Source organism: Strongylocentrotus purpuratus, unplaced genomic scaffold (assembly GCF_000002235.5).
Source record: "Strongylocentrotus purpuratus isolate Spur 01 unplaced genomic scaffold, Spur_5.0 spur5_scaffold_15, whole genome shotgun sequence".
Classification (NCBI taxonomy): Eukaryota; Metazoa; Echinodermata; class Echinoidea; order Camarodonta; family Strongylocentrotidae; genus Strongylocentrotus; species Strongylocentrotus purpuratus.
The window spans coordinates 7582302-7707100 of NW_022145600.1; the positions used below are offsets into that span (position 1 = coordinate 7582302).

Sequence of the window (124799 nt, forward strand, 5' to 3'; positions counted from 1 at the left end):
CAAGTACACATTCGTTAAACCTACACACACCCACACGCATGCACTCTCTCTCACACACACACACACACACACACACACACACTTTTGTCACTATTTTTTTTTCTTTTTTTTTCTTTTTTTTTCTTCTTTTTTATGACACGTGTACACACGCACACTAAACACCCACACAAAATGTATTTTGTATCACCACGTGTTGAAAACTCTGCGAATAAATTTACTACATCATCCTGTTAAAGGCATATTAAAGATAATTTAAAGTAATTTATAGTACAATTCGCCTATCATGGGACACCTAATTATCGCTCCCAGTCATTAGATTATCAGTACCAGGTGATGATTGTCACATAATTATGGTGATAAAGAGCCATTCCAAAAGAGAGTTTATGGCATCTTAAAGGCATTAACAAACTATGCATGATTTGACTATCTACTTCGCATTCTCGGCCGTCTGAGCAATTAGGCGTTCGGCATCCATTACAAAATTATGGATGAGGGTGATGGCATTTCTGTCGAATTATGGATGAATTATAATGAGTGCGTTTACACTCGGACAGGCCTCTGGCAACAACGGTACTTCGCATATAATGTAAGTGAACCGCCTACTATTCATTTTGAAACGCGGTTCGTGTAGCGCTTGCATTTTAAACGTACTAGCTGATTTTACAACAAGTTTACAGAGAACGATTAATGCCTTTATATAAAGAATAGATATACCTTTACCAATAGATAATGTTATTTAACTTTAAATATTACCCTTCCTTTATATATATATATTTACCTACCTTTATGTACCTTTTAATGTGTTTATACATTTATATATTCCTCTATACAACTATAAATACCCTTATATTCATCTTTTAGGCATACCTCTGGAAAGAATTGCTTCTGACATCCCAGAAAATTGCTATGTTAGTATACATAACCGTACAGGTAAAAGAAATGGTACTGTGCAGGAACGTCGAATCATTAACAAAGTGGGTAATACATCATTAAACTGAAAATTATTGGTAGGTTGGTCTATAATGGTGACGTATCCAGATAGGGACTTTTAGATTTGCGTGGACTGATACGTGTGACGTCCATTGAAGGCAGTGCATTAAAAGGACGTCGATCGTAGTAATCCACGTTGTCGTTGTGCAAATCTAAAAGTCCCTATTATCAAGATATTTATGACTGGAATCCGAAATTTCAAAAACTGTTTACCAACGATTTGTATAACACTACAGTCTAATGGGGGAAGTGAGTATCGTAAAACCGGTCACTCAAAGATTTTTACTTTTTTGAGGCACTTCATGATCATTTTGAAGCGCTTTTTTTTTTTAGGGCTTCAATATTACACAATATTTTACAGACGCTGATAACACGTAGCTAGGGGCCATGCATCTCAGATTTTTTAAACTAGAAACATTATAAACCCGTTGGCTACTGAATTATCTAATTCCCATAGGCTTAACACAGGGACCATCAGGTTCCAGTAAGCAATGGGTTAAACAATACCTTTAAACCCGATCGCACACTATACGATCTGATTACGAGCCGATCTTAGAAGAATTTGCCATAGCATTTGATATAAACACTAAAGCAAGCCATGTCAAATTTTAAAGATATAGACCGGTAGAGGTAAAATTGCGGTTCAAGGGTTTTGGGTGCAAAATATCCTTTCAATATTATTTAAATATTGCCTTCAGAGGTTTAGATGGCAATACTTCAACCTAAATTCGCAACAACAACAAAACAGAAATATATGCCCAAATGTTCAATGTTGAAGTGCATTCGCGATATCTATCCAGGCCGGATCGATATGATAATTTACCAAATTTATCAATTAGTAGGCGGTTTCCCGGTAAAATGTGTATCATTACGTATTAGTCAAAACATATTCTTTCACATGATTGGTAATAAGAGCTTCCATTTCATTTGTTGATAGGGGGTGTTTCCAAAACTGGTCTATGCCTTTAATGACCGAGGATTTGAATAGGATCGTATGGTCAATAATACCTGAATTTCAAGGAATTTGAAGCTTCCTTGGAGAAGAATAAAAACTTATCGGCTCAGAATGGTAGTGAAGTGAAGTCACACCAGTCGTACGATTGTCTCCGTTTTTAAGCCGATTCTGTTTTTAGTCTGACTAGAAGAGAAGAAGGAACGAAAATTTCCGGTCGTTGGTATTCTTATCATTATTTAGAACCTAAATCAGGAAGATTATGTTTGCTTAGATGTCCATATCAAATATAATTGTCATTTCTTCGAAAAATCGGGTCGTAGGGGGTCGTACAATGTGTAGTGGACTCTAGCGTATTTTCTCTTGTCATTATAAAAGCTAGGAGTATTGATTCCTTGTCGGAGGAAAGTTAGCATGTAACAATAACCAAAAAAAGCCACAACAGGTTGTTTCCAATACACTCTAGAAGGTCGTTCTTACCTTTACCGGTTTACTTGCAGCTGATAGAGTCCCAAGACAAGGTAGATGATTTCTTTGTAAAGTTCCTCTGTTTCATCCTCTCTTTGCAATGTCGGAAAAAGACGTGATGTTTATCAAGCACTTATTACATTCCAAGTCATAAATTAGATAACAACTAGGCAGAATGGAGAATATCATTTGCCCATTGTAAGTACTTGTTTCTCAAGTGAAACCGAAGCGCAAGAAATAAAAGCTTCCGTTGGACAGGTCCCTTTGAGAAAGAGCTGCGATCAATACAACTGTTTTCTAAACCACATGCAGTTCCCTTTTCTCGTGGAAAATTCGACTCCCTCGCGTATCGCTCGATCAAAGATGAAGAAAGAAGGAGAAATATGTTATTATCTCACTTTCAATCATGAAATCTCCAATCCCCGCTCTTCGCCCATCCAGCGCCGCTCCGCCGAGAAGTTGTCAATTTGTGTGTCGCGATGGTAATGCAACTCTTCGATGTTTGGCAAGAATATGGGCGATCGGGACAGGTATAGAGCATAGCAAACAATGAAAATCGAGGTGTGAATTAACTCCGCCTCAGGGTCCCAACGAGCTAATAAAGAACAAGAAGAAGCGATATATAAAATAGTAGACGATTCTCCCCACGCGTTAGGTAAAAAAAGAAACCAACGCGAAATCCCACCTCCGGGACTGTACCTGTATGAGCAGACGACTTTGTACCACTTTTTTTCTTCACTCTCTCTAACCCTCACTCGATCTTCCGTAGTCCTATTTTAATCAGAGCTCAGCGAATAGAAATTGGCAACCGAAGACTCTTATCAGCCTGTCCATCGCAATCATTCTCTGTCTATCTCACCTGGGTCTCCCCATCCATGAGCTATGGTAGTCTTCTGAGGGATGGATAGATTACGAGATATTGATAACCCTGAGGTGAGGAAGAATTATTGCTGACAGAGCGCGTAGGAAGGTGTCAAGTCGCGAGAGATCGCGATGCCAAAAAGGAGAAAAACAACGAGATTAAGAACTTAGTGGGACTTAAGTGATAGTAACCCGAGCTCATTTGCATGTGATCGATAACATCATGCGGTCCAGTGGTTTGCTTCAATGACCAGTGATCGTATGAATGGGTTTAAGAGGACTGCGAAAATTCGTGCTCCAATACCCGTCGACACGCTTAAATGTATCGTAAAAGGCAAGACACAAAATAGTGAGAACATTTAATGGGATCCTTTTAAGATCATGGGATCATTAATATCCCCAGGGGCCGTTTCTCAAAACCGTTATAGGCTAAGTCTTGGACATAATTATGATATAATCAGGTGTTATATAGAATTAACAAGTGTTCTGTGGGTTGCCTGGGAACTTAGCATACAGCGGTTTCGAGAAACCTGGTTCTCGATAACAGCCCGCCAAACGATTTGATGCGGCCCGCAAAGAAGTGTTTACAACAACAAAATTAAAATATCATAACATCACTCTATTAAAATAAATAAAGGTCTTTAAAAAAAATGCTCGCCCACTTCGCTCGCTCACAAGTTATCAATCATATACCTGCCACCATGCACTACAAAGTATGACTTAAAAAAAACGATGCCTACTTTCATGATAATAACCTGTGTTAAGACAATGAGAGGGAAAGGGTATTTTGTAAGTGATGTTTCCCCGCACCTGTAAGCAAGCGCGGGTCCAGGATTTATTATGGGTGGGGGCCCAAATTTGAAATCAATTTGAAATTTAGTGTGCTGAAAAATGAAAATCGTGTCGGCCAATATTTCGCTCAGTGGGGGGGGGAGGGGGGGGGCACTAATTTTTTTTTTTTGGCCCTCGGAAATTTGAAAATTTGCACCCCCCCCCCCCCCTGAGCACCAGAGGGGGGGGGGGGCATCTCCCAAAAAAAAAGTAAAATTAATGTTTAAAAAAGTAAAAATTCCCCCCCCCCCCCCCCCTGGATCTGCCACTGCCTGTAAGCCCAAAACAGGATCCCGGAACATAAATTTCACAAAGTTTTCTGACCCGCCTGTCAAATAATCAAGAATGCCTGATTTAGATTATACAAAAGTTATTTCACTGAAATGTTGGTGTAACAATATTGATGATTCAGAAAAGGCTCATTACCCTCATCTGCAGAGGTAAATCAACCATTGTCACGGAGCTGAACGTGGCTACTCTTACGGCGCTAACACTACAGCAATCAGTGAATTACAAATTGTAAAAAATGGGATGTCCACCTGGGTCGAAAGAGTAAAATAATGATAAAATGAAAAGTGCCCAAGAACATAGATACCGGGCCATGATTCATTCAAATTCCAGGCAGTTGCAGAAGTAACAAAAAGGCAAATACAGCCTGTTGTCATAAATGCTATTTTATTTCGTTTTACTTTATTACGAAAAAGGCTTGTAAGAAGGAAGAAAACGTCGATTTCTGTTTTTCTAAGTATCTTAAAGTCTATCAACTGAAATCGAATACGTCTGACATAATATTATTGGAATGGATATACCGCATTTGAAGACATACACCGCAATACGTAGACTGTAAAAAAAACACAGTCAAATGGTTGGGAAAAAGGAGGGGAAAAGGATCATTTTACCTTGTCATAATATTTTGTAACCAAAATGGCACACCACAAACCTGATACCCTCTTTTCTTATTCTGTTTGTGTGTTTTTTTGTTGTTGTTATTGCTGGTGTTATTATTTTGCTTGTCACAAGTTTCATGATTTGTGCCCCCCCCCCCCCCCGCCCCCGGCCGGATATTCCTGAATTCACTACTGTAACATGACTGTGTATGTCCATGGCATAACTGCGCATATAATGACCAATTACTATTTTAAATTAACTAATTTTTGATTGTTGCTCTGAGTTGGAAATAAGGATTTTCATGTTTTGTACAGAAAACTACAAAACTATTATGAACCTTTCAAAACATTGGAAATAATATGATGTCTGAATATTAAGTCAGCCTGCACACTATTTCTTGATGGATATCTTTCAAACACCTCGTATAAAATTGTGTTGGTATTAAATGTGAATACCATAGCACCCTTCTTTTCTGTACACACTATCGTTTACAATATTTTCTCTTTAATACTCACTCCCCTCACTCCCTTCTCTCTCTCTCTCTCTCTCTCTCTCTCCCTCCTTCCTTCCCTCCTTCCCTCTCTCTTACAGATTTGTTTTTACAATCGCAAAACATAATGATAATGATTATTATAATTATGATGACAATGATGCTGATAATAATAATTTTTTTTTTTTTTAAATAATAAAGATAATAACAATAATAATAACATTGATAATTATTTTTTTATGGGGGGGGGGTAGTTTGTTAGGTTGGTTGTTGATTTGGCGGCCTGAAAATTGACTGTTTAATAGTACAAGGTATGAGTTTTTTTACAGTTAATATAGGCCAAGTAATGAACGCCTCGAAAACACCGACACAATTTCGTTCTCGCCCACGTGAAAATGTGGGCGGTAGGCCTATATAGGTGCAGATTAACTAATCACCCAGATTAAGATTAAACGCACCGACAGCCAAAGAGGAAACTATTCAAAACCTAATGGTGGTAAACTTTGTTTTTAATATGATCAATACGGTTCCAGTACCCAGTTCCCTAGAACTCAACCATTATAAAATGATCCGCCACATAACTGTCCCGCCTACGTACAGGTAGAAACCTGTAATCATACACACCCCACTGGTCGCACATGCGAAGGCTTATCAAGTTATTTCAAAGAGAGAGGGGGGCAATTATGCGAACTGTTATTCAAAATCGATGCGACCCAAGGACTCGATATTCGGCGGCTGGGCTGAACGGAAAATGTCATTCTTTATTTCTAACCTATTCTGGTCATTTCCACATTGGTGATTTCGGCTCGGTGCTTCTGAAAAAAAAAGTTTATTAAAGTTCAAGGTAAAAAGACGTTCAAGATAGAATTTTAGTGTTAAATTAAGTCATTGATTTAAAGAGAGTGACGTATCTAAACCTTGGCGTCGATAGGGGGTGGGAGGGGGACATCCGAGTCAATGGTCAGCCTGATATTTGAGCGAGGAATCACCTAATTTGCCGGGATAGGTGAGAATGAGGGTTGAGGGGGGGGGGGTGTAGTGAGGGGAATAGCGATACGCTTTCCTCTTTCCCATCCCTCTTTGATTTGCAAAATTTGCTGATTTATTATTTGCATGTTAACTAACAGTAGTATTCATGTTATTTTTATAATGGTTCATAAAATTGGTGCCATATTTTATTTAGAATTACAGACAGTTACATTATTCATAATAGAGTGTAATATGTTGATTTTTGTGTTCGAAGATAACTTCTTCACTAAACTAATAACTAGGACTAATATTTTTTCTGACCTTTTTCATGAAATGATTGTGACATTATTGTTTATTCTTGGCAGATTTATTTCATTTATCAAAACTCCGATTCTTTTTCGTACATGACATAGAAGCAAAACGTTTCCATTGTCTTAATTTATACAAACTGAACATAATTTTTTTTTTTTAATTTTCCATCATTTGATAAACGATTTGAAAAACACAATTTCAACATAACTCGTTATTCATAATTCTCAAAATAAATGTGATTAAAACATTATATTACGTAATCTGGCTTCTAGGAAAGGTTGAACAAAAATTGTGAGCTTTTTCATTATCTTTATGTTAGTGTGGAAGATGAACATAGAATAACAAATGTCCACTGAAAACATGGCTCTTCAATTGCCCTCTATTCGTAAAACGTCAAGTTACATGAGTTACAGTTAGCATGGCTAAAAGCTGGTTGTAAACCACAATTTAATTCACGTGTTTGTGTGGTCACGTATAAACATTAAATGTGTACCTGTGACCTTTAGCAAGACTGTGCCAATTTGTTGTCATTTTGATAATTGCAAAGCCTCATTCCGTACCAATACGTATGTGCTACATGGATGTGCTACATTCCTTTCATACATGTTTCTTTTCCTCTTATGACTCATATATCTTTTCCCTTTTCTTCTCAATAACCTCAATACCTTTGCATTTTATTTCTGTATTTCTTTTTCTTCGGACGGAAAAATGGGACAATAGCATTTGAGGATAAACATGATAACCCTCAATTATATGAGTAATATAATCACCTTCACCATGCCAAATTGTTCACACTTTAATTAACTTATACTATGTTGTTAAACTCTCGTTATGTGCTCTTGAATGCATCTTGTTTGTATCTGTCAAACAAGATTAATGTGCAATACAGTTTAACCCCTGTGAGACAGATATTTATTAAATATAACAATGAATTAAACTGGGTGAAAATAAATGGGTAATATGTAAACATGTAAGGCAGCGATAATCGAGGTTATCAGATAATGGAAAAGGAACAGAAATATATAGCCTATGTAGTTGAATGTAATTCTCCTTTTAATGGCATAGATTCTAAGGCAAGTAATTTCGAAAATGAAATCCTTTTCCTGTACCGTGCACGGGGGTTCCTTATTCCAAAAATAAAATAAGATTCGTAAGTTAGAGCATTCTTTGATCCAGATGATCTTTAATGCGAAGATTGATTAATCCCAAGACATTCAATATACCTTTATTCTGAATTTTGTATACAAGATTGTTCAAATAATAATATTCGTGTTTTATAAAAACACGTATTATAGAGTTAAATATCCCGACAGATAGGGTTATGGGGTTAGGAATTATTTTGGTATAAACAAATCGTAGAACCTTGAAAGTAAGAAGTCTTCAGACGAACAAAGTTTAACGTTCAGAATAAAGAAACATCGGATATTATCGGATTAAGATTATCTTTCTCATGAGAAATCCTCGGTGTTCATCATCCAAAAGCAATTTGTCTTCTCATGTCGCGGTAATTCTTGATATATCTCGATCAAAGCTCAGAACAAGTTACGTAGCTACATGAGGGGCACGTAACCCCCCTCTACCCCCATTAAAATGGAAGAAGAAGAAGAAGAAGAAGAAGAAGAAGAAGAAGAAGAAGAAGAAGAAGAAGAAGAAGAAGAAGAAGAAGAAGAAGAAGAAGAAGAAGAAGAAGAAGAAGAAGAAGAAGAAGAAGAAGAAGAAGAAGAAGAAGAAGAAGAAGAAGAAGAAGAAGAGGAGGAGGAGGAGGAGGAGGAGGAGGAGGAGGAGGAGGAGGAGGAGGAGGAGGAAGAAGAAGAACATTCGTTATTGTAAAAATGCTACGTTCAGAGTAAAGTTAGGGTTATCGGGTTAGGAATTATTTCGGTATAAACGAATTGTATGAATCCTGGGAGTAACGAGTCTTCAGACGAACGAATGAACAAACCCTTGGATATTATCGGATTAAGATTATCTTTCTCATGAGAAATCCTCGGTGTTCATCATCCAAAAGCAATTTGTCTTCTCATGTCGCGGTAATTCTCGATATGTTTCGATCAAAGCTAATAACAAGTTACGTAGCTACATGAGGGGCACGTAACCCCCCCTTCCTTCCCCCATATCATGGAAGGAGAAGATGAAGAAGCAGAGGAAGAAGCAAAAAGGGAGAAGAAGCAGAAGAAGAAGCAGAAGAGGAAGATGAGGATGAGGAAGAAGAAGAATATTCGTTATAATTGTAAAAATGCTATGCTCAGAGTAAAGTTAAGGTTATCGGGTTATGGATTATTTCGTTATAAACGAATTGTATGAATCCTGGGAGTAACGAGTCTTCAGACGAACGAATGTTCAACATAACAAACCCTCGGATATTATCGGATTAAGATTATCTTTCTCATGAGAAATCCTCGGTGTTCATCATCCAAAAGCAATTTGTCTTCTCATGACGCGGTAATTCTTGATATATCTCGATCAAAGCTCAGAACAAGTTACGTAGCTACATGAGGGGCACGTAACCCCCCTCTACCCCCATTAAAATGGAAGAAGAAGAAGAAGAAGAAGAAGAAGAAGAAGAAGAAGAAGAAGAAGAAGAGAAGAAGAAGAAGAAGAAGAAGAAGGAGAAGAAGAAGAAGAAGAAGAAGAAGAAGGAGAAGAAGAAGAAGAAGAGGAGGAGGAGGAGGAGGAGGAAGAAGAAGAACATTCGTTATTGTAAAAATGCTACGTTCAGAGTAAAGTTAGGGTTATCGGGTTAGGAATTATTTCGGTATAAACGAATTGTATGAATCCTAGGAGTAACGAGTCTTCAGACGAACGAATGTTCAACATAACAAACCCTCGGATATTATCGGATTAAGATTATCCTTCTCATGATAAATCCTCGGTGTTAAATCATCCAAAAGCAATTTGTCTTCTCATGTCGCGGTAATTCTCGATATGTTTCGATCAAAGCTCATAACACGTTCCGTAGCTACATGAGGGGCACGTATTAACCCCCCCCCCTCTAACCCCACTAAATGGAAGAAGAAGAAGAAGAAGTAGAAGAAGAAGAAGGAGAAGAAGAAGAAGAAGAAGAAGAAGAAGAAGAAGAAGAAGAAGAAAGAAGAAGAAGAAGAAGAAGAAGAAGAAGAAGAAGAAGAAGAAGAAGAAGAAGAGGAAGAGGTAATGAAAGGGAAATAATAACAAGAATAAGAAGGAGAAGAAGGAGTAGAAGAGGAAGAAGGAGAAATAGAAGGGAAAAAAGAAAGAAGACGAGAAAGCAAGAAAAAGTAGCAGAAAAAAGAACAAAAATAAAAGAAGAAGAAAAACAAAAGGAGGAAAAGGAAGGTGCGAAGAAGAAGGAAAAAGGGAGAAAACAAGAACAGCAAGAACAAGATGAAGAGAGAGAGAGGTAGAAACCAACAGCATTGGAATTTCGTATTGCACCGAGTCAAATCGGCACCTGGATCGGCACCCCCTCAGTGCCTGGTCAAACCTCACGCCACCGATGATAACAAGCCTTAATTTCCATGAAAAATTGCGAAGATGATCGTTTATTGGCCTTATTAGAAAATGTCTTGTCCGAACAAATAGCTAGCAGTTCCCTTGTGTGTTGCATTGCTCGCCGGTGATTTGTAAAACGAGCATTGCATCGAAGCGATCTTTTTTCTCTCTCTCTCTCTCTCTCTCTCTCTCTCTCTCTCTTTTTTATGTTTTGTCTGAAAGCTAGTTTATATAGTAGTGTTCATTGATTTAAAGGGGTGCTCTTTTCTTTGTATATCAATGCAAGCAGTGGCTTCAGGGGCGGGTCCAGCTTTTTCTAAGGGGGAGGGAGGGGGTGGGTTGACCTAGTGGCGGATCCATAATTTCCAAGAGTGGGGGGGGGGGAGGGGGCACGAAATTTGAAAATCATTATTTGCTCGGACCATTATTCGCTCATTAGGGGGGAGGAGGGGGGGGGGGGGTTGAGAGCACAAAATACAAAATCATTTAGCCCCCGTCATTAAAAAAAATTTAAAAAAAGTTTTACTTTTTGGGGGCCAGCCCAAGGGGGGGGGGGTGTTTAAACCCCCCCCCCCCCCGTAGATCCACTCCTGGGCTTATACACGGGGGTAGTCCCCTCCCCCATCTAATTTTGGCAACAACAAAACATAGGAAGAGAGAACATGAAAGAAAGTGTAAGGGGAATGGGAACGTGAGAAAAAAAGGATGCGGCCCCCTTTCTCTTAATCGATGCCTCGTTGATTCGCTTCATCCCCCAAGTTTCATTCACCAGTACCCCCAAAATGACGCCCGTGCCCCTTCGCAACGCCAATTTTTGAAGGTCTTCTTTTTGCCACGTTTACAACTTACTGAATACAAGCAAATATGTAAACTTTTATTTCCCCCCACCCCACCTATTTTATGTGTGTGTGTGGGAGGGGAGCTGGCATTTTATTCTACACAAGTTTATGTGTTAACTTATCTTTCTAAGAGACAGTCTGAAAAGACATACACCGATTAGGTTTAAACTTCAGAGAATGGCGGGGGGGGGGTTGAACTATTTAAAACTAAAATTTTAAATTACCGACAAAATACAGGGAAAAATACACGGGGCTCGGGGCGAATTAGCCCTCGAAATGCCAAAAAGAGCCCCCGAAAGTCATATAAGAGCCAACAAAAATTGCAGAGTTCAGTGCAAAATAAAATAAAGAGTGTAATTTTCATGCAAGCAAGCTTGAAAAGTAGCACCCAAAATTTTTAAAGTATTTTTGGAAACAGTTATTGAAAAGATGTCCCAACCAAAATCTCAAATTTGACTTGAAAAAGATGTATTCTAATTCCCTTATCTCCCGAGACCCCGAGATGGCGCTCTTTCTCTAGGTGAATCAGATCAATTCATTTATTAGTTATTTATATTGCGTATAGATGAACGGTGCTGATCTGGAGGGCTGAATAAATGTTTTAATCCCGATCTTTATATGTGTTTTCTTTGTTTGTTTTTGTAATGAGATGAAACAGATTTATTATTATTCTACAGAAAGCAAGATGGCGTAGATTACCCTCTTAGTTGCGATATTAAAGGGTGGTCTCGCAAAGGAACTTCAGTCATGCTAAAATGGTTTCCTATTTCTTTTGATCAGTATTTTCGTTTGCATCATTACATCATTGGCCTCCATCACACATCCTACAATGAAAAACTTTGTGACTTTACATTTGAAATTATTACATTTAAAGGGATTGGGTAACTTTGCCTCAGACTCTTTAACAAAAATCCTGGATATAGCTCATGCAGTGAATCATCAGTGTATACCTTTAGATCAGTCAGGAATCCCATGACTTTTACAAGCCGATTGCATGTCTGATTATCAAGATATTTATGATTGGAATTAGAAATTTAAAAAAACCGTTGGGAGACTACAGTCTAATTGGGGACATGAGTATGGTAAAACCGGTCACTCATATATTTCACTTTTTTGAAGCACTTCATGTTCATTTTGAAGCGCAATTTTTTTAGGGATTCAATATTACATCATATCACAGACACTGATAACGAGTAGGGCCATGCATCTCAGATTTGTAAAACTGGAAACAGTGCCTTTAAAAAAATAAACAATAGTACATGTAGAAGGTAAGCACCCAATACCCGATCGAATTCTATCGTAGCCGGAAGAAAAATTACTTCGATATTAACATCAACATTTATTATCGCCATTGTCTTTACCATCATCACCAACACCACCACCCTCAACGTTATCAAATTGTCATCACCAGATCTTCATCACAGTTATCATCACTTTTCTCCATTTTCATCAACTTCAACAGTCCCCATCCGCAGCAGTATCATCATTAACACAATCATTCTCAGACCAAAACTATTATCTTCTTTCGAAACAAAATCATTTAGAGGACACAAATGCCTTGTCAAACGTTCAATAGGGACTTTTAGATTCTGCACGACGAGAACGTGGACTGCCCTTTTAAGGCAATGTGACGTCAATGCCAGTGCCTTAAAAGGGCAGTCCACGTTCTCGTCGTGCAGAATCTAAAAGTCCCTAATATCAATCTCCCATGCACTTCAACAAGAGAAAAAGTCATGATGAAAATCATTTCTGATATTTCGGATTGGTCCACTTTCATTTTAATCAACAAAGTCGGTGAAAACAATTAGCATACATTTGAACTACTTCAGTGATCACAAGTTAATACATGTATTACAAAACATTTGAAGGCCTTGAATACTGCAGGTTTTTTTAAGGGGCATCAAAGTAACATGATATCAGACAAACACTAACAGTCATGTCTTACAAATCAAAATCAGTACTTTACCATCCAATGAAAAAAAATTCAGTACTATAACTATAACATTTTAATTCCTACAGGTGTTTGGATAAAGAGTACATTCTTATACATAAATGTTATAATTTTGTCAATAACATGATTTCAGTCGAAGATGTTGTCTTGTTATTGCTAATTGCTAAATCTAACTCATTGTCAAAAAACGCTTCTTGGAAGTTATAATTTGTCACAAACTCAAAGCAAAAGGAAATTTCATATAAGCGATAACAAAATATAGCAAAGCTTTATGCGTTACATTTTTCTCCAGTTATTTTTTTTCTCCACGGTGTGAAACGTCATATGGAAATTTGAGCATCAACATTTCTTGGATATAAACACCACAAAAATACAATAAAAATGCAATCAGGAGATCAGTAACGAAATATCTCAGACAATATGATACTGCATGAACTATATTGCCAAAAAGCATTCTATAATTCCTTATGAGCTAATGTATCAATTGAAATAGTCTTGTTTTGCTTTTCAAATCACTGGTTACATTTGTTTCACACAAAAATACAGGTGAAAAGGAAATAATACCGTGCACATTTCCCACGTAAACGTCCCCAAAGCCAATTATTATACATATAGTCATCTCTTAGTGCAAATAATTGTACTGCAAAACGAGCTCAAAACTTCACATCAAGCACTTTTTATACATTAAAAAGATGTTCCTTAAGCTAACGAAACTTGGAATGTTTACACCTCCCTACTTCATAACAAATCTTAAAAGACTTAATACGTAGCAATGAAAATCTGGAATAAATGAACAAAAGTAATAATCTTGAATATATAAGTTCATACATGACAGAGTAAAAGATAAATGCAAATACTGAGAAGAATACGAGGATCTAAGAATACACACAATAGGCAAATTCTGTCAACCCTAATAGAAAAAAATACACAGTCAAACAGTTAACAGGATACATTGGGTGTCTTATATAATAGATATTTATGCAGAGGTGTCTGTCCGAAGAACTTATGTGCTTACAAAATTCAAATTTGAAAATAGAAATATATGTAAAGGGGGGGGGGGGTTGGGGAGGGGGGCAATCCCCACACATTCCCAAATCCCTCTCTATCTAACAATGTCCATGTAAAATATGTTTTAGCAGTTGCTACACAATCGTATACATTAAACAGGCGCGGATCCAGGATTTCTTAGGGGAGGGGGCCCAACTTTTTTTTTTTTTGCTCCCGAAAATTTGAAAATCGCGCCGGCCGAAAAGTCGCTCAGTGGGGGGGGGGGGGGGGGGGGGGTGTACAGAGCACAATTTTTTTTTTTTTTTTTTTTTTTTTTTTTTTGCTCCCGAAAATTTGAAAAACGCGCCGGCCAAAAATTCGCTCAGTGGGGGGGGGGGGGGGGGGGGGGGGGGGGGGGGGGGGGGGGGGGTAGTGAGCACATTTTTTTTTTTTTTTGATCCTCAAAAAAATTTCAATTTGCACCCCCCCCCCCCTTGAGCGCCAGGGGGGGGGGGGGGCCCAACCCCCCAAAATCGTAAAAATCACGTGATTTTACATGATTTTTTTCTCAAGGGGGGGGGCCCGGGCCCCCGGGCCCCCCCCCCCCTGGATCCGCCACTGACATTAAATGAATCTTTTAGCCCATTCTAAAACTGCTACTTAGAGCCCAAAGTGAAACCAGCATAACTGATATGTAAAGTACAATGGTAACATTTGCCTTTCTGTAAAAATGTATAAATAATTTTCTTTAGGGCAGTGTTGTTGTTTCCTTTTCAAAACCTTGCTTACGGAGAAGAGGGGAACCTGTCAACCTCATGTAAGAGACAGTGAGGAGAAAGAAGAGGGAAAGAGAGGGTGAAGAACAGAGAGAGAGAGAGAGAGAGAGAGAGACAGGGAGAAAGAAGAAGGGAGAGAGAGGGGAGGAACATAGAGAGAGAGAGAGCGAGAGAGACAGGAGAAAGAAGAAAGGAAAGAGGGGGGGAGGAACATAGAGAGAGAGCGAGAGAGACGGAGAGAGACAGGGAGAAAGAAGGGAGAGGAAAAGATAATTTAATGGTACAACAAATAACTAGAAATACATTTGACCAACCACTTTACTATCTTGGCAGAAATTGCACCACTGTTGCCTCACCAGAAAATGGGATGTCATGATTGTCCCTTTACTTAATCCTTTGTATATAGAAACATCTTCAACCCAATCACAAAGACTTTCAATAAATCAAGCTGAGGATATTTCAATAGCCTTTGCCTCCAGAAGTGTGTGGACATTAATAAAAATAATAATAATAGTTTGTCCTTATATAGCGCATTTCAGGACCGCAGGCCCTCTCAATGCGCTTTACAGATATATATTATTACCCCTGTCATTGTATTCATGCTAACCCGCACACAAGGTATGCACATTCTAATCAAACCACATTAGCTTTCGCATCCTACGGGTACCCATTTAACACCCGAGCAGAGAGTGGCAAATGTAGATCAATGTCTTGCCAAAGGACATTAGTGCCGCGGTGGGACTTGAACCGTGGACCTTGTGATCCACAGTACGCTGACATATCCACTCGACCACGACATATTGCTGTTCAGGGCTAGAAAGGGCATTGAATCTGTGTCAAAGTATATGAGTTAAAGCCCTTCTGGCTCCAAAAAGACAATATTGTGTAATAAATTGAACATGATTCCCATGTGAAACACAGCAGGGTATCGACATTGGCCCTTGAATTGATTTCTTGAAACTCTTCGCGATCAAATTGCTCATCAATAAAAACAAATGAAGACAAGGCACAGTCGTTTGCTACATAAATCTCAAATGTCAGGTAAAATTTCACACACACTTTTTACAACAGAACGTCATGGCTTAAAAAGTTTCAAACCAATTCTTCATTTCTATCCTTCATTTTTCTTATTTCTATAGCTTTTTACAGTTCTGATAATCCATCACATAAGCAACACATTGTATATTCATTGACAAGCTATATTCATCCCTCCAAAAGTCGAATCCTGAACTTATATTTGGAAGAAAATGACATGTCTTCGACTACTACCACAGCTACATTAATTACATAAAACTGCAGTTGGATATGCATGATTCTGCTTTTTTATTTTTAGAAATTTGTCAAGAAATAAGGCCAAGTTACATTTTATTTCACCATTGAATTCATAATTTGCCATGTTCATATCTATACACATATACACTTTTAGTACTTAACCATATTCAATCTGATATACAAATACAATGACATTTAAAACCTAATTTTATTTACGCACAGTACTGATTTCAAACATGATTTAATAAACAATTATCATTTAATACATGTTATGCTAGGTTTACATCATGTTCCCTGCTGCCACGGCAGCCCTGTTTGACCGAAACGTAGTGCGCCGTGGGATTTTTGCCATTTTTTCTCTGTATTCAAGTTTTGATAGGTCTTGCCAGGTTTTTGTATTACCAGGGACGCCAGTAAGAATTGATCAGAGGGCCTGAAAATCACCTAGAATGAGCTCTTTTGTACACAAAAAAGCCTAAACTATGGTCTGAAAAATATTTCCCAGGGCCTGAATTCAGGCTATTGCCTGAAAACTGGCATCCCTGTATTACGTAGTGTCACGTTTTGTTGCGTTCACCCCGTTTTACTACGGCCTACCAGGTTTCTTATCCGCACCTTGACTACCATGGCAAATTTGTTGACAGTTGAAAAATCTAGCCCAGCATCTGTGGCAATGACGGCCTGTCACGTTTGCCCATTCCGTCCCCACATCGTCTCACGTCCATCCCGTTTTGTCCACGGTGGCCTGAAACGCGATTGCTGTGGCGGCAGGGAACATAATATCAACATAGCATAATCAGGCACATGATGTGAATCAATTAAGTTGTGAAAGAGAGAGAAAAGGCACTGATTTCTAATCATTTGGGATAAATGTTGAAACTTCTTTAAGAAGAAGACGAAGGAGGAGCTCTAGAATGATAAATGGTTAATTCCTACTTACATTCTACATACATAAGCATGAGTAATCTTCCAGTACTGGTGGTTGTTACGAGATTAAACCAGTACTTAATGGGGCACAGAAGAGGGGAAGACCTGCCCCTATTTGTATAGGTTGGGGGTGCAGAATAAGGGAAGACATGCCCCCTTTCCAATGGTCACACCCCATGAGCATAAGCCCCTGTCTAGTACTGGTAGTTTTGTTGGGGGTTATGCTGATACATGTTGATGGAAGAATTCCTATTCCCAGCACCACCACTGCCGCCGCCGCCGCCGCCGCCGCTGCTGCTGCTCCAGGGCGGGGGAGAGCTCAGGTCGACCCTCAGGGGTACGTCCTCGTAGTACCTAGAGGATGGGCGTGACCCACTCTGGCCGTATTGGTGGGTTGTCTCGATTGGTGGAAGATTGGGCGGGGCTCCCTTGGGGTAACCTGCACAAAGAGATGGGAGAGGCACAGAAAAAGAAAGAGACGGTTAGTAACGGGAGGAGATGGAAGAAATAAACAAAAAGTGGCCTAGTAGTATTAAAGGCACTGGGGGGTCTTTCACAAAGATTCTAAGTCGAACTTAACTCTTAAGTTGGAATTAAACATTATGGAGAGCCATTTGTAGCCTTAAAAAAGCAAAAATTCAAGGATTTTAGACTTTTAATAAATTCCACATCAAGAACATGAAATCTCCTTGATAATAGAAAATATGAATGATTTGAATCAACATTTTTATGACTTTTAAAACAACTTTTACAAATTATTTTCAAAGATGCGAATGACTTTCCATAATTGTTAAGTCCAACTTAGAGATAAGTTTACCTAAGGATCTTTGTGAAACATCACACTGGTGTTGTAAGTCAGAGACCCATGTTTAATCCCAGGCAGAGGTGCCTTTTTAGTTTTTCAATTTTCAATTTTTAGAAAATTAAATTGAAGAAAAAAAGTGAAACTGTAATTGTACCAAATAATATGATTCCTACTTTCAGAGAATTATATGTTTAAATATTATATGGAACAAGTTGTAAGTTTGGCCAACAACAAAAGGTTCCAAGGAACAACTGATTGGGTTCAACTAATTCAAAATGCTTGGCTTAGTAATACAGATGTTAAGCTATGCACAAATGACTCATGTAAAAAAATTGCCAAAACGATTATTCTTTCAGTTTTCACATCAACATGATTTCCTTCTTCCAATCAACCTCATTTTTTAAATTCAATTCTTCTCATTTGTTTCTCTCTTTGTATCGCCTGATAGGTTCAAACATAATAATGGTTTATAACTAGGTAGGTTAAAAATAAAACATTTTGGTCATCTACTCTATATAAGCATACCTGTTTCCTTTTCTAATGACAAGATCATGCAAAAAAAACGCAGGCATCGGGGAGATGATGTGGTGATTGGATGAAGCAAGGAATGACTTGAATTGCAAGATGCCACTTGATGGATGCGATGAGGAGGAGAAGGAAGAGGAGAAGGAGGAGGAGGGGGAGATGGGGGCCATCTTTACTGCAACAAGCTTTGAGCAGGGTTCATTTGCCTTTGGTAGCTGTAGTCATTGTTATGCAAATATTAATTATGCAATGTAGTAGGGACAGGCAAATAAAAAACAATACAGTAGAAAGGAGTGAGTTGAGACTTGAGAGGGTACAAGCAAAGCAAAAGAAGTTTTAAAAAAGAAAAAGAAAAATTATGGAAAAAAAGACAAGACTACACAGTTTACATTATATAAACATGAAACAGTAAATTTGCTAGTGGAAATGATTGATGTTCTTTTTACTGAAAATTGAATTTTGCCAAATGGAAATATGAAGTGACAAATGCCAGCTTATATCAGTCAAAATCGCACAGTTTGTTTTAATGAAATTTGCTTGTAAAATGAATTCAGTGACAAGAGAGAAAGAAGAGCAGAAATTAGATGCTTGAAAAGTTCTTTTTTATTTTGTCAATGGCATTTTAACATTGTTTTTAAAATATAGGCTAATAAAGCTTGTGAAGAGACAACATCCAATCTAAATGGAACTCTAAAGAAAAAAATCTCAGTCTCAGTCTTAGTCTTAATTTTTGTTATCTCAAAATGATGACATTACAGAAAGTTGCAATATTAGGATTTTTTTATAATAGTTTTAATTCAGCTTTTTGAAAAACAGAAAGAAAAGTCTTTTGGAACAGAAACAGTTCTTTTTTCAATTTAAAGTCAAATTAGCAGTAACAAAATCATTTTTATCAGTCTGTTTAAGAAATGACATACACGTATTATTTATCTAACTGTAGAATGAGAGAAAATTAATCAATGACAATCATCAATCGACATGCACAGAGAGTCGAGGAGGGGGTATGGGCCTTGGACTTGGGCGGGGCAAACTTGCCATGTGAGGGGGTGATGGGGGAGGGGAAGGGGGTGGGGGAGGCAGGGGCGGGGATTGGCTGGACGACGGTGAGGATGTATCGCTCATGGGAGGCTCAGGGGGGTAATCGGGAGGGGGCGGGATGATGCGGATTGGTAGGGTGGGGGAGACGGAGGTCCGGTATTGCCTGACCAGGCGACGCCTTGGTGGCCTGAACTGTTGATGAGGGGAGAGGAGGTGGCCTGGGACTGAGTAGATAGGGATACCAGGGGGTGGAGGAGGAGGAGGTGGAGAGGGCTCATGGGGGTTTTGGTAGTAGCCAGAGGAGTGCTGGTGGATGGCTGCACATAGGAGGGAGGGTGGGGGAGGGGGTAAGTTAGAGAATGGATCGGATGGGATGCGATACATCATGGGGCTTAATCTTCCGTTAGCTGTGTAGACTTTGAGCAAGATAAAGCAAAAGCAAAAGAAAAGAGCATGTTAAGCATGTTATAAATAAGCAATGGAAAAATGATTTTTACTGAAATCTTTCTTTTTTTGAATTTTTTTTGCACATTTATGCATCAGAATGTATATATTTGGCAAGCTGATTTGAAAAAGAAAATGACAAGCATGAATACTACATCAAAGATAACTTGATACTTAGTCCATGAAAATATATGTACATAAAATTACATGTACATAAAATTACATAAAAGGTTTGTATGACCCTTCCCCACCCCTTTCTAGTATTGCATAATTTTCCCAATAATCTCCTAAATTAACCTCATACTGATATCATCATATGTAACATATTTTGTAAATGCTTTAATAGGCCTCAATTGATCAAACAGTAACTTTCCCCATATACAGACATAATGCCAGATTAAACAAAAAGTGTTGACTGACTAGCCCCACTATGATATGCTACATTACCTAAAATCTAAAAATTGGATTGGTCTATTTGTTGAATAGGGGTGCTCTTACCATCTTCAAAGGAGGAGTCCCTACTACGATGGGCCAAGCCTGAATCTGGACTCAAATGATCTTCATCTTTTGTTTAAATAAATTCCATTCCACGTGAAGCATGAGGTAAATAGCAGGCATGAGGTGAATTGCAGGCATGGGGTGAATTGCAGGCATGGGGTGAATTGCAGGCATGGGGTGAATTGCAGGCATGGGGTGAATTGCAGGCATGGGGTGAATTGCAGGCATGGGGTGAATTGCAGGCATGAGGTGAATTGCAGGCATGGGGTGAATTGCAGGCATGGGGTGAATTGCAGGCATGATATATATAATGAAGCGTTATGAAATGAGCAGTAAAGGTATGAATAAGCAGACACTGAGGTCAACTGCTGCAGCAGCTAGCTACACAAAACCAGAGCCATCAATGCACAGAGTTTGGCCAACTTTGCTTCAGTTGGACTCAGCATGGCATATTATTATTTAGTTTGCCCTTGCTTGCCCAACAAAGCAGTAATCAATATTATGCAAAACTACAGCCAGGGTCCTGTTTTATCAAACTTGTTATCAATAACAACATCCAATAATTTCTATAAGCTATACTGAATCAATCCTTATGTTTGGTTGTCTGTGAGCAGATTTGTCATAGATCTATGACAGTTGTTATTGATAAAGGGTGGTATTCCGGTAGCGCGTACTAAGTTAGCGCGTGCTTAGTTAGTTCACACTTTTATGGAGTGCCTGTTGTGAACTAATTTACCCTTAACAGATTATTTTAATCCTTCAATGAAAAGCATCCAAAAAATTAATTTTGCAATGAAATGGGAAGAAAAAGATAATATGAGTATGAACTGAATTTCAACAAAGTCTTTGGTAGATTATCCTTGTCATGAATATTGAAGGAGGAAGATGAAACCTAGCATGCCATAGAAGTGTGAACTAAAATTCTTGTTTAGTCTGGACTTAGTCCCGGCTTAACTTATGAGAATACCATCCAAAAGGTTTTATGAAACAGGGCCCAGGTTGGCCAAACACTTCTCATTAATGATACTGCACTAAACTAACTACAAGCACAATAAATGTAGCAAGACAATACTATGTAGCAATACAGAAAAACACTAACATGCTACAACCACAATTTGATTAAAATCGAGCACACTTTAATAATTATTTAAAAAGGCATATAGATGAACATTGATTGCTTGGAGTATGCCGCCCAAGAATGCTGAACATCATCCTGAATATGGAAAATGTAAATTCCAAAGTCTGACAACTCTTCACTTATGAAAGTCATTTAAAACATAATAATGTTTAAAAAAAAAAAAAAAAGTACCAAACAAAGGTTTTTCTCGTAAGACACATTATATCAGGAAAATACATGTACAGGAAAAAAAGGTACAGAAAAATTCATAAACAAAGGCAATTGCAAGAATATTTGTTCAGGAAAGGTGCATAAGAACACATATAAAACCAAATTGACTCAAATTGAAACCATCACATCCAACTATGTATTTGATTTCCCCAAACTTTCCAGTTTGTAACAACAATGAATAAGATATTCTTTGTAGCAGTGTGTTCAACAATTAAACAGTCACAAATATTGTGCTAAAATATCAAACAAATTCCATAATACATATTGTATCTTTTTGAAATAATATAGGTTAACACAACAACTTGAACAATATATCAACTCTAGTATAACCAATCACATGAACAAAAAAACATATTCACATAAGGCCTGCCCTCATCAGCTCGAGTTTGCCAAATAACCAGCTATTTTCAAACTGGGGATATTATCCCAAAGCTCGAAATTGCGCCTTCACCAGACCGATACCCTCATCACAAAAAAAGCTCGGACGGGCACAAATTAGCCTGCTGTTTCCCAAAATAGTGGGATATTTTGGAAACAAGACCAATATTTCTCAGGATATTTTCTCAACCAAATATACCGCTAATTGCAACTGCGGGCTGATGGAAGACGCAAAGTATATGGTCAATTTGCGATCAGGATAGTTAAAATAGCAAGTTATTTGGTAAACTCGAGCTGATGAAAACAGGCCTATAGTATAGAATAAGTGCTCTGAGAGGGTTGAATGATAGAGCAAAATACACTGAGAAAGAAATTGTGTGGTGCACAACATAGTTTACAACTATAAACAGAACTTTATTGCATGTTCTATGTGTGAGCTTAATAACTCCTGAAATATCCTTCTGGCTTCTGCATCAGTTTGACGTGGTTCAGCTACTATAAAATGACTTAAGTTTATAGCCAGTAGCAGAAATATTCAAAAAAGAAGAGGAAAACTTGATACAGACCAACACACTACATTAATGAAATACAACATAGACTCCATATATGTAAACCGTCATGGCGTCCTAACATTTTGCTCCAGCAACAATTGCTCCGCGCTATTTCTTGTCAAAGATATGTAGGTTGAGGGTTAAGGTTGTAATTGGATTCTAGGTTTGATTTAGGGTTACAATGTAGGTACAGTCAAACCTGCTTTAGTGACCACCTGTCTACAAAGACCACATTTTTTGTTTCCCTTGAAAATGGTTTCTCATTGAAACATGAACTAAAGGAACCTGTCTACTTTTTGTGTTTCCCTTGCGCAGTCACTATAGACAGGTTTGATTGTATCATGTTTAGTCCAGATTTGAAGGTAGGAATTTTGCAAGTATTGGCAATTGACCGCAGAGCAATTGTTGGTGGAGCATGGGTCACAGAACCCACATCTTATCTCTACCTATTGCCTGCTGTCTTCCCCAGAGCCAGCCCCGATCTATACTGGACTGCTGACGGCCTGAAGAGGGACCGTAACAACGACATATCAAAGCAACAAACAAGAAATTAGTCGTGAACATTACAAATCAAGCTGATGGTGTACATGCAGAAAATAAAAATTTCTGTCTTTGCAATTGTATCATAGAGCCATGTATGCCTTTGAAAGAAAAGGAGGCACGTCTTGTTTGAGATTACCTCAAAGTTTTGAAAGTTTTAAGATGAAATAGAGGAGATAACTGATCAGTGAAAACAGGGTGCAAAATGATGTTGAAATAACATTCCAAATCTAAGGGCAAAATGGAAATATCGAGACTTGGAAGTAGAATATCAAAAAGTGGTAAGGAAGAGCTAACAAACTCTGTCCATTCTACATACAATTTTCTTATTGTAGGAGGTGTCCTCTCCTTCATCAGCAGAAAAAGGTGTTCTTGATTATTTTTATTGGGTTTGCGGAGAAATCATGCATATTGGGGCATATGAAGAAGATAAGTGCACTTAAATTTGCGATGCATGCAATATTAAAAACTACTATCAAAAGTAATTAGCACATTTACTTGCAAGCATTTCATGCTGGTGGCATTAGTTCATGGAGCTTTTATCTGCATTTCAACTTGGACTTAGCTCTACTTTAACTTACACCAGGGATTTCGGTCCTCAAAGGATGGCTGTCTACTGCTTATGGACCGCTGCAAGGCACTAGCCATATTGGAAGTGTTCTGGAATTGATACCACTCTCCTGGTGGGAGGGGTAATAAAGAGGGGGGAGAGAAAGGGGTGTGGTGATGGTGGTGGTGGTGGAGGTGGTGATGGTGGTGGAGGTAATGGTGGTGGTGGAGGTGATTGTGGTGGTGGTGGTGGTGGTGAGGGTGGTGATGATGGTGGTGATGATGGTGATGGTGGTGGTCGGGTGGTTGTAGGGGTGGTTGTGGTAGACGAGTTGAGAATGAGGATGGTAGTGGTGGTGGGGGTGATGATGATAATAGTGGTGGTGATGTTGGTGATTATGATGGTAAAATGATAGTGTTTTTTTACAGGGATGTCATTGGTGGTGGTGGTGTATGTGGTGGCAACAATAGAGATTGTTTTGTGAAGTTGATTGAAGCGTCACAAAAACAGGGAAGTTCATAACAAAAAATTGTGAGAAATATATTAGTAGTGATAGCATCAACAAATATCTCAAATATTTTGTTCAGTAATGTGTAGTTGTTAATATGAAAATGTGTAAATAATCAAAATCATGTGTGTGTATCAGTATGTTTATGCAAATTCAGTTATCATGGTTCATTATTTCAATGTAGGCCATGGTCAAGGCCAAGGAAATAAGAATATACAAGGGGTTGATATAAAAGGGTAGATTCGAAAGGGGTGTGGAAGTCGAAGGGGGCGCGGGTCAGAGGGGTTCATGGTAAATTGAATTCATCAGAGAGCATGAAAAGGAAAAAGGCAAAATAAATGAAATGAAAAGATGTTATTACACTCCGGGTATAATTCTACTAACTTCGAGAACTACAACTACATGTATTGAAAGGAGCTAATATTGCTGGTAAAATTCTCACAACTAAATGCACATTTTTTCTTCAAATCTACTACACATATCATAAAAAATTGTGTTTTTCCTTTCACTGCAATGGAGGAAAATCATTACCCCGAGTATGCACAATATTTACCATGTATTCATCTATTGTTTTCAGCTTTCCACACACTAGAGCATTTTCTATTGTGTTATTTATCTTCTAGTTAGTTACACGAGTTGGTTGCAGGAATACAATTGACCTCTTGTAATATTTTAGAGGGAAGTCTGGATGATTGAAATGTATACCGGTATAGCAAATTCTGGCTTGAAAATTGACAATCTAATGGCAAGCATCATTAAAACCAAATTGAAATACATGTACAATAAATTCTAGCCCATTTAAATCGCGCTATTCTGTACAGAAACTCTGTGATTAAGTTCATGCAGGAATTATTCTATCACCGCGACTTGTATTTCAGTGGTATAACGTAATAAAGGGACTCTTCCCAAAGCCTAATCTATCGAAAATGACATTATCATCATCATCAAGAAAAAAAACATTATAACTAAAATCACAAGAGGCCCATTTTATCTCAGATCCAAATAGAATGATTTAAATGTCATCGCAATGCCAGGGTGGCACTGTACCAGTTGCTTAGCAACAACACTATTTCTTTTGTCTAATTCCACATCAAAATATAAAAATAGACTGTAAAATCTTGTTTGGATTGGCCAAAGAATCCTCCTTTTTTTTTCTTCAAAATCTTCAACCTATGGTATTGCCATCCAACATTATCCTACACTCATTCAAAAGTTCTTCTTAATGTCATCCATACCCTCTTCAAATGACATCTGCCTGTCTCCGAAGGTTCCAAATAGAACTCCATTGCGACTGGCCCCTCCTGCAGTCGAGGTGCTTGGGCCTGCGTAGGCTTGTCGGGTAAAAAAACACATCTCGGCAGAATTACGCTTCAATTAATGCTATCGTGCGGGAATTGCACCTGTATTTTCAGCTAAAGAAGTTTCATTATCTGTAATTTTCTTTGACAGGATCATAGCTCCTCTGCTTTCCAACATATCAAAAGTAGAAATAAGAGATTTTTCCCAACATTGTAGTCTGCATAATTGCATATCGGCAGCAAGGCACTACTTATCCATATAAACATAACTTGTGAATAACTCAGTGAGTTACTTCATACATGGTACTATGTTTCCCTGATCCTAAGATATAGCTTTCCTCACTTTGTTTGATGAACTATTGTGGGAGCATTCATTGCCACTACCCTTAAATATATTAAATGTGTGTAACTGGTTTGGTTTTAAATTCTTTTACATAGAGCCAAGTCAATGACTACTCAGACATGGTTTTTATCAACAGGTTAAAAACAAATATATCAAGTTACTCTAAATTTTCAATGTGGTTGTTCACAATAAACACATTCCTCTTCTACCCTCACACTCGTTTCGCTTCAATTCCTCTCCACTTCTTCTCTGTCTTGCATTTGATAAAAGTCTACACCAAACACAAAGATACAACTATTGCACTTGTCTACTCAATACTGGGAAACTTTCAGAATGTACATGTATACATCTCATCTGTTTGGAGCAAGAAGGGCAATAAGTCTTTGTAAAATCATGACTTAAAGAGAAGTTTGAGTTCTGGGAAGAGGTGAAAAATAATTTGTGAGCGTTATCATTGTTATTATGCAAGTGTGGAAGAACATCAGATAAAACATGTTCCCTGAAAAGCATGGCTCTTCAAATGCCTTCATATTCTAAATATGGCATGTAAGATCGTAAAAATTGGGACAGATTTTTACGCCACATGTTCCTGTAGTCCCATATACATCTTTTTGTGTACAGTGCTTGTAACTTTACCAAGACTTGGCCAAATTTCTTATCATGTTGATGATTCCAGAACCTTGCAATACACACGAATACTGATATGCTAGATGATCGACCTTTTCTAATCGATTTCACACCGTTTCTTTCACTATGCAATCGCACGACCAGAACTGGTCTTTATCTTTAACGCCCTTCTGGTTCTAAACAGACAAACAAACACACAAAATACATTCTCAAGAAACACCAACACCATGATAAACAAACATTCAATGGATGCCTACCATTGTCCTCTTGGTCTTTCAACATTTCCTTGAAAACAGCCAACTTATTTCTCGCTATTTTTGATGGACCTGTATTCCAAATTTTAGTATTGAGGTCCATTGATACATTTATTTGCATGCAGACGATGAGTTTTAGTTCGGGAATGACAAAACAAAGGTTGGGGAATCGATGATGTTGTTGAAATGAAATTCAGTTAAATTTGAATTAAATAGGAGTTATACATGGACAAAAAACATGGGTAGAAGATCAATGAGAGAGAGGGGGAGAGAGAACGTGAAAGAGGGAGAGTGGGATGAGAGACAGATAAATTGTGAGCGAAAGAGAGTGAGAGAGTTAGATAAAGGATATGGGAGAGAAAGAATAGGAGAGAGAGAGAGAGAGAGAGAGAGAGAGAAAGAGTGAGAAATGTACCAATTCCCCTTGTACATTGTAGGGCGATTGAAACACAGAGTGGATGAGGGAGTAAGAAAGAAAAAGAAAGAAATTGTAAGATAGGGCAAGGGAATAAGAGTTAACAGGAGAGACACAGGTGTACAGAGATACAGAAACAGAGAGAAAGAGAGAACAATGAAGACAACAAAAATTAGAGGATGATAAGTAAAAAATTAATTTTAAAAAACACAGAAAAGAGACATGAAAAGTCAGATGAATCAGCAAACAAAAAAGATTAAAGAACAAAAAACAGATATCACAGAAAAAGAAATGCCACTCTCAAAAGGGGTTCAGGGATGATTTTGTTAATATGTGTTAGTGGATTGATATTAACATACCAGAACAAAAATTGCATTTAACATAGATTGAAAGAGCAAGGAAATATATGAATATACGTACAAGTTCAAAAGTATTACAATTTTCCACGAGGTAATTTAAATTTTAGTTTAGTTCACAAATAAAACAGTTGGAAAGAAAATGAATAAGAAAAGAGAAAAAGAAAATATAACTTAAGGTTAATCGGTTTGCAAAATTGAAGCATAAAATTTGTGTAAAAATAAGATAATTCCTAAAAATAAAATATCATTTTAAATCACTAATTGCAATTTCCATCATGTTCACAAAACATATTCTTAATTAACATTTTTGAAAATACAATCTTATATTTCCTTGCTGATACAATTTGTCATGTATCAAGTACGCAACAGACGGACAGGAACTCAACTTTATAATTTTGTATAAAAAAGATGTAGCACTTTTATTCTGTGTAACAAAATAAGCCCCATATCACATCGAAATACTAACTTTCAGTGCACAATATATAAAAACAAGTTCGTTGCGCCATCCAAATTTCATTGTACAAGTGAATGCATATATAAATCATTGCTTAATCATTAAGGATCTGATAGGTAATCAATATTATGTTAACAATGTTCCTCACTAAAAGAAAAAGAAGGAAAATCTTACTCCACAATGTACTACGAGCACGCTAATTGTTTCCTTACCACATTGGTAAGATGAAATTAACTATTAAATAACTGCAATTTTCTTGTTTCAAAGAATGAAATTTGAAGATAGTGATTTTGATGTACATGTACGCTTCCAATGAATTAAACTGAGACAGCACATTTCCATATCAACTGAATTACATGTAAGATAAGTAATAAATTCTGTCCTCAATTAACTGTTTATAACATGAATTGAATAGTACAAACTTTTAAAAAATATTTAAATAATTCAAAATGACTTGTTTCCTTTTCAACATGTAAAATATTCAGGAGTATGATTATTTCATATATATCTTGAAATGCCTATTTAGTTTGAATTCCAAAATCTATTTGAACTTCACCCTTTTCTAATTTAATCTCATGAAATTGAATAATTATAAAAATACATGGGTGCATCACAATCACTATCTTTAATTTATCTCAACTTTAACTTTAACCCCTGGTTATGTCAATATGTATTACATTTAGATTTCAAGTAGTGTATCTTTCATTTTCTAAGGTTTATACCTTACTAAACACAAGTGCATAAACCCCACTGATTATGAGCATCTGATCGAAATAAAAGTCACACTATTCATCAACAAAGTTCCACTGCAATTTCTTCAGGTATTGGAATGATATAAAAAATAATTTGGGAGTCTGAAAAAAAGTTCTCATGATAACTAAGAGGGAAAAAAGTAGCAGCATGGCTAGGATACATCATCTATTGGGCGCCAGAAGGCTGTTGAATCATAATATTATCATTCAAATGGGGGGGAGGGAGGGGGGCAAGCATTTGGTCCCCAACTCTTACTAACTAATAACTCAAATTGTACTGATTGCATGATTTATAATAGTTCTATTTTTTGCCATCAATCATTATATTTGATTTCATTTGGTGAGAAGGCAGAACAGGCGATAAAACAAATAAACTCATACTAATGTCAACAAAAATATGGCGGGAAATTGGAAAGTGTAGAACTACCTGTACATGTACACACTGCATATTGTCTGCTGAGAGCCAGACGGTGTTCATTTCATGTTTGTTTTTTTACACCCTTCAGACTTTAAGCTGACAATATCATGTCTACAAGAAATATATACATACATATTGAGGGTTCAGTGACACAAAGACGTAACGCCATATTTTGCCAAAATGAGTATTTGATATCAAAATGTTCAGAAAAATTGGGCTTTCCAGGAAACACAAAGCCTTAACTCCATCCAATTCCCCATTGAAGTCAATGGCTAGTGAAACGTAGACTTATCTCCTTAAGGCCCAAGGGCTCAGTGATACATAAACCACTTTTTCTCAAAATGGCCAAAATGGAGTTACGTCTTTGTGTCACAGACCCCTCAATATTAATTCATTGACAATGATTTCTCCTAATGGAATGATACGAATCAAACTTATTAAAGATTAGACAAATTTGTCCAATCTTGAGATTACTGTTCTGAAATGGTAGCTACAAAGCGTCTGGATCAAGAGGAAGTTGCTGATAACATTCTTTAACAAAATTTATTTAAAGTATTCAAACTGCGTAGCTCAGCGCTACAAAGATCATACAGGTATGCCAGCAACTCACATGACAGGTTGAAATTAAACAGTTAACATGTGCACACTGTACAGCAATCATTTCGTCGCTGTTTTCACGAAGCGACGGTAGTGAAAAAAAAGTTGCATTCACTTTGCGTTACGATTTTCCTCACTACCGTCACTTCGTGAAAATAGGGACGATTTGTATAGCCAAATAAGTTATCATCCAACCCCCAAAAGGGGTTAGTATAATGAAGCAGACTCATACTAGAATTGTAAAATAGCACTTTCAAGCGTGTTAAAACAAAAATGTTTTCAAACAAATTATCCCAAATAATTGCCCAAAACCAGACAGAGAGAGTTGTTATTCTTAGACAAAGGCATTTTAAAAAAGCTAGTAAAAGAAGTCTCTGAATTCTGATATCGATCTTATCTGATTGGCCCATATTATAAACGAAAACCCTTTGTAAATGTATTATTTTTGTTTCACCAAAACAAAAACAAAACAGGAAAAATAACACCTAATGTGTTACTCTCTAAAGGGGCATGTGAAATTATTAAAAAATTTGTGATGTTTCACAATTCAAATCTGACATGAAATCAGAACAGCTAATAATAATTGATGCCCTGATTGATACGACTTTTATTAAAAGGGAAGCACAATAAACAAAAGATTCCACTCACCCCACTTCACACAAAACGGATGAGATAGAGTTATGATGCAACAAATACATGTAGCGCAATATAGGAATTCATTAGTGCACCTTAAGATTGGGTGGTTAACACAGGAAAGAAATGATGGTGATCTGAAGTGACCATTTTTAGAAACCAAGATAAATTTGATATTTGAAATTGAAAAAGTGGATCAACGTGTATGCTGATGTCTCTACTATCAGGTTCCAAAATGTCTTTGAGCATTAAGAAGAAAATATGACGAATATAATATATCATCACTACAAAACTATTAAAAGCCTGTCCATTCAGGGAAAATCAGAAGTAGATGTAGGTGATGGTATTAAAAGTGGCCATAGCAGAAATATATTTGGCATGGGTTTTAGAAGACCCAATAAAAAGCAAATCGAATGTTGGGAAGAGATCATGATACAAATTAGGTTGCTATAGTTCATGTCGAATGCCCCAATTGATTTTCCTAATGCAATGCCCATTCCTAAATATCTATTTGAGTACTGTGGGGATTTCTATATCAATATATTATAAAGCAATGTTTACAAGACCATAATTTTGGAATTGCCCATTTTCTTTGAATATGCCTAAAACGCCTGAATAGTTGCCCTTGTGCTCACATTGTTTTAAAATAAAACTAGATGGAATTTTGACTGCGCGCAGTCGAAAATGATGCCTCCGCCATAGAGCAATTTAAACAAGTTTGGAGTTTAAATCTCCATGGTTCTTGAGATATCATGATAACAATCTCAATGTATGGAATTTCATAAGTTGACCTCTGTGACCCTTGACCTTTGACCTACGTGCTCCAAAATCTAATCAGATTGTCTTCCTATGGTGATACACACTATCATTAAGTTTGAAGTTTAAATCTCCAGTGGTTCTTGAGATATTATGATAACAATCTCAATGTATGGAATTTCATAAGTTGACCTCTGTGACCCTTGACCTTTGACCTACGTGCTCCAAAATCTAATCAGATCGTCTTCCTATGGTGATACATACTATCCTTAAGTTTGAAGTTTTTACATCTCCAGTGGTTCTTGAGATATCATGATAACAATCTCAATGTATGGAATTTCATAAGTTGACCTCTATGACCCTTGACCTTTGACCTATGTGCTCCAAAATGTAATCAGATTGTTTTCCTATAGTGATACACACTATCACTAAGTTTGAAGTTTAAATCTCCAGTGGTTCTTGAGATATCATGATAACAATCTCAATGTATGGAATTTCATAAGTTGACCTCTGTGACCCTTGACCTTTGACATACGTGCTCCAAAATCTAATCAGATCGTCTTCCTATGGTGATACATACTATCCTTAAGTTTGAAGTTTAAATCTCAAATGGTTCTTGAGATATCGCGCTAACAAACTCAATACAAGGAATTTCATAAGTTGACCTCTGTGACCTGTGACCTTTGACCTACGTACTCCAAAATCTAATCAGATCGTCTTCCTATGGTGATAAATACTATTCCCGAGTCTTAAGTTTAAATCTTAAATGGTTCTTGAGATATTGTGATAACGGTCAAACGGGACGGACGTACGGACGTACGGACGGACGTACGGACGTACGGACGTACGGACGTACGGACGGACAACCCGAAAACATGATGCCTCCGGCACCACCTTCGGTGGCGGAGGCATAAAAATAAATAAATTGCATTGAGTTACATTTAGGCCAGTCACTTGTTACATTTAAGAGCAATTAAAACCCTCTTTCTGAATTGACGTAGAAAGGTTGTTAGCTTGAAAGACAAACTATTTTTGGTAAGGTAATCACTGCACGTCAGAGTGAGAGAGGATGTCACAGAAGTTAAGGTTAACAGAGATGACTCAAAAACCATTCAGAGAAAAATTGCTAGAAAAGGATCATTGTTGTGCTTGAGATTCATGGTAGGAAGAGGTTTGCAGTGAAAACAAACAAGAAATGAAATTTTGAAGAAGAAAAAAGAAGACTCATAGTGAGTCGTTTTTAATATCAAGTCTTTAAAGGTTAGATTATTTCAGATTTAAAATTCTGATATTAGCAGTTGATGAAGGAAGAGGGAACAAACTAAATGGTCCTCTTTAAGTATCCCTTTTATATCTTGGCAAACCTCTGAAAGCATGTAACTCTTTAAAGGTGAAGGGAAAAGGAAACAACAAAAAAGGGAAAAATTCAATGCTCAATACTTCAACAAAATTTTACAAGAAAGTAAAAACATAACAAAATTAACAACTGTGGATCTCTGGCATTAGAATGTTCAGGTGCGAGATGGCAATAGTCAAATATGGACAAAATGGTGTGAATTGCAAATTGGCAAGAAACTCACTATCTACCGGGACTACCACTATGATAACAACAAGAGTAATAAATGGTGCCTTAAAGAGAAGGTTGAGTTCTGGGAAGAGGTGAAATATAATTTGTGAGCGTTATCATTGTTATTATGCAAGGGTGGAAGAACATCAGATTAAACATGTTCCTTGAAAAGCATGGCTCTTCAAATGCCTTCATATTCTAAATATGGCATGTACCCTCGTAAAAATCCAGGGTAGAATTTTTACGCCACGTGTTTGTGTAGTCCCATATACATCTTTTTGTGTACAATGTTTGTAACTTTACCAAGACTTAGCCAATTTTCTTATCATTTTGATGATTCCAGAACCTTGCAATACACATAAATTCCCTATTATGCTAGATAATCAACCTTTTTGGTCGATTCCACACCGTTTCTTTCACAATGCAATAGCATGACCAGAACTCAACTTCATCTTTAAGTATATTTCACAACCTAATACAGTTGTTCTTTTCCCTTATTTGGGAGTAAAAACAAACAAATTACGAATTGATAGAGTGGGTCTTGAACACATCTCCACACAGAACACATTTTTTTATAGTGAAAAATAAAAGTCAACTCTGTACAGATATGATGGCATGGAAAATATTACAACTATCAACATACGAACACATGTACAACATGATATACAAATAGGTATATTTACACTCACAAAAATACATACAGAAGTATAAAACATCACGATCTTGGTTAACGTTAAAATGCACATTTCTGAAGACACGATCAATAACACTTTCTCGTCTTACTGAGCTGCATTGTAAAAGCAACACAAAAACAATTACAAGCATTTGTAATTACTTTTTAATTGAGCTGATGACCCAGTCTGTTGACCTTAACTAGCTTTGCTACTTTGAAAGAGAGACAAATTTCTTTGCCTTCTACTCTCTCCCTCCCCCATAACTTCTCAAATATGTTTGGAGTTGTGTATATATATATATATAGCAGAGAGAAGACAAATTACTGTCCATTGCATTCGCAACTAGGCAACGAACCTGTACAGTAATATATATGACTAATTCGTCCGTTCATAATAACGGCGTTCGTACACTTTGTTAATCCTCTATTCACTGCCTGCATGTTTAAGTATTCAGTTTAAATTAAAAAAGATCCGACAGCTGCTCTATGGGATCTGCACATATTTGACCACTTAACAATTTGAGCATGTTTAATAGCAATCCTATGAGCATTCTAAAAATTATGCCTTGCAATCCCACACACATAAAAAAGCAACTTTAAATTTCTATGCAGTTTGTACACAACTATTGTTTTCAATGAAATGTTGACATAGTTGAGGGGAAGATCCTTTTTGCACTGAGAAATAGCACTCTCTAACCCCACCACCACCACCAAAGAAATTGGGAAGCTCGATGCAACACAGCTTCTCAAGCCATTGAGGCGGCTCGAAAATCATTATTTACATGTATTTCATAGCAAAACCAACTGCAAAAAGTGCTTATGTTCCCGCCAAAAGCATTTTCTTATTTTAATCCACATTTTGAGCAGTATCCCGATTACTATGCAGCATTACATAGTTTGTTTTCATAAACCTATCGTAAATGAGCATTGCTATACTTCTGCAGCTTAATCGAACGTGAGGTATGGCACTATAATTCCATCTCTTCTAAGCAATAAACAACAAAACATTTCCTCTCGTGTCATCAGAAGGCATCACACAGCATGTACATGAACAAAAAATGAGATTTCAATCGATCAAAATTTTATCAAAATGCATCACATAATTATGTTATCAATCATTGTTAAGGCAAAATAGTACTAATAATTTCTGTTACGTTGTTTACATCACCAAAGACTTCATTTTTAAAATCAGATGTTTTCACACTAAATACCACCTGTTTCATTTCATCACATATATATGTACACGTATGAGGAATGACCACTGTGTATTTACAACATCTCATAGTAAAGACACCAAATTAGCAAAGGACAGGAATGGATTAGAAATACTAGAGTTGTTTTCATGATTAAAGGGACCATACATATATGTATTCTAATGGTTATTTACAGTATTTGTTATGCAGAGGAGATTCTTAGAGATATGACATACTGTCCATGTTTAACATTAATGTAAATACTATTTCTGAATGGATTTTATTTTCTATCCATTCTTCAGTATTCTATACTATGTGCAAAAGGAAATAAACAAAAGTGAGGGTGAACATGTTCTCCAAATACAATGCAATATTCACTTCTGCTTTAATATACCGGTAATGTATGTTTGAATGTAAAATGACATCATTAAATTATTTAATAGAAAATGTATTTAAGAACTAACCAAATATTCAATTCACAATATGGCTTTTTATTGAAAAATATCCACCATACACCTACTTAATTTTTGTTGAATATGCAACTGAAATGATGTTTAAAAAATCTCATATTATATATGTTTTTCTACCTAGTCTTCTTCTAGCCAAATTCTGTTAACTAGTCACCAATTTATAAAAGAGTGAAGTTAGTGGCATTTAATGTGCTTTCATTCTATAAATATGCTGCTACATGTAAGTATTATTAGTTGCATAAAATATAATTGCAAACCATTAACCATCCGGCACGAACAGGTTACAAATAGTGTTCTGAGGAATAAAGCAATTGAAGGGGGATTTTGGCATGAGCACACTCGGTTTTTTGAGGGATAAAAAAGAAGATTCATCAGAAAAATAGTCCTTGGTCCAGCAAGGATGCTTCATTAAAAATTTCACCTTCAAAGAGAATAGATTTCAAGTGAAGGGCACATACAGTCAGACCTGCTTTAGTGACCACCTGTCTACAAAGACCACATTTGTTGTTTCCTTGAATATGGTGTCTCATTGAAACATGTATTAAAGGAACCTGTTTACAAAGATCACTTTTTTTTTTGCTTTCCTTGAAGAACCTGTCTACAAAGATCACGTTTTTTGTTTCCCTTGAAGGTGGTTTCTCCATGAAACATTTACTAAAGGAACCTGTCTTCAAAGACCACTTTTTTGTGTTTCCCTTGGGCGGTCGCTCGCTATAGACAGGTCTGACTGTATTTCCTTAACCCCTTACTTGCTTTCGCTTGACCCATTAAACAAACAGAAGACTGCCACAGTCAAGTTTTCTCACACACAGTGTACACATACTCCAAACTACATGTATGTGGCACTCCAGAGTTTATACCCATGGCGAATAAATTGTTTAAAAAACATCACTGCACAATAGCGGGGTTAATTGCTCTACACATTCCACTTTAAATGATTTGAATTGATTTCGACAAATATCAGATCAAAGGAAAAAGACATCCCTGTATTAAAGTCGCACAAGATGGAATACAAAACAATGCTAAATTCAAACGTTTGGCACACACAATTTCCTACGATGTCGTCCTCTTCGGGGCACAGTTTAAAATCAGATATTATGTGTACAGATTATCGAAAAAAATATACACATTACAATATTTTATGTGTACTACATCACATGTGTATATCTATAGTAACAGAGATGAAATAAAAATGCACAATACCAGGAGATGTGTAAACATTAAATACAGACGATGTACATTGAATCATTTAAAGTATTTTTCAGATCAAAAAGCTCGCTTTATGATGAACTTTTGGTAAATGTACATACATGTATTATTTACCACATTGCATATTAATTAAATAAATAAGATTACTGTAAATGCAAGCTGTTTGGAGTTGATGAAAAGAGCATGGATAACAAAAGCAGTACACAACGGGCATAGAGTATATACGTGTGTATAAAATAGAGAGAAATAAGGGGGAAATTACAGCTTATATTTGGTTGAGATGATAATAATATTTAAAGAAAAAGCTGATTGGATGAAGATCAGAAGTAGTAATCGTGAGGAGGAATATTAAAAGGCTCACCGGGGTTGTAGGCTGGAGGCGGAGCCATGGGGCGACCTAGGTCATTATAGGCCAAGATGGGTTCATCTGTGGAGGAGAGAGTGAGAGTGATTGAGAAATAAATGGATGAATGGATGAATGGAGAGTGGGAGAAATGGAGAGAGTGAGGGGGGGAGAGAGAGAGGGGGGAAGAGAGACAAGAGAGAAAGGGATGGAGAATGAGAGAAAGAGGGAGATAGGAAGTGAGGAGAGTGAGAAGGAGAGGTAAGAAAAAGGGGAAGAGGAGAAGAGAGAAGAAATGGGGTGAGAGGAAAAAAAAGGACAGTGAGAGTGAGAAACAGAGAGAGAGAGAGAGAGAGAAAGAGAAAAATAGAGAAATAGAGAGAGATAAAGAGACGAGTGGCAGGGAAAGAAGAGGAAGAAGAGAGAGACAGAGAGAGAGAGAGAGAGAGAGAAAGAAGTAGAATTGAAAGAAGAGGAAGAAGAGATAGAGAGAAACAAGGTAAGGATGCAATTAAAACATGTCTTTGATAAAATTGGATACAAATGCAAAATTGAAGAAGTACACTTGCACATTATTGAAAGCTAGAAATACAAATGATGGTTTATTATAAATTGTAATTGAAATTGAAATGAAGATGAATAATTCACGCGCTGATTAGAGGAAGAGAACATCATCAGTCAAACAAGAAAGGTGAAGAGCACTGACGAAACTCCATTACATGTGTTTTGCAAGGTTTGCCAAGAATATATTCATTGTATGATGCTCTGGATATTATACAGAATATATACAATATATTAAAGCAGAATAATGGTTTATACTTGTTTTGTGAAACTGAAAATTTCTATTACCTGGCACATAATGAGGATTCTGCTGGGGCATCATACTCGTAGGTCGCCCGTTATCTACCAAACGTATGTTGTCTGGTCCTGCATCATGAAAGAAGAGTAAAAACATCAATTGAGCTTTTATGTTTACATCTATATGTGCAAGTAATACATCATTTGTTTCATTCCTTTACTTATCAATCTTGTGTTAATCTACTGCTCATGTAAATGACAGAATTTAGCAGTCAATAGGTTAACATATATATTTAACAACTGAATTATTCCCACCGTTACAAAGTTTGTATTTGTTTAAGTATGTGAAAAAATTAAATGTCCCAATTTATGTACCTTGAGAATATGACATATTAAAGCTAACATCTAAAAGTATTCAACAAAATAGACCATAATTCGACCAGTCCACCTTTTGTTCTTCAGGACTGTTCTTGTTCATTTTGTTTCATTAGTCAAATCTCTTTTAAGTATGAGTTTTATAAAAATATTTCGGTGGGAAGGCGATAGTCATATTTGCAGTCAAGTTTGATGTTACCGGTAATCATATGTTAGTGCTCAAGAAGAAAATCCCAAATTTGAACCCTCTTAAGGAATATTAAAAGGGGGAAGATTTTTATAGTGGAAGATAAATGAATACAAAATATCGATTTCATACAGTTATGTAATGTTTGATAAAACAGAAGAAGAAAAGAAAAAGCAGATTTTCAGCTCTTAGAGAATATAAGCTTTTTAATATGAATAAAAAGAGAACAGAGAGAACCTTCGTTTGCAAATTATTTGTTATAACATTTTCCTCTGAGAAGAAATACATGCATTAATGAAAGATCGTTTAAAATGAAAAAAACAATCACACATTCACAATTATATTCCGCTTGGGATGAAAGAGAGATATATATGTACATTCAAAGTTAGATATACCTGTATCATTCCAAATTCTTGTTAGCTGTTAAAGTATTGTCTAGTAAATGTTATTAACCGGAAATTAATATACCATTTGAACCATACCATTGGGAGTATTAACATACAGAATCAGAAACAAATACCGGTAGTTGATTTTAATGAAATTTGATGAAATATTTGTATCAATCAAGGGGGGAAAAGCAAAAGAAAAGTTTTCACATAGATGTTGTCCTTGCAAAAACGACTGTACAGGTGTACATACATGTGAAGCAAAATGCACAGACTATCTTGATTCAAACGATACATGTACATGTGGTACTATAGACCATTTTCATAATATAATCAAATCTAATGCTTACGTCTTTGTAAAGTGCCTCAAAACTAATTATTTCATCCGCCTGTTATGAATAATTGTATTTCAAAAGTCAGAAATCTCTGAATGAGAACTGCATACATTAGTGGTTGCCAGGTAGGACAACCATTAAAGCTTGCCCTACCTAACTTCATGAAATATATGCATTTTGCATTCAATCTGACTATTGAAGTACAATAATTCATTACAGGTGAATGAAATATTTGTATAGAAGCACTTTTATAGAAAGATGTATGCATTCAATTAGGTTAAAGTACGAAAATGGTCTATTCACCATTAACGTCAGCTCTACACGACATGACCGTGCTGTAGATTGAACAAACATCCATCTCCAGGACATTACATAAAGTAATTCTCCTTTCCTTCAGAAAGCCTTTTGAATCAGGTTGGAGAGGACGTTCTTTCTAGGGACATGTTTTTTTTTTTTTTTTTTGTTAACAATTAAATAATTCATACTCTTACCAAGTTTTCTATTTTTAAAGTCGGTGAACAATTTATTTGTCCTGATTTAGGTTTCTTGAGAATGACACATATTAAAGCTTATATCTAAAAGTATTCAACAAGTTCACCTTTCATTCTTGAGTTTTTTGGGGTTTTTTTAATCAAAAGGGGTATGAATAAATTAATTGTTAACTGTATCTATGACCTGATAAATTGTTAACTCATTCAGCTTGGAGAGACAAGATGGCATTACACTATCAGCACAATGAAAAGTAGGCTCGACATTTGCAGGATAGAGTCACGGTATGGATGGGAAATATTAATGTAAATGTGTTTCAATGTAAACCTGACTTCCCTCAGACATGTACAAACATATAAACAAAGGCAGGAGTTCATAAAAGTGTAATATTTTTAATAGTCAAGATTTACACCCTGACAAGTAAGTTGAGTTAGTCCACTGTTTTTAATATGGAGTGCCATGTGTTAATAATCACTTGGCTTGAGAAAGTCCACATGAGTGGATGGCAGCTTGCCAACTAAATCTTATGGTTGATAGAAGCTTAAACTTCATGTTAAGATAACCCCCACCAATGATTTTTGTTGTCGCAAGTGCCAACCTCTTTGACTAACTTCTTAAACTATAAACTTGACTTCAATACCAATGACTGAATGAATCAATGTAACAACACAATGAAATCAATTACCCATTTTTGTTTTGTGGCTGAGCTCTTTCTGTTTACTTAATCTAGTCACAGAATTACAATAACTATATTTTACACTTGGTGCTCCATGAATCAATGAATTAATGAATCATGTTTGAATAACACAAAAAGTCTTAGAACCTTACCCACACAGTGTAATCTGATATTCTGGATATGAGACTATATATAGAAACAAACCATCTACCAGTTAATCTAAATATTTTTTTAGAACTTAAAGCCCCTCTAAAGTGTTGGGAGCCCCAAATTTCGCCACAAATTTGATGGCAAAATTTCACTTTAATTGTATCATGATGTGAAAGAGGATGTCATCATACAACAGAAAACCCAAATTATGTATTCTTTTATCGATATTCAACTTCAAATACATTTTTTTTTTGGGGGGGGAGGGGGGGGAGGGGGGGGGCTTTGCAGAAGTGTGTCTTAAATGACATCCGCTTTCACATGATACAATTTAAGTGAAATTTTGCCATTAATTTTGTTGGGGGCTCCCAACACTTTAGAAGGGCTTTAATCTACATGTATATCATTTTGTAGTAAGTAAGCATCAAGATATGCATATATTGGGTTGTTAGAAACAGGGAAAGGTTATGAAAATAATTGAAATTTCCTGACTTCATGTTATTTGAATTTTACAAGTAATACATTTAGCTTTCCCAGTCATTATGTCAAATATCTGAAGTACATGTCACAAGACAAAGTGAATACAGAGATGGATTTTATTTGGTCTTTGGAAGTGTGGAAGTACTAGATAAAGGCAACACATTTGATAATCATATGCTTCAGTTCCTGACGAAGGACATCATAAAGTGATAAAAAAGGTGAGAAGTCGTAAACATGACCCTTATCAAAGTTCTATGTTTATTATTACATGCAGGTACTTCCTATAAACACTGTTAAAGCTCAAATTAGTTATTGGAGGTCAGGGAGGGAAAGTAGCAGCATGTTAATAGGAAAATCGGAAAGCAGGCCAAAAGGCGTTATCACAAGATAATAAGATGCATATCGTTAGTTAATAGTCCCAGATACAGATACAGCTGGGGCAAAAATTAGTGAATTTACCAACATGCAATGCATATGAATATATCTTTCAAAGAACTTGAAAGAAGGTTTGGAAGTTTCAATCTTTTTAGATGAAAAGCCTTTAAAAAGCAAATTAGCCCCCGAAATGCCAAAAAGAGAGCCTGAAAATCATAAAAGAGCCCCAAAAATGTGCATAGAGTTCAATGCAAAACAAATTAAACAGTGCTATTTTCATGCAAGCAAGCTTGAAAAGTAGCCCCCAAAATGTTTTTAATTTTTTTTCCCTGAAGCAAACCGTTGGACAGACTGCAGTAGACAGAAAAGACGGAGGATAGCTCGAATAATAGGAGTTGTTATGCTCCTTTTTTTTTCTTCAGGAAATACATTTTTTTTGTTATTGTTTAATTACAATTATTAATATAATACTGTTATAACTGTTTTTGCTTTTTGTTTGATTCTTTTTTGGTACACAAGCAAAATAGGGTTAGGAAGAAAGGGTGTACGGACCTACCACTTGTTGATGACCGTTATTGCCATGCATGGGAGCAACATATCCTGCAGGGGGGAGGGGGGAGGGGGGGAGGGGGTAAGGGAACATGCAAGGAGGGAAGCAATGGTTAAAGGGGGAGGTCAGTCACTGGCCGTGCTACTCAAAATTCATTCCTTGGAACAGCTTGGCTTTGTGTTCTTGGAGAACTTTGTCAAGATGGATTTACAAGCACAAAACAAAACGATAACAACTGCAACAACAACATTAACAGAATTTGACATTTAGTATGATTACTGCTTTTGTTTTAGCAATGTTTCTCAAATGTTAATTTTGCATGTGTGTGTGTACCCTAATGTTGCATAAAATTCTACTCTTTTTTTTAATTCCTCAAGTTAAAGAGAGATACATTTATTTCAATACACATGTTTTTCAAGTGAAGATTGCCTGACGGAAACCTAACCTGAAACTTAACTACCTTAACCCTAACTCTGATGAAATAAAAGGCTTGGAGAAATTGACGCCTGAGCAAATGTTGGACAACCATCCAGGGCCATGGTTTAAACCATTAAGGGGTCAAAGGGCAATATGTATCAAAACCCTGGTGGTGTCGCTTCATATTCAAAGGCGTAAACGTTAGCAGAGTCAATAAGTTTTACAACATGGGGTACGAATATAACTTTATTTGCTGCTTATCAAGTACACATTCACAAATGTACAACGTTTTGGATAGAACAGATACATGCAAGTTTGCAAACATCGTAACAACATGGAAAAGGAACATCATTGCGATAAAAATGTACAAAAACAAAGACCGCACGCTTGAAAAATAGATAATGAAGGAGGGATTTGATGGCACGTACCAGTTCCGTGATCCATGTCGTCCATGGGCATTTCCTCGTCGGACTCCCGTCGCTCCTGCTTCTTCTTCTTCTTGGACTTCTTGGGGGCGCGGTAGGGTGCCTCCTCGTCCATGATGCGGTAGTACTTGGCCAGCTTGACGGCGACAATGATGGAGGGGACGTAGAAGAAGACGCACCAGCCCACCGTGAACCAGAACGTGTTCTGAAATGGAGGAATGGATGGGAATTTTGCGTAAGGCTCGTTCAGATATCGTGTGGTAAATCTCTGCTGTCACATAAAATCGTATTGCATAAATCTTTTAGAACTGTAATGGTTTATGATATGAGATATACATGTACATCACTTATGGGTACGGGGGTGTTTCACAAAGACTATGATCAACTTTAAGTTGGACATAACTATGGCAGGCCGTTCATGCCACTGTTTGCTCTCACCATTCACTGGCATTGGTCTCTCAAGGGACTTACAAGTCATGGTAACAAATCTACAGAATTTACATTTTTTGATGATTCATTATTGAAGGAAAAAATATTATCTAAAGATCATAATTAAGAAACCAATGGTGTGAGCGCCCAGTGACATGAATAGCCTGTGATATTTAAGTCAAACTTAAAGTTGATCTTAGTCTTTGTGAAACACCCCGATGAGGTACATGTAATAACAAGAGATATCAAAACATGCAGTGAACAGTGTTAACTCACTTGCCTAAAAACAATACATACGAAAATGTGAAAGGACAATCAGTAAGAAACAATTTAAGTGCCAAAAATGCAAACAAAGGCAAGTGGAAATTTTAACTTTCATTACACCCTACTAAGTTTTGAGTGAAACTGATTTAACCCTTTCAGGATAGCATTTATTTTTCAGGGCTAAATTGATCACATACTATTGATCAAATTGGCAACAATAATATTTTTCTTTCATAGCTACATTGTCGGAAAAGATTGTAATGTCTCTGAAAACAATATACATGGGCGAGAATGTTAAAGGGAGGCTTTACTACTTCAGCTAGAAGGGATTAGACCACCACAGTGAGCCATCGAGGTCACCGTGACAGGTGGCTACCTCATTAACTCAGCTCTCATTTAACATATGAAAAAGAGAATCATGGGGGACCAACAGGCACCGATTTGGGAAGTTTTCTATATAGAGGGAGCAAGTAGCTACAAGTAGGAAAGTGTGCCTTTAATGGTCGAAAAAAAATAATATTGAACATCTCAACGCGTTGCCAATTTAAGGATTTTAAAGCACATTTTCTGTTTAAAAATTCCTGGCATCTGACGCATTATAGTGGTGAAGCAAAAATGGATGCAGTGAATGCAGATATTTTTGCTCTTTCCACTCTGGCATTTCTACATCTGGCATATTTTCTGAGGCTCTAAATCAAAAGTTATTGAGCCAAACTACAAAATGCGGAATGAGTGTCAGGAAAGGGTTTAACCCTATTCTATTCGATTCTTACCAAAGATGCAATCGGGTAGTCGCACGTAGACTGAATAGAGTAGGCGTAGAGAGATGAGATAATCTGGCACTCGGCAAAGTCGTTTTTCACCTGCAGAGAGAAACGATCACAAATTATTGATGAATTCAGAGTGATTTCGTTGATAAAATTAATGTATTTGTCACAAGAGAAAGTTTTCATTATATTCAGAATTTCGCATTTCTGCATTTCATGCCATTTTATAATGGCTTAAACCCTGTATACAGTATGTTTATTCAGTGTCATGATCAGATGAATATATACGGTTATATATATATGGTTTAAGCTTCTATCAACTATAAGATTTATAATACCCCATTCACAGTGGTTTTGAAATTTGTAGCGGCGTTGTAGCGGAGCGGCGACACCGCCATAACACCGCTACAAATGCATTCACAGTAGAAAAGTTATCCCGCTGCAGCAGCGGGATAAATATCATGTACCCATTCACGCTGCAGCGGGTGATTTTTATTACCTCCGTAACAAACACGTGTATGCATGGCTCATGACCCGCGAGTGACCCCGATATGACCGGAAATACTTCAGCGCGGGGTTTTCGATTGCTTGAAATTGCGCGCGCTAGCTGTACTTTACACACTCTTCCTCATGTAGCTAGTTCGATCATATTACTTTTTAAAAAACTAGCATTTTTATTGCTTCCAGTCAGAATATTTTAATTTTTTGAAGTGTGAAATATTTTATTTGGATAATTATAATATCTACATAATAATAAAATCAATTTGAATCCACTGGTTACTTTATTTCTATTTCACTTTATGTTGCCCATTGCTGGAGAAAAGAGGTCAGTGATAGGTAAGTAAACAAATCACACGTGTTTGTCGCGGTGTTATAGCGGAGAGCCTTCACACTGAGTAAACACCGCGACAGCAGCGGGAGTGTCCCGCTGCTGTAGCTAGGCGAACCTAGCGATAGTTTGTCGCGGCGTTATCACGAGGCGGTGTTATCCCGCGATAGTTTATAACGGGTCCGAGCCTTCACACTGAAGACAACACCGCGACAGCAGCGGGACAGTCCCGCTGCTGTCGCGGTGTTTGAGGCCACTGTGAATGGGGTATTAGGCAAGCTTTCATTTACTCCTGTGGACTTTCTCAAGCCAAGTGATTATTAACACATGGCACTCCATAATACAGTGGACTAACTCAACTTAAAGCCCCTCTGCACTAGTTTGGCCAGGAGGGATTAGACCGCCCTGCATCGTCACTGAAAGGTGGTTATCTCATCAAATCAGCTCTCAATTAACAGGGGACCATGGGGGACCAATGGTCACCGATTAGGCATTGTTTGCTATATAGAGGACGCAAGTAGCTATAAGTAGTGCAGTGGGGTTTTAAATCATGACTTTTAAATGCTTTGTATACATGTCAATGTTTGTATGTGTTTTTTATAAATTGGATAATGAAAAAAGATTAATAAATTGAAAATGACAAGGTCAAACAAAAGCACCTAACCTGATATTCAATCTGATAATAGAACTGGTATCCATAGCCAAGCAATCTCTCAGCATACTCCTCACTAATGTTCAAGACTGCGTCTGCGGTAGAGTTGCTTGCTAACTCTGCTATCCCGATGGCATCAATGGTCTGGTTGATCTGCGCGTCCAACTGTTCCTCCAAAGCCATAAGGGCATCCAGTTGGATCTGGATCTGGTTCTGATGGAGAGAAAGAATTGATTAGATTTTTTTTAATTTAAACATTTAATTTACCAACAGCAACAGTAATACATTTCATATAATGTGCATACATATAGAAGAAGAGATACATGTACGAACTAATATTGAAGCCCTTTAAAAGTTGCGCTTCAAAATTATCAAGAAGTGCCTCAAAAAAGTAAAAATCTTTGAGTTAAACAGTTTTACGCAATTTGTTTTCCCAAATATCTTGATAATCAGACAGGCGATCGGCTGAGGGGTTCCTGACTGACCTAAAGGTTTATAATTATCATTGCAGCACAAGCTAAATCCAGGATTTTGTTTCAGAATCTGAGACAAAGTTACCGAATCCCTTAAATGATTTTCATAGTGCTTGTATCAACCTTGCAAGGTGCTAAAGGGGCTCGAATATTACCCTGGCTCTAGCTGGGCTACGGATTTCGGTGCTCATAGATTCCCAGATTTTGAAAGCAAATGCAAAATCAGAAGATACATGTATGAAAAAGTGAACATTACATGTAGTACAATATAACAGATTTTCCTGTCTTATCATCTTTTTTTTTTGCCCAGTCGGTATAGCCTCTGCCTGTCGAACCAAAGATCGTGGGTTCAAATCCAACCTAGGCGTATGACTGAAGCCTGCGTTGTGTGTTAACGTGCCCCTCCCCGTTTCATAGACGCTTGTTATGTTACAGTGGAAAACACTCCGTCCCTCGGATAGGATGTTAAATGGAGGCCCCGTGTAGAGGAGAGTCACCACCTTTGCAGGTTAAGAACCCACTGCACTATTCGTATAAGAGTACAGGGACACCCCCGTGGAGAGTCCTGAGGGTTAGAGTGATTCACTTTGTTTTTCGCCTCCCAGGCTTAGGTGACACCAAATACATAATAATAATAATAATAATAATGATAATAAAAACAGTTTCTCAGCTCTCAAAAATCTAGAAAGCTAATGATTTGGGATGTTTTGTTTTCAAGGAGATCCTACTGAACAACTTACTGTGTTTGCTTGCATGGGCTCTACAGTTGAATCCTGAATATTCCTGATGGCTTCGGCCTCTGCTGTTATATTTGCTACCACACTCTGCAGAGAAAAAGAGGAAAAAAAAACTATCATCACGCAAAGATACAAACAGCAGGGCAGAGAGAAATGCATTGGAAAGCAATGATGATAAAATATCAACTTAACCCTGTTTTACCCACTTTTCTTTAAAAATTAGACCAAATACATTTAGTAAAAGTTTGTGCCCTTTTTTTGTCATTTCTGTGACCAAATTTTGACAATTTTTTAAATTTGAAACACATTTTCAAGTGATTGACACACAGGGCAAACTCATAGGTTTCTATATATGTTAATGATGATCTCAAAAGACAAAAGTGATACATCACTCAATGTAGATTCTCCATTTTCAGAGCTCAAATCTGGATCAAAGCTGAAAAAACTGAGTAAGGTACTCATATTTCTGACATACAGTAACTATTGCATTGAATACCGGTCCAGGGCCCCGTTTCATAAAACCTGTTATCAATAACAAGTTACGATAACTGTTATAAGCTACTGAAATTGCGGCATTTGATTGGCTGGGAGCAAATCTGTCATTGAAATTTATCATTTGCCGTTGATAACAACTTTTATGAAACAAGGTCCAGGGGGTGTTTCACAAAGCTTTTAAGTCGAACTCAACTCTAAGTTGGACTTTAAAATTATGGAGAGCCATCTGTAGTCTTAAAATAAAATATATACAAAAGCGAAAATTGAAGTATTTTAGACTTTTTATAACTTCCACATCAAGAACATGAAATCTCCATGATAATACAAAATATGAATGATTTGAATCAACATTTTATGCCTTTTAAAATAACTTGTACAAAATATTTTCATAGATGCTAACAGCTTTCCATAGTTGTTAAGTCCAACTTAGAGATAAGTTCAACTTAAGATCTTTGTGAAACACCCCCCTTGTGTCGGTCTCCTCACTGTGATGGAGGTATTAATTCACTATTAAATTTGACTGCAAAGCACTGAATCTGGCTTACCACCGGTGTGCCTGGATCTTCTGCAATTCCTTGGAGCTTATTTGCATATTCTGTCAGATTAAGGCCAGTGATGTCAGCATCCAGCTACAGAGAACGAAAAATGGGTAGAACTTGATGCTTTGAAGATTTTAAATGCTGTTGCAATTATCAAATCAATGTTTATGTGGCAGCATAAATCAAAAATATAGAGTATATCACAATTAAATTGTTAATTCAATTAGTTGGAGTTTCACCCAATTTCACATATTTTTCAGATTTTCTTTTTCAGTTTTGAATCAAGCTTATCAATCATTCATCTGTTGTCAATCAATCTTACCAATGTATCATATTGAGTTTGGTTGATTGAACCCAACTCTGTGGTGTCTCTAAGTTTGTTCAGATCATCCGCAAACTCTGCGAATGGGAAGTCATAGTTGAGATCTTTGGGATCGATCTTGTCGGTGATGTTATCGAACTCGGTCTGAAGTTCATCCAGTTTCTGTAAATCAACATGGAAAAGTGAGATGATATACATGAATGCTATTGCTATAAAAAAAAAAAAAGAAACTTTATCAAAATGCACTTTAATGCTTTAAATCTTTATAGAACCGTCTTATAATATTTTTCTTTCGTGAAAATAATTTAAAACTTAAAGGAGACCAATCACTCCAACCCCCCCCCCCCCCCCCCCCCCAAAAAAAAGAATTACTCCATAGGGTATGTTTGGGGTTCTACAGAGCTAAACTATCATAAAAATGTTAGCCTCTTTTATTACTTCTGCAAAAAGATATTACATTATGAATTTGAATTTCACTCTAAAAACGTGAGAATACAGAATATTTTGTCTGTTTGGAGGCAGAAGGATGTGAACTCATGAATACTTTCATACTCACTCCCTTGGCTCTGACCAGAATTTTTTTTAAATTGACTCTTCCAATCAGATAGGACACATACTTATAGGCAAATAAAAATTTAGCCCTCGTCTTTTTTAATAATATATAATATTTGGTTCTTGTATAGTGCATATCACATTATAAACCTCTCTATACGCTTCCAAAGAGCTTTGGATATTAGTGCCTTATCTTTAGCTCCAGCAGCCGTTATCAGTGCTCAGCGTACAGTGTATTTAAAGGAATAATCCTACCAGGTACCCATGTACATCACCTGGGTCGAGTGTTATAAAAGTAGATTAACGTCTTGCCAGAGGACATTAGTGCCGCTACGGGACTTGAACCGCGGACCCTGTGATCCACTGTCCGGTGACCTATCCACTCGACCATGACACCTAATAGTACATGCATGCAGTGACATAAGGCAAGTATGTGCATGAAGCCTCGGGCTATAGATTGTGGGGTCAAAGGTTAAAGGGTACCTGTTTAATGCTGTCAAAATCATACATGGCATCGAACTTGAACGCAGTAAAAACCGTCGAACCCTCGCTGCATTCGGTCAAGATCCCCGATGCCGTCAGAGGGATGGAAGAGTTATCAAGCACCACCCCTCCCAGATAGTATCCCTCCGTTATCACATTGGGCTGATCGATGGTCTGGAAAATGATAGAATTGATGACATATTTGGTGACACAACATGTTTTTCATACTTTCGTGAGAGTACCGTCATCTGTACTGATGGTATATAGGCCTGAGAGTTGGACATTCGAATCTCAATACAAATGTACATCAGAGCTACTAAGTATCACACATTAGGCGTGACATCACGCATTTCGAGGGTCTGAAAATGCTCTTACGCACGACACGCGCGCTAGATTTTGAAAAAACGCTATACCTTATACATGTGTTATACCCTCGCACGCAAATCATGAAAATGTCACGCATTGCCGATCTTTGAACTTGGCGTCTCTGATGTACATGGACAGTCAAACCAAACAGCTAAATCATTTGGACCAAACTTTCGTGCCACATACCGTGTGCATACCCTAGTCCCACACCCCCATTTCTCTGTGTCATGCTGTTTCTCTGTATACGATTTTCAGCAAGATCTATTCAACTTTTTATTATCATTTTGAAGAAATAAAAAACCTCATAACAACACACAATTATTTGGATGAACTACATATAGTCTGCCTCTCCCAATAGTTTCTCTCACATTGTCAATGTGTACTACAGTTAAACCTGCTTTAGTGACCACCTGTCTACAAAGGCCACATTTGTTGTTTCCCTTGAAAATGGTTTCTCATTGAATCATGTACTAAAGGAACCTGTCTACAAAGACCACCTGTCTACAAAGGCCACTTTTTGTGTTTCCCTTGGGCGGTCGCTATAGACAGGTTCGACTGTATAACAAGAATTCCACTTTATCTTTAAACGCTCTTACCACTCTCAAAAGGTCATAGGTCAGCAAGGGTTCACAGGTCAATGTTCCCAGAGACATGACGAAGAAGGCAACACACGTGATAAACATCAGGAGTGGAGCGAAGACAAAGGTGAAGAACACACCACTGAAATGGAGAACAACAAACGATAGAGGTTGCTTTAATACTTTACAATGCATTCATCCACCAAATTAAACTAGTGCCCTTTGGTCAGGCATTAATCCTCATTACCAGGTCCCTTGGAGAGGACCTAAAGCCGTTGGCCGTCTGGTTGCTTACTTACAAGCATTTATGCTTTCTTAGCAGTCGGGTAAAATAACCACCACCATTATGTCTGTCATGTCTGTCAACTACAGTTAAACCTGCTTTAGTGACCACCTGTATAGAAAGACCACCTGTCTACAAAGACCACATTTGTTTTGTTTCCCTTGAAAATGGTTTCTCATTGAAACGTGTATCAAAGAAACCTGTACATAAAGACCACTATTCTTGTCTCCCTTGGGTGGTCTTTATAGACAGGTTTCAATGTATTATAAAACTGAAAGCTTTCACAAACATAACACATCAAATGTGATTATTCACGAGTGGTTCATGCCATGAAATAACTAAATGACAAGACCCTTGATTTTAAAAACTCCCAATAGCCTTTTATTACAAAAATCACACTTACCGGTATGTACAAATCATTAATTCCCGATTTTTTCTGATTAATTGTACAGTGATGGATGCAATCAATCACACAAATTATTTTTACCATCAGTGGCTGATCTTTGTTTTGCGAGGCCCAGAAATACAATGAAAACTCTCCTTTCCCCAAGTCCCATCTTCCCCAAGTCCCATCTTCCCCAAGTCTAATCTTCCCCAAGTCCCATCTTCCATAAGTCCCCTTTTCCTCCTCTCTCAACTCCCCCCCCCCCCTAACTACCCCCCCCCCCCCCCCCAATACTCATTTAGAGAAACGGTCCAAAGACTTCCCAAAGTATATCACTGAAGATGACATCACAATGGCATCTTGGTCAGAATCTGTCTTTGATTTTTCATGACTCTACTTCCTCTGACGACTGTATAACAAAAGGAAGCCCAAATATGAAGAAAGACAGGCTGGCGGATATTAGATGCACATCTCCTTAGACCCACTGGAAATCAAAATTTATACCGCGTGATACTATGCAATCACAGTAAATGATCACAGACCAAAACAACAGGAATCGAAACAAACATGCAGGATCGTCGATGTATTTTCTTGAGCATCTTCCTGAGACAAACTCAAAGCAGAGCTGCTATTGTGATTTCAATAACGTCATTTCTCCCCGAAAACATGAAATTCATTAGTTTATCATCCGATTGCTTATGAAATAACAAATCAATTTCCGATTCAATTGTCAACTGTCTACCTAAGAACATCCAAAACAGTTTGGATTAATAACCCCACCCTCCCCTTCCCTTTGAGTTGACTCAAATGTGAAATAAAAAATAGTAATAATTCATGTAAAATGTGTATGAATAATCTCTGATTTAAGGTGGGCAAAATATGATAAAAGAAAACATTAACTGCACATTTACTATCATTATATGCAACCCTAATTTAAGGGAGTCTTCAATTATATGGACAGCCAAATAAAACTGAAAATTTTTAGGCTTTCAAATTTGCTGCTTCCATTTTTAAGTGTATTCATAGTGTTAGGCCTTCGTCTACACAATAGGGGCATTTACAGTGCAAGAAAACAATTGGTTTTTCTCTCACATTCCAGAAATTTGTCATAACAAGTTGCTAGACAACTACCAATAAACACAACAACAAACAATCCCACCTCTGGAGTGCAGTATTTTTCAACTCCATTCAAAACTCTGCCACTTTTTTTGCAGTGTAAATGCCTTCTCTCAAGAAAACCAGTGAAATATTCTGATTTTGCTCACTTCAGCGCTATCCTGTTCAGAGCATGAGCATGAATTGAAAAGTCGCACATAACTCACAAAAAACAGAATTAGCACACACTGATGGGTTTTTTCAATTGATTTTCAGAGTAGTATATACAGGTATGGTAGTTTATCTTTTAAATTTTTCCAGTGTTAATGGACCAATAAAGGTAAAGTCAATAAACACACAACAATTATTTCAAGCTTGGCACTTCCCTCTCAAAACACTTAATTAAAATGGGTATTAAAAGTGCTGGCCTGATCATTTGACTAAAAGCTATTTTAAGTATTTTAAGTAATTCCAATTAGCACAGTACATTGTACATGGACAGTGTACTTACATTTGATTCTAGTGCACATAAACAAAATCAATGACATTATGTCATGAAATTATTGACCTTGATACCACAGGATGCACAAGAAAAAAGTTCACTCACAATACAGTACAACCAGGTACAATTTAACCTTTAAAACAGGACAATTCCTTGATCTGCAATTAATAACCACTCAGGCCGCAAGTATAAACTTGGTAAACAGCACGAACAGCGCTGTCTCACAAGGCCTGTCTCACAAGGCCGGTCTTCACTAGCTCGAGATTGCCAAATATCCCGCTATTTGAACTATCCTGATCGCAAACTATCCAGCTAATTTGCGTCTTCATCAGCCCAAAGTTCCAATTAGCGGGATATTTGGTCGGGATTGTCATCCCAAGATATCTTGGGATACATGTAGTTTGCATAATATCCGACTATTTGGCAAAATACCCAGCTATTTGTCCAGTGCTTCTTCACCAGACCGAAGAATCGCACTAATATCTCAAGGTCGAGTTTCAAGTTTCGAGGTCGAATCTCAAGCTGATGAAGACGCGATTTATAACTTTGGGATTATTTCCCAAATCAAAAATAGCGGGCTATTTGGCAAACTCGAGATAATGAAGACGCGCCTACAGTCTGACAGAGGCTAGCTGCCTGATTGGATCTAATAATGATGGGGATAGGGGAATGGGTTGATTGATTGGATTGTGTGTTTCCAAACACCGTTACCAGGACATTGCCATGAACATGACAAGCATAAAAAACGTTGTTCTGTTTGCATTTTGCCAAGATCCCTTCCAAACAACCGTGTCAGCAAAGCATTAGCGTGGTAATTTTTGTACCTCCAGTTTTCATAGAAGTACATCCTGTTTTGAGGATACCTATTTTTTCTGGATTAGAATTCTTAGTGTACAAGTTTTAAAGGATGTCTGCAATATTGTTAGCTCACAGTGATTTTTCAGATTCATCTGATAATTCATAAAAATGTACAATTCTGCATACATTTACATGTAATTCCAGAAGTTGTGTGTTTGAACAGTGGATATAAAATTTAAAATGAAGAGAGCTGTCTTTGACAAATGTATGTAAAAAGTTGCGAAATATTAAAATTCTAGCTGCTCGGGTGTGTCTTTTGCTCTTTTGCTTTTTTTTATATCTTTAATACTGTTATTATTATCTTTGCTCTTTATTTATTTATTGCATTTCAGGGGGAGGGGAGTGTGTTTGTTTTGTTTTGTTTTGAAAAATGGATAATTTTTTTAAAATTTCTACTGGGTCATCCCAAACAAGAACACTACATCACTTAATTTCTAGGATACATAAAACTTTGTATGCACTTTAATTCCAAGATTACTATTGTTTGGCTCTAGATTTTAATTCAACACTCTGATGAGTGCAAGATGAGGATACAGTATTTCAGTAGAATCCCTTAATTTCTGTATTACTTTCACTGTTATGTACTGAAGACGACCTTTTACCCAGTATGCACACACATGTATCTGCCAATACTTGTGCCCTTCATTTGACCAAATATAGTTGAGTATGTGCAATTGCTTGCCAACACCAGCAGGTGGAAAATTAGTTTGCTTGACCGCTGCCACATTTTGATTGGCTCAAACAAGTGGACAATTAAGTTATATCTCCTTGGACTGCGATAGTCATAAGTTCACTTTTAGTATGACAGTGTTTTTGCTCCATGGGATATAAGTATAAAACTATGTAGAGGTGTCCTGGTCCATTGGATACATGTACGTCACCGGACTGTGGATCACATGGTTCGCGGATCTAGTCCCGCCGCAGCACCATGTCCTTTGGCAATACGTTGATCTACATTTGCCACACTCAACCCAGGTGAGGTAAACGGGTACCTGGAAGGAATTAATTCCTTGAAATGCAAGGCTGCCATATTGTGGTAATAATTGTGGAGCACCAGGAGAGTCAAGTCTGACAGACATGAACGCTATACAGGAACCAACTTTTATTATTATAATAAAAACTAAGAGGACTGATGGCTATACAGTAGTAGACTTGTGGTTCAGGTTCAAAAGAAGGTTAATGTGCTTGTGTCTTAATGGCATTAGTCCTCAGTTTTCCAGTCCCTCAGATAGAACTAAAAACCATACGACCAAAAGCATACTGCGCTCGCTCTCAACAGTCAGGTAATATAAACGTAAGTTTTCATCATAACTGAAAAACAATGTCATTTTCTATACCAATCATCACATTGTATTATCCTAATCACACTGTGCATTGTTTTCCTTCCTATTTTACAACTCTTCACAACATTTCTATTTCATAACTTCATAACCGTTGAAAAATGACACACTGAAAAATATGTGTCATACACATAGATTAAATTCATTGAGGAAGCCTAATTGACAAATTTCTTGCAAAAAAAAATACCCTAGAAAACGATCACCTCTTGTGAATCATCACTATGGCAAAAGGTCGTAATGAGGAACCTAAAGGCTAAGTGGTTTGTATCCTACAGACGATGCTGACAAAGGTTGTTTTTTTTTTGTGGTGACACTTGCGTTTCATGTCTCTGCCACGTCTTGTGGGCTACTGCACCTGTACTGGGATGTTCAGGTGTCAACGGATCCCATCAAGAGGTACAGGTTGATTTGTAATGTGATTAGCCAGGCATTTAGGTAGAGAGATACAGGTGCATGATAGAGGAGTGTTAGGATTAAGCAATACCATTTAAAGCCCTACTGCACTACTTATAGCTACTTGCGCCCTCTATATAGCAAACAATGCATAATCGGTGACCATTGGTCCCCCATGATCCCCTTTTTCTTACGTTAATTGAGAGCTGATTTGACGAGATAGCCACCTGTCAGTGACCTTGCAGGGAGGTCTAATCCCCCTGGCCAAACTAGTACAGACGGGCTTTAAACTGTAATAATATTCTCTTCATATACAAGGCATATTTATGGAGCAATATCTCTGTGCACTCCCAAGGATTTTGGAGATTGTTATTCTGTCTTTAGTTGGACATCCCTAAAATTGAAGGCATTCAAGGCATGCAAGAACTCATAAAATGCTGTTTCGTATAAAAATGGTATCAATCATACTCCTGGGTGGAGTGTGGCAAATGGATATAAAGGTCTTGCCAAAGGATGTTACGATAGGATTACGTTCAAAATTAGTAAGAATTAACATTTACATTGGTTGGGACATGTACGGATCCATGCGACTACACTCCATTAACTAATGACAGCATAATACCTCCACATGTTCGAACACAAAGTTCACTTGATTCTAAATCATTACATGACTAAGAATCAAAATGTTGATATTATTAGCTTCACGAAGCAGGCCTGCACCCTCTCTCGATTACAGTATACATCACTTTCCCCTCTATAAAAGCTTACACAAAGCACCCTCGATAGTGCCAAGAAATTCTTGTCCCTGACTGACCACAGCAACTGCTTTAGATGGTCACAGGAAAGATTGGTCAATGGTCAATTGTCAAAGGACACCGCACTGGACGCTGATTTCTCTCTTTATCTTTCTGGATGATACTGATAAGGAAGTGAGTTGGCGTGAAAGTATGGAAAACGTCAGGATGCTCCACATTCTCGTAAATCAAACCGCGACAGTTCAAGTGGAATTTGAGGTTGGGGAAGGCCCCCTCTGTGGCTAAGGAGAGATATTTCCAGGGCGAAGGAATCCCTTGGGACACAGCGGAAATTGCTATTTAATCTCTTGACCAAACTTTCAAAAAGCATAAGAAGAATCGCTTTCGTGCATCGCACATACAGGTAACTGGCAAATGAATTATATCGATGATGATCTCCAGAAACATACAACCCATGAACATGTAGATTCTTTCATATAGATTGACACACTGGATGTCAATACCGTCAACCTGTCTATAAAGGCTACCTGTCTAGATAGTGGTCACTTACACAGACCCCACTAAGAAGAATTATGTGTTGTCAAACCCGTTTATAAAAGCCACATGTTAATAGAGGTGAGGGAAATGTAAGATAACTTTTCCACATGGGGCGATTTGGTGGAAAATGCATAGATACAAATAATACACAGCAGTGAGGGCATTACCGGTAGTAAGAAATACCCACACAATGAACCTTTGGCGATAGCCGAGGGTGTTTGGACTGTTTCGAAGGTACCGAGTGTGGGTAATTTTACTAATGCCTAAACAAAACGATGTGTACAATATTTTTTATAAGATGATGTCTTTTTCTTTGTTCTATAAAATGTTGTTTGATAACATGATTTTACTGATGACTAATGACTGGTCATTATTATTTACTAATGACTGGTCATTATCAAAATTACGTGTTAGGCAAAATAAATGCCTGGTCACGTGTACGCTCTCAACCAATCTATGATTAGGATCCGCTTCATCATCTTATAATATTACATACATGTTGCTCATAAAAATCAATGCTAATCCTGGGGATTGACAACACCTGTTATGGGGTAAGCATCAAAGTGGTGTCGAATACCCCATGAGAGCCCACTACTACACGGTCTTTAAAGTTCACGCCACGATCGTAAAGTTGAGTCAACAGAGCGAGTGATCCAATTGACAGGGGTTCTGGTCAGTAGCCTCAGACAGATACATACCCCGGGGGTGGCCTACATGTACCTCGGAATGTAGGTCAAAGGGATCTTAGGTCATTCCTTATCTCGTCTGCAATCAAAGTGATGTCACCATTTTTGAAGAAGAAATTTGGACATCCACAGAAATGATTCTTTTACCGAACAAGTTTTTTTTTTAATTAAAAAAGAAGAAGAAAAATGGTTCTCGGATATTCCGTTTCGGTTTAATAAAATTTGGAGTGGATTATTAGGCTATTATTATTATTATTATTATTATTATTATTATTATTATTATTAAAGCCCCACTGCACTCCTTAAAGCTACTTGCACTCTCTATATAGCTAACAATGCCTAAGCGGTGACCGTTTGCCCCCTATGGTCCCCTTTTTTCTTATGTTAATCGAGAGCCGAGTTGATGAGATAACCACCTGTCGGTGACCATGCAGGGAGGTCTAATTTGTCCTGGCCAAACTAGTGCAGATAGGCTTTAAAGCCCGTCTGTACTAGTGTGGACAGGAGGGATTAGACCACCCAGGGAGGTCACCAACAGGTGGCTATCTCATCAACTCAGCTTTCGATTGACATAAGAAAAAGAGGATCATGGGGGACCAACAGGCACCGATTAGGCATTGTTTTCTAAATAGAGGGAGCAAGTAGCTACAAGAGTAGTACAGAGGGGCTTTAAAAAATGGCTTAGGAAGAGTTGTGTTACTCACGCCATGAGGACGTTGCCACCAGCGTTGGACATCCTAGATCTCTCCATCGGATGAACGTCCTTGTAGGAGAAGGTACCCATGGTAAGGCCGATCAGGTTGAACATGATGATCAGCAGGATTGTACAGGTCACACCTATCAACGCATAGTACCTGTACAAAAACAACAACAACACAATGAATGTCGAGAGCCAGGGCCCAGTGAAAAAAATACACGGGGCTCCGGGCAAATTAGCCCCCGAAATGCCCAAAAGAGCCCAAAAAAATTTGCATAGAATTCAATGCAAAACAAATTAAAGAGTGTTATTTTCATGCAAGCAAGCTTGAAAAGTAGCCCCCAAAATTGTTTAAGTATTTTTTTTCCCTGCTAGGGCCGGTATTCAATTCAATACTTAAGTACAAAATTTAAGCTTTTTACTTAGTATTTGGCTTTGGCTTATAAAATACTTAGCCAATTTTGGTATTCAATTCAAACTTTTGGCTAAGTATTTTACCCTATATTTAAGACAGCTCCCTACCAGACCAATTATTTGGAGGCCTTGATTGGCAGGCAAATTGTTTTCTCACGTAGTATTATAATCTGCGCACAATTATATCAATGCGCATTTATTGCAACGCGTTTATTGCGCACTACTTTTGATTGACCGTGTGATGTCACAATGCTTATCAGTTAGTATTTGACTTAGTCTATTTCACTGGTCTATGGCGCAATAGATGGCAGACTCGAATCCAACTGGTTTCAAGATTGTTTCTGACTTGTTTTCAATCATAAGATCGAGCACGCGTTCTTTATCTACCGGGTGCAAGCCAAAAATTTCTTTACAACAGTTGAAACTTCTCCAAGAGAAGCCTAACATTCAAAGATATAATTACTATTTATTTTTTATGTATATGTATATGAAGACAATCTCATGCACACTCTGACATATTCTTCTTTGCGTGCCATGTCCTGAGACATTGGCGACCATGGAATGCCACAACTCTCTGTCCCATATTCTATGAAGTATATTCACTCTCACCAAGATCAATTGCACTTTCAGAAATCCCACTCCTTAAGCTACTCATCCACAGAATCCTCCTTCTACCCCTACTTCTCCTCCCCTCAATTCTTCCAGTCAGTGCAAGATTTTCCAAACCATTCTTCCGAATATCATGGCCCAAGAAGCTCAGCTGTCGACCTCTTATATTATTCAGAAGCTTTCGTTTTGATCTTGCCATGGTAAATACCTCATTATTAAAAACTCTTTCTATCCATGAAATTCTTAGCATCCTTCTCAGGAACCAAACTTTGACTGTACTTACATATATTGTGAGTAAACTGTGACATCTTCCCATGAGTCGTCCAACTGGCCCTTGGCATCTGAAAGTGTTCCCACAAACTACAAAGCAAAGCAAAGCAATCACAATTTAACAATGATAGATACAGAGAAACCTGCTTATAAAGACTTCTCAAGAGAAGCGGTCTTTATAGGCAGGTGGTCTGAGATGCATGGCCCTCAGTGTAATCAGTGTCTGTTATAAGGTGTAAATATTGAAGCCCTAACAAAATTGGGCTTCAAAACGATTATGAAGTGCCTCAAAAAAGTAAAAAATCTTTGAGTTACCGGTACCATACTCATTTTCCCCAATAGACTGTAGTGTTATAAAAACCGTTAGGAAAAGGAATTTTGAAATTTCCATTTCCAATTATAAATATCTTGATAATCAGACAGGTGATCGGATTGTAAAAGTCATGGGGTTCCTGACTGACCTTAAGGTTTATAATTATCATTGCAGCATGAGCTAAATCAAGGATTTTGGTTCAGAATCTGAGACAAAGATACACAATCCCTTTAACCACATCATAACATTTTCATCACACATTTTTTTTAACAAGTCCTTCAAGAAATCACATTTCTCTCTTCTGACATTGGTTCAGAATAAAATATTCTACTTTAATACACAACACAAAATATCGTTGTCGTATGTGATCAGAGACAACGAGAGTAAATTGTATGAAAGGTAAGGAGAAGAGGCCGACATCCTACTCAAGCATGGCTTATGACTTTGTTTGGATAATACTTCAAATTTATTATTATAGAAATATTAAGTTTCATTATTATATGTACATATGTAAAAAAAAACATTTTGACATGAAGTTATTATTGTTTTTATATTTTGTATCATACCTTAGGTTTATATGTACTTTGTTATTCAGTTATTATATTTGGAAAAATGCAGAAATAAAATAAAATTAAATTAACTAACATCTGATATTGTTTTATTGATGCCGTCAAAGGCATCTGTTACTTCCTTCTCTGCAGCATCAAGCTGGACCAGAGCATCCTGTACTTCATTGCTTGTCATGTCCGTGATTTGGCTTGGAATGTCCGCTAGTACGGTATTGATCTATTAGAACAATTGTTAAAAAATAAAGAAATACACAAAAAGTTGAAGAAAATGATTCAATTGATTAAACATTAACTAATTGTATAGCATTGATCTATTAAAGCAATTGTCCAAAAATAATGAACATGCAGGTACATTAAAAATTGAAAGTACATAAAATTATACTTGGATACAGTATCAGAACCTTTCGGGAACCGTTAACGGCAGTGATTTTCAAAACAAGAAATTCAAAGTAAGAAGCCTCTGAGCGTTAACAATGAATCTACATTTGCAAGTACATCAACATGTATACAGTTTTATAAGTTTGAATACGCATTCCTATCGAGCTAAATTGTATAAACATATAAAAAATAGGATCTGATATTGAAATTTACTGAAGTGAAGTAACTACAATGTAAAGTACATGCAAGGTGGGAGAAGGTCTCTTTAATACATAACTAAATGATTAATATATGACTTTATGGCATTAAAGTTCATGTTTGCCTTTTCAAATCTTCATACTAATGCTCTCAAGGTTATCTGGGTTCAAAACAGTTTTGGAATAACAACTGCACGCAATCATTCAACAATTTCCTGAAATTTCATCTTATGAAATGGATTTAATAAATGGATGCAATACAATCGCTGAATAATTTCCTCAAATCCAATAGGGATTTACAATCAGTTTCACTCATGAATAATTCATTTTGTGCGATGCTCCCTACGGCACTCATGTTCCACACACACAATAAAAAAATGACTGGAATCAGCATGAACTTTCGATGAACAGTCACAGACATGCATCATACAATCTCAAGTATCGTATCGTCAAAGACCACACAACGAATGTGAATAAAATGTAACAGGTTGAATAAGATATCAAGTGGATATAAAAATTTGATATGTCCCACTAGACATGGTTCTCCTAATCCTAGTTTTTTTTTACGTTGAGCATGCACGCACCTTTCCTCTAGGAATTAGAAATGCCTCTGTGATTTAATGTCCCGCTACCGACCCATCTACAAAAGTTTGAATTACAATGTCATGTTTTTTAAATGAATCTCAGTGTTACAGGATGTCGGGTTGGGTAAGGGAGAAATTATCTATTTTACAATGTTTTATAGCTTGAATGGTAACCTTTAAGCTATTTTAAATGTTTTATCATGCAACTTCATGTACATTTAATAGGTCGTTTGGAAGCAATTAAGACTGCTGAAAATGAATAAAGCAGAAATGCACCAACATAGATATACATACATGGGACAATACTTATTTCATTGATTTGGCCATCATCTGAATTTCTTCATTTTTAAAATTTTCACATTTTCTCTTAAACTTGTTTGGCAGTTTTTAATTATTTGTAACATTCAATTCATTCATTCTGTTGCGATTTCATGATCATTATCACCAGAACTTTAAGATTATCGTTAGAGCAACGTGACAGAATGGGGTCTGCCCATGACTCAACTGGGGAAGACGTAACGACACAACAGGGATGGCAGAGATTCGAAAGCTGCTGGAGAGAAGGGCGCTGGAGACGGGGTCCAGAGGGGTAAGCAGGAAAGGAGGGTGCCAAATGGTTCCTGACGAGGATGCGCAGAGGAACCACTATATTACGTCCCAAGGGGCGCATAGGAGGGGTGCTGTGGGGAGGGAGAGGAGTGCGATGGGGAGGGGTGGAGGGTGTTTCCATTCGACTAGAAGGTAGAGAGTATCACTGAAGATCTCTTTATCAATGAGATGATGAATGCTGCATTATTGTAGAGCACTTAGAGACTTCTGATAAAAATAAGTGTTAGGCGCTATATAAGCAAGGATAATTATTATTATTATTAAAATATAATGGGAGAGAATTCTCAAGGGGATCGCATGGGAGGTTAAGAGGCGTGCGGTAAGGAGGGAGAGGGGTGTAGGGGGAGAGGGTAGGTGATATGCTTTCACGGAGGTCGGAGGAAGGGTACCTCTTTTCGATCAGAGTAGTTGAGAGTATCAATTATGATATCATTATTAATGGGTAGATGAATAAGATTAGAGAAAAGTATTAAGAGGGGTGCGGTAAGGAGGGGATGGGTGGAGGGAGAGGGGTGGAGGGGGAGAGGGTAGGAGATATGCTTTCATGGAGGTCGGAGAAAGGGTACCTCTTTTCGATCAGAGTAGTTGAGAGTATCAAATATGATATCATTATTAGTTGGTAGATGAATAAGATAAGAGATTAGTGTTTGATCATCTGATAAGCAAGCTCAATCAATATATCATCCGTTTGGAAACAGGAGGCCGTCGACTCTTTCTTACAGTTCATTACTCAATACCGTTCTGCATCAACAGACGATATCTCCTGTGCCTCTCACCCATTACCGGTAGTCGTTGTTTTTTCTGAGCTACATACAGGAATGACTGGCATCTCAGATAGAATCATGCAAGTTCATGAAAATAAAGAGAACCAAGTAATTATCGTGCAGATCTCACCATAATTGGATAAACAGGAATGACAGTTTGGAAGAAACAGAAAACAATTGAATTTCATGCATGGTGGCAAAGATTCATTCACAGATAAGTTTTTATCAAAATTAGCAAGTCTCATGTGCTTTGTTCCTATTTCCCCCTTTTCTTAGAATTGCAACAAGGAATTTCCGGAGACAAAGATAAAAAGTCACGCAGTCCCTTATAAGCAGAATTTAACCAAATATTAGTGCATATCTGACAGCTACAACATGTACCGGTAGATGGTAGGGGAGATTAACTTAGGAGAGAATAATTGGGGACAGTTTTGATGGGGGTTGGTTTCATAAGTGATTAAGATTAACTAGCATATCTCCTGCATTCGTTATTGCTTGTCAATATCATCTTCCCCTGTTTTATTCTAAACGACAGCCAAGAATTCCTGGAGGGAAAAAAATCATGAACTGTAACAAAAAAGGAAAGAAAGATGCATGTAAAGCAGATATCAATGTAGATATACTCCCTCAGGGGGGTATGAAATATCACATTGGAAAAGAAGTTTATTAGAACTTCGGAAAAGAAGCGTATTAAAACTTCGGAAAAGAAACTTACTACAACTTCGGAAAAGAAACTTATTAGAACTCCTGGCAATTACAAAATGATCCTTTCTTTATGTCTAAACATAGCAGTGAGTTACTAAGATATTTTTTTATATTTTTAAATTAAACAAAACCATGAACTTTGCACTGGCTAGGAGGGGTGGGTAAGGGTGATGAGGTGCATAGCAGACCTGCCAACCTCTGGAGTTCAAAAACTGTATTCTTTAATCCCAAAAGTTGTATTTTACTGACAAAAGTTGTATTCTTAAAAATGAACACAGACTGTAACACGGATCAATGCATCTTACAGTTCCTACATACAGAAAGAATTTTTTTTAAGGATCGTTGGTTGAATATGCACGATTTCGTCACGACTGGTGTTTGATGAACCAATTAACATCCCCAAATTGCCGATGTCAGATGCTTGTAGGATACTTTATAGGACAGAATCTTTCTTTCTTTCTTTTTTTTTTTTAAATCGCATTTTATTGAGGAAAATCATACTGTCGTATTTGCTTCTAAAAATCGTACGAAATACAACTAAATCGTACTGGTTGGCAGGTCTGGCATAGGGCCTAATATTTTGAAGCCGAACAATAATACTGATAATCAATCCAAACAAAATTATGGTAAATAAAAAATAGTTAATAAAACAGAATAATGCCGAAACCACAAATGATCAATCGGACAAATATTCTCACACCAAAATCAGAATTATTGAAATACACAGCAGCAAACTCGTTAATCAGCTACTTTGGGTAGAGGGGGAGGGGGTGACGTGATAGGGGCATATTCAGACCATCCTCATAAAGCAGAAGACAATGCAAGAGAAATATTGCTCAAGCTACAACTGTTCAAACTGGAAAAGGGGGTCCCAAATAATTAAAAAATAGAATTATAGAAATAGAAAGCAACAACATTACTAACTACATGTAGCTAATTGAGGAAGGGAAAGGAGGGATGGGGGAGAGGAGTTTCTAGAGACCATGCTCATGAAGCAGAACAGATGGAACAAAAATAAAAACAGTAATGCTGATACTGTTCAAACTGGGGAAAAGGGGTCCTAAAGTGAAAATAGAAACAGGAAGCAGCAAACTTACTAACTGACTAATTGGAGAGGGGTAAGGTGGGATGGGGGTGATAGGGTTACCTAGAGAATGTGTCAATGAAACAGGAAAGAAGACAATAAATCAAATATCGCTCCAACCACAATCATTCATTATTCAACAAAAGGTTGTGGAATGAACTTTCGAAGTGGATAACAATAGATATGTTCACCTGGGACCATGGTAGTTTTAAACTAAAGTTTGTGAAACCTCAAAGCTATACACCATGATCCACTATTTAGGAGGGTTCATACGAGACCAAAACAACTAGTTTCAGGTTTTAAACTACAATCCAGGCAAACAGTCATTTTAACTTTAAGATTAAGCTGGCCCAACCTCAAAGTTAATTGCATCTGCATGGTACATAACCTCTAGTGAGAACCTCCACTGCTCATAGCATTATGCTAACCTAAAGATCATTCTGGTCTGTAACTTCAAGTAAACTTAAATTTGTGTAACCATAAGTGCGTCATTAACTGAAAGATATCTTCAAAGTTTAAAGCCACGACCTTTAACTTAAAGTGAACATAGTGCCGTGTGAACCTAACAAATGTAGTCATGAAGTAATGCAGTGATCCCCAGACACATAGAGCTCTCACTTCTCTGACTCATTCAGAAAAAGACCAAAATAAAAATGAATACAATTGTAACATCATGAGGTCCCCAAACCAAACAATCCTTGTTGGCCGTAAGCATTTTCAATCTCAAATAATCCTTATAAATCATCTGTGCATTTTTCTTTATTGAGGAGTGAGGTAGGGTGAGGAACAAGAGAGAACAACAGATGTTTTGATTTCTTTTCCCCCACATAGCCAAGTACTTTAATAAAAGGGTCCTGAAAATGAGGTAATGGTTAAAGAAATGAAGAAAAATTGCACCATATACACGCACTGTTTGCATGACAACACTAACAAGCCATACCTCTGTGACTCATTTAGAGAAGACTAAAATAAATGTTAACGATCGATCATGAGGTCCCTGATCTAAATAATCATCTTTGACTGTATGCTTTTCACCTTGTGAATAATTCATTAACATGTACATATAGGCATAATATGTGCGACTATTTTGTGGTAGGGGGTGGGGGTCCTTTCTTTTTTTCTCCGTTTGTTTTTGTTTGTTTATCTTTTTTGGGGGGTAAACAACTGCTTTTAATGTATATTTCAAGGTTACTTGGAATGTTCACTAAGATGGAAACGTGAAAACTAACGAGAAATTACAATTCACATTGGAAGAATCTTTTTAAATTTAAATCCTACCCACTAGCATAGTTCATATACGTTGCTCAAGCAACAATGTTTAGCTTGCCAATCATCTAGATTGCTTCACAAAGCTAAGCACAAAAAAACACATTATTTCAACCTACAATATATAGGCCCGCTGCCAACAGAACATATTTTCCAGGATATTCGGTTCATCGTTCATGACTGCTCGTACAACATTCTTACCTCCACGGTGATGTTTGTAGCCAACATGCTCGCTTCTTCAACTCCATCTATCTGCGTCTCTACAGAAGGCAACTGAAAAAAAGGAAAGATAAAATATGATTCCAGTATATGGTGGTGATTCACAGTAATTACATGTATATGACAATATATTTGTTAAACATACATTTATTATTGTTATTATTGTTATGTACATGTATTTGAACGTTTGGATAATAAAACCTCAACTCAACTCAACTCAACTCAACTCAACTCATATTCTGTTGAAAACATTTTAAAATATGCAAATTTTAATGTCAATGACTATTAACGTTGCCGGTCCAAGATTATCTGGCCAGGGACACATGAAATTTTCAAGACAAAAAGGCATCACATTTTTAGTTCCTTTTTTCATCCCCCCCCCCCCAAAAAAAAAATATATATATAAATGACCCAAGTGGCAGGTCCAAGGTTATCTGGCACATATATAAAAATATCAAGAAAAACAGGGATCATCACATTTAAGTTCTCCTTTTATAACCCCACCCCATTGCATCCAAAAATGCATGTACATGTACATGTATATTGGACAAAGAAAATATTAATAGAGAGCTTTAAAAAAATATGTAAACTTCAATTATTTGATTCCCAGTCCCCTCCCTCACTACAATATTATACTTGTTATGTAAAAGTGAACATTTCAAATGCCACAGGGAAGTGCAAAAGTTGGGGGTGGTACATGTTCATTAATTGGCTTCTTAATTTTTATCTTACTTTTGTTGGCACAAGAACAAAATTGGTGTTTTCATTTCATTTCATTTGCAAGTGGTTGCTTGTAATTTGTAAAACATAACAGGAACAGGCACTTTATCTCAACTGAATACATGTGCATTTAAAACTTCTGACTCTCATAATCTTGAAACATCATAAATGATCTTCACCCACACATAATATTCCCGCATATTTCCTCCTGGAGCAGACCATACATTAGTGTGCTGCATGATCAGACATTCTGGATAGGAACCAAGCTCGACATATCTTCAGGAATTAAAAGGTTTAGGCATCAATTAAACTAATCCTTTCCTGCCAATCACCCCTACGAGTATTGGCTGGCCTAAACCCACCATGCCGCTACTGCGCTCGATACTTATGATCCAATACGACAGCATCCTATTTTAAAATACAAGCTACATGTACTTTGAGAAGTGACAAATGAAGTTTTATATTTTGCAGATGATCATGAATTACAGGCAATGAGGAATGCCCAGGTTTAAAAAATGATAAATATAATTTGCAATTGGTTCAATATACCAGTACATGTACATGTATTTGAGTCAAACTATCATGTTTAGTGATTGATTTTATGCATTATTGCATATCATTGACACAAACTTGAAAATACTTTTCTACACTTTAAAATATGTAAAAGTAAGAGTTTAAGTTCAAGTTCAAGTTCAAGTTTTATTTCAATTCAAGTCCATAAAAAACATATAAGATACAGATTATATACAATATAGAAAACACAAAATACACACAAAATGGATACATGTCTACAAATATATCGGAATTATAAAAAGTTAAACAGCAATAGAAATGAATTGGGGAAACTGCAAATAAAACCATAAGGTTCTGTCGAGGCAGCTCCCTGTTATTAAAAGATACATATACAACTTCCAACAATTGGCTATAAAAAGTATAACAATAACAAAACAGTGTACAAAACATAGGAGACGTATTAACATGCAAATATTATTATAGATTTAAAAACAGATGAAGTATTTTTTTAGTTTAGATTTAAAAGAGTTTAAGAAAGCAGTATCACGTATATCTTTGGGGAGGGAATTCCATATTTTCGGGCCAGTGTGTCTAAAAGTAAATAAGGAATTTGTTGATGGACATTTTTCAATAAAATAGTTATCAGGATTTCTAGTATTATAATTATGAACATATTTTTTACATTTCATCATAGTGGTAAGATTAATCGGCAGTTTATCAGTTTTATGTTTAAAAACCATGAGTGATATACAATATTGATTCAATTGAAAAATATTTAAAAACTGTAGTTGTTGAAATAATGGTATTGAATGGGCATTGAAATCAGACATAAGACATATTCTTACTATACGCTTTTGTAATATATGCAGTCGTTGTAATCTCGTTGGGTATGTGTTGCCCCATACAACATTACAATACATTAAATACGGTAAAACCATTGTATTATACAATAAAATCAAAATATTTTGTGGCAAGATATGACGTAATTTGCTGATGACACCAATATTTCTTGAAATTTTGTTTGAAATGGCGTACTACACTCAGTCTTAAAGTATATTTTGTTTGCATTTGGATTTACTTTTAAATCTTCCAAGGGTTTGAACTAACTCATATCTTTAATACAAGCATAGATTTACAAATATTGATTCAAAGAATTATGAACAAATCAACATTTTCTGCATTATCTTATACTTTTGCAAATTTTGTTGATTGCAATTTGTACTGATATCTACATGTACACTGTATATACCTTGTAGGTATAACTTTTGTTTTATTGCTGAGCTCTAGGGGGGGGGGGGGGGGGGGGGGGGGGGGGGGAGGGGGGAGGGTTATAGAAAGACATAAACAAAGAAAATTTGTGTCATTGCTTAGACCTTCAACAACTGCACTGTAGGAATAAATTAAAACCATTTTCTTCTTATTCCGTCTGCTTTCTTTCTTTCTCTTCTTTTTTTTCTCTCTTGGGGATCAATTAAAGAAATGCAAGACATGAAAAAAAAACAGAAGTCTGGCCAAGAAGTCATCATAAAAACCCTCGACACTTTCAAAAACATCAAACAGGCAAAATGTTGCATTGCATAGTGTTAATGATGATAAGGGATGACAGTACGTCTGACGGTCTGATGTTTCTTTGTGAAAACTTGACACTCGCCAGCCAGGAGTCAGGAAAGAAAAAAAAACAGTTGAAGAAACATAATTGCGGGCATGTGAAAATGTAGTCATAGCGCACTCAAGGATTAACACTTTAAATCACCCATGGCATATAGGAACTCAAAGGAGTGCTATACGATCTATAGTCTACCAGCCAAGCTGTTGCCACCAATTATTGTCAAATTTGTTTGGGTCGAAAGACAATCGAACTAATATCATTCTTGTCATGAAAACAATATTTTCTGGACCTTCTCGAGGAAAGGGACAGCATCTTTTCAAAATCCAAGAAAATTAAAAACATGTGCTTATATTAAACACAGAGGTCAATGATGACAAATAAAAAATACCCTTGTAAAAAAAAATATTCTGAAATTGAATTTCGATTATTTTGCCCAAAGAAATGTCTACCATTTTTTCCCAAACATACACCCTGTATTAATTTTAAGTATTTTATATGACTTGCATACAAATTTGGTACACGTGACTTTAGTTATTAAACAGTGGAAATGTATAGATTGTTGATAGTTTATTATAATGCGTGAACTTAGAAATGTTAACTTATTGCTCCCCTCTTCAACGTACAAAATTACAAAATATCATGTTTTCCTGAAATTCAATTGCTCAGTAAAATCTTATTGTAATCCCCCCAAGAAGGATGCATAACACCATGCGATCCATATCAAATTTAGCCCCGAGGAGAAACTAACTTAAAAAGAAATGTGAAATTTTACACAAACAAATACAGCATTGCCTAATGACAGATTTCAGCTTTCAAATATTTTGAAGTTGAATTTCTTCCAACTTTATATAGAAATAGAATAATTACGGGAATTTGTTTTCCTTAAATATGAGAGTTTTATGATCAATCTGCCCATTTTAAGATTCCAATAGACCCAACGATCTCAGCTTTTAAGCTGTATTTGTCATATTTCTATTTTAAAATTCACCAACATCTTTCCCCAATATTTCTGCTTTCACACAATTGAACATAAGACAAAGGTTGGATTGAATAACAGGAGATATGTCTCGATGGAAAGGAATTAAGGAAATGGAGAATTTAGGAGGTAATCCCTATCAAATGTCAAAAAATAGCTTTGTATGAATCATGGAGGTTACCACACAATATTCTTTGGATTAAATCATGGAAATGACCAGATATTATAGGTTTCTTGAGAGTATCTAGCCATTTCCTTGTCCTTGACTTTCTCTATTGTTTTGGTCTGCTTAAAAACAACCTCTCTTTTCAGCACAATGTAGTTACAAGTAATACATTTGTGTATTTCTTCTGATCAAGAGTAGGCTACTCTCTGAGTTTTCTCATATTAGCAATAAGATCACAAAGTTTGGGTGTTTTTTTTTAAAATTGCTGCTTTGCCAGTCTTCGAATCAAAATCGAAATTGAATCTTAACTATTTTTTGTTGTTGTATCCAATCTTTTTTTTATAGTTATTATTATGCATTATTACGATTAAGGCATTATCTCGAGACATTAATCTACATTTGCCATTCTCCACCCAGGTGTTAAATGGGTACCGGTAGGAAAGAACTCCTTGCTGTAAGCACTGACAATGGTAGCCATGCAGAGATGGGATAATATTACAGAGCCTTGGGTACATTGCCTAGTTGATATGTGCGCTATAAAAATATCCAATATTTTTGTAATATTATTATCATTACATGAATATTATTAGGTATACATGTATGTCACATTCACTTACATTCCATACTACTTTTATAAAAGCTGTTAAGAATTAACTTTTTTACAATTGCATTCCCTGACCCCCCCCCCCCCCCCCCCCATAACTTAATCGGTAAACCTCCATTTTAAAATCTAAAAAGGGTAAAATGCTACCAACATTTTACTGATTCATGAAAAACAACAACTTGCATGTAGATTTCCTTACAAGTTGGCTGCACTCTTAGTTACCGATGTAATCAATGACCATAAAGTAATACAATTGCTAATAATAGTTGGTCGATTTCAACAACAAAAAGAGGTAAATCCATTTGGGCCTTACCATGAAGCCAAGAGACTCAGTAGATCTAGGGATTAAGGAAAACCAAAATTGGGACGATGTGAAGTCCTAATATTAAATCAAAATCCATAGGCAAGCTATATCCTTTTAAGATGAAATGACTTGCATATTTGAGTATCATGGACAAAGAGAAGTAGAGACTTGTTTTGATATTTTTTGTGCCAGCTGCCCTAGAAACATAATAACACTACATTATTTTGGGTAATTCTGGATGACCTAATGATTTATCACATTGCAAGGATCAACAAAAGCTTTTAAGATTTAAAATCTTTGATTTCAGATTGGATAAAGAGAATGTGTACTTTTGTTTTGGTATTCTCGCGCCAGCTACCATAGAAACGCATTCACAAATTGTTATTTTTAGTTTATAATACCAAAAATTTTGTTTTTTTTTGTTTTGGTATTCTTGTGCCAGCTTCCATAGAAACGCATTCACAAATTGTTATTTTTAGTTTAAAAAACAGAACCGAAAGTTAATAAAAAGATCTAGCTATTGGCAAGGATATGAGTGAACAAGTTATCATTTCAGAATCTATCACAGTTACAGTACAAGTACTTGATCAAAAATCCAAGTTCAGTGCCCATTTTCAGTTACAGTTTTATAGCCTCTCTTTTTTTCTTGTATATCATTTATTCCATTTTTTTGGAGGGGGGGGGGGGGGGGGGGGTTGGCAGGGGGATGGATGTTTAATGAATGACAAGTATGTATATGCAACAGCAGAGAGGAAGAATCGATGCTTCAGTATGCATGCATTTAACTTCTCATTTTGCGATTTAGCCAGTCTATTTGAATAAAATATACAAGAAAATGTTTCATCTAAAGACCAAACATGTCTTATGGGTAACACACCTACTGTATGTGCATGATAAGGATTATGTTCTAAATGATCAACTAAAATTAATCATGAAATCATGAAAACACAGAGAGTCAGATTTCATCTTTCGTATTAGAAATCTTTGAAAGTAGTCCTATTCCCCCTATCTTCTTTAAGGTTCGGCCTCTTACTGGTTCCAATTGCGAGGGACATCACTGGGTACTTTTATTTTCCTGCCGCTAAATTTGCAGGAAAAAGATATTATTCACGGGCAGGTCAGTGTACAATTCTCAACGGAAGGGTATGAATCTTTGCCAAAAGACGAGTTAAATCATGATCCTATTTGTGAGACATTCAGGGCCAGAAACAAATATCTAATAGTCCATTCAATATGATCTCTCGTGATTCATTATCTGTGCCTTATGTCCAAGAAAGGATAGACTAGTCAAAATCAAGAAACCGTCGTAAGTAACATAAAAGTTACGCAAACTATACACTGTGTTCTCGGTAAGAAACTTTCGCATGTTGCAATAATTCATGTTGTGATTCAATCAATTTGAAATATTTCACAATACGATTTATCACAAAATTTGTGACAGTTTCATTTACATTTTTGGAAATACAACTTTAAAGTTTTGATTTTCTTCTGTTACAACTAAACAGTTGTATTAAGTCCCTACATTGTTTTTTATTTCAATGTCATAGGTTACGATTTTTCTACGTTATTTCTTCATCCTTTCATTACTTTATCTTTTCCTCTCGGACCATTCTTATTTTCTAAATTAATCAATTTTCCCTCCTCAGGCACAAAACAATACTCTGGTATAGCTCACTCACCTTTGTGTAGTTCACATTAACTACAAGTTTGTCTATGTCTGATATGCAAGTGCTACACTCCTGATTGATGGCATCCAGATTCGTGGCCACCTGGTTTAGCTCACTTTCCAAGATGGTGGACTGGTTGATCAACTCTGATCGAAGGCTCTCAATCTCATTCAATGCCCTCTCCATTTCGCTGAAAGCTATAAAACAACAAACAAACAAACAAATAAATATAATATACTACGGACAAGAATCAAACTAACAAACACAGTCAAACCTGCTTTAGTGACCATCTGTCTACAAAGACCATTTTATGGTTTCCCTTGAAATGGTTTCTCATTGAAACATGTACTGTAGGCACCTGTCTACAAGGACCACCTGCCTATAAAGACCACTTTCTTGTCTCCCATGGGTGGTCTTTATAGACATCTTTCACTGTATATAAAATATGTTTTGAACTACATGTACATACATTGCAAATATATTTGTTTTAATTGTAAGTATCATATCTCAAACAATATGGGGAAAACATGAAGAAAAAAAAGAACAGGTGAATGCAAATAAAAGCTCATTCAAATTATTCAAATACTGATATTACTGGATGAAAATCATTTGTAGTTCTTGGTTACGAAACTGCATTTTCAAGAGAAACTGCCTAAATTAATTCTTGAATACAAAGTAATTTCTATTTTAATGAAGGCAAACAAACACAAGGGGTTAAAGGCATGGCAAGGGTGCAAAAGTTGGCATGAATACCTGTCTATTTTATATGATATGTGTCTGTAGTACCAATACATCAAACTTCTTTACAGAGAGGTCACCTGTATTTTATTATTTTACTTACTGGAAGATATATTTGTGATAGAATCCAGAACTTGCTGAAGACCCCCTTCATCGAGCAGGTAATCTCCTACAGGCCCACCTATCTCATCTCCAATTTCTAAAGACAAAATAAGAATAAAGAAGGAAAAAAAAAGATAATTAGTCAATATTAGTTGTATGGCCACAAATCAGTACATTCTGATTATCTGGCTCTAGCCTCTAACATTTGATTCATGTATTGTTCACTTTTCTCCACATTTTCACCAATCGATTCATGACAAAGTTTTCATATTCAGGTGAATATTATGTTGTATTTGTACTGGTTGATCTCATTCACAGAAGATAGATTTGATAAAGCATTTTTGTCTTTGGATCTGAGGAATAATCCAATGAATGTTCAACTTTTCTACCCCCTATGCTTCTTTCTACATATGAAGAGTTTAATTCCAAAAGGAGCAAAATTCACTTTTGATGCAAATTGTGTAATTGATATCAGAACATTGTTCACTTAAGTACCCGTCTTTCAACTAAAGTATTTACCTAAATTTTGGGAGCAATTATGAAAAAATGCACCTTCTAATACCACTTCCATAAAATGCCTGTACAAAATCTGGTAAACAAATCCTTTTTTCTCTGAATTTACAAAAATGGACTTAGCTCCTTTTGGAATCAAACTCTTCATATGTACAAGTATTTCCTGTCTTTATATGATAATGATCTACAACATGCTCTAAAGAAGTTATTCATAATATTTATTGAAAAATCCATTCAAATCAATTCACTTACAAATGGTTTCATTGGTGTTTATTAAAGTGGATTTCATTACCTCTGAAAATACATGTAATATTAGGAGAACATTTTCAAGAAACAAAATATATAATTTCATTCATCCATTCAGATCCAGGGCATTAACTCTGTGTTGCAGTGCACAAGTTACCACCCTTTTGGCTACACATGGTAATTCAATCATTCTACAGGAAATATACTCAATTATTGCATCAATTTGTTAATTACAAATACAGAAATAGAGAGTTTCCTGAGTTAAGTAAACATATGCCATCTTCAGGCATCTTCAGAGCATTTGAAAAAAGAACAGCTACATTGTTATGAAAACAGCTCAAGAGCAAAAGCCAATAAGCCAAAAATATCCAAGGAAATTATTTCTTAAATACACAGAGAAAAAGAGGTCCTTTGAAAATGGGGAAATTCACAACATAAAACAAAGGTATAAATCGTCATCACATGCATATTTTGTGATGTAAAAGGAAATAACAAAACAGTGATGACATTATGAATTTAGCAAAACACTTTTGTTTTATTATTAATGTATATCACACTGTGTATGTACAAGTATTTTTCCTATAATATTTTTACAAGGTTTTCACTTTCAATGCATATTTGTTTAGGGTCTTGAAAGGCCTCTCAATTTTTCATCTTTAATATCCCTATCACAAAAAATATCAATAATGGCCTAATAAAATGAAAAGTTTAGGGTTTTCCTGCATTTAACTGTACATTTCAAACCCACTAATTGGCAATCCCCAGTTCTCTTTACTGTAAATCATGGTCTTTAATGGCACTGAAACCTTACTTGAGACTACAATGCACAACAATAAAACAACCTGCAATTTCTTTTGTTGATTACTCAAATATAAGTCTACCATCCTGTTGATTTGGCTAACCAAAAGCCCCCCCCCCCCCCCAATTATATTCACTGGGTCCAGGAATGACTCACACGTAATATAAAAGACATGAATCACCCTCTATATATTTGTGTAAACTACAAATAGTACAGGTCTAGCTTCTATTTATCTATAATGAATGAATCTGTGCAAAAGTGTCATCCAGTAGAAGGCTACACACTTCTCTAAAAACTAGCTCTCTTTCTCCAACCCCCCCCCCCCCCCACAACTGCAAATCTTTTTTTTAAGAGGACTTGTTCAAATTTTAACATTTCTTCTTTGCAAGCAGCAGAATCAAGTAATAATTTGTAAACTCTAAGAGTAAAAAGTCTTCCTACACGTACATGTACTTCAGCCTTGTTTGAATGGTAAATCCATGATTTTCTCTTCATAAAGTGGTATAAATTGAAAATCACGTCCCGATGCAAACTAGCACCCTCACTTTTCATTTTTCTTTGATCTTTCTTTAGCTTTAAGACCAGGTGATCACAGAATTTCCAAGAGGAGAACTGTGTCCAGCCTCCTACAAAAGCCATGTTCAAGCTGTACACTTGTACACATATATTCAAGAGTTTCAGAAGGTTTGAACTCACTCCTCTTCTGTTGGCACACTTTTCACTTCTCCTCTTCCTCCTCTTTTTTCAGAAGCTTCCAACGTGGATGATAAATTTGATGATCTTTGAATTTTTAGGCTAAGCTATTCTGTTTGTCTCGCCTGCAGCGAATCTATCAGTCAAGAATCAAAGACCGACTGTCATCTTTCCCGATATTAAATACCCAAACTCGTGTTTCCAAGCTTTGGTCGGGGTGCGTGGATCGATGCCGTCGCCACGAAAGATTTGATTTCCGGTGCGAAAAGGGCATGAATCAGATGTCCTTGCTGGAAACGGACAAAATAGAGGTGAATATGACATTTGTCATGAGGGCTTCGGGCAGCCTAGGAAGTTAGTCAACAGGGGTGACATCATGAGTTGACATGATACATGTGATGTGTGTTTATCATCGCCGGTGAAACAATGAAATACCACTCTGCACCCCTCCAGGCAGCCATATCCGCTCCTCTCGACACACACCGGTGTGCTAACGCAGCAGAAAACCCCCTGCAATCTTGAAGAAGATGAGATGAGATACAAGATAGTCGCAAAGGTTTTGCATCTGGATGACATACCGCACATTTTAATTCAATTGAAACAAAGGATTACGTTTCTTCCGAACTTCCGGCAGGATTACCTAGGATCTCCTATCTCTCTGATCTCGGACTGTGACTGATTTATTCTATATCCCATTATTTCTACTCAGTTCCTACCATCTTGTTCTTACATTGCGGTGTCCTGTATACTTTCTCAAATGTTTTTATTCCTACCAGTCTCTCGATCCTCACATGTATAATCTCTTTTATGTTTCACTTTATATGCTTCCCTCTCAATGCTCTTTCTCTTTCTCTTGCTCTTTATCTCTCTCTCTCTCTTTTTCTCTCTCTCTTTTTTTCTTTCTTTCTTTATCTCTCTCTCTCTCTCTCTCTCAACATCTCCCTTCTTTCCTCTCTCCCCCTTTTCCCTCCAATCACTCCCTCTGACCGTTTTCTCTTAGGCTTTCCTCTTCCTCCATTTTTCTTTTCATGTACGTCTCTCTCTTTCTCTCTCTCTCTCTCTCTGTCTTTCTGTCCATATCTTATTCCTTATATTATAAATATATTCTTCATAATCTCTATCAAACTCTGCTGGATCGCCTTTCTCTGTGATGCGATACAGCTACGGTTCATTCCCTTTTCTTCAAATACGAAATACATGTAACAGTTGTACAACAATCCTTTTTTTACCTTCTAACCACGTAGGAATCAATCATTTTCCAGTCATCCTTGTTAACCAGCAATTTAACAATGGTTTGAAATGAGTTACGAGCCAGTGACTCCACGGTGACATCCTACTTTTAAAGTCGTCAGGAGACTCCACACTCCAGAGACAAAATTTCTAGACTTGCCAAGAAAATATTGCATTACATGTACGGTACGTGTAGGTAGAAAGCATACACCTGCGTCAATCTGAATTTATGCTGGAAAAATGATTTTATGTGATTATTGTAAAATAGTACATGTAACTCCATACTTTTGTTAGTTTGTTTTGTTTTATATGTGTAACAGTTGAAAGGGTCCAAAACTGGTCTATATGTGAATCTGTAGCCACTGGTCACTAGTATAGATATCGACTGCCATGAGAAGCCTGGCTGTTTTATAGGCTCAAGGGGACGGGCACATCCTGCCATGACCCCAAGGTGCACAATTTATACAGCCATGAGGCAAAGCACGCAACCCTGTACTGATGCCTCTCAACATGCATTAAGTTTACTTGCCAAAACTAAAAACAAATGCATTGTTGTTCAGAATGGATTCTTAACAACACCATTTGAAAGTAACATAGTTTGTTTTCTATAGACACAAAAAAGCATTCATTACTATAACGTTGTCAGACTTTCAAAGGAACAAAGGAGACGATGGGTGTCCTATCGAAACAGCAACTAATTAGTCAGATGGTATTGTCCAAAGTAGCTAATAAGAAACAAAAGAGGTGTAACCCAAACATTGATTGGTTTCATATGAAGAAAGCAACAGTACACCATAATTTTATTGCACAGGATTGAAGGCTCGTTCAGATACGAAGTGATAAACTGCTGGGTTTTTTTTCTTTCTTAGGAGTAAATGACTGGTTTCTGCACGCAACAAAAGTCCTACACATATTGACTGATCTCTGTGTCATAAGATACAGAACTCTAAAACATATTACACTTACATAATTTTTTCTTTTTTTATTTAATGCTGCAGTTTACCATAGTAAATATAAACAAGGCTTTAGGGTGCGACTACAAAGACAATGAGGGGTTCAATATGAAGCTCAGGCCATTACTGTAGTTCCAAGACGCAAAATATAGACCTTTTCATGCAAAGTTCCATACCATTAAATATAAGTATTTTGAAGTTTGAAACTCTTCAAGAATCAGAGAAACAATTCTACTGCATTCTCAACTAATTCTCAACTAAAACATTACATTACATTGTTGTCATACAGCATTAAAATGTACTCAGCCTAGACGTACTTCACTACTAGTAGTGCGGCTGGCAGACGGAGCTTAAAAGCATGTTGCACTGTTCTGCTAAATGCGCATTATCGCAGTAGATAAGCACAAAAATGCTGTTTCTTGAAAATCATGTGCTTCTTCGATACAAAACTATACAAATCAGGAACTTGTAGTTAACATTCATTTTCATTTCTTTTTATAGTCGATAAAAAATAGTATAAGGTTCATAGAGCAATCAAAAACTTTGATTCGAGTTACCAGAAATTTGCCTCATGGCAAGCATCTATACTAACACCTCTCAAGAATTCTCTAGAACCGACCACACAAAATACCTACCTTCCAAGTTTTCTGTCAGTAACGTGTCTACATATCCATATTCCGTGTCCACCATGTATTCGATTTGCTGTTGAGAAATTAGAAAGAAAAATATTACAAATGGAAAGAAAACCCTTGACAAATGCAAAATAATGTCAACATCTTTACTAGAGATGCATTGAAATCGTACACATTCTATTCGAGTAGTTTTAGATCCGAGATGATTCTAATCCCGCAACTTACAATCACCTATTCACACATATGAGAAATTTGTTTTTTACCTTTACCGTTTATCAAAAACTTTCTTCAATATAGCATAATGAGAGGTCTAGTTTTAATGCTACTAAATGATTAAATTACCGCATTAACAAAAATTGTGTTGCAGTATTAAATTGGTCATGTTTCCAAATGGGTTTTCTAAATATGCATAATTTTGTGAATAGTGCATTGAAAGCAGGATACCATCGGACCAAAAACTGGAAAATCATGTATCATGAAAAAATATCCTTATAATACAAGATTTGTTGATGATTTTCGTGAACGTGCTACAAACTTTGTTTTATGTCTTCACTTGCTTTAATACAGTGTATTAAGTGGGTGGTTTAGATAGTTGCCTAACAAGCGTAAATTTGATGCGTAGTGGGCATCTCATTTCCATATCTTGACGCTAATTAACGGCAGGATTTTTGCAGGGGTTCGCCGCTTCATATTTGAACGGGCCTGAATTCAGTAGTACCTTTAAAGCAGCTTGCTTGTAGCTATGCCTTTGAAATGGCTAGTTCAAACACATTAAGGGTATCATTTACCTCGTTTACAGCACCCAAGTACGACTCCATGTCTCCCAGAGTGTTGTCTGCAGTGTCTTTAAAGACCGTCACCGACGTCTTGAGAAATTCGTTGGAAACATTTGTGAACGCCATACCAGCACTGCAAGGAAAGGAAAGAAAAAGGAAAAAATATATTTTACTGAAGTCGGGGGTGTGGTTTATACACAGGTACCGGTACAATTTTTTTTTTTCTTTTTTAGGGCGAAAAAGAGGGGTGCGGTTAATACACGAGGGCGGTTTATACACCGTTAATTACGGTACTTTTTATTTGACACTTTCAAAAAAAACAATATACAATTTACATAAGACATAGTGATTGAATACAATAATTTGACACTTGCTTACCCATCTAGGTAGCCTGGGTAAGGAACAGGTCAACTTAATTTTAACTAAAGCAGTTCCATCATTCGGAGTAGGAAACAAAAGTATGTCGTTTGGTCGTGAAACCTTTTAAATAGTTAGCTATGAATCTTCAAGTTGATGGATCACAGAATAAGATAGCGTGTGAAATCAAGATTCATTGGAACCATTAAAACTGACAGCCCAATGACTTCAAATGCTTTTTCAAAACTAAACTTGACACTGATCAACAATCTATATTTTTCTAAATGAATTCTGATGTCAATCTGTACATGATTATTCCAGATTCAAAACAACGGTTTCAACATGTGCTTGAGAAATACATGATTGAATATATCCATCCATCCTGCCAGAAAGAAGAGGTTTGAGCTATTAAGTATAAAGAAAAGCCATATTCACAGGAAGAAACTTTCACAAATCACAAAAATTCAGTGTTACATGTATGTCATGTGTTGTGATTTTAAATAAAATTTGTGAAATTCATGAAAATGTTGTGTTTTGTATGCAGAAATAAAAAGTTTTTTTTCTTTTTAAAAATAATGTAATCTTCACAGAGGAAGCGGAGCTCTCTTTTATTTTAATACAAAACACAAATAACAGGATTTCTTATTTACACCAAAATGCCACAAATATGATCCCCTCAAAAAATATAATCTCAGGTTGAAAGAAACAGGAGTATGAACAGAGCTGTAACCAGTACAAGTATTTGGACAGGTAATCAAATTAGAACTGGTATGCCACTAATACGGGTAGATTAATAGGGTTTATTGCATGTCAATCATTCACTCATTACCGAGGTGTTAGGACTATGGTGTAGTACTGGGCCAGCCATGGTATGACTCAGTGCCAGACAACGCAGGACAGTACTAACTGTAATATTAGCAAAGGCATGTTCAGGTACGGTCACTGAAGTGTGTTCAAATTAATGTTTTGAAGAACATACAGGAAATCCTACATGTATATGACTCAGTGCTAGACAATGCAGGACTGTACTACAGTGCAACTGTTTAAAGCCAAGGCATGTTCAGGTAAGGTCACTAAGTGCATTCAAATTAATGTTTTGAAGAACAAACAGGTAATCTATAACTCGGTGCTAGACAATGCAGGACTGTACCAACTGTTTAAAGCAAAGTCATGTTCAGGTACGGTCACTGAAGTGCGTTCAAATTAATGTTTTGAAGAACATACAGATAATCCTATATGAATCAGTGCTAGACAATTAATACAGGACTGTACTACATAACTGTTTAAAGCCAAGGCATGTCCAGGTACGGCCACTGAAGTGTGTTCAAATTAATGTTTTGAAAAACACACAGGTAATCCTATATGACTCAGTGCTAGACAATGCAGGACTGTACTACTGTACTAACTGTTTAAAGCCAAGGCATGTTCAGGTATGGTCACTAAAGTGCGTTCGAATTAATGTTTTGAAGAACATACAGGTAATCCGATATGACTCGGTGCTCGACAATGCAGGACTGTACTACAGTGTAACTGTTTAAAAGCCAAGGCATGTTCAGGTAAGGTCACTAAGTGTGTTTAAATGAATGTTTTGAGGAACATACATGTACATGTACATGTGAGAAAGCCTTCGATCTGCTTTAGACCAAAATTATGATGTGGGCAAATATGATTGCTTGTTACTGATGCACTACTTTTGTAAATTCCATAACATATTTCACAGAAAATTAAAAGAACATGTGGGTGATATACAAATATAAGTAAATAGAGTCTGTATCAGGTATCTTTTGTGGCAATCACGTAAAATACAGAGCAAATTATTCTTAGGTTGCAAACTTCAGATTTATATCCAGTCCACTGGGCCTTCATTTGCTGCTATTCACATTTCTTCATTTGGTTGGGGTTGTAATAAGAGTTACAGTTGGGCTCATGATAACAGGTACTAGAATAGTTATGATACAGTTATGGCTTTGTTTACACTTCCTATCACAGTTAGGGTTGGATTTACAAACCTGAAAATAAAATAGCCACTCCCCCCCCCCCCTATATGGCTGACCTTTGTTTAAGTATTTCCATATTCATCTTATAACTATTTTTTAGAAAGGTGTTTACCTCATATCATTTTACAATAATGGGAGAATTCAGCAAATACTACTAAAATAATAATTTAGAGTCAATTTCACTCAGAACAATCATCTCGAATTCATGACAAGTTAACGTCATGCAGGGCCCTATATTCCCATTCACTCCTGCACATTGCATTTTCCTGCGTGCCTTGCAGACTGTTCCAATTTGCACAAGGAGACAAAGTGGTGTTACCATGGCAACTATTTCTAACAGTACAGACGGTAATTATTAACCCACTGGGGGTGACCCGTCCATGAAACCTAGCTTTTCCTTACTTTTTAATTACCGGTAATATTCAGCTCAGCCTATGCAAGGCCTTACTGTATGTAAATAACTCGGTGCCAGAACCATGTTTTGGGTCACTATCATGTACATGTACATGTACTAGAATATGGCGCATATTTTAAGGCTAAATAATGCAATATTTTCCCTCAAACCAAACAAGACTTTGTGAAAAAAATTGTATGTTGTGAGTAAGAATAGTAATATATGTTTTTAAGAAATCTACATTTGTTACCAGTACGCCAGAGAATAACATTAAAAATCTTGCTGATTGTATATAAAGCACTTCTTGGTCAAGCTCCCACTTACATTATCAAAGAACTGTTGAATTTCAAACCTAATCAACACAATCGCAACTTGCGCAGTTCCCGAGATACTTTGTTGCTGCAGATCCCATCTATCAAAACAAAAATAACGCTAGGTGATCAAGCATTTGCTTGTGCAGCCCCAAAAACTCTGATAACTTGCCATTTGAAGTCAGGAAATCATCATCTGTAAACGTCTTTAAATCGAAACTGAAAACACATCTTTTTAATTAACTGTAAATCTAAGCATATCAGGAGCTCTTGTAGCGCAGTAGAATATATACTTAATGTTGGATAGTTTCTGCGCTCTATAAATGTATTATTATTTTTAGGATGCAAGATAATGCCCTTCTGGCTCTCAGCAGACAAACTAACACATTCTTTTTTATTTAAAGCCCTTTAGAAAACTATTAAAGATATGACCCCGGTGACTCCTACACAAGTTTCTCAACAAGATAAATTTTAAAAGTTAAAAATTTGGGGTCACTGTAGATTTCAAGGGGTCATTTCTTGCAGACCCGTGCATAATTCAAGTCCTTCTTAAATAATAATATCAACATCTTCATGTTGTTCCAGGTCAATACAAGAACTGCATGCACAATAGAAACCACGATTTACGGCTGCTTTATATTCTTGCCACTCAAATACTTGAGCGACAGGATCGCTTTGTCGGCCGTAATTACCCCTAATGAGGGACATAATTTGATTTGTCTTTTTGACAATCCCATATGATTGATGGGCAAGGTTGGATTATTAAGAGGGCTGTGGGCTAGGAAACTCTTCTCCCAAACAAGCAAGTTCTTTGAACTTTTGTCTCGGAAACGCTCGGTGGAGGAAGTGTGCTCTCAGAGCGACCCGCGCCCGAGTCTCGCTTTGTCCACCCCGAGGTCTGCGGGACGTGTTTCCTAGCGGTGCTTGTCCATGTGAGGGAAGTAATCCATATCCTGTATTGGTCAGCTTTAAAATTCCAGATTTTACAGCTGTGCAACTACTACAAACTAAATCAGGAGTAAAGCATCTCATTTTAAATAACCAAATGGGCAAATTCAAGCTATATACATGTAATTATATCTTGTCTTGAAATTTTGCTTTGAAAGTTAAAAACTGCAGTCATGTCATTTTTTCCATTTACATTCTACTACATCTACAGTATGTTCTATTGCAAAAGACTGTTAAAGACTTTCACAATATAATGACTAACAATAAAAGGCTGAGGAAATTATAAGTATAATCTCATGTTGAAAGTTCTCAAAGATACATGTAAATTTAATTGCCTTTGTATTTCAGTTGTAAAATTATCATTTTTTGGTGTTTTTGTTTGTGTTTTAATTGTTCTTTATTAACAGAGAAAACAAATTAAAAAAACATCTGCAAAATCCCTTTCCAGACTCAATGCTCTTTCATTAATATACAATCTACTTTTTCAAGTTGCGACTTTTACATAAATTCAAAGGTACCGGTAATTAATCCATTATCTTCAAAAATAATTCTAGCTGATTAAACCTGATGATATATGAAAGTTTACATCAATAGGATATTCTCCATGAAATGTATGTACAAAGGTTACAAGTTTGGCTATTGTTACTTGAGAGCTTAAAGACAAAGTTGTGTTCTGGTCACACGATTGCATTGTGAAAGAAACGTTGTGGAATCGATCAGAAAAGGTTGATCATCTAGCATATACATTGTAGGTATTGGTGTGTACTGCAAGGTTCTGGAATCATCAAAATGATAAGAAATTGACGTTATTTGCCATATTTAGAATATTAAGGGATTTGAAGAGCCATGCTTTTCATGGAACATTTTTATCTGATGTTCTTCCATGCTCTTCCACGCTCACAATTATTTTTCACTTCTTCCCAGAACTCAACCATCTCTTTAAGGATCATTAAACGTTTGTTTTATGATCCACAATGAAAACACAAAGTCCAACATGTACATGTACATGTATTTCCTCACAATATTTCCTTGTTTACACCAGCGGTTTCTCAACAAATATTGATTCGATCTTATCAAACCAGGACATGAACGGTTTTGACATTCTGAAGGAAGATATATTCCTGACATATTCCACGAACACAGGAAAACAAGGAAGGGTGGATACTGTTCTTTGGGGCTGAGGTTACTGTTATTGGACGCTCTTGAGTTTCGAAACATTCTCCGTTCATTTCTTCTCCCCCCCCCCCCCTCTTTCATTCCCCCCCCCCCCCTCTCTCTCTCTCTCTCTCTCTCTCTCTCTCTTCTCCCCTCTCTCTCTCTTCTCCCTCTCTCTCTCCCTCTTCTCTCCCTCTTCTCTTCCCCGGCCCCTCTCTCTTCCCCAACCCCCCCCCTCTCTCACTATAACAGACCAAAACTTGGTGTGTTTTACGACCTACAATGAAAACACGTGAAAATAGGGACGATTTGTAACCTTCAAATAAAATATATTCAAAAGCAAAAATTCAAGCATTTTAGACTTTTCATAAATTCCGCATCAAGAACATGAAATCTCCCATGATAATAACCCCCCCCCCCTCTCTATCTCTCTCTCTCTCTCCCGCCCCCTCTCTCTCTCTCTCTCTCTCTTCCCCCTCCCTCTCTCTCTCTCTCTCTCTTTCCCTCTCTCTCTCTCACACTCACAGACCGAAACTTGTTGATGAAGACATATTTAAACATGAAGAATGTATGGAAATAAAGGAAGGGTGATAATCTTCTCAGAGGCCGTGGATACTGTTGATTGATGCTCATAAGCGATCTCAACTAATTATTTCTGACTTCTGACATGAAAACCGAAACTGTTTTTTCGATTTGATATAAATGGATGGATACACAAGTAGAAGTAAATGACGATTGGAAAAGGTACTCTCCCAGGCTGTGGATATTGTTAATTAAACTTTTGAATCCCTTTCTGAAAAATTCTCTCTCTGTATGAAAGAATTTTAATATCATGATAAAACTGTAAATTTATGAAGGTGCAATAGTCGTATCATGCTCCTAGGCTAGGGATTTCATAACCGGTAAATGAAGTTTCTGAAACCTTCTCAATATTTTCTGAAAACTTTTCTCTCTTATTATCAAATGTTTTGATACAAAATAGTATAACTACTTCTCAGGTCATCTCTAATCAGCACTTCCTTCATTACAGTTCCTTGTCTAATATTGAAATCAAATATTTGTTGGCACTCTGGTCAAGAAAAGATATGTAAATATCCTGAAACTGTTCACAGAAATGGGATACCGGTACTAAACCAAACAGGGTCCCCCCAGATACCATGCTGTACCTTACTTCCTTGTTGCAAGGTTAATGATTTCTGGATAATGATCTTTGAAACACAAGGTGTGAACCTCTCAAATCTTCAAGAAGTAAGTGACTCATAACCTCTCAATCAAATGTTTGATTAGTATAGGCCCGTTCACACATAACAATTAGTGCGATTTGGATCGCGATGCAAGGATTGATATTTGGGGGGGGGGCGACCATTCACACACGGAGAATTCTCGCTCGACGGCAAGAACGTCCAACTGCACATGCGTGAATCTTGACGATGTACATGTATGCACACTTGGAATCCTGGGATTAAATAAATCAATTTTCGATTTTCAACACCATTCACACACACAGCGCCCGGCAAACTATTGCGATTATTCTAAAAAATAGGAAGACTTACTGGGAATTGGATCGCGAAGATTAGTGTAATTATTCTGTCCACACATACAAAAAAAAACTGATTTTTGGATCGCGATGCAAAAATTGATTTTCAAATCTCACTTTTTTCTGTAGTGTACATGTAGGTGTGAACTTTTGGGTAGAAATGAAACTTGACGAAATTTATTGTGCCTTAATCAAAAGAAATCAATTTACTATACATATTTCTCTTTCTTTAAAATTCTTTTAAGGCTCTGAATGGCACAAAAAGCTTTTTAAAACCATACTTTTGCTACATGTATCATGCTCAATATCGTCACCACGATTTATAACAAATAGCTGCTGGGGGTTGAAAATCATCTCTTCAAATTGAGGATAGAAACCTAAACAGGTCAGGCAGAACCAAAGCCAGACGAGACATTCTAGGAGGGATGACACCATACTAAAAAGGGACAGAAACTTGTCAGAGTGACTAATCAGCAATTTAGCATGAACTTTATTGATCTGGGGAAAGGGGGGGGGGTGGCTTCAATTGGCTTTAATTGGCTTCAATTTTATATTTCACTTACGCTTTTATAAATGCAGAATTGCAATTCCTTAATGTGATTATTTCATCAGGTTTTAATTTTGTCTGTTAATGGATTGTCATACACAAAGGGAAATAACAGAAACTGCTACATGTACATGTACATGTATGTGTCAATTCCAAATTGTATTGTCAGTGCACCATTTCTAAGGGTGGATATAATCCTCATGTTTAGCATGGCTGCGTGTCCATGGATACTAATTACATGTAGCTTTGAATGACTGTTGTAGGCCTACCAGAACCTACTTGAAATGAATGGCATCATTTAAAAAACTTGTTTCCATTTTGTTTTTCCATGCATTCTTTGTTTTAATTATTTTATATTCATTTTAAAAACTTGTTTCCATGGAAAACGATATTACAAGTACACAAAATTCTGAAAGGCATTTACGGTATTAGCTTCTGGTAAATGTAGTTTTCAAACTGTAAATGTCCCTTTCAAATAGGAGTGCTCTCGCTCTCACTGCTCTGACATTCAAACAAAGAAAAGCACTAGCCTAAAGTTCAAAGTTCTGTAACTTTTGCAGATGGCTAGAAATGTCTAGACACCAATTGGGCCAAAGGTCAAAGGGTCATTATCTTGCTTGAACTGGTCAGTCAAGTCAGGGCAATGTAAAGACCAAGTCATAAATTGACCATGGCATGTGTCTTCAATCTGTCTGCATCCTGCCCTTAGACCTGGACACAAATTGGGCGACCCTTGAGGGACCAAAATAAGAGGGCAAATACAAGTGTTTTGGGTCAATTCAGGGGATCTGAGACCAGAGACATTTTGGGTTCATTAGGCCTGATTCAGGAGTTCACCATTAGGACTCACAGTCTTGACCAGAGCCTCACTTCCACAAGAGAATAGCCTCATTTAAACATAGTTGATAAAAGCTCAAAAGATTCATCTAAAAAAGCAGCTTTATGTTTTAACATGTACAAATACCTTTAGACACACTGAATGCAGTAAATCTGCAGTAAAGTCATGGGAGATAATTTGCCAAACAAATCAGTTCAACAAAAGGATGTTTATCTATTTCAGAATAATCAGTATCGCTGTGATATGATAGTAGTACAGTGTACATATAGGTGTACGTAGGTAATCACACAAGCAAAAAGGAATCCCATATATCTTGTCTAGATGTAATAACATACAGGTGTATACCGCGCATTATCATCGCAACTCCGCAAGGAACCATACCGGTAATCTCATCTGACCCGTTCTTACTGCCACTCCTGTCATTCCTGCCCAGGCCAGACGACCTCTTTCCCTCTTTCGGTCCACTTTCCATCACAGGGGAATTCCCCCTGGAGATAATAGGGGGCTAATATTTTGACAGCGATTCCTGCTAGTTTGTACAGGCTTAATCTTCAACTATCTCACATCCCTCTCCCGCGATTGCAGACGCATCCATCGCTGAAGAATCTGACCTGGGGCCCTCGATGTGTTGATCGCCACCGCACCAACTGTCCGGGTCAATCAGTGTCACTGTGATGATTTCCCATGCTTCCTTCCAAGTTAACGCATTCATCCAATGTAAATAAATACCTATCTCTTTTCTCTCCTGTAGGCTGTATTATCAATGAGGCAATGGCAATATCAAAGACAGTAATGGACGTCAATCTACTGAAGTTGTACCATCAAGTGCAAAGAAGAACAAGAATTTACATGGTTTAAGAAAGCATAATAGACACTACATTAATTTATGCTTGAAACTACACTACATGTGCATGGGCTTGTAAGTTGTAAAAGTAATATTTGGCTTCTTCAAATAACCTGGGGTCAATTAAACCTTACAGGTAACGACTGAATTTTTCAAACCCCTTGTAAATTTATGTTTTTAGTAACTCAAGAATGAAAGGTAGACTGGTTGAATTGGGGCCTTTGTTGAATAGTATTAAATGTATTACCTGTAAGCTTTATGTTACATCTCAAGAAATATTAATCAGGGTAAAGCAATTGTTCACATACATGTACTTAAAAATTACAAAACTTAGTAAGGGTATGAATGAAGTATTTGTTAACTGTAGATGTAAAACTGCCTCAGAGAGTACAAGGTACAATTTTAAAGTGATTCTATAAAATAATACATGAGTTCATACAGTACATTGTACATTGAACTTCCTGCTGCACTCAGTTTGTTTACTTTTTTATGATTTTTAATTACCGGTATAATTTTTTAAGATTGATAAGTTCATGTACAATGTACTTCATACACAGCCTGTCTGCACCATGTCTGAACTCTGAAGCAATTCAAAAATAATTATGAGTATTAACAAACAAACCAGCTAGACTATGTGCAAATACTTCTCTTGTATACCAATCTCATGTTGGAAAACTGTAAAATTTCCAAAAAGAGCAGAAACAAAGTACACGTACATGTATATGTACTACTCTTTCCCCATATTAGAGTTAGAGGTATTTATTTTCTGGCTCTTTTTCACGTTTGTAAGTTTAATTCAAGCAGAAGTATATGGCCTATACACGCTCACAAGTTGAGATGCCCAAACTGAAGAGCTTGGTTTCGACAGTTGACGATAAACCGAATCAGATTTCCCAAAAGGTTATCTGGCGGATCTACAACTTTACCCTTCGGCCCACCGGCGTTCACTGTCCCAATGAATCGGCGTTGACACGACTCTCTCCTCCCTCCTTCCTGCCGCTACAAGATCCTCTTCCTCTGCCGTAATTCGTAGGATCAGGGACCGATGGGAAACAAGGCGAAAGGTCGTTGAATCACGACTAATTACAATCAAGGATTACCGCCGCTCCTCCTTCCTCAAGAGATCTCCAAGGAAGCTTTGATCCCCCAAAAGGATTTCTAGCTTTCATCTCATTTCACTAATCTAATCCCAAGTACAACATGTAGTTCCAAAACAAGATCAACCAATATCTTTCTACATCATTACATGATTGTCGTACTCGCTGACATACTACAGCCCTGAATTTTAGTCTCGTCTCGTCAAATGAACTTTTACCAAATTTTGTTGTGAGCTACATTTGTTAATCAAAAAATGAAACATTGCCAAGTAGTGTGGAAAAACTCCAAATTAGGCCTGTCACCATCAGCTCGAGTTGGCCAGATAGCCTGCTATTTCTGATTCGGGAAATTAACCCCATCACAAAATAGTGGGCTATAAATTTTGCTCGGTAAGATTTCTTGGGCTAGTTTGCAAAAATAGCACTCTATTTGAGCTAAGTTTTGAGCTGATGAAGACGCAATTTGTAACTTTGGGCTTATTTCCCAGAATCAGGAATACTGTAGCAGGCTATTTGGCCAACTCGAGGCCTACGTAATGTGCACATTGATGAGATTTTGTTCACAAGCAACCCCCCCCCCCCCCCCCCCTCTGATATGTGTAATGCCTATAAGCATCAAAATCTATTAATATGGAAATTATTTGGCTGCTCCTTTTTCTTATTAAAATGTAATGTAAAGAGTAACATAGTGTACATAATGAAAAATTGATAATGCATACCCTGTATACATGTACAAGTCTAACTTGAAAGGAATCTGCTTTTGTGATATTTGATCCTTCTAAACTGCAGATTCCTTTTTAAAAAATACACCATGTGTGTGTCACAAATTGATTCTAAAAACATAAATATTGATGCAATATCTTGTCACTATCATCTATGCGCCCAAACAGAACTGAGAGACTGGATATCAAATTGATTAATTTTGGGCAATGCATTTCATTCCTAAAGATGAATTCCAAAATGAAGTGAGAAATGTAATTTCAATCATCTTATCCCCACATATTTTTTTTTTTTTTTTAACAAATGAAGCGGCTGATAAGCTGCCAGAGCATATCATTTTGTTTTGATAGACAAAGGAAGGACAGCTGTATAAATATCGAAGAGTAAATAAAGACTCGGCCATTCAAAATCATCATAGATTCTTTTTTACAATAATGTACACAGTTCAAGTCTACAGTTTACTATGGATGTAACTTGTTGCGATCACAATGTGGCAAATTTGTTTCAGAGCTAACCACAACACACTAATATACTTGTCAACTCTATACTGTACATGTACACTGTACATGTACATGTACATGTACTTATCTTGAAACAGAAATTATCCAAGAACCTCAGCCATCTGGCATTTGTGATTTGTCACAATTCACAGAAGCAAGCAAGGCGCAACTTAAATTTTGATCATCATTTTTAGAAATGGACTCACGTTAAATTATGACTTTTTTTCATTTCGAATTCCCAACAATTATCAAATGCTTTAATTATTATTTGTATTAATAATAATAATAATAATAATAATAATAGCTAGTTCTTATATGGCGCTTTTCAGGACCAAAAGGCCCTCTTAAAGTTATTTTTTTTAAGTACTTTCCAATGACAAATTGGTGTATTCTACAGTGGTGCTTACTGCTTTAAATAGCCAATTATGTATTCAGATTCATATTGTTCCTTGCCTACCGAGTCCACTTGAGATTTCTTCTTCTGAAAGATTCCTGAAACCTTATAAATATTAACCCCCTTGCCCCCTCCTCCTCCTCCTCCCCTCCCCCCCCCCCCCCCCCCCCCCCCCCCCGGCACAAGTTGCAATAATACTGGTCCTACAGCCAGATCATGAGGCCACTTTATTACAACTCAAGCATGCAGCACATGTACATGTATGGTGAAATAATTGACTTTTTTGTTTGAATAATGAACTTTAATTGCTTCGTCGCGTCAAAGTAGATGATTACGAATCAATCTCATTTCATTTGCTAAGTGACAGACAATGGAACATGCATTTCTCCATGCCTGATTTGCTTTCACTTATCCTATTCCCTATTACTCAGAGCAGAGTACATGTACATGTTCGCATACAGGTTAACCCCCATGTCAGAAGAACAACGCCAACACCAGACTAATAACAAACAGAACAAAATACCCAGATAAAAACAAAATTATATACTACATTTATGTCCAAGTGAGGGTATACATGTGAATTTTTCACCTGGCCAACCAACCTACTATTTTTTTGTTTTAAATTTCTGATGGAAATCTTTCATTCCTTCAACAAAGAAATGCCCAAAGCAAAGGACATAGAGCTACAAGCATACATGTACAGTTGTATACATGTTTCAAAGGAGATTATTTCAGGAGTTGCAGAAAACCTGCATACGGTACATGTACATGTAGTTTGAGGATTATCCCTTGAAGTTAACAGTGAAAGTATGCTTTGATTTTAGACCAAAGTGTAATGCATGTTTGTGATGGAAAATCAAAACAACAGTTCTGTTTCATGATGTGGAGGTCTACGTTGCTACCTGATCTAAAGCTCTGTCAGTACCTGATGCACCTTAGATAAACCTGATAGCCTGTTCGTCATGCCATGATAATATTTATTCTCTCTTCCAAATCATCTTCTAATATTTCAACTAAAAATACCACTGGCTTTTCAAGCAATCCAAATATTTGTATACTTCATGGACACGGAAATGGATGCATTACTCTTCTATGCCTGTGGTTTAGAAATAATTCTTGTATTTCACATTCTGAAATGTCGCACAAAAGAATACCAAAAAGAAACAATTATCTCACAGCATGGAATTAGACTAGAGCTGCCTTTTCTTATTGTATGTAAATTACCTACATACATGTATAATATAAGATTTGTGTATTTCCTAGTGCATACATACATTGTTTTATCATTTGATGACACAAGGTACACTGTATGGGATTGCAAAGGATAACAAAATAACATCCTGTAATTGGATGCCTGCCGAACAAACGGTAAATACCTTGAATCATGGTAATTGTAGACCAGGAAAACTGGCAACGCCCAAACTGAGTGGTATACTGGTATCCACTGATACCAATTACTCACGCAATCGGTGCCAGCTAGACTCAACAACCATATAGACTTATTAAAGGTACCATTGTACGTTTGTGTATACATGAATGTGTTGACAACTGGAGGATGGCGAGTAGCAACATTATACTGACTTTCTAGAGCCAGAATGGCGTTAACTCTGAGTTTTTAAAGGATGATGAGTTAAAGCTCTTCTGGCTTCAACAATTAATGTCAATGGTATAGATTGCCTGATAAGTATGATATGATATGTATTTATGACAATATCAATGACTTAACAACAGGATTCTTACAAGACAGATAAATTTTCTCTTGAAAATGATGATTGAATTTTAAAGTTTCTCTTATTTTAAAATACAATATACTTTATGAAAGAATCTATTTTCAGAGAACTGAATGCAAATTTTCTGCAAACCTTAGGCCACTTTAAACAATGTAACTACATGTACAGAACTTCATAATATTGTTGAATTGCACTCATGGTTTCAGAAGCTTCAGGTTTTAAACCACCAGCAATCTTTGAGGTTCTGCAATAACTGCTAAAAAGCAAGGGGGTTCTCACACAAAGATTTTTTGTTTGGGGGGGGGGGGCAATCACATTGCTTAATTTATGCTTCTTTTAATTTTTGTAATTACCGGTATGAAAGAAAATCATCAGCTGTTCGCATGGATAACACACATTGTACGAACCAGAGCACTGCTCAGTGATACAAATTTAATTGCATTTTCAGATGATTTCTATTTAAATGTATGTATTTCAGTAATTTACATTATCCTATGTTTATACACACACACGTGGTTGTACGCATACACCTGTACACACATCTTTACCTACGCCATTCTTTGTTTCCACCTACTTCTCGAACACGTACAGTATTTTGACTCTGTCACAACTTTTCCACTATTGTGCTAATTTTCTATTTCTTTTTTTTTTCAATATCTATTTAAAAGCTTAAGTTAATATCAACCTGAAATCTGCACACATATTGTTCAATTGGACTGCCTTATTAAGGATTAAATTTAATAACACTTCTTTAGATTGAAGGCAAATATCATTGAAAAGGTGTTTTTTATAATTGAAAGCATATTTTTATGCCAATGATTAAGAATAAAACAATGCTCATCGGGGAAAAAAAAGGAAAAAACATTTTTAAGGCAATATTTACCAGATGATGCCGGTGAAGCAGAAGAAGAAGAGGGTGAGAGTGACCCTACTGCATCCCATGTGTTTGCTCTCTCGTTGCACCCTCTTTCCTCCGCATCGATCACAGCATCGACAACAGCTGAATATGAACCCGACGAAGGGGAGGATTATGAAGTAGAGAATGCCAAACAAGACACAAACGATGATGCCCACGAAAAGACCCATGATCTGGTGGGGAAAAAAAATATATGGATAAAATTTAAAGCTCCTAATGAATCGGTAACTCCCTTTAATTCTTTTATCCTTTCAAGTTCTTCCAAAAAGTGTTTCATATTTAAGACTATTCAAAAGGTTAAAGTGATACATGTATATTTCAATTTCATGTAGTAACATAGAGTATTTATAATGTCAACTCCATGCTTGAGGCACCAAAGAAAATTGAGAACATGAAAATACAAGAAAATGAGACAACTTTCAAAAATATACTGGAAAGCAATATTCTGTGAATCCACAGGGGAAATTACTTAGCCCTCTGTAATATGATCATCGCTTTTTTACAATATATATATACATGTATATAGAGAAATATATCATGACATTTTTTAAGCAAGTGATCAATGTAACCGTGTTAAAATGGAAATTTAAATATTATTATGTGCTGATGGCAAAGAAATCTTGGTCTTGTTTCCAAAATAACTTGCTATTTGGGAAAGAGCAGGCTACATGTAATTTGCGCCCGTCTTCATCTAGTTTGTGATGAGTGTATCGGTCTGGTGAAAACGCAATTTCAAGCTTCAGGAAAATATCCCGATTCTGAAAATGGCGGGTTATTTCGCAACTTCGGTCTGATAGAAACAGGCCTATTGGTATCTCAAAATTTAAAAAAATTATTTCTCACCTTCCACATCTCTGTCTGCCAATTATCCTCATAGTAGGACGTTTCATTGTAGACGGTTTCAAGAGCAAATTGGATGTAATCTGAGGAATGAAAAAGAAAATGACAGAGGTGAAAGTCAATGATACAATTATAAGACCAAAGTCAAGGGCAGCTTTATGAAAATAAATATCTAATATTCTAATTAAAACTATCTGTAATAAAAATGTTTCATGAAATACTGCATGCATGTACAGTACATGTATATTGCACCTTTGTTACTGGTATGCCGGTATGTTACTGGTATACCGGTATGCGGAACTACTTCTACTACTTCTACTTCTACGACGATACTCAGCATGTACAGTATACATGTATGCCACAGATTTGAAAACCAAATTTTGTATCAAATGATTTTCTGAACTCCACAAAATTCAGTAGCATTTGTGCTCCCTTCTGCTAAAAAATGTGGTGTCATGAGAAATAAAAAGAAAGAAGAGAGAAAAGAGTTATCATGAGAAGGAAGTAGAAGAAAGGTATTAATTGCATGCTCTTCTTAAAAGTCTGTAGACCTATCAATTTGATATACTGTAGGTTGCAGGTGTAGTTTTCCTCTTAATTGTTGTCTGTCATTAATATTATCCCTTCAAAAATCCTCTAACGAAGCAAGAAAATTCTCCCTTGAAAGGATTTTTCAAGGGATTTTTTAAGGGATTTTTCTGTGTGACACCGCCTATTGTATCAAATATAAGTAGCTCTAAATGTACATGGCTGCCATAATATTCAAACAATATCACATATTTGTTGTACAAGGAAATACGTGAATGAAATCTTTGATTCTTATAATAACGAAAGTCAAATATTGTATTCCATCTAATCAGCCGTAGACGGAGGCAGTTATCAGCCTTGGTATCATTAATTACAGCGTGTGCGTCATTGCATCTTTTATGTCTCTTGAATATGTTTGCACAATAGACCGGGTAAACAAGAGGGGAAAACCCCACTCTGATTTATTCAATACATTTTTATCCACCATTACCGTTACTCTCCTGTTATTGCCTCTAGATTCCTTGAAAATGAAACACTCATAATGTTATACCCCAGGAAGCACTTCAACATACACATAAAGATAAAGTTGAGTTGCGAATGCATTGTCAAAGAAACGGTGTATAGAATCGATCAGAAAAGGTTTATCATCTAGCATACATGTAGTGTGTACTGCAAGGTTCTGGAATCATCAGAAATTTGGCCAAGTCTTAGTAATGTTACAAGCACTGTACACAGGCATTTGAAGAGCCATGCTTTTCAGGGATAATTTTTTTATCTGATGTTCTTCCACACTTGCATATTAAAATGATAACGCTCACAAATTATGTTTCACCGCTTCCCAGAACTCAACTTTCTCTTTAAGATCTTGAAAGTACTCCATAAATGTCAAAGTACCTTTGATATACATTTTGTAGCAAAGAAATGTACACACAGTTACCATCGAGGAACCCATCACACTACGTGTACACAATGTACATGTACATGTACATGTATGTAAACACTAATGCATATACATGTAAAAAAATCAAATAATTCACGATTATAAATGTGGCTCCATTTTGGAAAAATTAACAAACCGATTTGATGCCTGTATTTAGGGGATTTTAAAATAAACATGTAATTTCCTTAATCAGCTCTGCTTTAATATGTGTTTAATATGTGCATGGAAAAACATTCGATTATTAACTACAGTATAAGTGTCATGCCAGGACTTTGCTTTTGCCTTTGCATTTCCAGTCAAATGATGAAACCGCTCGACTACGACACAAATGAATAAATAGATTAAGAATTTTATAGGTGTGAAAGAAAATAACACTTTTTAAAGTAATCTATAATAATCAGGATGAAAAATATAGTGTGACAAATCTTATCACTTAATAACAAAAATTCAACACTATCATAACAAGGAAGATGTCCAGTTTTGGAATATACATAAACAAACAACAACTGACCCATTTCCTCTTCATACTGAATGTCAATAGCCACACAATGACACTAGTATAATTCTCGGCCTGCCCGATATTCTCTAGATTATCATTCCTAAAGTTTGGTAAGTCAAGAGGATTGAAAGGGAGTTGCTGACAATCAGTTGGGAAGCTTTCGAGAGGAGAATACATGTACAGTTGTACAGGAATATGTACACCCTCCCCCTCCCCCCACCCCCCCCCCCCCAAAAAAAGAGAGAAAGAGATATGGGAAAGGCTAAATGGAAATCGGTGATACAATTTTTTTTTTAAATAATGTTCACTTAACTTAACTATTCATACATGTACCTTTACCAAGTTTTGTAATTTTTTAAGTACAGTTTGTAAATGGTAAGTACAATGTATTTGACCCAATTTATGTTTATTGAGAATGTGACATATTAAACAAAAAAGCTGTAATTCAACCAATCCAACTTGCATTCTTGCCTTCTGAAAAACAAAAAAAACATCAAATTTACAAGGGGTATGAATAAATCAGTTGTTTACATGTAATTGATGTACCCGTATTGACCTCCTCCTTTAACCCTATGGCCCTGTTCCCTTTCATTTCATACATCTTGTAGAATGTAGTTTTAAACTTTGATTACTTGTTGTTTTGGTCCCATGTGATTGTGAACCCCTGTCTCGTTTATAGTGGATCGTTGTTAAAGGTAATACAAAGCTTTGGTATGCAGGTATGGGGTCATGAATTTGGTTCAAATGAACATACAGGGTACATGTATTGGAAGCATGTATGCAATCCTACAATATTCAGTGATCGTTGTCGCTGTTGAAATCGAGTCTCAAGTTATGAAATTGTAAATAATAAACTCTTTATGTTGTTTAGCTCACTCTCAAGGTCAAGATAAATTAATTAAGCTATATAGCAATGTTTCTTGACTAAAATCGACCGATTAGCTATTGCCGTTTGGAAATTATATATCACAACTACATATTCTGAAATGTTCATGGTCGCAGTTACAATTGAACGGCCAAAGAATCCCTATCCACCCAATTTTCAAATTTCCCAAAACTTTGTATTACCTTTAAAGAGAAGGTTGAGTTCTGGGAAGAGGTGAAAAATAATTTGTGAGCATTACTCATTCTTATTATGCAAGTGTGGAAGAACATCAGTTAAGACATGTTCCCTGAAAAGCATGGCTCTTCAAATGCCTTCATATTCTAAATATGCATGTAACATCGTAAAAATCGGGGGGTCGGCTTTTTACGCCACGTGTTCGTGTAGTCCCATATACATCTTTCTGTGCAAGTGTTTGTAACTTTACCAAGACTTGGCCAAATTTCTTATCATTTTGATGATTCCAGAACCTTGCAATACACACAAATTCTTATATGCTAGATGATCAACCTTTTCTGGTCGGTTCCACACCGTTTCTTTCACAATGCAATCGCATGACCAGAACTCAACTTCATCTTTAACTAAAAGGTTTTTAGACTGAAAGTTTAAAACTACGACGCTCCCGTGTGAATGTACATGTACATGTAGCTTAAATAACTGTAGCCAAACTTGAGATTCTCATCATCCAGGTATGAGTAATTAAAGAGGGATGTGAGAGTGGTGTTTGTTTTGAAATGAGCAAGGACTTGAAAGTAAAGATAAACGTCACTGAATCGAAACAAGATTTTATAAACTAACAATTTTCTTCCTGCATTGATGTACAGTAGTAAACCACGGACATACAATTACATGTAGTGTAACTTTTGCCTTACTTTTTTTAATCAATAAAAGAAATATATGTTATGATTTGTTTTTTATTTTATAAATGAATTATTGTGGACATATGTACATGTACAAGTAAAACTGCACTCATGTAAAAGATATTGATCACTAAATCAGTGTGAATCTCAAATTGGCAATGTGGTCCATGGATTGTGACATCAGACAAGGGCAAGTCTCCCGTTTGTTGTTTACAAAAATATATATAATTTATGTTTGTCTCCTATAAAGTGCTTTCTCCCTTGGGGCACTCGTCAAAATATATTACGGATGGCATATTATTATACATTTTAGTCATTTTGTGTGTTCGAACAAATGGAAAAGTCATCTGCCACTACATCACAGAGACAATACTGATTCAGCCAATTTGAAGTGCCTGTACATGTACTGTACATACAGTATAGTGATTACAACTTTTTAAAATGCATAAGTTTTTCATATTTTGTCCAATATGATTCAAACTTTCACCAGTCTCCATGACTGATTTTCTGCTTTCTTTTCTGCTTTCTTCTAGAGTAGTTGCTATCAAGGTTGGATTTCCCTTTAACAGAAACATTAAAAATTAAAGAAGAGCACAAAAGGAGATTCCATATTTTCCACAGCACATGCATACATTGTACATGCATACATGTAGATTACAATGTAATCTGATGATTCATGTACAGTACATACTGTATATGTGGAATGTTAATTTGCAAATTGCAAATCCTTTATTATGACACAACTGTGGAATGTTTATTGTTTACATGTATCTACAGTACATGTAGTTAATAATGTACTTATAATGATGTCAGTTGATCAAAATATTTCAATTATTACTCACTACAAAAGTTAATATTGGATAATCTTTTCTAATTAGAATCATATTTTTGGAGGGCAACCAGTGTTTACACTGTTGATCAAAATATTTTTTTTCTATCAATAATCGACATAAAAAATACTGTCTTTTCCCATTTGCATACATGTACATGTAGGTAATACGTTTGGCGATCATCAAGAACATTGATGATCAAAATTTTCCATTAATTACTCATAGGCAATGTCCTAAAGTCTTTTTCAGTTTACTAATTAAGTTTTGACTTTAGAGATTAACCAGTTCAAAATGCAAAAAGTCATTACAGTCCATGACTTGTTGAAAGTGAATTTCGACCAATTAAAATAGATTTTAAAATAGATTCTTTAATGATTTTCGACCAATAAATAAAATAGAAATACATTTTATTGCTTTCAATTTTCTTTCTGTACCACCATGTCCTGTATAATCAGTTATATATTTTGTTCATTCTATTGTTAATATTATGTATGTATACAGTATACATATTTGTTATGTTTTTGCAAAGTCAAAAGCAATATTGAATAATCTATTATAAATATAAAAAATTAAAATAGATTCCTAGTTTCTCTCTCATTGAGATTCTTCTGCAGCTTATAAATGTTTTGTTTCTTTTCACCTTCCCCTACTGTGTGTTGAGACTTCTTCAAACTGCATTTATAATACGAAAATAATTTTTCTAATGTCCTAATGACTATTATTGATCGAACTCACCCATTCCTCCATTTTTTATTCTTTGCAAACATCCTCTTTAGTTATTTGATATTTTTGTTTTTGACATAAAATTGTTGAATATTGAACAGTATGAGGAAATGTACACTGTAGTCAGTGGAAATGAAAATTATGTCATGCAATATCTAAAACCTAGATTAGGAAAAACCATACTAAGCCATTCTCAGTGAATGCAATAAAAGCTCAACACATACATGTACATGTACATAAAAAGACAAGAGTTCAAAATGTTGCAGGGGGCAGACAAAGGGTATTTCAAAACTGTGATTCTGGGCTGAAACAACTGTTGTATGAACTCTGCCTAAGGATCCTATTCTGAGCTTCAACCCTGGGCTGAAGCTAAATAATATTTGAAATCAGACGGAAGGATGATTTGACAAATTGACAGAACAGTGACAGCGAGCACTGGAACAGGTCGTTGCTCCCCAAACACATTAACCAAACGGGAAATTCAGAGTGAGAGATGGAGGGGAAACAGGTGTTACTACTTCTGCAATTGCATTGGAATAATTTGAGAAGAAGCTTGAGATAGAAATGATGGGGCAGCAATTATCTCAACTGTTTCCGAGCAGCCCAGTGTTACGTATCAAGATACTTCCTTTTGATCAAAAATTTCAGTTGACTCATCCTAAACAATATTTTTTCACCACTTGGTTGCACAGTTTTTATTGCCTTATGCATGAACTTTGGATGAAAAAATATTGTAAAATAAACTTGCTCATAATACTCCTACATGTATTTTATGCATAATCTATATTCTTATAGACTTTGCACATACATGTACATGTACCGGTGCATTTAACATTGAAAATTCTGCAACCATAGCAATAAGAGTTCAATGCATCATTAAAAAAAAAACAATATTTACATTGTGTTACCTACATTGTATTTACAATTAGTGAAGACTAAAGAGGGGAAACAGATTATAAAAGTTATCATGACAGAGTGGGGGTATTTTTTGTGAATTTCCAAGGTGTGACAAATTGACTAATCACAGTTTACATGGAGGTGGAAACTGCTTGTAAATTCAAAATACAAAGTCTTGATCCCCCCCCCCCCCTCCGCACCTGCCCACTGGAAAGCACTATTGATATAAATATCTCCTACTTGTGCATACATGTACTGTACATGTACACGCTAGCAGAACAAAACTTGAGTATTCAATCGTACATTCTCGCTATTGTTATTTCTACAGCACGCATACCACTTTCATCTGGTTTTGATGCACTATGAAATACAATTACATACTACTGTACATCATACATGATGCAGTGTTGTACACTGTAAGCCTGAACAGCACCTACTGTACGACTACGTGCAGGCTACAATGTACATTGTGTAGTGTACTGCTGATATTTAAGAAGGTTCCTGCTTTAAAATAATGTGTACCCCCTGCTGTTCTGGTATGCCAAGCAGGCACCTACCACTTGAAATCTGAAAATAAATTATCCTCACGGTACTTAACCTCAGTCTACTGCAAATCTGCGACCCTTCAATAAGAATGAACTTGAAGAGATTCATCATCAGGCCATTAGAAAGATCACAAGGCTTGCTCGCATATTTTATGTGGAGTTTTATTAGCAAACTGCGTTTCATTTTTGTATCTTATAAAACACAAATACAGTTGTACAAGTCATGAAAGTGAGTATGCATAAATGTAGGACTTTTGATGTGCATATTAGGGCCTGGTGCACAAGTACTTTTTTTTTTATCCCTACTTGTGATTCATCAATGTACCTGTAGAACAAATGAAAGAAATGCAGCTTTAAACTGCTGTGGTTTACCGTGACCTACATCATACCTGCCAACCTTACAAAACAAAGATTAGTAATCCCACAAGGCAAAATTAGGAGTGTGCAGTCATTTTGCATACTTTTTTCACAGAATTTTTCAGAAAAAGTGAGGATTCTAGGTGTCATAACATTAGCTTGAGGGCCAAAAAGTAGAAGTCGTTTCTCCAAAATAGGAATAGTTGGCAGCTAAGATACATGTACTGTATGGGGCAATCAGTACATCGCAAGGTACATGGGCTGCTTCGATACGATTTTCATCCTCCTAGAGCTGGAGAGACATCCCCCCCCCCCCCCTTCCCCTTTTTTTTTCTACATCTGAGCCCTGTCTTACAAAGAGTTGATATTAATCACAACTTATTTGCAATCGATCAATCGCAACTACACCCTGTATGTACATAAGAGATAGGAGACTGCAAACTTGCGATTGATTATAAGACTTACGATTGATTTGGATCAATCGCAACTCTTTGTAAGACGGGGCCCAGGAAATGGCACTAATATATCCTTTACAATCATCAATGCCGAGTAATTAATACTCACCAAGTGGCAAGCCTTTTGGCTGGACGAGGTCCACAAACCCCTCGGCCATGGCAGCCAGGGTACTGGGTCTGGATCCCGGGGAGGTCATGTTGGTAGCCATCGGGACCGGGGGCAGCTCCCCCCAAATGATAGTACTGGAGTCATCTGGGTTCACTTTGGGTAACTGGGCCCCTACACAGTCTGTGGTGTAGGAAAGGATCGTAAGCCATAGGCATAGCTTGACTGCTAAAACGCAGCTTCTAGTCCGAAATGCAGCCATTTTTGTGAGACTGTTTTTGTTTGTTTGTAGGTCTGAAGCACCTAAGGTTTTCTTGAAGCGTTGGGAAAGTGTTCCTCAAGCCTCCTGTTGATGCACCTGCATAGCTGGAACTACGGATCCACTGGTCAGGTCGTTCTATTGAGGTATGGTGGTGTCCGAAAACGTTAATTCAAAGATGGCGTCACTCGTTCACCAAACGTTGTTGCTGTTTCTGGAGATATGGAAGAAAAAGAATTGTGGAAATAATAATATTAAGTAATACTTGATAACTTCACAATAAGACAAATGAGTACATTCATGTGTATTTTTTGTTTAAATATTTTAGCAAATCGCCTTGCAATAAGCTCTTCAACAACAGGTAACCCAAATACAATCTAAAAACGTCTGTACATATACAATGTGCATGTAGTGATGTTTACATTTCCATTGAATGTTATTGCTATTTATTCTTCCCATTGTAACAGTTCAAAAGCAAACACACACAAACAAACATCATGTACATGTACCATCACTTGCTTCTCTTTATTGCTGATGATTTCCGATGTTACCCAAATCAAGGTTAAATAATGAATGACAGCAAAATGTGTAATCAGTTGAGATTTTCACCTTTTGATTAGCAACTTAAGACAAGATACAGAACATGTAATATGTCTGCACAGCTACTCGCTTGTATTCTAAAAGTGTGACTGAAATATCTGCCTCACGTACGAATGTACGAGGAGTCTCTAAGAGCAGAGAGATAATAGTAATCAACTAACATCACATGCAATTATGATGCAGAGAGCCGATTTCAGTAGATGACGTCATTGTTTTTAGTGCAATTTCTTATCAAGGCTGATGGACCTCCTCCTCCCCATTGTCGCTTTGCACACACGCATTCTCGGTAGAGTCACGATGCAGCTATTTGCAGGTTTCTATTGACTTAAAGGCGTTTCATTGCATTACAGGATCCCGTTAGCTCAAAGTACAATATGCATTTCATAGAGGAGAAGACCTACATGTACATTGAATGCCTTTGACAATTCATTGTGAACATTAGAAATGAACAAGGACATTGTATGTGTCCATGTACATGTATTTTTATTTGTACAATTGTCATGAGTAAATACTGTGCACACTTATCCTGGAAGTCAAGTACCGGTACTTGTACGTTTATACCAGGGTCTCCAGCATATGGATCATAAACATGTACAGATGGTTCAACACAATCCATATCAGACAGATTATTACACCTTTCGTGACAATTATTCTACATTTTGTGGCTGGGCTCAATACCTTTTGATTCAGAAACCCCCAAAATATACCAGATCCATGAATAGAAGAGTAAACATTTTAGCACACATTGCATCCATTTGTATTTCAGGGCTATATTGCAGTGGATGCTAGGAATTATTGCAAGGAAAAGAGGTTTTAAAATCCTTAGATTGGCAATACATGTACATTGAGAGGTTAAAAATCATTGTTGTTTAATAGATAAAAAGTGGCAATTTCTTTAACTTTTCACTAACGCTCTTACCGTGTTTATGAACAATCAACGTTGAATGGTTATACTGTACAGTATGTACATGTACAGGTCTACAGGACATACAGATGATGATGAGGTGAAAACACATGAACTGAAACTGAGTTTTTACCACTGTTACTGTAGCTACAGTACCGGGTATACAGTATACAGTACATGTGTATATTGGGCCCCAAAAATTACATACTGTACATTATCACAACCTCACTCATTCATGCCAACTTTTCACTTCAGGAAGACAGTCGAGATTGGTTTCTGTTTTATAATCATTCTGGAACACTTTATTCTGATAGGAATGAGTGCAGTTGTGAAAATGAGAGTAAAATATTTTTCTTTCAGGTGTATGTAAACTTTCAGGGCCCAACTGCATGTACCGGTAAACACATATCCACCTGTATTTCAGGCGATATTACTCAGCAGCTGTGGTTAATGATGAATTATGAAGTTTCTGACGATTAATTAAGTTTCAAATCTAGAACATACTTTGTGTGGCTTTGGCCAAGGTCATCATGTGGTCATAATTAGTAATGATGTGTACATGACGCCACAACAAAAGCCACAACAAATGCCATGTATGGTACAGCAATGCCATTCAAGTCAGGACTTTATAGTAAAAGACCGTTTGCTCTCTGCATTCAAACCCTAACATGTCAAAGATCACTTTAACTGGGATTTCTAACAGCAGATTTATGACTGAACGTTGAATCGTTAATGCCAACTTCTGCATTTGACCTGTTAACATTCAGGTCCTGAAAAAAGCAGTGACATGCTAAATAAAATATGTTTTTTCAAATCAACATAAATTTTAGTTTCCATTGCTTCTTCAAAACATTTTGATGTTTCCTTTGACATTAAGTCTGCAACACCAGACTTTCACGCAAGTCTGAGGTAAGGCTTGCAACACCCATGAAATACAAGGTGCCATGGTCTAGTAGATAAGTATCCTACCTGAAAAATATGATCAAATTAATGATCCTTACCACAAAAATGAGGGTCCTTTTGCAATTGACATTCCTGGCTCGGATCTAATAAATAGAGAATATTTACCTTGTACATTTGCAGGAAGAAAATTTCCTTGAGTGTTTGAACAAATTTAGCATGACAGCGTGGTTTTTCTCAAAGTTCTGCGGTAGTAATAATGTTCAGTACCATGTATCCCAAGGAAAGTAGACTAAAGTCAAATGATTATTATTCCAATATATGAAGAACACACAGAAAAAAGGCACACCTGTAAACATGTAACGTGTACAATGTACATGTAAGAATGTACATGTATCTGGTATTGAGCATGTCTGGTCCCTGTTGTAGTAATGCAACAGAACTTGACGAACAGCCACAGAAAGCACTTGTCATACTTGTGATGTATTGACTATGCCATGCTTGGTTATTCAGTCGTGACTCACTGGTACTCAAACATGAAAACTGAATACATCCATCCACCAAGGTCATCGTCTGTCTACAAGGTTGTTTTGGATTTACCCTAAGGCACTTTTTTTTTTCTTTTCTTATTCAAAGCTTCTTTACAAAAGCTCCTTTTCACCTTACAGCACTTCTCAGCTCTGGGCCTACTGTACTTGTACACGTTGCACTTTTCTTTGTGATCGTTTTGACTCGGTCAGGTTAAATACATTTTTTTAAATATTATTCTTCAGCAAAAATCAATTCACTCGCGGTCAATTGTGGCCTAGATTATGGCTGGCTACTTACAATGTTCATGATGTACCGACTGTAGATTTTCTTTGAATATTCATATTCGTTGGAGATTGTAAATGAGGCAAATTAAAGTCATCATCTGTTTGAGGTACAATGTACCTCATTAATCATCTTGTTTTGCAGATTACTGTTTTCTTAATTTGATGTGTGAGGTGTAGTGGGGGAACCAGTAAAAAAAATACTTGGGGGCTCAGGGCAAATTAGCCCCCGAAATGCCAAAAAGAGCCCCGAAAGTCATAAAAGAGCCCCCAAAAATTTGCATAGATTTCAATGCAAAACAAATTAAAGAGTATTATTTTCATGCAAGCAAGCTTGAAAAGTAGCCCAAAAGAAATTTTAAAGTATTTTTTTCCCCTGGGAGGAACAAATTTTTTAAAGTATACTATTAATCACTCCAACGTAACAAATTGAGGGCCTGTCCGCGAGTTGAGCCGGGGACTTCCCACACCACAAACACGGAGCTGCAAGCTATTAAACAAAAACAATCCAAACCATTGCATTTGTTCATACTACAATTCTGATAAAACATGCTTTTGGTGTTGTGCGAACGCGACTGTTAGACAGGTAATATTTAGAATCCTGCTCTAATCCTGTTGATTAAAGGTCTTAACAGGACATATCAATTAGAGCTGCCAAACACCTGATCACACCTGCCGAGCACCAGTACTGACTGCGAATAGCTTTCCCCAGCCTGCCTGCCAGGATGCACAAGGTCTATCAACTAATTGTGGAAGATTATTGCAGCAAAGGTGCAATGAAAGGTGGTGACTTTATATACTGTTTTCAAACTGGCAAAATTTTGCTTAACCCTGTACTATAGGTGGGGTTAGGGGGGGGGGGTCTTAGCCTCACCTATAGTCCGGGGTTAAGCTTATTCCACTTTCTGTTCAGACTCCTATTTACCAAAGTGGGCTAGCCCCACCTACACTGTACACTGTATAGTACAGAGTTAGCTGGCCCTGCAAAATAGCAGGGCTAACCCCGCAATTGTGGTGCTAACTTCTGCTAACACTGCAATTGCTGTGCCAAGCAAATGAATGAGAACAGAAACGAAAAATAGTCCGGTACTACGCAATGGTGCTTATCTCAGCTGGCCAGATGCGAAGTAAGGAGCCCACTGTCCAATCATAATATTCACTTGTCCGGGGCTAACGAATTGCAGTGAGAACAGCGTTAATTTTCTTATTCCGGAATAGGTGCTAGTACGGGACTAAAAACAGCGTGTGTGAAAAGCCAAAAAAGTTAATCCAGGGTTAAGAATAGTACGGGGCTAAGCAAAGTACGGGTTAAGAAAAACCAGTGTGAAAAGAGTATGAATGCATTGAAATCTTAGAAACTTGAAAATACAAAAGAGGAACACAAACAAAACATACAATGTAGTTATCAAACAAATATATCTTATGAAGTCAAAACTAAATGTAGGCCTTTTGGCATGACAAATAACATTTCAATCGATGATTTCATGCAGCATACTCTTTTTTGTCAGCACTACCTGATAAAAAAAAAATGGTGTTGAAAATGTTTTTTCATTTTTTGTAATTCCTTTTGTGTGAAGTGGATGGAGTACAATATTTTAGACAAGATTTACAGTACTGGTAGGTATTTTTTTGTTGTTCAAAGTAACTTTAGTTTAACCAAAAATAATTTAAAATTTAAAGAAAAGGAAAAAGAAAGGTTACATTTCCTTTTTTTTGTTAATTCTAGTTCTATCATTTCGCTGTTTCTAAGGAAGGTGTACATGTAATTGTCCCAGATTCTGTATACCATCTCATATATGAAAGAATTAGTATTTATAACTCAACTTCTCCTTTAATTACCAGCAAAGGAATCAAATCAAGGTTACGCTTGGCACATTCACAGAAGAATTGTGCCAACACGAAACAGAGCACCTGCAGGAGTATTTCCTGCCACTGCAAGAGCTTTCAGGATTATAATTCAAAGGACATTCCAAAAATTGCATTCCCCAGGTATTATGCAGGTTTACAGGCTAATGGTTAAGGCTGTGTTTGTGTATGCATTGCACAAAAGTTTATCAGGAAAAAAAGAAATTTCCAATCTGTTTTATATAAAAGAAATTATTTCTGCTAACTGTACATGTCCGTAGCGTTGCAATGCAGGCAAAACTCCTCACTAACTTTTTAGAAGAGGGTCTAGATTCATCTTTTAAATGTTTTAGTGTATGCATGAGCCCTACATGTGTATGTAAAAACAAAATTGAAATTTTGGGGGTCCAGACCTACATGTACATGTACATGTAGATTTGTTAGTGTCAAGCCCTGCCATACATACATTGTACATGTACATACATAATGTACATGTATTAAACATACTGTACATGTTCAGTACATTACATACACTATGAACATGACTGACAATGAGAGCGGACAAAATATACAGTTCCTCAGGTAGACAAAGGAACATCCCTTCACAGCTATTATGTAAAAAGGTGAATATGCATGTGACACCTGTTCTACACATTTTTACATAATAGCAGTAAGGGATGTTCCTTTGTCTACCTGAGGAACTGTATATTTTGTCCGCTCTCATTGTCAGTCATGTTCATAGTGATATTAAAGGTACCGGTACTGTACATTTACAATACATTAATGAGCAAAGGTGAAAAGAAAAGTGAAACTAAATCTGAAACATGTACATGATGAATTGCACATTTACAAATGATGCATTCGTGCAGAAAAATATTTCCAAGGTCAGGCGCCCACAACAATACAATTCATAGTAGGTCCACGGTTTAATAGACACTCCAAAAATGCAACTACAGTAGTACAATAGTGTCCTTAACAAAGGAACAGGAGACAATTCAAAGTTAACACCTTTGCCCCAAGAATAAAAATGCAATGAACGTGCAAAATGTATTCTGTCTACATGTAGTTGCATGAGGCGATAAATACTCCCACATTTCAGCAGCCAAAAGCAGTCAATAGCCATGTTCACATACAAAACTTTATAATACTATCTTATTATGAATTTGTTATTACCAGTATCAGCATTACAGTCCCTGCAATGATGTAGATTATGGAGTGTACACATACTTGTAATTCTGCAGTATTGTCCCATTCTGAAACATCCAGAGAATTTCGATGTGTACAGTACATTGTAATTGTTAATAGTAAGCGCTATTAAATAAGACTACAGTGTAAGCTTTCTAAGCGCTGTTCTTTTATTACCCTGGCATTAGCCGAGCAACCCTGATAATTAAAGTCACACTAGCATTTGAGGGTACATTGTAGCCATTTACATCACCTGGGTAGAGAATGGCAAATGTACAGTAGATAAATATCTTTCCAGAGGACATTAGTGCCAGGGTGAGACTCGAACGGGGCCTTCAAAAATATACATGTAGTTTGCATATTTATTACACATGGGTAATTTAGTTTTCCTTTTTTTTTTTTAAAAACAAATAGTTACAAGATCAAAAGTGAGTACCGGTACTACTATTTAAACTGAGAACAAATTGCTCTTTTCCATAGCTTCATGTATAATCACACATTGGGCCTTAGTAAGAAAGCTATAAACTGTCCAGTCATTTTATTATCTGCCACATTTATATTCCAGCACTTTGGCAAAGCTTCATAATACACAGTGTACAAGAATGTCAATGTCCACAAATAAAGCCCAGAATGACACTAGTCGCTAGCACAAGTAGCAGAAAGCAAATCTATCGCAAAAATTCAGTTGTGCTTGTAGTACTCTAGTACCCTTTCCTATCTGCTGAACAGCACAACCACAGGCGCGGATCCACGGGCCCAATTCTATCGGCCCGGCTATGGCAAGCCCATTGTGTAAAAACTAGATATACTCAGTTTATCAGAAAAACTGTGTTTATCAATGATAAACTCAGTTTATCAACTGATAAACTGAGTTTTTCTGATAAACTGAGTTTATCAACTGATAAACTCTGTTTATCTGATAAACTCTGTTTATCTGTTGATAAACTGAGTTTATCATTGATACACTGAGTTTTTCTTGATAAATTGAGTTTATCAACTGATAAACTGAGTTTATCAACTGATAAACTGAGTTTTTCTGATAAACTGTGTTTATCTGTTGATAAACTGAGTTTATCTGAGAAAAACAGAGTTTATCTGAGAAAAACAGAGTTTATCTGAGAAAAACAGAGTTTATCTAGTTTTTACACAAAGGGCTTGCCATAGCCGGGCCGAAAGAATTGAGCCCGTGGATCCGCGCCTGCACAACCATACAACCAGGCATAAGATTTGTACATGTAGAGCCGTTTTATTCCATTAGTAGATGGATTTAGTACCAGATATGAACAGGGCATTTGATACAAACAATGGTTGGGAGGGAGCAGATGGTCTCTGTGCAGTGAGCTGATTACATCCTCTATAATTAACATAACCAATCAATACTTCCAACCTGTGAAAATAGATAGCTAGTATTTTGGAGCATTTAATACATGTACATGTAGGTCGACCTCGCACCTCCTGAACGCTACTGCCAATACATCAATTGGTTTCACAAGTCAGCTGTATTTTATTCTTGGAAATATCTATGAGCCGGCAATATCTAATAGGCCCTAGTGTATGTTGTGTACACTGTAGGCCTACCGTAAAAATATATTATTGTGCAAAGAAAGTAGCTTTCCTCCATCATGTTCATTTTTAATAGGAAAATCTACCTTGAGTTTTGAAGAAGAAGAAAAAGAAGAAGAAAAAAGAAGAAAAAAAAAGCTTTCACATTTAACACTTGAAATTCAAAAGAGCTGACTCATGAACAAAACAAAAAGGCATTTTTATCAAAAGACTGCAGCTGTACATGTACATACAATGTACATTGTAGTATTGTACATGTTATCAGGCAAATTTTTTAGTCATAAACCTACTCATGCAGATCTATATAAATATATGATGTTTATCTCTGTTTTTAAGGTTAGGTGCCACAATGTCAAGGGGCAATACACCTGTACGACTCTGTGTACACTAAATGTACATGTACATCATATAATGTCTGTTTTAGTCTTACATCCAGAAGGGCATTAATATGACTTTAAATCCTTATGGTTCTGAACAGACAATATGTAGCCTTAAGTATACAATAATAATCTGGATTTATAAAGTGCATACATTTATAAGCCTACAGTACAACATGTGGACAGATCTAATGCGCACATTACAAGTACAACAATAGCCAAGACCATACAGAGCTCAGTGACAACCAATTGTGGTTTGCAAAATTGCAAACAAAGTAATCATGTCAAAATGCAGTACATACACATTGTACACATCCATGCACATATATAGTGACTATACTGCATGCAAACATTGTACATTTGACTTGCATTGTATTGCATTGACCCCCCATGAATAAGGGCCATTGGTTGGTGGAGCTCTGTGCTACCACTGAACAATAGAACTTATCAAATTACAACCGTATCAGTTGGTGACATTTTGCCCATAAAGACCTTTGTTTACACAGCTTTAATACAAACATGTACATTAAGGCTGCGACGGGTAGTCGAATGCTCGAGTACCCGCACGGTTGACAACTACTCGGGTACGATTTCTTGTACCCGAATATTCGGCCGCAAAAAAAAAAAAATGTCCAGGCCCACGCTTACCCGTGCCAGGGAGAGCAGCATCCGCTGGCATGGTACCGTCGGTAAAAATGTTTCCAAACTCAAGCACTGTCAAACTCACCTTTCAGAAACTGGGACCAAATGTCCAGATTTCTGTTTGGACTTGGAGGAAAATGGATTATTCTGCCATCTTTGGTTTTTAAAACAGCATTGTTTACTGTATTGTAACTGTTGTCGATCACGAAAACCCAATAAATTCAGTCAGACACAAGCTTTTACGGGAGTTGTCAATCTTTATTTTACGTCTCCGTATCCATCCGTGTAACTCCGTGAAAACTGTATGACAAAGACAAAATTGCAAGCATAATAAGTAAATATGCAAATGAATCTAACCACAACTGCAATGCTTCAATACGTTATCAAATAAGGAAATGAGCATTTATATCGATTACAGTTTCGATCGATCACAGAATCATCTACGCAAAATAATCTTGGCTATAAACCCTTGCCAATCGTTATAATCATTATGTCATACAATTCACAAGGCTTCTATGGCTCCTTGTAACTTGACAGCCTAACTAAATTGAATCAACTCCAATAACGAAAGAATAATGACTTTATATTGCCCCACATATGCCTTTCTATGTAAGTAGAAAGTGTAGATCCTTCCAGACCCTTCCTTGTAAACTTCATTTATCTTTGTCCTAAATTATCCTAATCCAAGTACTTTCATAACTATGATAAATGAAACCTGTCTCATACAGTCATAAGTCATATATATCAGTCATTACTCTTCACTTTATCCAATATTTCATAAATGAATTTACCGTTCTACGTAAATTCCTACACAGTCGCACATTACACGTGTACATGAACGTATCGCTACATACAGCCAGACTTGGCTTTATATCCAAATTAATCTTCATAATCCTTTACATAACAGCACTTAATTGCAAGCAAACATCATATATATAAATATACTGACCTCTGTGCCCTTTTGTGAACTGAATATCCCTCAGAATACGACTTTTGACAAATCAAAACATTCGGTAACAAACAAACTCAGCTTGCTCCATCGAACCAAAAATCAGCTGCCACTAGAGGGCGACAAATTTCTGAGCAAGTCAACGTCATCTACATGGCTCCTTTAAATCAGTTGAAAAATTGAAACTAATTTACCCTCTATAGGTAATTCTTTGCCAGTTATTAACCGATAACTCCACAGAGATCAAAAAGTTGTACAGTATGTACTATTGTACTTCACATTATATACATGCATGATATTACATCAAGCCAAAGTATGCAAATTAATATGTGGAATATCATTCAACAAGTAAATTTTCACATTTAAGTAAAAATAACAAGGTTCTGACCACTGGTCTGGAATATCAGATGGAATGTAATCTATGTTACCAATTATCAAGAAATAACATGTAAGTATTAAATTCCTATCAAACCGTTTTAAATGAGCACAATTAAGCACATTTACAAATTCTTAGAGATCCGAACTGGTGTAAATTCACTGATTGCCCTGTGGTCATGAAAAAACTATGACTTTCTTATACACACAAGTGAAAATTGAAAATGACAAAAACAACTTATTGACCAATTGTCATTTTCATAGGCCAAAAAAAAAAAAAAAAAAACACTTGAATTCTTCTGATTTCTGGACACTATACCGGTACTCCCTTCAAATCAAATTGAAATACTCAAAGTTAGCATCAACCTGCATAAATAAATTGCCGTTGACTTGAATGTGTATGACAAACTTTAATACTGAATGCAAACTATCCAGAAAATTCTACTCCTTCAGTGCTCAGAAGAATTTACAACTCTAAACCATGACAAATAATTAATGGTTGAATTGCCCTACCTTGCATTCCCGATTGATTCTAAAATCAAAATCATACTAAGGGTTTCTTCAAAGCAATACATTTCTAGTCTTTACTTTCAGACTTCTTGTCAAGCCTAAACTGAAATAAAAAAATTCCAGTTACCGTAATTCAAAACCAGACAAAAAAACAATATCATGCATAAATTAGTCTTAGTCTTTCCTACAGACCCTTCATGCAAAATGGACCATTTTTAAAGTCAGGCCCAACATTGCGCATAGCTTAATTTTGGATGTCAGACACAAATCGCACCAAAACCCTAGTCTTTAAATTAAGACCCAGATCAAAGTAAAAAGTATTAGTCTAAAGAAATTAGTCTTTGAGTTCAGACCCAAAGAAAATGTGAGTCTCTAGTCTCTGAGTTCAGACCTTCATTTGGTCCAGTTCAAATAAATTCAGGAGTTCATGGATCATATTTTAATGACTCAATGTCATCTTCATCCATATATGATACAAACATGACTTCAGGTCATAAATTTCCCTTAAACGAGTGAAATTAAAAATAATCTTCGCAAAGTTACGCTATGGCTCCTTGTCCGGGAATTACTCCTGGTCTTCCTGTGGGACAAGTAATATTAGTTTATGAATCGGACGCTCAAGGTAAGAACATGGGGTAGTTCGCTTTCCTACTGCATTCAGTTTCTGTTCACCCATTGCGATCTTAACCTTACGAACATGCTTATCATCCGAGGGATAAGTTTCAGCGATCCTACCCATTGGCCATGCGTTTCTAGGAGTATTGTTATCCTTAACAACGACCACGTCTCCGACTCTCATTTCGCGTTCTAGACGGGTCCACTTCTGACGCCAACGACACCAAAATTGATTCGCAAGATGTTGCACTCTTCTCCAGGACTTATGCAGATACACGTCTTGTCGCAGAAAGTTGCCAGATGGTGGGAGTATCACCTTCGACTTTTGCTTAAGTAGGTGATTCGGAGTAAGCGGTTCTGTTGAAGTTCCATCATTGATGAAGTCCACGGTGAGAGGGCGGCTGTTAACAATGGCCATCACTTCACACATCAGGGTGCATAAAGCTTCATCATCTAACTGTCTACCATGCTGTTGAAGTAACGCTTCCAACACTTGGCGCTCCCAGACCCCTCCCATACGGCTTGCAGCTGGAGGGTTAAAGTTGAACTTGATATAGTCACATCCTTCTTTCAAGAGATGACTCTTCACTGGATCATGGTTCATCTCCTTCAAAGCTTTCTTGAGCTCTGCTTCAGCGCCAACAATGTTGGTCCCTCTGTCACATCGGAGTTGACAAATTTCATCTGGAATTCCATCTGGAAAGTCCTCATTCTGAACATGCTTCAGAATTTCCTTTTCAGCTTGAGTGAGCATCTCAGTAGCCATAGGCTTAATGACAGGATACTGGTTATTATTGCCCATATTCGTCCTTTCCACCAGTTTGAGAAACTTAACGTCGTTCTGCGAGTAAGGTTTACTCTCTGTGCCTTGCATGAAGTCCGCCTCGAGAAGCTTCACTACTTGAGTTGGGGCAATCTCTTCCTTCACTAGTCGACGATGAGAGAAAGAGACTTCCTCATGACCTTGGACCCCTTGCAAGTCCTCTGGGACCATGCAGACCTTTACTCTGTGGCTCACTCCAATAGGGTCGTTGATGTAGCCATCATAATTCTCGTCAAACATACCAACGATGCTCCATCCAAGATCTGTGCGAACACCGTATCGTCCATCACTGGTTGACGAAGGTATCACATCACGAGGCATAAGAGCCTTAGAACAGTCATAACCAATCAGTAGTCCTATCTCACATCCCTGTTCTGCAGGAACCTCATACTGTAGCTTACTCAGATGGGGAATGGATGCTGCCATATCCGACGTGGGAATATGGTTCCGATTTGCAGGTATGATCTTCCTCGTGAAGGCTGGAGGCAAACAAATCTTGTTTTTGCCATCGTAAGATGTAACTTCCAGTTCCTCTACTTTGATGCTAGATACTTTCTCATTCACTGCTGACATCGTTGAGAGTCGTAAGTTAACTGAGGTACCTCTCAGTCCCATTGCTTGCTTGGTTTCATCCAAGATGAAAGTAGTATCTGATTGTGTGTCCAAGAGTGCGTAAACAAGTCTTGGCTCGATAGCAGAATGGTGTGACAACCACACTGGAACTATCATTGAGCTTTTGAGAGTTTCTTTACCATTGCTTCGTTTTGAAGTGTGTGTGCTTGATGATCTCACTTCGTCTTGGGTTGTATCTTGATTTGATGATTCATTTAAAGAATTAACCTTTACCCAGTCTTTAACGTGGAGTGCTGTTGGGTGTCTCCTTTTACACTCCTTACAAGTGCTTCTCTTCTTGCATTCATTTGATCGATGGCCAACCTTTAGACACCCATAGCACAAGCCCTTTTCAACGATAAATTTCTTTTTCTCTGCCATCTCCCATGTTGAAAAGGTAGGGCACTCTTCTAAGGAGTGGGACTTCTTGCAGAGCAAGCAGGATACAGTCCATTGCTGCTTTCCATCACCCATTCCTTTCTGATTCCTACTGCTAGTAGCATCAGTTGCTAATGTTCTGACTTCTGATGCTGCTGCATTTACTCTCTCGTATCTTAATTCCCTCAATCCATAAACAGAGGTGATGGGACAACAAGCAATCTTTGACTCCTCCTCGATGAAACCGGCAAAGAGCTTGAAAGGGGGAAAGCCGCCATAGCTGTCTGCCCAGTGATAGGCCTTCCTGGACCAGCGTACAACTAACCATTCAGGTAACTTGGTCAGGATCTTACGAATTTCTCTGTCGTCATTCAGATGATGGAGGTTCTGAATTTTGTCCATTGCTGTTACACACTGCCGTAGGAAATCAGAGAACTTCCTCAAACCAGGTGCATCCTTTGTGGCTATTCGAGGCCACCTCTCTATCTTGTCTCGAAAGGCTTTAGCTATGACAAAGGAATTTCCGTAACGTTCTTCCAAAGCCTTTCTGGCATCATGATATGCTATTTCGTTGTCGATTAAAGCATATCCTTTCACTAGTTCTAGGGGTTGACCCTTCAGGTACTTTTCAAGGTAGAAGAACCTGTCCATAGGCGTGATGCCACTGCGATCAATTAAAACGTCGAAGGCGTGTTTCCAACCTGGATACAAGAGGGGATCGCCATCAAATGCGGTCGGTTCAGGTAGAGGCAATCTTGAGGCTCTCAACTGTTCTGCAAAGAGAATCAAAGGATCAGTGGGTGGAGTCTCGCGAACAGGTGGGTCAACAGGTGGGTCAACAGGTGATGATTCGTCTGGAGTGACTGCTTGCCTCAAAGATGCCTCATCGCTTCTTTCATCTTCCTTTAGAACAATCATCCTTTCAAGAGTGCTTTTCATGATTGAACTGTGTTCTTTCTCAACTTCCTCTAATTTGTCCTCACTATCATCAGCTATCTCGGAGGACAATCGTAACTCAGCGAGGTTCTCTTGCCCATTGATGACAGTGTCCATCAGTACTTGTAACCCATCTCGAAGAGCCTTGACGTCAGAAAAACCAACATCATCTATTAGTGCAGCTCTTAGCTTGTTGGCCTTACGTCGCCAGGAGGTCACACTGCTTCTGAAGTTCTTAGTCTTCAGATCGAGCTGGTATTCGATGCTCCTTTCTGTAGGGACTGACTGTCGCTTCTGCTGAGCAGGTTGTTCTTCAGTCATGATTAACAGGTGTCTCTGTAGCTTCCCAGTCTCGGCAGAAACAAGGAATCTTCTGGTAGGGATTCACTGTGGAAGAGTTTTCACTGTAACTGTTGTCGATCACGAAAACCCAATAAATTCAGTCAGACACAAGCTTTTACGGGAGTTGTCAATCTTTATTTTACGTCTCCGTATCCATCCGTGTAACTCCGTGAAAACTGTATGACAAAGACAAAATTGCAAGCATAATAAGTAAATATGCAAATGAATCTAACCACAACTGCAATGCTTCAATACGTTATCAAATAAGGAAATGAGCATTTATATCGATTACAGTTTCGATCGATCACAGAATCATCTACGCAAAATAATCTTGGCTATAAACCCTTGCCAATCGTTATAATCATTATGTCATACAATTCACAAGGCTTCTATGGCTCCTTGTAACTTGACAGCCTAACTAAATTGAATCAACTCCAATAACGAAAGAATAATGACTTTATATTGCCCCACATATGCCTTTCTATGTAAGTAGAAAGTGTAGATCCTTCCAGACCCTTCCTTGTAAACTTCATTTATCTTTGTCCTAAATTATCCTAATCCAAGTACTTTCATAACTATGATAAATGAAACCTGTCTCATACAGTCATAAGTCATATATATCAGTCATTACTCTTCACTTTATCCAATATTTCATAAATGAATTTACCGTTCTACGTAAATTCCTACACAGTCGCACATTACACGTGTACATGAACGTATCGCTACATACAGCCAGACTTGGCTTTATATCCAAATTAATCTTCATAATCCTTTACATAACAGCACTTAATTGCAAGCAAACATCATATATATAAATATACTGACCTCTGTGCCCTTTTGTGAACTGAATATCCCTCAGAATACGACTTTTGACAAATCAAAACATTCGGTAACAAACAAACTCAGCTTGCTCCATCGAACCAAAAATCAGCTGCCACTAGAGGGCGACAAATTTCTGAGCAAGTCAACGTCATCTACATGTATTATTCTTATTAAATCGGCGCCTTCAACTGCAACTCAAAGTAAAGTTGCATGCGTTTTCAGCGAGCTGCGCGAGGGACTTGAGAAACTGCCGAGTGGTATGGTAGTGGCAAAAAAAGAAAAAAAAGGAAAAAAATCCAAAAATCCAAAAATTAAAAAAAAATCAAAAAAATTCAAAAAAATTCAAAAAAATTCAAAAAAATTCAAAAAAATTATAAAAAAACATGGCGTCCGAATACTCGAGTATTCGCCTGTGAGCCTGGGAGTGTACTCGGGTACCTCATTACACTTTTGTGCACAGCCCTAATGTACATGTATATTGTGTGGGAGAGAAGGGATCCTTTTACAACCAAATTATCCATTGATCAAGCAACAATAGACCTGACCTTCTGAACATGAATCATTGAATGAACAAAGCTATACCAAGTTACCCACCCATGAACAATACATGTACATGTACATGTACATGTACATGTACATACCCAGACGTTTTGTGTCCAAGACAGGTTGTGTGTTCGGACAGCTGAAGTAAAATGGCAATTTGAAGAAGTTTACAAGCAATATCTCGTAAATCTTCGAACTCTTATGTTGGGCAATATTATAAAGGACAAATAATATTTATGGTGGTTTAAAGTGCTATTTGATGAATATTTTCTGTTAAATCCGATGGCAAAAGAGAAGTCTTTAAGTTTGTTCAGTGTCCGGACATCCATCCCCTCATCATACACTTGGTGTGAACTTTTGATCGAATACAACTTTTATTAAATTGATGATTTCAAGACTTCGCTGTCTTAAACAGACGTATTGTATGAATTGCAATCATATTATTAACCCGGCTTTAGCCGAGCTACCATAAAAAGGCACTCAAGCATTCAAGCATTTTTTTCCTACCAGGTACACAAATGTACATGTATTAGTGCGGCGGCGGGACTTGAACCGCGAACTACCGTACATGCAGATGTGTTCCACAGTCTGGTGACGTACATCCACTAAATCCGATAATTTGAAAATTATCCATTTTTTTCCTCTTTTGAGTTTCAAGATTATTTATGTATCCCAAAGGGAACCCCCTGTCTCTACAACCGAGAGACAGGACAGTGTCTTGACGGTGTCGTAGCATGGACAGGTAACCTACAGGATACAAAAATCTACAGTTTGTTAGTTTTTTCCTTTTTCCTTTTCATTTTAATTCGTTGTTTGAGTTATTAAAATTAAAAAAGATAACATTGGAAAGAGAATTAAAAAAAAGAGAGAAGCCTATAATTTTGTATAACTGTTTATACTGTTGAGAAAGAAGGTGTTGGAGATTATACTTTTATAGTCAGTTCTTGACTGCTTTCCATTACAATTACAACAGCAAAATACAACAGCACCTCCCACTCACTCTCAGCCAGCTCAGCTCAGGTAGTTTGCAGGGCCGGGTAAGTAAGGAGGAAGATCATTACATGTAGCTAAAAGTACTTCTAACAATGGTTTTAAAAAACATTAACATTAACAAATGATGATTTAAAGTAGCACACAGACTCAGCACACAACCTCAACTGCTTGCAAGAATTTGCAAGCCTAATGCCAATGCAATGGAGGCAGGTGGCATGGCACTAGCAAAATGTAAACTCATTCGTGCCAGTCACCACCTACCGCCAAACGGAGCTGGGTGGAGTCCGCACAGCAAACAACGACGCCTGACTGTGTGGGGTGGGAGCTCGCGCTAATCCGCTGCCGCCGGTCTCTTCGTTCTCACAATTATTCTCACAGAAACACGGCCATTTTAACAGTTTACACACCTAAAATCCATACGTTAATTTCTAAAATGCAATTGGTAACTATGTTATATACGTTGGAATAACATTCAGAATATCATCTTACCGTAAAACGTGAATCTTCCGTGCAAATTTGTACTCAGTTCGATATGGGTGTAAGTCCGTGGTTGCAGGCCGCCCAATTACTCGCATTCAAAACGACAACTAGAGCTAGCTACAATATGCATTCACGTCACTAGCGCAGGGGTCATATCGTTTCATGTCAACGAAGAGTTCGCATTGGCAGTCTTCACACAGGGGGTAATAATAAATGAGCAAAGCATTATTTTACATTTCTCATGTCTAAAAACATAGTATCAATCTGCACGATGTCACAGGATCACTTTCCACTTAATTTCCGTCTTCCATTATTCTTGTGTTTCTCATATAAGTTTAATCGTTGGAGGTGATAATGGGACGCTGAGAGGAGGAGGATGATGGTGATGAATGATGATGCTGAGTGGTGGTGGTGATGGGCGTGGTGGTGGAGATGGGCGTGGTAGTGGTGTTGGTATTAATAATGATCATGATGATAGCGATGCTGAGTGGTGGTGGTGGATGAGATGGTGGTGGCCAAGTTAATTTTAATATTGATCATGATGAAAGTGATGGTGATGATCATTATCATGATGATGATGATGATAATGATGGTGATGATAATTATATTATAATGATGGTGATGATAATTATATGATGATGATGGTGATGGTGATGGTGATGGTGATGGTAATTATGATGATGGTGATGATAATGATGATGGTGATGGTGATGGTGATGGTGATGGTGACGATGGTGATGATGGTAGTGATGATGTTGATGATAATGATGATGGTGATGATGATGGTAATGATGATGGTGATGATAATGATGATGGGAAGATGATGATGATGATGATGATGATGGTGAAGATGATGGTGATGATAATGGTGATGTTGCTAATGATTGCCATAATATTGATGGTGGAGATGATTATGATAATGTTGTGATGACGACGATGACAATGATGATGGTGTTGATGATTATGCTGAAGACGATGGCCATGATGAATAATGTTTTTTTGTAAATTACCTGAAGCCGTCTAACCTCAATAGACCATTTCAAAATCTTAAATATGACGTATTAGGCCTAGGCCTATATAAAATCATGAACTTGCGAAGGAAGGTATGTCGACATTTTTTAGATTCTTTAAATTTTTTAGTCGATAGGTAATGAAATTATTTATTTTCAAACAGTGATGAGTGGTTTGAGTACAGTAAATAGCACAATTTATATGACAATTGCCAACTTAGACTTTCTCTTCATGTTATAATTTGATGAAACTTATTTCCTATAATACTATTCACAATTTTCTTCATCTCCTGTGTTCTCTCTATCATGCTGGGTTTGATGAGTCATCCAGTTAACCATTGTAATACGGCTACGGTAGCCTAATGAAACATAATTCTAGCAGGAAGGGGAATCTGTCAATACCCGATCAGAGTATTGTCAAGATGGACCCCTCTCCCCTGCGAGAACATCAACAAAGGTATTCTCAATTAATTTTTGAAGTTGTGCGGATGGGGTGAAAATGAGTTGAAGCGGGGCAGGGGGTGGGGGAGCTCACCATTTATTCACGTATGGCAATTCTCACAATTATAATATTAGAATAAATAGGTCAACAACAATGACAAAAGTAAACTGGTAGAATAACAAAATAATGCATCTTTTTTTATTTTCTTTCTCTCTCTCTCTCTCTCTCTCTCTCTCTCTCTCTTTATATGTCCCCCCCCCCCTCACTCATTCTCTCAGTCTCTCTCTCTCTCTCTCCCTGCTCTCTAAAAAAAAATCGAGTGATCACGGACGTCACTCCTCTGGAGAGTGAAAATGTAGTGAAAATAGAGTGAACATTCACTCTTTTCTCCTTAGAGAGCACTCTAAAATCAATCGGTTTTCACTCCTAAACAAGTGATCACGGACGTCACTCCCAAGAAAGTGAAAATAGAGTGAAAATTCACTCTCTTTTTTAAAGAGAGTGCCCCCTCTCTCTCTCTCTCTCTCTCTCTCTCTCTCTCTCTCTCTCACTCTCTCTCTCTCTCTCTCTCTCTTTCTCCCTCTTTCTCACTTTTTCTTCCCTTTCTTTCCACTTTTACCCTTTCTCCTCCTTTCACCTCTTCCTCCTCTTCCTCCTGCTTCATACCCTTTCCCCCACCCTCCCTGCGCCTCTCCCTTTTTTCCCCTCATCGTTTCCTCTCGGAAGTAATCATTTTAGAGCCATCATGAGAAAGAACCCAATGCCCCATCGCGAGATGAGTAAATTAACCAAAAATATGAAAAGTTTCTGATATCCCGCCAGGTATTTCGTGAGAGATTGTAATCTTTGCAGAAAATAGATGATGTAAATATTTAAGATTCACGCAGAGGTTCCCTGTGTGAAATCATCATTTTGTTCGTTATATTCTCATTACTATTTCATGGACAGTCATTAGCAGCAAGGAAGTTTGGTCTATTTTATCTATTTGTTTTGTCGAATATATAATGTATGCCTCAATGAGTCAGTATAAAACCGTTCCTAACTTAGTGAATGACTGAGAGTCTTCACAAGAACGTCAATTTTCGATCACATGGATAATATTTTGTAAATTGTATTATCGGAAAAATGAATATTATGATAATATGATAATAATAATATACTAAAGAAAAACATAGTGTACGTTTCTTTTATTAAAGCCCCTTTAAAGTGTTGGGAGCCGCAAAAATTGATGGCAAAATTTCACCAAAACTGTATCATAATGTGAAAGAGGATGTAATTTAAAACACATTTCTGCAAGGATTTTCAAAACGAATGTGTTTGCAGTCGAATATTGCTGAAATAATACAAAATTTAGTTTTTCTGCATACAACAGAAAACCCAAATGATGTTTCCGTTTATCAATATTTGTCTTCAAACCCTACAAGGGGAAATCTTTGCCAATTTTGTGTGCCTATACATCCTTTTTCACATTTTGAGGCAATTTCAGTAAAATTTGGCCTTCAAATTTTCTCGAATTTGGAGCTCCCATACACCTTAGAGAGACTTTAACCACTTTTAATTTCTATCGTGTATATTACAGTCATTCCTCGCTGCCAGAAGAAATTATTTCTGTTGCTGTTTTTTTTTTGTTTTTTTTTTTTTTGGGGGGGGGGGTTCTTAGAATTTTAGAACTGGAAATTACTGGTTGATCCTTCATTACTAAAGGAAAAGATTGTTACATTATGATTATTTTGAATAAATAATTTGTAGATGATTAGTCCCATATGACTAAATAAGATATTTTGTATACATGTTCATGAGTGTGTTTGATCTTTTTAACAATCTGTTGTCTATAAGTGGACTGATGTCATGCGCATAACATAAGAATGACGGTTCAGACTTCAGATGTGTCTATCACCTTATTACAAGAGCGCCAGCTAGCGGACAATCTTTTTCATGAACACAACTTTGGACGTCAGGAACCTTGTTGAAATGTACAAACATGCCAGTAACTAGATAAATCTGTGGGGTTACTTATGGGGATATATTACATGCCCTTGAGTTGATTTCGTTTAAAGTCTTAAAGGTAAAAACCAGTTTTAGAAACGCCCCCCTCTCAAAAAAATGAAATGGAAGCTCTTATTACCAATCATGTGAAAGAATATGTTTTGACTAATACGTGATGATAACAATTTTGCCGGGAAACCGCCTACTAAATGATATAGTTTGTAAATTATTATATCTATCCGGACTGGATAGATATCGCGTATAGATCCATATACATCTTTCTGTGTACAGTGCTTATAACTTTACCAAGACTGGGCCAAATTTCTTATCATTTTGATGATTCCAGAACCTTGCAGTACACACCATTATGCTATATGATCAACCTTTTCTGAACGATTCCACAATGTTTCTTTTACAATGCAATAGTTTTAAATAGTTCTTAATTTATGCCCGCACAAATAAACTACACCGCCCATTTAAACCGTTATCACAATCCTATATGCTTTCTTAAATCTTTGTCTAAATAAATACATCAAACAGCATAACGACTCTCTAAAAGCGTTTATCTTTTGAAGTTTTAACGGCTCTGGAGAAGATGATTTGAGGTATAGATGAGAGAGGAAGGGAGATAAGGGAGGTAAAGAGAAAAAGAGAGAGAGAGAGAGAGAGAGAGAGAGAGAGAGAAAGAGGAGAGGGGGAGAGAAGATTGTTGAGATTGAGGGGAAAGAGAGAGAGAGAGGGGGGGGCGGGAGAGAGACAGAGAGTAGGAGAGAGACTGAATAGAAAAGACAAGAGAGATGTTGTGCCATGGACCTACCCTTTTTTTTAAAAATAAATAGAACTGGGGGGGGGGGGGTAAAAGGCGACGAGAGGTGAGAGAAAGCGCGAGGATGAAGATGGGAGAGAGGATGGATCATGGAGGAGATTTCCAAACTTCCTGACAGTTTATCAGGTGATTATAAATATTTGCTCGCATTCTATTCAATTTACAAAGAGATTTGAACACTTTCTCCGTTGCTATCTGCTGGTGCAATCAAACTAGCCACATACCAAAACATCCCCAACTTCCTCTGCAAGAGAGCGATTTATTGTCTTTCAAGTTCGCTTGTGTATTGACAAAAAATCTTAACGCGGCGCAATCGCCGCAAAAATGAGATTATGGTGAGCTACCAATGCACGTGCGGCGTAAAGGTGCAAATGCCCCGCAACCTTATTTCAATTTACATCTAATTACGTCCAATTATTTACAGCACCCCTAGGCTAAATCCAAGGGTAGCGTTATAACGATACCGTTATCTACCAAATAATTAGATTGCAGCGGCATCTGAAAGTGTGAAGCCTCTTCGAGATAAAAAGATATCACCTTGTTATGTTATCTCTTCCACCTTTACTGGATTGTTTTATTTCGATCAAGCAGGTACGAAGAGGACTAATCTTCAATAAATTATCGACATTGTTACCTGTAAATCCCTTTCAGCATTTTCTTCAGAGGAGGAAGGGGCGATGAACGGAACTCAAATAAGATCTCCCCAACCCCCCCCCCCCCAAAAAAAAAAATGAAAAAAATGATAATAATGATAATATAAGTAGAACATGAAAAGAAGTAATATCAAAAATGAAAATTTATGGAGGTTTAAGTAGGAACGTCTTTATAATAAGCTTTTGATTTACTGGACTGATAAAAATAGAATTAAACAAATATTCAATAGAGAAAAGAAAAAGAAATACATAACGAGAGAAATTGAGAGAAAAAATACAAGTATGTTTGTTTTAAATATTACAATATTATTGAACTAAAGAAGGAAACATAGGATGATAGAATGTCAGTAACTATTACGCCACCGTGCACATTTTGTCTTTTACAAACTTCATGATCATCATCAGCAGCATCATCTACTCATCATCATTATCATCATCATCAGCAGCAGCAGCAGCAGCAGCAGCATTATCATCATCATCAGCATCATCATCATCATCATCATCATCATCATCACCATCATCATTAGCATCAGCATCATCATCTTCCCATCATCATTATCATCACCATCATCATCACCATCATCTTTACCATCAGCATCATCATCACCATCATCATTATCATCATCATTACCATCATCATCATCATCACTATCATGATTATCATCAACATCATTACTACCATCATCATCATCGTCACCATCACCATCACCATCATCATCATTATCATCACCATCACCATCATCATCATATACTTATCATCACCATTATTATAATATAATTATCATCACCAATTCACCATCATTATCATCATCATCATCACCATCATCATCGTCATCATCATCATTACGATCATCATCATCATCACCATCACCGTTCATCATCATCATCATCACTATCATCATCAGCAGCATCATCATCATCACCATCATCTACATCATCATCAGCAGCAGCAGCATCAGCATCATCATCACCATCATCTACATCATCATCAGCAGCATCAGCATCAGCATCAATATCATCACTATCATCATCAGCAGCATCATCATCATCACCATCATCTACATCATCATCAGCAGCAGCAGCATCAGCATCATCATCACCATCATCTACATCATTATCACCAGCATCACCATCATCACTGTCATCAAGTACGGATATAGCTGAGATGAAATATACAATACAGAGAGGATTAAAATAGAAAGAAATGATGATGAATTATAAATTGCTATAAGATACGGTATTCCAGTCCGCTCCTCTTGT

At 36.9% G+C, this 124799-nt stretch overlaps 2 protein-coding genes across 14 annotated transcripts; both read right to left on the reverse strand.

Annotated features, from left to right (window-relative positions):
• Positions 1–16558: 16558 nt before the first annotated feature.
• On the reverse strand, positions 16559–118761 carry LOC581976 (prominin-1-A). 13 transcript variants are annotated; one of them, XM_030985476.1, is made up of 28 exons: positions 118632–118761; positions 101161–101630; positions 93538–93617; positions 92662–92867; positions 78422–78542; positions 77637–77703; positions 72569–72664; positions 71740–71924; positions 65151–65222; positions 59439–59579; positions 58494–58570; positions 57195–57344; positions 49675–49798; positions 48713–48886; positions 47678–47839; positions 47362–47445; positions 46325–46408; positions 45124–45324; positions 43637–43726; positions 42174–42375; positions 41335–41378; positions 39929–39962; positions 37380–37457; positions 36549–36614; positions 26695–26763; positions 25405–25500; positions 23693–23791; positions 22911–23074 (listed from the first exon to the last, which is right to left on the reverse strand). In XM_030985476.1, exons 2-28 carry the CDS (start codon positions 101417–101419, stop codon positions 22992–22994), a joined length of 3144 nt encoding a protein of 1047 aa, XP_030841336.1. In that variant the 5' UTR covers positions 101420–101630; positions 118632–118761; the 3' UTR covers positions 22911–22991. The 13 variants fall into 13 exon arrangements, 9 of the variants coding, with proteins under 9 accessions (XP_030841339.1, XP_030841336.1, XP_030841337.1 ...); XM_030985477.1 differs by lacking the exon at positions 39929–39962 and having other exon boundaries at positions 41331–41378; XM_030985478.1 differs by lacking the exons at positions 39929–39962; positions 41335–41378 and having other exon boundaries at positions 22913–23074.
• LOC115924004 (formin-like protein 14) lies at positions 19193–20596 on the reverse strand. The gene is made up of 2 exons (XM_030985486.1): positions 20295–20596; positions 19193–19768 (listed from the first exon to the last, which is right to left on the reverse strand). The coding sequence occupies exon 2, from the start codon at positions 19737–19739 to the stop codon at positions 19284–19286; it is 456 nt and encodes a 151-aa protein (XP_030841346.1). The 5' UTR covers positions 19740–19768; positions 20295–20596; the 3' UTR covers positions 19193–19283.
• Positions 118762–124799: the final 6038 nt, after the last annotated feature.

Bases quoted from the DNA above. Each gene is read 5' to 3' on its own strand.
- LOC581976 (XM_030985476.1), bottom strand. From the start codon at position 101,419: ATGGCTGCATTTCGGACTAGAAGCTGCGTTTTAGCAGTCAAGCTATGC. The intron at 72,665-77,636 runs GTAGGTATTTTG...TTTTGTCTTTAG, and splicing joins ACTGACAGAAAACTTGGAAG to AAATTGGAGATGAGATAGGT. The intron at 49,799-57,194 runs GTGAGTAACACA...TCTCCATTTCAG, and splicing joins GGTGGCAACGTCCTCATGGC to TGGTGTGTTCTTCACCTTTG.
- LOC115924004 (XM_030985486.1), bottom strand. From the start codon at position 19,739: ATGATGTATCGCATCCCATCCGATCCATTCTCTAACTTACCCCCTCCC.